Here is a 144,179-nt window from a genome sequence, read left to right on the forward strand (position 1 = left end):
TAGGACCCTCGGAAGTACAGAAGGTCAGAGGGACCTTGGTATCCTTGTCCATAGATCACAGGTAGATAAGGTGGTTAGGAAGGCATATGGGATACTTGCTTTTATTAGCCGTGGCAAAGAATATAAGAGCAGGGAGGTTATGATGGAGCTGTATAAAATGCTAGTTAAGCCATAGCTGGAGTACTGTGTACAGTTCTGGGCACCAAGCTATAGGAAGGATGTGATTGCACTGGTGCAGAGTGCAGAAGAGATTGACCAGGATGTTGACAGGGCTGGAGCATTTCAGCTATAAAGAGGAACTGGAAAGGCTAGGGTTGGTTTCCTTGGAGCAGAGAAGGCTGAGGGGAAACCTGATAGAGGTATACAAAATTATGAGGAGCATAGATAGGGTAGATAGGAAGAAACATTTTCCCTTAGTGGAGGTGTCAATAACCAGAGGGCATAGATTTAAGGTAAGGGGCAGAAGGTTTAGAAGGGATTTGAGGATATATTTTTTCACCCAGAGGGTGGTTGGAATCTGGAACACACTGCCTGAAGGGGTGGTAGAGGCAGGAACACTCATGATATTTAAGAAGTATCTGGATGAGCACTTGAAATGCCATAGCATACAAGGCTACGGGCCAAGTGCTGGAAAATAGGATTTGAATAGATAGGCTTGATGGCCGATGCGGACACGGTGGGCTGAAGGGCCTGTTTCTGTGCTGTATAACTCAATGACTCTATGACCTTATTAATTGCCTTTTGGAAATCCAAATACACTGCATCTACTGGTTTCCCTTTATTCACCCTCTTTGTTACATCCTCAAATAACTGTAATAAATGTCCAAACAAAATGTCCCTTTCATGAAACAATGTTGACTCTGACTGATTGTATTATGTTTTTCTAAATGTCCCACAACTATTTCCTTAATAATGGATTCTAGCATTTTCCCAATGACAGATGTTAGGCTAACTGGCCTATAGTTTCCTGTTTTCCTTCTCCCTGCTTTCTTGAATAGAGGTGTTACATTTGTGGTTTTCCAATCTGCTGGGACCTTTCCAGATCTGGGGATTTTGGAAGATTACAAACAATGTATCCACTCTCTCTGCATCCATTTCTTTTAAGACCCTCGGATGCAGGCCATCAGATCCATGGGATTTGTCAGCCTTTAGTCCATTAGTTTTGCTAATACTTTTTCTCTAGTGATAGTGATTGTTTTAAGTTCCTCCGTTTTGCTTCTTGATTTCCTACTATTCTTGGGATGCTTTTTCTGTCTTCTACTGTGAATACAGATACAAAATACTTGTTCAAAGTCTCTGACATTTCCTTGCTTCCCATTATTAATTCCCCAGTCTCATTCTCTAAGGGACCAACACTTACTATTGCTACTCTCTTCCTTCTTATCTATTTATAGAAGCATTTGCTGTCTGTTTTTATATTTCTTACTAGTTTACTCTGATACTCTAACGTTTCTTTCTTTATTTTTTTTAAATCATCCTCTGCTGGTTTCTAAAAGTTTCCTAATCTTCTGGCTTACCACTAATCTTTGGGGAGGCAGTGGTGCAGTGGTATTGTCACTTGACTAGTAATCCAGAGGCCTGAGCTAATACTCTGGGGACATAGGTTTGAATCTCACCATGAAATTTGAATCCAATTCATAAAACATCTGGAATTAAAAAGCAGGTCTATTGGTGACCTGAAGCCATCGTTGATTGTTGTAAAAACCTATCTGGTTCACTAATGTCCTTTAGGGAAGGACATCTGCTGTCCTTACCTGGTCTGGCCTACATGTGACTCCAGACCCACAGCAATGTGGTTGACTCTTAAATGCCCTCTGAAATGGCCTAGCAAGCCACTCAGTTAAGGGCAATAAATGCTGTCCTAGCCAGTGATGCCCACATCCCATGAATGAATGAATAAAGAAAAGCATTGTACATCTTTTCTTTCAAATTATGCCATCCTTAACTTCCTTAGTTAACCACAGATGGTGCATCCTTCTCATAAGAGTCTTTTCTTTTCAATGGAATATATCTTTGCTGAGAGTTATGAAATATCTCCTTAAATGTTTACCGCTGCTTCTCTGCTGTCTTATCTTTAAACTTATTTTCCCAGACCACTTTAATCAACTCTATCTTCATAACCTTGTAATTGCCTTTATGTATGTTTAACACACTAGTTTCAGACCCAAATTTCTCACCCTCAAAGTGAATTTGAAATTCTATCATGTTATGATCACTCTTGGCTGGAGGATCCTTTGCTCGAAGGTCATTTATTAATCCTGCCTCATTACACATTTGCAGCTATAAAATAACCTGCTCCTGGGTTTTATTTTGTTTATATTTAGAAATACAGCACTGAAACACGCCCTTTGGCCCACCAAGCCTGTGCTGACCAACAACCACCTATTTATACTAATCCTATATTCCCTACGACATCCCCCTACACTACACTAGGGGCAATTCACAATGACCAATTTATTTATCAACCTACAAGTCTTTGGCTGTGGGAGGAAACTAGAGCACCGGACGGAAACCCACACGGTCACAGAGAGAACTTGCAAACTCCGCACAGGCAGTACCCAGAACTGAACCAGGGCTTCTGGAGTTGTGAGGCTGTGGTGCTAACCACTGCGCCACTGTGCCACCCCAGAATGTATTGTTCTAAGAAACTATCCCTAATACACTCTCTGAACTCTTCCTCCAGGCTACCTTTGCCAATTTGATTCATCCAATCTATATGAAGATTAAAATCACCCATGCAGTACCTTTCCTACAAGCCCGCATCATTTTGTGATTTATACTCTGTCCTACAGTGTAGCTACTGTTAGGGGAGCTATAAACTACTCTCACCAGTAACTTCTTTATTTGCTATTTCTTATCTCCACCCAAACTGATTCTACATCTTGATCTTCCGAGTCAAGATCATTTCTCACTATTGTACTGATCTCATCCTTTATTAACAGAGCTAGCACACCTCCTTTTCCTTTCTTCCTATCCTTCCAAAATGTCAAATGCCCTTGAATAATGAGTTCTCAGCCTTGGTCACCTTGCAACCATGTCTCTATAATGGCTATCATATCATACCCATTTATTTCTATTTGTGCTATCAATTCATCCATCTTGTTATGAATTCTTCGTGCATTCAGATAATGAGCCTTTAATTCTGTCTTTTTGTCATTTTTCCCTACTCTGATCTTATTTGCTGGTGCACTCTTATATTTGTACGCACTGTCCTTTCCTGTCACACTCTGATTATCATTACCCATATCACTACCCTGCATTATATCTTTGCCCTTTCTTGTTAACTTTCTAAATTTCCCCTTAGCTGAACCCTCCTCCCACTATTTAGTTTAAAGCCCCCTCCGCAGCCCTAATTATACGATTCGCCAGGAAACTGTTCCCAGCGCAGTGCAGGTGAAGGTGGTCCCAATGGTACAGCTCCCTCTTTCCCCAATACTGGTGCCAGTGTCCCATGAATCAAAACCATTTCTCCCAAACCAATCTTTGAGCCATACATTCAACTCTGATCTTCTTTACCCAATGCCAATTTGATTGTGGCTCTTGTAGTAATCCAGAGATTATTATCTTTCTGGTCCCATGACATAAACTCATTGAACCACTGGGGCACGGGTAGGGGGTGGGGTGGGGTGGGGTTCAAATTCCTATTTTTATTCAAATGTTTTATTCAAATGACACAAAGATAGGTAATATTGTTACCTTTCAAGATGCAATTAAATATGTACTTGAAGAGGATTAATTTGCAGAGTAATGGGGAAAATGTTGGGGTATGGGCTCAATTGGATAGCTCTTCCAAAAGGCCAGCACAGGCATAATGGGCCAAATGGCCTTTCTCTATGCTGAAAGTTTCGATGATAACTGTGAAGAGGACTATCGATGATTTCAGAGGGTCAATGGGTAAAGTGATCAATCAACTATTGACCTTTCATTCAGGTCCTGGGTTTGAAACCATTATCAGACTGTTTTAATGAAACTCTCCTAAAATGGAACGGGTTTCGTGTTGGCTTAATTCAGTTTCTAGTGGATGCAGCCCATAACACACAACTGTTTCAGAATTATTAGGTCTCAAATGTAAAACTATTTTTCTGCACAATCTTCATTAAAAGGTCTGCAGTTATACACTCTAAATTCATTATAAGGCTCTCAGCTATAACACAACTTCCATTATGAGGTAGCAAAATGTCAATTCCCAACTTTTTGCATTAAATTTTACCCTACAGTACACCCAGCTACATGCTGACAATGGATAACACTCACTTGTCATATATCTTATGTCAAATTCTGTAACGAGATCTGGATGAGTTTGAGATGCACCACAACAGAGGAGCCAATATTTGAAAACAGGGCAAGTTGTCTTGGTGATGGAGGAGCTGCTACATATTTGCCTAACATGTCAGATGGGTACAGCAGTTGTATGAGTAATATCCATTCTCAGTACAAACAGTGTACATCTCCTGGTTATAGCTGTCAGGAAACACACATTCGTCTAAGCTTTTGCTTTGGACAGTTTTCATCAGAACATACAGATTGCTTGGCGCTTAATACCCCCACTTATTGGCTGCAGCAGAGACAGCAGGCAGGTAGGCAATACATTTTCAGCAACTGTCCATTCAAAGTGATCTGGGGAATGACTCAACCTCAAAGTTTCTTTCCCCCTGGGAAAGTTCCTGGCCTGATCTTTTCTTATGTTGAGGATATTCACGCTGAAAGCGATAGAGTTTTGGACTCTCAGGGAATCAAGTTATATGGGGAATGGGCAGAAGAGTGGAGTTGAGGTTAAGAATCAGCCATGGTCTTTTTAAATGGCAGAGCAGGCCGAATGGATTACTCCTGCTCTTATTTCCTATGTTCTGAGATTTGAGTTCCAGCTGGGGCCAGCCAGGATTGGGTGGGATGGGAGGGTGGGGTTGAGGGAGGAGAGAGGAATGCAGTTGTAGCTTCTTATTGTCCATGACAGCATTTAAAGTCTAATATATTGCACCAAGTTTCAGCTGTTGAACAAAGGCTTCAGAGATCTGATTGAATTTAGAAGCTGTGCATGAAGGACAGAGGAGAATTATGTCTCAGACCTGGGCAAACTGCACTGGAACTTAAGCTGACAGCGAGCATCAGATCTTCATTCCCAGTGCCAGCTGATCAGCATTATCTGTGTCCAAATAAACAATGTGGTCAACCTTGCTTTGAATTCCTAATTCAATATTATAGAGAGCATGCATAGAATAATGAACCTTAGTCAAACAAAGAGCTCTGGCCTTTCCATGCAATTAAGCGTTTATTTAAGGCATTGTATTGAATGCAAACTTACAAATTGACCTGGTTCTGCGAGTGGGCAATTTTCTGAGAGGTTAAAAATAAATCAACTTCCCCCACCTCCCCCACCCCATGATGGTCTTCCTGACTTCACTAGTGCATAATGCACTACATTAATATTTAAAGAACAATTTAAAAGAAACTCGTTAATTAGTCTGTATTTAATTCTTTTCCAGGCTTGCCAGTGTTTGCCTTGTGCCTATTTGCCATGCAACCTTTATAGAAGAAATGATTTAATAATACTTGTAATGGGAGAGAAACTCAACAGAATGTCATAACTATAGCAAGTGGCCAAATTATAATGAAATGTCTTCGCCATTGGAGCCTCTGAGAGAAATGATCTTGTTTTCATTAATGACCCAGTCAAAGGGAATACGAGACGCAACGGTGATTATTATGGGAGTTAATTAAACAATCTTTATTTCAAGGACAGTGAGTTGTATCTAACGGCATGTGGTAGATGGTTAGATGCATAACGTACTTTTGTGTAATAGGTAGCATAGTTGGAGGCAGCTGTAGCACTGTCCCATGAAACTGACCTTGATGGTTGCTGAGAGTACAAAGATGCTCTTGAGAATTTATATATGGTTCTGAGGGGTACACCAGAGCCTTTCCTAAATAGAAGTAGGGCTTAATGCAGCTGAATTACCCTAATCCATCTGGTGTTGGTTAACTCAGCATTTGACTTTCTGAAAAGAGAGTTCTAGATAACACGGCCTAGAAGGGAGTTCCACATTAAGGAAAAACATGTCAATAGCAATCAGGGCAAATGGTGGAATTGGCACAGAATGTTGAGGTGCATCTGCAGAATCTCTTATGTTCCTGGCATAAATATGAAAGGTTGGTTGAAATGCCAGTGACTGTTGGTGGCACAGTACTGTGGTTATTTTTTTATTCTTTCATCGGATGTGGGCATCAATGGCAAGGCCTGCATTTGTTGTCCATCCCTAATTGCCCTTGAACTGAGTGGCTTGCTAGGCCATTTCAGAGGGCAGTTGAGAATCAACAATATTTCTGAGGGTCTGGAGTCAGATGTAGGCCAGATCAGGTAAGGACAGCAGATTTCCTTCCCTGAAGGACATTAGTGAATCCGATGGGTCTTTACAACAATCGATAACAGTTTCATGGCACCACTACTGAGACTAGCTTTCAATTCCAGATTTTTTATTTATTAATCAAACAAATTTAAATTCCACAAGCTGCCATGGTGGGATTTGAACCGGTGGCCCCAGGGTATTATCCTGGGCCTCTGGATTACTAGGCCAGTGACAATGCCACTATGCCACCATCTCCCCCACAGTATGATCTTCCAGGATTGAGATTCCTGCCAGTTCAGAGGCTGGCTCAGGGAAAGTGATCTTCTGCTCATAGAGCAATGATGTCCTTGGACCACAATGGCATCAGGAGCAAGAAATGGGTTTGCTCTGTAGCTCAAACAGTGTAACAGTACTTCCATGACTAGATCTCTCTTTGGCCTCCTTGTCTCGAGAGACAATGAGTAAGCGCCTGGAGGTGGTCAGTGGTTTGTGAAGCAGCACCTGGAGTGGCTATAAAGGCCAATTCTAGAGTGACAGACTCTTCCACAGGCGCTGCAGATAAAATTGGTTGTCGGGGCTGTTACACAGTTGGCTCTCTCCTTGCACTTCTGTCTTTTTTCCTGCCAACAGCTAAGTCTCTTCGACTCACCACTCTTTAGCCCCGCCTTTATGGCTGTCTGCCAGCTCTGGCGATCACTGGAAATTGACTCCCACGACTTGTGGTCAATGTCACACGACTTCATGTTGCGTTTGCAGATGTCTTTAAAGCGGAGACATGGACGGCAGGTGGGTCTGATACCAGTGACGAGCTCGCTGTACAATGTGTGCTTGGGGATCCTGCCATCTTCCATGCGGCTCACATGGCCAAGCCATCTCAAGCGCCGCTGACTCAGTAGGGTGTATATGCTGGGGATGTTGGCCGCCTCGAGGACTTCTGCGTTGGAGATACGGTCCTGCCACCTGATGCCAAGGATTCTCCGGAGGCAGCAAAGATGGAATGAATTGAGACGTCGCACTTGACTGACATACGTTGTCCAGGCCTCGCTGTCGTAGAGTAAGGTACTGAGGACACAGGCTTGATACACTCGGACATTTGTGTTCCGTGCCAGTGCGCCATTTTCCCACACTCTGTTGGCCAGTCTGGACATAGCAGCGGACGCCTTTCCCATGTGCAGGAAGAAGTTTAATGACCACATGTGAGTGGTCAAGGTCGGTGAATGCATCATATCTCCACAAATGAAGCACCAGCTTCACACTCTGCTCCATTAACCACACCCTCTTCACTCACCTAACAACATTCTCTATCAAGCACAACTCATACCTCACATTCATAGCTTCATCTCACCCTCACATATTTAACATTGCTGCAAGCCTCGCACCCACAGTTCACAGCGTGCATTCATTGCCAACTATTCAACTCTGACAGACTCATCACCGCACTCACTGACATATTTTCCTCTCTCTTGCATGACATAATCATAGACAGCAGCACATGTCAGGAGACCAGCAGGGCTGCATGTCCTCAACCCCATGGAGGAGACATGTTGGTCATCATTGGAGTGGCCGCAGCTGAGGACATGGCCAGCGGTGGGGCTGAAGCGATGGAAGAAGATGGTATGTTCCCACCTAATTCAAATTGTCACATCCCACTTCCTCTTTATCCCACAGTGTATTCTAATTCCCAAGCTGCAGATAATATATGCTTTCCCCCCATTCCTTCCCTGCAGCTCAACCCTTGTGCCCGTCTCCTTTCAGATATCCAGGAATTGCCACATGATCATGCACAGCTTTGGGAGTGTGAAGTCCAAGAGGAGTAGGGACTGATTATCATGAAACGCCATCATTCAATCTCACGTTGGAAGCCACCAGCTCAAATACTGCTTTTACTTTAGCACAGAGGCAGGATATGCACATGGTGAGTCACCGAGCATGCGTGGGCTGCAGCCAGGGCAGAGGGAAAGGCTTGTGCAGGTGCCAGCTTCTTGGAGGGCAAGGTCTCAGACAAGTTCTGTTGCAGAGAACTCAGGTGAGGACTTCGATAGGGTGGCGAACAGAAAACGGCTGATCGGCATCCACACAGGAACATTTGGTGCATTGGCAGGTCTTCCAGAAAGCCTACCATCACTGTCGAAGAGCATGGAGGAATCTGGCATGCGTGGTTGGGTTGCGCACTGGAGTCACGAGCCAGGTGGTAAGCCCTTGTCACTCAGCCACCACCCTCTAGTTTGATGTGGTGGCTCTAATAGTGAGGCAACAGTGGACTGACACAGATGAAAGGCATCACGATTGCCGCCAGGATAACAGGGATTAATTTGCATGCTGTGCTGGGTGTGGGCCCACACCAACTGTACATTCAGGAAGTGGAATCCTTTACAGTTGCAGTACATCTCTGTATTTAAATGCAGAACCTGCAAAGACATGTGGTTGCAAATCATCCTGCACCATAGGGAAGCCCATTATCCTGCCAAAACCATGTGCATGCTCCGCCTGTTTCTCTCTGCTCAGAGAGAACACAATGTACTCCACTCTCCTGGCAGCAGTGGATGGTGAACTGGGAGATGTTGCCTGCTCCTGCCTGGAAGGGTCTTGATGCAAAGAAATTCATGGCTACAGTCACCTTCAAAGTCACCGGCAACACCTACCTGCTCTGACGCTTTAGGTCTGACTGCAACACATGGCAGTGTTCTGCAAGTAACTTCTTTTTAAAAGATACATGTCACAAACACTGTTCTGAGCTTAGGTTGAGGCAAGGGAAATGCATCTGGGAGACCTTAGGTAGATAAGCCTCCTGCTGAGATGCTTTCTCCCCCTCCTCCTCTTCCCTTTGTGAGCAACTTGACCTTTTCTGTGCTGCCTTTGCTCAATCTCCCTCTCATGCTGCAGCTCAACAGAGATGGATCCAATAAGAACATAAGAAATAGGAGCAGAAGTAGACCTTGCAGCCCCTCGAGCCTGCTCCACCATGCAATATGATCATGGCTGATCTTCTGCCTCAAATCCACTTTCCCATTCACTCCCCATACCCCTTGACTCCCTGAGAAACCAGAAATCTGTCTATCCCAACCTTAAATGTATTCAACGATGGAGCACCCACTACCTACTGGGGTAGAGAATTTCAAAGATTCACAACTCTCTGAGTGAAGAAATTTCTCCTCATCTCAGTCTTAAATCATTGATTCCTTATCATGGGACTGTGCACCCGGGTTCTCGATGCCCCAGGCAGGGGAAACGATTTCTCAGTGTCCACCCTGTCAAGCCCCTTCAGAAACTTGTAAGTTTCAATAAGACCACCTCTCATTCTTCTAAACTCCTCTCAGTAAAGGAGAATCCTCTCAACCCACGGACCAATCTACTGAACCTCCACTGTACTGCTTCTAAAGCAGGTATATACTTTCTTAGACATGGAGACCAAAACTGGACACAGCATTCTAGGTGTGGTCTCATCAAAGCCCTGTATAACTGTAGCAAGACTTTCTTAGTCTTATACTCCAATCCCTTGCAATAAAGGCCAACATGCCATTTGCCTTCCTAACTGCTTGCAATACCTGCATGCTTACTGAATTCCTTGTATGACTATATTTAAGTCTCTGTGAACATCAGCATTTAGAAGTTTCATGCCTTTTAAAAAATAGTCCATTCGTGCTTTTCTATTCTTACGACCAAAGTGAATAACCTTACACTTCTCCACATTATACTCCATCTGCTACCTTGTTGTCCACTCACTTAACCTGTCTATATCTCTTTGCAGCCTCTTTGTACCTTCCTTATAGCTGACATTCCCACCTAGCTTTGTATCATCAGAAAACTTAGATACATTTCTCTCTGTCTCTTCATCTAAGTCATTCATGTAGATTGTGAATAGCTGAGGCCCCAGCACTGATCCTTGCAACACTCCACTAGTTACAGCCTACCAACTTGAAAATAATACATTTATCTTTACTCTGTGCTCCTGTCCATGAACCAATCCTCCATCCATGCAAATATATTACCCCCAACTCCAAGAACCCTTATCTTGCTTTTGCGTGGCACCTTATTGGATGCCTTTTGGAAATCCAAGTTGACAACATCTACTGGGTCTCCTTTATACCCTACTAGTTATATCCTCAAAATCTCTAATATCTTAGTCAAACACGATTTCTGTTGCCTCTGTCTGTCTAACAATGAAGCAGCCTATGAAGACCCACACCTGGTCCTGGATAATAGCCGGATTTGAATTAACAATTAAAGTAGCAGGTCATATTCATGCTTGCTACTCATCTGTAGCCTTATAATGGTGGCATAATCTAAGAATTGGAATGTGATTGCTGAATTTCTACAGGAAGTAGGGAGATTAAATCTTCAATATCATTTCTAACCTAACACTGTCAACCTTGAAGACTGATATGGGCACCTACAGTGAGAATGCCTAGTATATAAAAAGTTAAACTACTTTATGAATCCTTTTTGCGTGGAAGACTGTATTTCCTTTTAGTCATATATTCCTCAAAATGGTTTCTATTTTAGGAAGCTGTGCTTGACCTTTGCCCTTCCACCCTGATGTCTGGGTGCCTAACTGATGCTGAGGGAAGAGGATTCACTCAACACCATTTATCTCATATTGCATGCCTTGACAAGCTGTTGACAATTGTAAGTGAATGATTCTTTTCCGTCTTAGTTCAATTCTCTGTGGAGCTCGCTGGTGCAAAATTGGTGCAATTGAACAATTATTCATCAGTCACCCTCCACAAAGTTCCATTATTGAGAGTCCGGAAAACAGAAGTGTCGCATTAATGGAACAGAGCAATACCTTCCTGAAGCTGCAGGCAATGGTGCATCATTGGGCTAAGAGGAGCATAACATGTGAATTGTGAAAGAGAACTGCACCAAGGCTGCTTAGCACTGACACTGATTGTAAAGATAAAAACGTCTGTTCGATTGTGCTGTTGTCCCTCACCTTGATGACCACAAAAAAGTATATATTAGGACACAAACATAATGATCCTGCAGTACTTGAAACGCTTCTGTAAAGAATTCATTAGCCAGTAGAGAACTCAATTCTCTTTGGTTCAGACCGCTTCCAGTAATAGAATAGACCTGACATTCTTCATATTGATTATAGTAGAAAAAGGCTTTGAGGCCTGTCGAGGAAATAATTTCAGAGGCACTTTCAATTCTACGCCAACTCAGCAATGTAATGGAATACCTGACATGGGTGAAGGCAGCCATTAATCAGGGTGGCCTTTGGACAACCTTTTGAAGATGAATCCAATTGGTTGTGCATCAAGTGGCTCCAATTTTCAAGGGATCTTGTTTTTTTGAGCTTTATGATAAAGGTCAAAGTTTACTTTGTATTTCAGATTGAGGCAATACCAAATATTATAATAATGATTTCTGCCAGTTTGTCACATCACGAGGGGAGGAGTTGCAATTTATCCCTTACCTATTGTTTTAATGCTTTTATTCTTGTTAGTCTTTGTATATAGATTATTACACATCCTTGTCCTTGAAGAAAAAGTATAGTACCAAGACTACCAATCTGGGTTAAAATTGATAATGAGAGGGGAGTGCAGTGTAGCTATTTCAGAAATTCTAAGTTACTTTGAGTAATAATGGATGGAACAGATGGAACATTAATATGAGACAGAGTATGGACCAGAGAAGGCTAATATATAGCAATGTGAATTCTTCAGCCAATAAAATGGAATTTCTGTGTGTGTATTTATAAGTAAAGTATCTTTATTTGGGTTCCAACATATACAATTTTCTCTTTATAATATTTTCTTTTGAAGATCCTGACCTATAGCTATTGGAATATGCACTGAGTATTTGGTAATGCACAATTAACAAATATCAACACTTTCACAGCTGGCTAAAAGTAATAGAGATTGTAAAGTTTGAACACAACAACAACTTATATTTATACAGCACTTTTAATGTAATAAAACATCCCAAGGTCCTTCACAGGAGCATTATAAAACAAAATATGACACTGAGCCACATAAGGAGATATTAGGTCAGATGACCAAAAGCTTGGTCAAAGAGATAGGTTTTAACGAGCGTCTTAAAGGAGGAAAGAGAGGTAGAGGGGCGGTGAAGTGTGGGGAGGGTATTCCAGAAATTAGGGCCTAGAGAGCTGAAGGCACAACCACCGATGGTGGAATGACTGAAATCGGGGATGCTCAGGAGACCAGAATTAGAGGAGCGCAGATATCTCGGAGGGTTGTGGGGCTGGAGGAGGTTACAGGGATAGGAAGGGGCGAGGTTACGGAGGTCCATTTTAGATATTTACATAACTTGATGACGCTTACTTCTGTGAGAAAGAAAACCAGCAAATACTAACCAGGACACCAGGAAGAACTCCCCTGCTCCCCTTCAAAATTGCACAAGGTGATCTTTTATATTTGACTGAAAGGCAGACAGAGCCTCAGTTTAACACTGCTTCCAAATGATAGTACTGCTTAACAGTGCAGCACGCCCTCAGTATTACAATGAAGTGTCAGCCTGGCTAATGTGCTCAAAACCCTGGAGTGGAATCCACAACCTCCTGATTCAGAGGTGACGTTGCTACCACTGAGCCAAGGTTGATGCATAGTATTGAACATACAAAAAACCTATAGATGGGTGCAATTTTTCAGTAGCTTGATTTGGAGACTGTTAAACATGGTAACATTTTCCACATATGTCAGACACCTGACTAACCTAAGAAAATCCTTATCAGCTCAATTTATGGATAAAATAGCCCGAAACAAAAACACATTTTTCTTGTTCAGGGATGAACTATTGCTGATTCTGGATATCTGACATAAAAACAGAAAATACTGGAAATACTCAACAAGCCAGGCAGCATCTTTGGAGAGAGAAACAGAGTTAATGAATGAAATTTTATTGGCCCTTTGGAGACAGGGTGGGAGTCAGAAGGGCTGGAACAGTGTGAGTAACACCTCCGATTATGATGATTTAAGAGATCACATGTAATTAGCTGGCTCTGAGAAGATTTCATACGCGACTCCAGCCTCGCCCCCCCCACCTCGCAGTCTGCACGGCAACGCCACCTACTTCTGGTCCTGCTTCGATGTCGACACTTCGGGTCCTCTGATAAAATCCCAGCCAACGTTTCAGCTCTATGACCAGATTAAAGGTCATGGAACTGAAACATTGGGCTGAATTTTACACCCCCCAAAGAATGGGAAGGTGGCCAGAGGGTGGGTGGGGGGCGGGAGGGTGTAAAATGGAGCGGATGGCTTGGGAGGCCCTTCCTGACCCGCTCCCGCCTCAACCGTCACTTCACACAGGGCGGCGGCAGCGAAAAATGGCCTGCCCACCCCAGGCCAATCAAGGCCCTTAAGTGGCCACTTAAGAGCCTCCGCCCACTACCAAGGGGATTTTACCCTTGGCAGGCAGGCCTCCCAGGCCCGAGGAAAGCCGCCTAACAAAAGCAGGCAGCTCTCTTATGGCCTGGTTGGGGGGGCCTCCGGATCAGGCACCCTGTGCCTGATGGAGGGCCTCCCCTGCTGCCCCAATCACCCCCATCCCCCCAGTTAACCACACTTGCCTCACCGGTGCCCGACCGATCACCCCCGGCGAGGCAACAAAAACTTACCTTAGTTCCGGGGCTCCCCGACATCATCGTCTGTCGGCTGGGCTGCAATCCCAGCAGTGGCCACCACTCCCGGTGGCACTGCTGGGACTATGAGCTGCTGGCCCGCTGATTGGCCGACAGCTTTTTAAGGTGGGACTTCCTGCCTCAAGCAGGTGGAAGTCCCGCCTCAAAACAATTAAAGTCCGGGGACCCGCAAAATATGGGTTGGATCCCCGGGCCAGGCGGAAGCGGGTTTGTCACCGACTTTCAGTCAGTGGACGACTTCCGTCCGCCAAGGGTTAAATCCCAGCCATTAACTCTATTCCTCTCTTCACCGATGCTGCCAGGTTTTTCTTGTGGATGGGAGTTTCTAACCCTTAATTTTCATGAGCTCCTCAGCACATTCAAAGGAAAGGCACAGGATGAACAGGATCAAACACTGAATATTATTTTGAAGGTAGCCACTGCAGCAGTACAACAATGAACCCTATACAGCCCTCTCAGAGATTCAGACCTCATGCAGTTTAAGGCCGATCCCTTTTTCATTGTATTCCCTACAACAACTGAGATCCTGTAACCTCAACGTCCAACTTAATCAAGCCCTTTTTTTAATTATTAAATTCAGACAGAGTGCTGCAGATGGCTGAGCAAAAGAAAAGCAACCTAATTCTTAGAAAGGGCTACCAACCCCTCACTGCTATCTTGCAGAAAATGAATCTCTCCAATGTGGTGGAATGCTGCCCTCCCCACAATATATGGCTGATGCACCTATAAGACATAACCCATAAATTCAGCCTTTGCCTGCGAAAGAGGAGTTGGGACATTTCTTTGCTTCAGCTACCCAGGGTTAAACAAGAATTTTGCAAAGTAAAATCAAATATTTGTTTTGCATACAAACATACCAACAAGGAGCAGAAGTAGGCCATTCGGCCCCTCTAGCCAGCTCCACCATTCAATAAGATCATGGCTGATCTGTTTGCGTCTTGGATTCCGCACTCCCATCTACCCCCAATAACCTTTGATTCCCTCGCCTAACAAGAATCTATCTACCTCTGCCTTAAAAATACTCAATGACCCCACCTCCACCACCTTCTGAGGCAGAGAAAGTCGCACAACCCTCTGCATACGCCAGACAAACCAATCCACCTTATAAGGAGTTACATCCTGTTACTAGAGAGACGTAGACGGAAACTAAGCTCAGCATTTGAGAAATAAGACGACTGAGCCAGAGGCTGCATCAATATTTCTACTTCAGGCTGTGCTATGTAGCTAAATTATCAATCAAACTCTACCAGGATAGCCCATTAAATGCTTTTATTACCCCAAATGCAGCCGATTCAGTTTGCAGTCATCCTGGAGCTAGCTTTTAACTAGCTTCTCAGCCTTATTGCTCACCACGGGACACCAGACATTTAGTAGCCTACTCCAGGGGTCAGGACTGAAATACCTCTCAGCTATTTTGAAATACTTCTAATTTTTTATAACTTCAACTTTTTTATTCCATAATATTTTGCTTTATTTCTTCCCTCATACCATTGTCCCATTTCCAATATGTCTAGACCATCATCCTCATCAGGCACTCTTAGCCTAATGCTCTCCCATCTTATTATGATGACTCACGATCATATTTTCTTTTATTTTTCAAAGAACTACCCTATTTTTCGCTTGACAAAGTTAATTCAGTAGCTGTGGTGCCTAGCGGCTTTTAGAAAGCCTTTGACAAGGTACTACGCAGGAGACTACTAGAATAGGTTAAGGGGTACGGAACAGAAAAAGGGTAGTAAATTAAATTTAAATTGGTTAGTGGGGAGGAAACAATAGGATTCGGAGTTAAGAGGCAGTTTTCCAAATTGATAGGAAGTGTGTAGTGGTTTCCCACAGAGTTGTGTTCTGGACCGCTTCTAGTTACTGTGTGCATCCATGAGTTGGATGTAGGACCAGAGGGAATGGTACCCAACTCTGCAGTCAATAGGGAAATAGGAGGTGCAATAATTAATTTGGAGGACCAAAGGAACCTTCAAGATAACATTGATATGATAGAGGAATGGACGAACAGTTACCGATGCAATTCAATATCAGTAAATGTGAGATGCTACGTCTTGGTATAAACAGTAAAAGTAACAATTATACTCTGAATGAGGGAAAGCTAGGTGTTGTGGAACAGCAGCAAGATTTGGGAAACAGAGTTAATGGATGAAATTTTAATGGCCCTTTGAAGACAGGGTGGGAGCCGGAATGGCTGGAACAGTGTAACACCTCCCATTATGATGATATAAGAGATCACGTGTAATTAGCCGGCTCTGAGAAGGAATTGGGGGATCAGGTTCACAAGATATTAAATGAAGCATCTCAACTTAAAAACACAAAGGGAATATTAAGTTTATGGTATGTAGCATAGCATATAAAAATCTTTTTTAAAATTCGTTCATGGGATGGGGGCGTCGCTGGCTAGGCCAGCATTTATTGCCCACCTCTAATTGCTCTGGAGAAGGTGGTGGAGAGCTGCCTTCTTGAACTGCTGCAGAACATGGTGTGTAGGTACACCCACAGTGCTGTTAGGAAGTGAGTCCTAGGATTATGAGCCAGCGACAGTGAAGGAATAGTGATACTGTTCCAAGTCAGGTTGGTGTGTGGCTTGGAGGGTAATATGCAGGTGGTGGTGTTCCCATGCATCTGCTGCCCTTGTCCTTCTAGGTGGTAGAGGTCATGGTTTTGGAAGGTGCTGTCGAAGGAGCCTTGGTGAGTTGCTGCAGTGCATCTTGTAGATTGTACACACTGCTGCCACAGTGCATTGTTGGTGGAGGGAGTGAATGTTGAAGGTGGTGGATGGGGCCAATCAAGCGAGCTCCTTTGCCCTGGATGGCGTCAAGCTTCTTGAGTGTTGTTGGAGCTGCACCCATCAGGCAAGTGGAGAGTGTTCCATCACACTCCTTGTAGATGGTGGACAAGCATTGGGGAGTCAGGATGTGAGTTACTCACTGCAGAATTCCTAGCCTCTGACCCACTCTGGTATTTATGTGGCTACTCCAGGTCAGTTTCTAGTCAATAGTAACCCCCAAGATGTTGATAGTGGGGGATTCACCATTGCTAATGCCATTGAGTGTCAAGGGGAGATGGTTAGATTTTCTCTTGTTTGAGATCGTCATTGCCTGACACTTGTGCAGTGCGAATGTTACTTGCCACTTATCACCTCAAGCCTGGATGCTGTCCAGGTCTTGCTGCATATGGACATGGGCTGTTTCAGTATCTGAGAAGTCACAAATGGTGCTGAACATTGTGCAATCATCAGCAAACATCCCCATTTCTGACCTTATGATGAAGGGAAGGTAATTGATGAAGCAGCTGAAGATGGTTGGGCCTAGGACACTACCCTGAAGAACTCCTGCAGTGATGTCCTGGGACTGAGATGATTGACCTCCAACAACTACAACCACTTTCCTTTGTGCTCAGTATGACTCCAACCAGTGGAGTGTTTTCCCCCTGGTTCCCATTGAATCCAGTTTTCTAGGGCTCCTTGATGCCATCGGTCAAATGGTGCCTTGATGTCAAAGACAGTCACTCTCACCTCACTCTACATAAAACCTGAAAAAGAACACAATCCAGAGCTTAAGGTACAGATTCATTAGTACTCTGCTGCTTTAAGAAAATACAAATATAAAGGAAGGCTTCAAAATAATGAGGCATCTTTTGTTAAACCAGAATTGATGGAGATGTTTAAAATTATCCATGAACTGGACAGAGTAGATACAAACAGTATATTAATACAAAAGCAAAATACTGCGGATGCTGGAAATCTGAAATAACAGCAAAAGATGCTAGAAATACTCAGCAGGTCAGACAGCATCTATGCAGGGAGAAACAGAGTCAACATTTCAGGTCAATAGTAATAAAAAATGTAAGCAATTTAGAACATAGAGCAGGAAAAACTTTTTTACACCGAGGATTGTGAAGATGTTGAATGCACTACTAGTGTCAATAACTGAAGCAGAGACAATGGTTGGAATTTCCTCAGAGCTGCTCATGTTCTGCCACAGTAACATCACCAGAATGCGGTGAAAACCCCGTTTGCACCTGACTATCTTTGATGAAATTCCGATGACTTTGAAATGCTCTTTTCAATGTCCCACTCAAACTGCTTCCCATGGTCTGCTTATAAGCCAACCTTGAAAACTGGCAAATCCTGATCAACAGCTTTCAAAAATAGTCGGCATCTCAGCACACCCTTGACATGTGAAAGCAAGTAGTTACACAGATTGTAGCAACATTCCTCCATTTGTATTTGAGAAAATAACATAAAAACATGAAAACCTGAAGGGAAACTCCAAAGTAAGACACAAAACTGATGATGCCTTCTTCAAAAGATGTTGAATTTTCACATTAAAAATGTTGCATATTGGTGAAAAGGAAAGTGGTAGTGATAGGGGACGGTATATTCAGGGGGAATAGATACTGCTCTCTGCAGACATGAACAGGAATTCTAAAGGTTGTGTTGCCTACCCAGAACCAGGGTTAAGGATATCTCCTCTTGGCTGGAGAAGAACTTGGAGTACAAGAAGGAGGATCCAGTTGTTGTGATCCACATAGGAACCAATGGTATAGGTAGACTTAGGGATGAGATTCTGCTTGGAGCGTTTGAGGACCTAAGGTAGAAATAAAAATGCAGAACCTAACAAGTAATAATCTCTGGATTGTTTCCTGAGCCACACACAAATTGGCTTAGGGACAAGCAGATTAGAAGGTTAAATGCATGGCTGAAAGATTGGTGTGAGAGACATGGGGTTTGACATGGGACACTGGTACTGGGGAAAGAGAGAATTGTTCCATTGGGATGGGCTCCACTTAAACTGGGCTTGAATCAGCGTCCTGGTGAATCAAGTAGCTACAATGGTAGATAGCGCTTTAAACGAATGAAGTGGGGGGGCGAGGTGGGTGGTTCAGAGGATTCGGGCAAGGGTACATTCAAAAACAATAAGAGAAAGGCTAAGTCTGTAGAGCAGGTAATGATTTCAGTTAAAATAAGCAGTGTGGGTCAGGAAGGAACGGAGAGCTTTACGAAGGTAATAGAGCATCAAAGATTAAGGTTACATCAGGGAAAAGTAGACAAAAACTTTAGGCTAGTGGCACTACATCTGAATGTGCAAAGCATTCGCAACTAAATAGATGAACTAATAGCACAGCTAAAAGTAAATGGGTTGATCTAATAGCCATTAAGGAGATGTGGTTGCAAAGTGACCAAGGTTGGGGACTAACTGTTCCAGGACACTTGACGTTTAGAAGAGATAAGCAAAATAGAAAAGGTAGCCCTGATAATAAAGGATGGGATAAAGATAGTAGAGAGAAAGGATCTTAGTTTAGAAAATCAAGATGTAGAATCAATTTGGGTAGAGCTAAGAAATAACAAAGGACAGAAAACATTGGTGGGAGTAGTTTATAGATCTCCTAACAGTAGTTGCAGTGTTGGGCAAAATATATATCAGGAAATTAGAGATGCATATAATAAGTGCAATACAGTAATCGTGAGAAGTTTAATCTTCATATAGACTTGGTAAACTATATTTGCAGTAATGGTGTAGAGGGTGAGTTCATGGACTGTATTCAAAACTGTTTTCTAGATCAGTATGTTGAGGAACCAATAGAGAGCAGGCTGTTTTATATCTCGTATTTTGTAATTAAAACACATTAATTAATAATCTTTTGCAAAGGTACCTCTAGGGAAGAGTGATCATAAAATAATAGACTCTTGGAGTGCATTTGACAATGATTTGATTGAGACCAAAACTAGGATCTTAAATCTGAACAAAGCAAACTACATAGGTATGTAGGTACATACTAACTTAAAAAATAGAATGGCAGATAAGCGATGGCAAATATTTAAAGAATTAATTCATAATTTTCAATAATTGTATATTCCCTAACAAAAGAAAAACGTCATCGTAAAAATGGTCCAACTGTGGCTAACAAGAGAAGTTAAAGTATTAGATTAAAAGGAGAGGCTTATGATGTTGCCAAAAATAAAAATTAGCCTGAGGATTGGGAGGATTTTAGAATTCAGCAAATAATGGCCAAGAAATTGATGAAGAAGGAGAAAAGAGAACATAAGAATAAATTAGTAAGAGATACAAAAACAGATTGTAAAAGCTTTGATAGGTATGTAAAAAGGAAGAGATTAGCAAAATTAAATGTGAGTCTGTTAGAGACTGAGAAAGAAGAAATTATAATATAGAATATGGAAATGATAGAGACATTAAATAAATACTTTGTGTCTATCTTCATAGTAGAAGACAGTAGAAGAAACATACTGGTAATAATAGGGTCCAGGGAGAATGAGGAGCTTAAAGAAATTAGTATTAATAAAAAAATAGAATTGGAGAAATTAATGGGACTAAAAGCCCACAAATCATATGGACTTGATGGCCTATATCTTAGGGTTTTAAAAGAGATGGCTATAGAGATAGTGGACGCATTGGGTTTGATCTTTCAGAATTCCCTGGATTCTGGTACAGTCCCCATGGATTGGAAGGTAGCAAATGCAACCCTGTTGTTTAAGAAAGGAAGTTAGCCTGATATCAGTAGTAGGGAAAATGCTAGGATCTATTATTAGGCACATACAAACAGAGCACTTAGAAAATCATACTATGAATAGGCAGAGTCAATGTAGGTTTATGAAAGGGAAATTGTGTCAGACAAATCTGTTGAATAGATAAGGAGGAACCAGTGGATGTAGTGTATTTGGATTTTCAAAAAACATTCGATCAGGTGCCACACAAGATGATATTATATAAAAATAGGGCTCATGGGATTGGGGGTAATGTATTAGTATGGGTTGAGGATTGGTTAATGGATAGAAAACAGCATTGGAATAAAAGGGTCATTTTCAGGTGGTGGGCTGTAACTAGTGGAATGCCACAAGGATCTGTGCTTAGGCCTCAGCTATTGAGGCAGAGACCCTCAACTCATTCAAAAGGAGTCTGGATACGCCGTAATCTGCAGAGCTATGGACCAAATGCTGGAAGGTGGGATTAGAATAGATGGATCGTTTTTCGGCTGGCACAGACACGATGTATGATTTACAATCTATATTAATGGTTTAGATGAGGAGACCGAGTGTAATGTATCTAAGTTTGTTGACGATACGAAGTTATGTGGAAAAATGAGCTGTGAGGAAGTCGCAGAGGCTGCAAAGGGACATCGATAGGTTAAGTGAGTGGACAAGAACATAGAAAGTGTCAATTTATCTACTTACGTAGGAAAAATAGAAAAACAGAATTTTTTTAAATGGTGAGAGATTGGGAAACGCTAGTATTCAGAGGGAATTGGGTGTCCTTGTACATGAGTCACAGAAAGTTAACAGTAAGGTACAGCAAGCAATTGGGAAAACAATTGGCTTTTATTACAAAGGGATTGAAGTATAAGAGAAAGAAGTCTTACTACAGTTATATTTTACTGTAGTAAAATCACACCTGGAGTACTGTGTACAGTTTTGGTCTCCTTACTTAACGAAGGATATATTTGCCTTAGAGGGAGAGCAATGAAAGTTCACTCAACTGATACCCGGGATGAGGGGATGTCCTATGAGGAGAGATTGAGTAAACTAGGTCTGTATTCCGTAGAGTTTAGAAGAATGAGAGGTGATCTCATTGAAGCATATAGACTTCTTAAGGGGCTTGACACGGTAAATGCTGGGAGGATGTTTCCTCTGACTGGGGAGTCTAGAACTAGGGCTCACAGACTCGGAATAAGGAATCAGCCATTTAGGACTGAGATGAGCAGAAATGTCTTCACTTAAGAGGTTGTGAATCTTTAGAATTCTCGACTTCAGAGAGCTGTGGGTGCATTGTCATTGAGTATTTTTAAGAGAAAGATTAATAGATTCTTGCATACTAAGAGAATTAAAGGATATTGAGAGAGTGTGGGAAAGGGTAACTGAGATATAAGATCTGTCATGATCATGAATGGCACAGGAGGCTCAAAGGGTCAAATAGCCCACTCCTGCTCTTATTTCTTATGTTTTACTTATAAACACAGTTACACTTTACAAATGATTGATTTACAATCCAAAAAAAGAAAGCCCAATGTTAGTTCAGTCTCAAGTGCTTCATGAGTTGGGAGGGGGTGGGGAGGGTGGGGCGGTGGTCAAGCTCACATGGCCAGGCCATTTTAATCCCTGGGTCTCATTGCAATAACTTAGGACTGACTCCAGCCTGAAACCCAGCTGGAATGATAAGCAGGTGGGTGAGAGAGGGAAATTATGTGGCAACAGGCCACCAATGAGGACCCAAGGAAATGGTCTCCAGCAGGCAGCAATGTGCATTGGTCAAGGTTGGCAGCTGATTGCACTTGAGGGAGAGATGGAGTCCTGGGCAGGGGGTGGGGGCCAAGGTTTCCTAGTGGGGCCTAGAGGAGCAATGAAAAAATAATTACTTACCATCTGGACCTGTTCCTGCATAGTGTCAGGTAATTCCTGGTGATGTTGGCATCGAACGCCAAATGAACATTGGGACTTGAATGATTTCAACTTTTGCATTTTAATTTGGTAATTACTTGTCTGAGGCAAAGGTCTTGCATGCTGTAAAAGGGGTATGTGGCATGCAGTGGACGAGGGTCTAGTGAGTAGGACACTGCTCTGATTTGTTGGAGGGGAAGGATCCCAAATGCCCAGTTCCCGTTTGGCCCAGGTCAGTAACATTTTGACCAATTTGACCATCAATCAGACAACAATTATCTCAATAATCCCTCGCCCACATCACCAAGGCAATTTACACCCCTCTGAATTTAGTTCATAGAGAAACAATCCCCCATCTAACTCCTTACCCTTTCACAGAGATATTCACCTCTCTTCTAACTCGCTCACTTAAACTTTTTACTCTTCTTCATCTTCAACTCAGTTAAGCTGGCAATGTTCTTGATTGGCAGAGCAGACTTGAAGGGCCAAATGGCCTATTCCAGCTCCTATTTCTTATGTTCTTATGTTCCACTCCCTCAGTACAAACTGGTACTCTCCCACATCCTGCCCCTACACCTCACCCTATACACTAGTTCATGCTGGTGTGCTCTCTCTCTCTCTGCTAACCCTCTCAATTAGTACTGGTTCATTCCTTCCCCATCCATCATTAAGCACCATTCCCAACTTCTGTCCCCTTCCCTTGTTGTTTCATAATTATCAATTCCTTCTTTCCTCATTACCATGTACTTTCCCCTTTCTCTAAGGGCCACTCTGCATATCTGCACACCCGAAGTGCTTCCTAGTCCACCTGCCCTGAGTGCGTCCTGGCTGGTTCATGAGTTTAAGTCATAGGTCATAGGTCAGGTAAATGTAGATTTTATAGTGTAGGTATTTGGAAGTATAGCAGGGCCTATCAGGGATGCATCTGGCTGGATTCTTGAACTCTCCTGGGAATGTCTCCAGATAACCCCGAAAAATGCTACTGGGATATAAGTGAGCAAAAAAAAAGAAGTGACCACATCCCTTCTTCACTCAACACCCCCCGCCCCTCCCCCTCACCCTCCCTCTCCCCCCCCCCCCCCTCACCCCACCCCCAACCACCAAGTTGGGATTTCCTCCCTCTTTGTCAATAGGGCAGAAATCCAGTCGATTCAATATCTGGGCACTCCACTAAAATTCCACACTTTCCAGAGATGGAATTTTTAAATTTATCACTAACATTTTCTTTCCTGTGAGAATGCTTATTTTCAAAATAATCAGCCATTTGATATTCTAGCTGGCAGTGTTGGACTAGCCTTGATGAAAACACCTTTGAATAAAAGCACAAAGCATACTGCAAATGCTGAAAATCTCAGACAGCTAATGCTGGAAACACTTAGCAGCAAAAAGGCAGCAGCTGTGGCAGTTCCAACCCTTTGTCAAAGCTGGAATATATTACAAACGAGCAACATTTAAAAAGGAATACAACAAAGGAAAGGGGAAGGGAATACACACACAGAAACAGAATGACCTTTGAAGTGTAATGTTCTTTCTGTATGCCAGCTATTTTTAAATTGGTTATGGAAGTGACAGGACATAAACCTGTAGATTAAGGAATCATAGCAGGATGATACTTGAGAGCAGAACATTCTGTGTTAGTGGTGGAGGAGCCAGTATTTTTTACCTAGCATCCCACAGCTACAGTAATGTAGGGGTATAATTTTATACTGAATTATGTCTGTCAGGCCACTGCTATTAAGAGTTCCAGCCATGGGCATAAGAACAGTTAGCAGGTTTGGTATATGTATCACTTACCCATTACATTCTCTCACACTGTGGACAATACAAATGTACGCAATTTAGGAAATCTCTACTGGCCAATTAGTGCATCACATGCTGGGACCTTCCTATTCAGTTTAGTGCGAGAACAAGCTCCATGCTGCTCTCATTGGTATATCAGCTGTCAGGAACCAATCATTTTGTACCTTATAATGAGATGAGATCTCAGAGTGAAGTCCTGTAACATAAACTTTAACACGGAAAAGTTGGCCGTTAGTTCTGTGACAAGAGATAGGATTATAACTGAGAAGCCTTCTGATGAAGGCAGATGTGCCCAAGAATCTCCCCAGACAAATAGTGCAATGTCCCAAGTAAGCAGCTTGCTGCCACTTTGCAGTGCGGAATTCAATAATGGCCAAGTGCTTTGGGATGTCCTGAAAGCTTGAGAAAGCACTATTAAGATGGAAATTCTTTCTTTAAATTCAGGAATCCATATCCAAATTTATACAATATGGAAATATTTAACAGGATTCACTGAACGCTAGAGATCTGTACATTGTTTTTCAGCACAGAGTTGATGAAGAGAATATGCTTCCATCAGAGTTAATTTGTGCTAAATCAATCAGCTGTTTTAGAAAGGAAATGTGTGATCAACTGGCTAGAAATCTGATTGAAGGTTATAAGGATACATTTCGGCATTGAGGATTAAATTGTTTATGGAGCACTGCAAGATATTGAGACATAAGAACATGAGCCAACTCTGTCATTCAATTACATCCTGGTTGATCTGTACCGCAATCTCATTTACTTGAGTTAGCTCCAAATCTTCTTGATCTGCCTACCTAACCAAATCTATCAATCTCAGTCTCAGAGACTCCCATTTTCTCAGTGGCCACAGCCTCTTAGGGGAGAGAATTCCGTTTGTTTGCAAAAGTTCTCTCTGATATCCGTCCTAAATGGGCTAGCTCTAATTCTAAAATTATGTCCCCTCATTCTTGATTTCCCTGCCAGTGGAAATAGCTTCTCTGTATCTACCCTATCCTTGCAGCATTTTAAACACCACGATCAGATAACTCCTCAATCTTCTAAACTCAGGGAAAGAATAGCCACATTCAAGCAAGCTGTCCTCATAATTTAACCCTCTTACCCCTGGTATCATTCTGGCGAATCTGAAATGCACCTCCTTAAAAACCAATATATCTATATTAAGTGCACAGCAATATTAGCTGAAGGGTATTACCTGTGTCTCACATGGTAATCTCCTGTTCCCCCACTACGTAATTCTTGAGTTCTTGGAAGTTTTACCAGTATGTAATCACCTCCCATGGTATGCCAGTGATGGAGTGGACAGATGCTTAGTCTAGTGGATGAGGTTCTGATCAAATGGACTACTTTGTCATGGATGGTGCTGAGCTTCTTGAGTGCTGTTGCAGTTGCACCCATTCAGGCAAGTGGAGAGTATTCCATCAACTGCAAGATGTTAATGGTGGGGACTTGGCGATGGTAATACCACTGAATTTCAAGAGGAGTAGCACTTCAAGCAGCACTTGCTGCCATGAATGTTACTTGCTACTTATGAACCCAAGGCTGAATATTGTCCAGGTCTTATTGAATGAGAGCACAGACTGCTTCAGTATCTGAGGAATTAGAAATGAAGCTGAATGCTGTGCAATCAGCAGCATTCCTAGCCTTATGATGGATGGAAAATTGGAAGATGGATTGATGAATCATAGAGTTATAGAGGCGGTGGCATAGTGGTAGAGTCACTAGACTAGTAACCCAGAGCTCCAGGCTAATGCTCTGGGGACATGGGTTCGAAACCCACCATGGCAGATGGTGGAATTTGAATTCAATTAAGAAATCTGGAATTAAAAGCTAGTCCAATGGTGACCATGTCAATTGTTGTAAAAACCCATCTGGTTCACTAAAGTCCTTTAGGCAAAGATATCGGCTGTCTTTACCTGGTCTGGCCTACATGTGACTCCAGAGCCACAGCAATGTGGTTGCCCTGAGTGTCCTCAACATTGACTCCGGACCCCATGAAGTCTCATGGCACATGTAAAATAGGGGCAAGGAAAACTCCTACTGATTACCACCGAACACCCCCATCCCCCGCCTTGGCCAAGAATCAGTGCTTCTCCATGTTGAACATCAATTGGAAGAAGCACGGAGGGTGGCAAGGACAGAAAATGTACTCTGGGTGGGGGACTTCAATGTCCATCACCCAAGAGTGACTCGGAAGCACCACTACTGACTGAGCTGGCTGAGTACTAAAGGACATAGCTGCTAGACTGGGTCTGCAGCACGTGGTGAGGGAACCAACACGAGGGAAAAAACAATTCGACCTCGTCCTTACCAATCTACCTGTCACAGATGCATCTGTCCATGAGCGTATTGGTAGGAGTGACAACCGTACAGTCCTTGTGGAGATGACGTCCTGTCTTCACATTGAGGATACCCACCATCGTGATGTGTGGCACTACCACCGTGCCAAGAGGGATAGATTTTGAACAGATCTAGCAGCTCAAAACCGGGCATCCATGAGGTGCTGTGGGCTATCAGCAGCAGCAGAATTGTATTCAACCACAATCAGTAACCTCATGGCCCGACATATCCCCCACTCTACCATTACCATCAAGCCGGGGGACCAACCCTGATTCAATGAAGAGTGTAGGAGGGCATGCCAGGAGCAGCACCAGGCATGCCTGGAAATGACATGTCAGCCTGGTGAAGCACCGACACAGAACTACTTGCATGCCAAACAGCGGAGGTAGCATGTAACGGACAGGGCTAAGCGATCCCAGAACCAACGGATCAGATCTAAGCTCTGCAGTCCTGCCACATCTAGTCCTGAATAGTGGTGGACAATTAAACAACTGACAGGAGGAGGAGGCTCCACAAATATCCCCATCCTCAACGATGGGGGAGCCCAGCACATCAGTGCAAAAGATAAGGCTGAAGCATCTGCATCAATCTTCAGCCAGAAGTACCGAGTGTATGATCCATCTCAGCCTCCGCCTGAGGTCCCCAACATCACAGATGCTGGTCTTCAGCCAATCTGATTCACTCCACGTGATATCAAGAAACGGCTGAAGGCACTGGATACTGCAAAGGCTACAGGCCCTGACAACATTCCGGAAATAGAAGTTAAGACGTGCTCCAGAACTAGCTGCGCTCCTAGCCAAGCTGTTCCATTACAGCTACAACACTGGCATCTACCCGGCAATGTGGAAAATTGCCCAGATATGTCCTGTACACAAAAAGCAGGACAAATCCAACCTGGCCAATTACTGCCCTATCATCTACTCTCGATCATCAGCAAAGTGATGGAAGGGGTCATCGACAGTGCTATCAAGCAGCACTTGCTCAGCAATAACATGATCACTGATGTTTGGGTTCCGCCAGGGTCACTCAGCTCCTGACCTCATTATGGCCTTGGTCTAAACATGGACAAAAGAGCTGAACTCCAGAGGTGAGGTGAGAGTGACTGCCCTTGACATCAAAGCAGCATTTGACCGAGTATGGCATCAAGAATCCCCAACAAAACTGAAGTCAATGTGAATCGGGGGAAAATCTCTCCACTGGGTGGAGTCATACTTAGCACAAATGAAGATGGTAGTGTTTGTTGAAAACCAATCATCTCAGCTTCAGGATATCGCTGCAGGAGTTCCTCAGGGTAGTGTCCTAGGCCCAACCATCTTCTGCTGCTTCATTGATGACCTTCCCTTCATCATAAGGTCAGAAGTGAGGATGTTCGCTGATGATTGCACAATGTTTAGCACCATTCACAACTCCTCAGATACTGAAGCAGCCCGTGTCCATATGCAGCAAGCCCTGGACACTATCCAGGCTTGGGCTGGTAGGTGGCAAGTTACATTTGCACCACAGATGTGCCAGGCAATGATCATCTCAAACATAGAGAATCTAACCATCTCCCCTTGCCGTTCAGTGGCATTACCATTACTGAATCCCCCATTATCAACATCCTGGAGGTTACTATTGACTAGAAACTGAACTGGACCAGCCACATAAATGCTGTGGCTACAAGAGCAGGTCAGACACTGGGACCTCTGCAGGTGAGTAACTCACCTTCTGACTCCCCAATGACTGTCCACCATATACAAGTCACAAGTCAGGAGTGTGATGGAATACTCTCCACTTGCCTGGATGGGTGCAGCTCCAACAACACTCAAGAAGCTTGACACCATCCAGGGAAAAGCAGGCTGCTTGATTGGCACCTCATCCACAAACATTCACTCCCTCCACCACCGATGCACAGTGGCTGCAGTGTGTACCATCTACAAGATGCACTGCAGCAACTCACCAAGACTCCTTAGACAGCACCTTCCAAACCTGCGATCTTTACCAACTGGAACGTTAAAGGCAGCAGATGCATGGGAACACCACCACCTGCAAGTGCCCCTCCAGGCCACACACCATTCTGACTTGGAAATTTATCGCCATTTCTTCACTGTCACTGGTTCAAAACATGTGACTCCCTTCCTAAAAGCACTTGCCAAGGAAAGAGGTGACCTTCACACCTTGTAAGAATGTAATATAATAAGCATGTTTCACATTTGTAGTAACCTTACCCACGCTACCTTGAACAAAATCTACAACATACCAGAACTGTGTATAAAGTACCGTAAGAGCTTTCATACTCTCTTCCTTGCCCGACACGTATTCCTTCACTCACAGCCTAAAATAAAGGCAGGCAGTGAAGACCGGAAAACCTCAAATAATGGAAAGCAGCATACCTTCCTACAACTCTTATTGCCTCCATTAAGGACTGCTTATTGATATCTGAGTTGCATTCCCCATTATCCAATTAAAAGCTTTTGTACCATTTACTTCCTTCTTAAATGACAAAGTAATCAATACACAATGCCAGAAACAGCTACAGGTCATGGTATCTACAGATTCCAGCCTCTTATCACAAACAAGGATGACGATATACAGAAAAAGCAGTGGGTGATGGAGAAATAGGAGGGAAGGTGCAAAGTGCAGTTTGGTTCTAACCGCATTTTCTAATGTCTCTTCAGCTCCTGCAGCATACATACACCAGTTCTCAAAATATGTTAACATTATACTTTGCACTGAAAATACCATAATCATGTTGCTGCTCATTACTTATGCTTACCTACCATGTTTTTGTGCCTTTCTAAGTGGGTAAGCAGGTAAGTGTCGGCTTTAGCTCAGTGATAGCACTCTTTTCAGAATCAGAAGGCCATGGTTTCAATCCCCACTCCAGACACAAGCACATAATCTAGGCTGATACTTCAGTGCAGTACAGAGTGAGTGCTGCACTATCAGAGGTGTCCTTATCTGAGATGAGGCATTAAACCAAGGCTTTCTAAGGTGAACATAAAACATCTCATCTGATGAATAGAAGAGAAGTTCTCCTCTATACTCTGGCTAACATTTATCCCTCTATCAAAATATTTCTTAAAAAAATATTAGTGGGACCTTGCTTTGCACAAATTGGCTGCTATGTATTTTTACATTACTACAGTGACTGCACTTCAAAAATCCCTAATTAGCTGTAAGGAGCTTTGAGATATCGTAAGGGCTTGGCGGGTGCTATACAAATGAAAGTTTTTTTGCCCTAGGTGTGCCACACAAGAGGAAGAGCATGTAGAGGAACCTGATTCCTCTGCTTCAGGTACAGGAAGCCTCATTTTACACATGCTGCTAGTCACTCTCTGCCTGGCAAGCAGCAGCCAAGAGAAACCCATCTCAGGGGAAGTAGTTAGTGAAACAAAGAGCAGTGCACAGGGTGATGTACGGATCATGAGTGGTCTGGAGGAACTGGGGATGGAAGCTGAGGCACCAAATGTTGATCAGAGTCAGGGGACGTACGTGCTCAGCTGAGGAGATTTGGGAGCCAGATCTGAGGGGCTCTACTTTTAAAAAGGATGTCGAAAGAACCAAAATCTTGTGCAGACAGTAGAGATGGCACCCCAGGATGTGCTGCAAATATGGTTGAGGTGGAGGTAATCATCATCTTTCACACTGTGGTGAAGGGATGTTCAGCACTGCAGTACACTCTTGCAACTCCCAACAATGCCCCCAACAATGGACATAGTGGCAGTCACATCTTCTACCATAGAGACTTTGGTAGGAGGAATAGAGAAGGTTAGTTCTTCGGGCCTTCAAGTGAGTGGGCTGGAATGCAGATCTGTATCTCTCAGGACTTTGGTGATCCGACTGGTGCCATTTGGTGGGTTTCCTACTGCTCAGTGACCACTTTGAGACAAGCCCAGCATTTATGACCTGACAGCTGTTCGGTCCATTGGGTTACCAACTCTGATTGGACGTATTCCTGGCGCTTTCATCACATGACTCTCTTTCTCCAAACACTCCTCCCTCGCAGTGCTGCCACTAGTTGTCCAGCTCACCCAACCTCACAGCACCCCAACTTCCCGCGTCAACTGGAGAGCAAACAGGCCCTTAATTATCAAATCAGATGATTCTTGAACTTCAACTTTTTTATCCCATCTCCAATATTTTTATAAATAATAAATGTTCAAAGAAAATGAAACCCCCCCCCCCCCACTATTTTTAATGCCATGATGATTTTTCTCCCGGCATTGCACGTAGCAGTTTCCTGGAGATTAATCTTCAATTCCTGAAGACTCTGGACAATACTGGAGAGTCCGATCGCTCCAACATTGTGCGATGTATGCGCCCTCCCATCGGCCACCTCAGATGCCTGCACACGGGACAGAAATTAGCCACCGTCAAGCAGCAGCAGACAATATGCAGAATGCAGCAGGTACAACTGGACTCTGAGCTGCCAAGAGATGAGAGCTACCTCATCTGGAAAGTAAAAGCAAAATATTAACGTTTCGGGGTCACTGACCCGAAACGTTAACTCTGCTTCTGAGTTCCGAAGAAGGGTCACTGACCCGAAACGTTAACTCTGCTTCTCTTTCCACAGATGCTGCCAGACCTGCTGAGTGAATCCAGCATTTCTTGTTTTTGTTTCATCTGGAAAGTAACTCTGTATATTCCTCTGTCTCCAAATGAACAAAGATTTATCAAACACTTTTTTCATGAAGACAATTCCCTTTTAAGAACTGTGATTACAGGACTTCGGAGGACTCTGTAATTTTCACCTTTTACTTTTAAACTTGTTTACTGGCTGTTCATTGTATTGTTCCTCTGAGAGAAGAAAAGAGCTGAATTCAATCTACATGAGCCACTCATTCACCAGTTGGGAGAGAATATTAGCTTCTTATTTACTCTCATTCCTTTGTCTCTTATCTTCCTGTTTGTGTTGAGCACAAAGCTTCCAGGCTGTAATTGATTAATCAGGCCTGTACAGATGCAGGCAGTGATAATCACTGAAGAGAATGAAAGAGGATAGAGTGATCAATTGGAGCTGTGCTGAAGGAATGAGGCACTGTACATCTTAATATTGCAGACAACTGGAATCTTCCCTAACTGCAGCCCAGCACATTGCATTCCACTTTATTTTTAAAGAAACATTTCTTCTTGGAGAAGTTGAAGCATGGAGCTTGCTTTTATAGCCCTTGTCAGTTTTCTCCCATGGATGGTGTCTCAAGGGTAATTTTGAAGGTGTGGGAGGGGACTACACACAACAGTCTATAGTTCCTCCCAGTGCCAAATTATCACCGTATTTTTGGCACCCACTATGGGAATGCTAAGATCGGTGTTAATGCAGTGCCTGAGGGATTCGGCCTCCTGTGGGAAAATTCCTTAGAACTTGGAAATTATCAGTTGAAACCCAGTTAGTGAGATCTGTAACAGCCCATGGAGGATCACAGATATGAATTCATGCACCTGCACATCATGGTGCCCTGTATGTAGTTCAGGTTAACGAGTGGCAGATTTTGCCACTTTATACAATTGGTGCCATCTTCTATAAATATAATGGTTGTGAGCTTGGAGCAGTGGTTTCCTAGAAAGAAACCATTATTTCACAATGCACTCTATGGACTCCAAACCAAGCAATAAATGGAGTTCATTTCTCCATATGTCACCAATATGATTTATGTACTTTAGTTACAATACACATTGTGCACCTTCTATGTGAGATTACTCAGTTCCCAGACACAGTTATGGAGAAATAGGGGAAGAAATGCTTTGTGACAACTCCTCACCACACAGGCCACAGTGCTGGCAGCCAAGAGTGTAGCTGCAGCCTGTAAGATTACTGGACATAGTAGCCCGACAAAGGAACTGGATAAATCCTTAACTCCTTCACTTTAATTCCTCGCGAAGGAACCATCTGGGATTTACTGCCCAGCTTATGTCGAAGAGTAAATGATGCCAATACTTGACTCACCAAACCGTCAGGTTGAGTTCAAGTTTACCTTAACCAGTTTCAATTTAGGATACCCACAGGCTACTGAGTGAATGAATTACCCTTTCTTGCCAAATCATAAGAGAAGTCAAACAATGCATGCACTAACAACTGTTCATTAAATTCAAAATCATGATGAGTGAGACTTACACTTAAACATTGAATATGCAAATAATTAATAGATGTAGTGGTCGTGGTACATGTCGGTACCAACGACATAGGTAAAAAAAGGGATGAAGTCCTGCAAGATGAACTTAAGGGGTTAGGAGCTAATTTAAAAAGCAGGACCTCAAAGGTTGTAACCTCAGGAGTACATCCTGTAGCACGTGTTGGAAACATAGAAACATAGCAAAATAGGAGCAGGAGTAGCCCATTCAGCCCTTCGAGCCTGCTCCGCCATTCAATATGATCATGGCTGATCATCCAAACTCAGTAACCTGTTCATGCTTTCTCCCCATATCTCTTAATCCCATTAGCTCAAAAAACTATATCTAACTCTTTCCTGAATATATTTAATGATTTGGCCTCAACTGCTTTCCGTGGTAGAGAATTCCACAGGTTCGCCACTCTCTGGGTGAAGAAATCTCTCCTCATCTCAGTCCTAAATGGCTTACTCCTTATCCTTAGACTGTGGCCCCTGGTCCTGGACTCCCCCGCCATCGGGAACATCCTTCCTGCATCTAGTCTTCTGTCCAGTCCTGTTAGAATTTTGTAGGTTTCTATGAGATTCCCTCTTATTCTTCTATACTCTAGCGAATACAAGCCTAATTGTCCCAGTCTCTCTTCATATGTCAGTCCTGCCATCCCAGGAAGCAGTGAACCTTCACTGCACTCCCTCCATAGCAAGAATATCCTTCCTGAGATAAGGAGACCAAAACTGCACACAATACTCCAGATGTGGTCTCACCAAGGCCTTGTATAATTGCAGCAAGACATCCTTGCTCCTCTACTCGAATCCTCTCACTATGAACGGCAACATACCATTTGCCTTCTTAACTGCCTGCTGCACCTGCATGCTTACTTTCAGTGACTGGTGCACAAGGACACCCAGGTCTCGCTGTGCCTCCCCCTTTCCCAATCTATCACCGTTCAGATAATAATCTGCCTTTCTGTTTTTGCCACCAAAGTGCATAACCTCACATTTATCCACATTATACTGCATCTGCCATGTATTTGCCCACTCACTCAACCTGTCCAAATCACACTGGAGCTACTCTGCATCATCCGCACAGCTCACACTCCCACCCAGCTTTATGTCATTTGCAAACATGGATATATTACATTTAATTCCCTCATCTATATCATTAATATATATTGTGAATAGCTGGGGTCCTAGCACTGATACCTGCTGTACCCCACTAGTCACTGCCTGTCACTCAGAAAAAGACCTATTTATTCCTACTCTTTGTTTCCTGTCTGCCAACCAGTTCTCTATCCATGTCAGTACCTTACCCCCAATCCCATGTGCTTTAACTTTGCACGCTAATCTCTTATGTGGGACCTTATCGAAAACCTTCTGAAAGTCCAAATACACCACATCACTGGTTCTCCCTTATCTATTCTGCTAGTTACATCCTCAAAAAATTCCAGTAGATTTGTCAAGCATGATTTGCCTTTTGTAAATCCATGTTGACTTTGTCCGATCCTGTCATTGTTTTCCAAGTGCTCTGCTATTACATCTTTTATAATGGTCTCTAGCATTATCCCCACTACTGATGTCAGGCTAACCGGTCTATAATTCCCTGTTTTCTCTCTACCTCCTTTTTTAAATAGTGGGGTTACATTAGCTACCCTCCAATCCATTGGAACTGTTCCAGAGTCTATAGAATTTTGAAAAATGACCAGCAATGCATCTACTATTTTTAGGGCCACTTCCTTAAGTACTCTGGGATGTAGATTATCAGGCCCTAGGGATTTATCAGCCTTCAATCCCATCAATTTCCCTAACACCATTTCCCTACTCATACTGATTTCATACAGTTCCTCCTTCTCACTAGACCCTATGTTCCCCAACATTTCTGGAAGGTAATTTGTGTCCTCCTTTGTGAAGACAGAACCAAATTATGTATTTAATTGGTCTGCCATTTCTTTGTTCCCCATTATAAATTTCCCGTTTCTGACTGTAAGGGACCCACATTTGTTTTCATTAATCTTTTTCTCTTCACATGTCTATTGAAGCTTTTACAGTCAGTTTTTATGTTCTCTGCAAGCTTACTCTCATACACTATTTTCCCCTTCTTAATCAATCCTTTTGTCCTCCTTTGCTGAATTCTAAACTGCTATGAATCCTCAGGTTTGCTGCTTGTTCCTGCCATTTTATATTTCTCCTCCTTGGATCTAATACTAACCCTAATTTCTTTTGTGAGCCACGGTTGAGCCACCCTTCCTATTTTATTTTTGCGCCAGACAGGAATGAACAATTGTTGTAATTCATCCAAGCGCTCTTTAAATGTTAGCCATTGCCTATTCATTGTCAACCCTTTAAGTACCGTTCCCCAATCTATCATAGCCAACTCGTGCCTCATACCTTCATAGCTTCCTTTATTTAGATTCCGGACCCTTGTCTCAGAATCAACTCTCTCACACTCCACCTTAATGAAGAATTCTATCATGTTATGGTCGCTCTTCCCCAAGGGACCCTGCACAACAAGATTGTTAACTAATCCTTTGTCATTACACAATACCCAGTCTAGGATGGCCTGTTCTCTTGTTGGTTCCTCAACGTATTGGTCAACGTTGTTGGTAAAAGAGGAAATCAATACAATAGTGAGGAAGGATATTAGCTCAGAGAATCTTGATGTGGAATCAGTATGGGTGGAGCTAAGAAACACCAAGGGGCAAAAAACGTTGCTGGCAGTTGTATATCGACCCCCAAACAGCAGTGGTGTTGTAGAGCATGGCATTAAACAGGAAATTAGAGATGCATGCAATAAGGGTGCAACTGTAATTATAGGTGAATTTAATCTACATATAGATTTGGCAAACCAATTTGCAATAATACTGTAGAGGAGGAATTCCTGGAGTGCATACATGATGGGGTTTTTTGGACCAATACATTGAGGAACCAACAAGAGAACAGGCCATCCTAGACTGGGTATTGTGTAATGACAAAGGATTAGTTAACAATCTTGTTGTGCGGGGTCCCTTGGAGAAAAGCAAACATAGCATGATAGAATTCTTCATGAAGATGGAGAGTGAGAGAGTTGATTCCGAGACTAGGGTCTGGAATCTAAATAAAGGAAACTATGAAGGTATGAGGTGCCAGTTGGCTATGATAGATTGGGGAACGTTACTTAAAGGGGTGACAGTGGATAGGCAATGGCTAACATTTAAAGAGCGCATGGATAAATTACAACAATTGTTCATTTCTGTCTGGTGCAAAAATAAAACAGGAAGGGTGGCTCAACCATGGCTTACAAAAGAAATTCGGGTTAATATTAGATCCAAGGAGGAGAAATATAAAATGGCCAGAACAAGCAGCAAACCTGAGGATTCAGAGCAGTTTAGAATTCAGCAAAGGAGGACAAAGGGATTGATTAAGAAGGGGAAAATAGAGTATGAGAGTAAGCTTGCAGAGAACATAGAAACCGACTGTAAAAACTTCAATAGACATGTGAAGAGAAAAAGATTAATGAAGACAAATGTGGGTCCCTTATATTCAGAAACGGGGGAATTTATAATGGGGAACAAAGAAATGGCAGACCAATTAAATACATTCTTTGGTTCTGTCTTCACAAAGGAGGACACAAATTACCTTCCAGAAATGTTGGGGAGCATAGGGTCCAGTGAGAAGGAGGGACTGTATGAAATCAGTATTAGTAGGGAAATGGTGTTAGGGAAATTGATGGGATTGAAGGCCGATAAATCCCCAGGGCCTGATAATCTACATCCCAGAGTACTTAAGGAAGTGGCCCAAGAAATAGTAGATGCATTGCTGGTCATTTTTCAAAATTCTATAGACTCTGGAACAGTTGCAATGGATTGGAGGGTAGCTAATGTAACCCCACTATTTAAAAAAGGAGGTCGAGAGAAAACAGGGAATTATAGACCGGTTAGCTTGACATCAATATAAAAGCAAAATACTGCGGATGCTGGAAATCTGAAATAAAAACAAGAAATGCTGGAACCACTCAGCAGGTCTGGCAGCATCTGTGGAAAGAGAAGCAGAGTTAACGTTTCGAGTCAGTGACCCTTCTTCGGAACTAGCAAATATTAGAAATGTCACAGGTTATAAGCAAGTGAGCCGGGGGTGGGGCAAGAGATAACAAAGGAGAAGGTGTAGATTGGACAAAGCCACATAGCTGACCAAGAGGTCATGGAGCAAAGGCAAACAATATGCTAATGGTGTGTTGCAAGACAAAACATTAGTACAGATAGGGTGTTAACGAACTGAAGATTGAACAGCAGCAAGTACAAACATGAAAAAAACAGTGGGTAAGCAAACTGAACAAACTACAATGAAATGAAATAAACAAAAGAAAAAAAAATTGTAAAAAATGTAAAAAAGAAAAAATAACTAAAAATAAAAGTAAAATGGGGGGGCCCGTCATGCTCTGAAATTATTGAATTCAATGTTCAGTCCGGCAGGCTGTAGAGTGCCTAATCGGAAAATGAGATGCTGTTCCTCGAGCTTGCGTTGATGTTCAGTGGAACACTGCAGCAAGCCCAGGATAGAGATGTGAGCATGAGAGCAGGGGGGAATGTTGAAATGGCAAGCAACCAGAAGCTCAGGGTCCTGCTTGAGGACTGAGCGGAGCACCCAGTCTGCGTTTGGTCTCCCCAATGTAGAGGAGACCACATTGTGAGCAGCGAATACAGTATACTACATAGAAAGAAGTAAATCGCTGCTTCACCTGGCATCAATATTGGGGAAAATGCTGGAGTCCATTATAAAATATGCAATAGCAGGGCACTTGGAAAACAGTGACAGGATCGGACAAAGTCAACATGGATTTACAAAAGGCAAATCATGCTTGACAAATTTACTGGAATTTTTTGAGGATGTAACTAGTAGAATAGATAAGGGAGAACCATTGGATGTGGTGTATTTGGACTTTCAGAAGGTTTTCGATAAGGTCCCAAATAAGAGATTAGCGTGCAAAATTAAAGCACATGGGATTGGGGGTAAGGTACTGATATGGATAGAGAACTGGTTGGCAAACAGGAAACAAAGAGTAGGAATAAATGGGTCTTTTTCCGAGTGACAGGCAGTGACTAGTGGGGTACAGCAGGTATCAGTGCTAGGACCCCAGCTATTCACAATATATATTAATGATATAGATGAGGGAATTAAATGTAATATATCCAAGTTTGCAGATGACACAAAGCTGGGTGGGAGTGTGAGCTGTGCGGAGGATGCAGAGGAGCTCCAGTGTGATTTGGACAGGTTGAGTGAGTGGGCAAATACATGGCAGTTGCATCATAATGTGGATAAATGTGAGGTTATCCACTTTGGTGGCAAAAACAGAAAGGCAGATTATTATCTGAACGGCAACAGATTCGGAAAGGGGGAGGTGCAGCGAGACCTGGGTGTCCTTGTGCACCAGTCACTGAAAGTAAGCATGCAGGTGCAGCAGGCAGTTAAGAAGGCAAATGGTATGCTGGCCTTCATAGCGAGAGGATTCGAGTAGAGGAGCAAGGATGTCTTGCTGCAATTATCCAAGGCCTTGGTGAGACCACATCTGGAGTATTGTGTGCAGTTTTGGTCTCCTTATCTCAGGAAAGATGTTCTTGCTGTGGAGGGAGTGCAGCGAAGGTTCACCAGACTGATTCCTGGGATGGCAGGACTGACGTATGAAGAGAGATTGCGTCGATTAGGCTTGTATTCGCTAGAGTTTAGAAGAATGAGAGGGAATCTCACAGAAACCTACAAAATTCTAACAGGGCTGGACAGACTAGATACAGGAACGATGTTCCCGATGGCGGGGGAGTCCAGGACCAGGGGTCACAGTCTACGGATAAGGGGTAAGCCATTTAGGACTGAGATGAGGAGGGATTTCTTCACCCAGAGAGTGGCGAACCTGTGGAATTCTCTACCATGGAAAGCAGTTGAGGCCAAATCATTAAATATTCAGGAAAGAGTTAGATATAGTTCTTAGGTCTAATGGGATCAAGGGATATGGGGAAAAGGCGGGAACAGGTTACTGAGTTTGGATGATCAGCCATGATCGTATTGAATGGCACAGCAGGCTCGAAGGGCCAAATGGCCTACTCCTGCTCCTATTTTTTCTATGTTTCTATGTTTCAATTTAGGATACCCACAGGCTACTGAGTGAATGAATTACCCTTTCTTGTCAAATCATAAAAGAAGTCAAACAAGTCATGCACTAACAACTGTTCATTAACTTCAAATTCATGATGAGTAAGACTTACACTTGAACATTGAATATGCAAATAATTAATAGATGGTGTTAACTAACCAATAACTGGATCGCTGATTATCAAATTGTTGTTGAGATCAGTGTCTGTTGTATTATTTAGGATTAAATTCCTTTGATAGCTGACAGGTAAATAGCATTAGAAAGCCAGATATTGGACAGATTAGAGTCTATGTCCTTGTAGTTACTAATATTTCCAGAACTAATAAGATCCTGTCCTTATGAGCTGCTTGATTAAGCTTCTCTTGTGGTGATGCCTTTGGGACATCAGGATGATGAGCCTCCTTCTGTTGAGCTGTTATCTGTTCCTCCAGGATAAAACCACCTTATCAATATGTTCTTATCTTCATCTTAGCAGTATTTGGACTAACTGGCCTAAATATTATCTTCCTTGATCTCAGGAAAACTTGCACAATTAAATGATATCTTTGTGCCTATCTATAACTAGCTGGTCATGCAGTCATTGAGTCAGAATGGTACAGAAGGAGGCCATTTGGCCGATCGAGTCCATGCCAGCTCTCTGTAGAGCAATCCAGTCAGCACCATTTCGCCAATGCAGTCCCATGGCCCTGCAAGTCTAATGCCCTCAAGTACCCATCCAATTTCCTTTTTAAATTATTGATCATCACTGCTTTCAGCACCCTCATAGGCAACGAGTTCCAGGTCATTACCACTCACTGTGTAAAAAAGTTCTTCCTCGCAACCCCCCTCCACCTCTTGCCCAAAACCTTAAATCTGTATCCCCTAGTCCTTGTACCATCAGCTAATGGGAACAGCTTTCCTTTGTCTACCTTATCCAAACCTGTCATCATCTTGTACAGCTCAGTTAAATCTCCCCACAGTCTCCTTTGCTCCAAGGAGAACAATCCCAAATTTTTCCAACCTAACCTTGTAACTAAAATCCCTCATCCCCAGAACCATTCTGGTAAATCTCCTCTGCACCCCCTCAAGGACCCTCACATCCTTCCTAAGGTGTGCTGACTAGAACTGTTCGCAATACACTAGTTGTGGCCTAAACAGAGCTTTATAAAGGTTCAGCATATCTTCCCTGCTTTTGTACTCAATATCTCTGTTTGACAGAGGCGCAAGGGGAGAGCCAACTGTGCAACAGCCCCAACAAACAAATTTCTCTGCAGCACCTGTGGAAGAGCCTGTCACTCCAGAATTGGCCTTTATAGCCACTCCAGGCGCTGCTTCACAAACCACTGACCACCTCCAGGCGCGTATCCATTGTCTCTCGAGATAAGGAGGCCCAAAAGAAAGAAAGAAAAAGAATCTCTGTTTATGAAGCCGAAGATCCCATAGCTTTGCCAACTATTCTCTGAATATGTACTGCCACCTTCAGTACATAAACACCCCTTCTCCCTCTGTCTCTGCACACTCTTTAGAACTGTGCCATTAAGTCTATATTGCCTCTCCCCATTCCTTCTGCGAAACTGCATAAACTCACACACCGGCATATCCCCCACTCTACCATTACCATCAAGCCAGGAGACCAACCCTGGTTCAATGAAGAGTGCAGGAGAGTATGCCAGGAGTAGCACCAGGCATACCTCAAAATGAGGTGTCAACCTGGTGAAGCTACAACACAGGACTATCTGCATGCCAAACTGCGTAAACAACATGCGATAGACGGAGCTAAGCGATCCCATAACCAACGGATCAGATCTAAGCTCTGCAGTCCTGTCACATCCAGCCGCGAATGGTGGTGGACAATTAAACAACTAACTGGAGGAGGTGACGCCACAAATATCCCCAACCTCAATGATGTGGGAGCCCAGCACATCAGTGCGAAAGATAAGGCTGAAGCATTTGCAACAATCTTCAGCCAGAAATGCCAAGTTGATGATCCATCTCGGCCTCCTCCTGAAATCCCCAGCATCACAGATGCCAGACTTCAGCCAATTCGATTCACTCCGCGTGATATCAAGAAACGACTGAAGGCACTGGATACTGCAAAGGCTATGGGCCCTGACAGCATTCCAGCAATAGTACTGAAGACCTGTACTCCAGAACTTGCCGCGCCCCTAGCCAAGCTTTTCCAGTACAGCTACAACATTGGCATCTACCCTGCAATGTGGAAAATTGCCCAGGTATGTCCTGTACACAAAAAGCAGGACAAGTCCAACCCGGCCAATTACCGCCCCATCAGCCTACTCTCAATCATCAGTAAAGTGATGGAAGGTGTCATCAACAGTGCCATCAAGCGGCACTTGCTTTGCAATAACCTGCTCAGTGACGCTTAGTTTGGGTTCCGCCAGGGCCACTCAGCTCCTGACCTCATTACAGCCTTGGTTCAAACATGGACAAAAGAGCTGAACTCAAGAGGTGAGGTGAAAGTGACTGCCCTTGACATCAAGGCAGCATTTGACCGAGTATGGTTTCAAGGAGCCCTAGCAAAACTGAGGTCAATGGGAATCAGGGGGAAATCCCTCCGCTGGTTGGAGTCATACCTAGCGCAAAGGAAGATGGTTGTGGTTGTTGGAGACCAATCATCTGAGCTCCAGGACATCACTGCAGGAGTTCCTCAGAGTAGTGTCCTAGGCCCAACCATCTTCAGCTGCTTCATCAATGACTTTCCTTCAATCATAAGGTCAGAAGTGGGAATGTTCTCTGATGATTGCACAATGTTCAGCACCATTCGTGACTCCTCAGATACTGAAGCAGTCCGTGTAGAAATGCAGCAAGACCTGGACAATATACAGGCTTGGGCTGATAAGTGGCAAGTAACATTCGCGCCACACAAGTGCCAGGCAATGACCATCTCCAACAAGAGAGAATCTAACTATCTCCCCATGGCATTCAATGGCATTACCATCGCTGAATTCCCCACTATCAACATCCTGGGGGCTACCATTGACCAGAAACTGAACTGGAGTAGCCATATAAATACCGTGGCGACAAGAGCAGGTCAGAGGCTAGGAATCCTGTGGCAAGTAACTCATCTCCTGACTCCCCAAAGTCTGTCCACCATCTACAAGGCACAAGTCAGGAATGTGATGGAATACTCTCCACTTGCCTGGATGGGTGCAGCTGCAAAACACTCAAGAAGCTCGACACCATCCAGGACAAAGCAGCCCGCTTGATTGGCACCCCATCTACAAACATTCACTCCCTCCACTACCGATGCACAGTGATAGCAGTGTGTACCATCTACAAGATGCACTGCAGCAATGCACCAAGGCTCCTTAGACAGCACCTTCCAAACCTGCGACCTCTACCAACTAGAAGGACAAAGGCAGCAAATGCATGGGAACACCATCACCTGCAAGCTCCCTTCCAAGTCACACACCATCCTGACTTGGCTCTATATCGCTGTTCCTTCACTGTCGCCTGGGTGAAAATCCTGGAACTCCCTTCCTAACAGCATTGTGGCTGCATCTACCCCACATGAACTGCAGCGGTTCAAGAAAGCAGCTCACCACCACCTTCTCAAGGGCAATTAGGGATGGGCAATAAATGCTGGCCTGGCCAGCGACGCCCACATCCCGTGACTGAATGAAAAAAAAGGAAAAAAAAACTTCTCTGTATTACATTCCATCTGCCCATTCTGTTAGCCTAGCTATGTCCTGTTGTAGTCGATTGGTATCTTCCTCATTGTTTGCCACGCCTCCAAGTTTGGTGTCATTGGCAAATTTTGAAATTTTACTTTGTATTCCAATATCCAAGTCATTTATATATATCAAAAAGCAATGTACTAATGTGCCTCCTGGCTTGCTATAGTTCCGTGATCTCTACCATGAGGCACTCACTGCAGGCATCCGTCAGAAGACAGTTCAATAAAGACACAGTACAAGCAAGGGTCCGAAGAAGGGTCACTGACCCGAAATGTTAACTCTGCTTCTCTTTCCACAGATGCTGCCAGACCTGCTGAGCGGTTCTAGCATTTCTTGTTTTTATTTCAGATTTCCAGCATCCGCGGTATTTTGCTTTTATCATGGAAAGGATGAGGTGGCAGTAAAAATCACCAAAGGAATCATAAAGAAATCGAGCAAATCCAGCACAGATGTATACAAGGCAATCCTTGAGTGGAGAACCACACCTACTGAAGGCATGGAAAATAGCCCAGTACAAAGACTAATGTCACACTGCACCCAAACTACTCTTCCAATAGCAAAAAAGCTACTGAAGCCAGAAGTAGTAACAGTCGTGAAAGCCAAATTTCATTTTGACGTAACTGCTAAACCATTGCCAGAATTGAGCATTGGAGAGCCAGTCAGGGTACAAACCTTCAACACTCTCAACAAGAGTCAGCCCAAGTGGCAACTTGGGACCTGTGTAGAGCAGTTGTCACCTTGATTGTACGCGGTGGAAGTGAACAACCATATATACTGTCACAAACGCAGGCACATACCCATGACTGGAGAAGCTGTTTCTTCACTGCAGGTGGCCGATCAGGAAGATGTGAACTCACCAGCTACACAGACCACAGATCAACCATCAGTCCCAGAGCTCCACAGCACCCCAACAACGGAAATGGAACAACAACCGTTACCACGGCAACAAGTGACACGGGAATGACTCTCATGGGAGAAGGAAAATAACCCAGATGAACAGCCAATGACAATGCACACGCTCACCATTAAGAGACTGGCATGATTTAAAGACTATGTGTGCAATGCATGTGCAAAGACTGATGAGAATAACGAACTGCTAATGCTTGAGTACAGTTGTGTGCATAGTGGGTAACTTGGGGCAACACATGGTGTAAATGATAATACATGCTTTTTTTTTGTTTTTTTGTATGAAAAGGGAGATGTTTGGGATAGAAGTGCAATACTGTACTAATGTGCCTCCTGGCTTGCTGTAGTCATGTGACCTCTACCATGAGGCACTCACGGCAGGCATCCATCACAAGGCAGTTCAATAAAGACACAGTACAAGCATGACTGGTGTCCTGTGAGCTCATAACACTTTGCCTCCATTTTACCTTGGCTAGATTCCCTCATCCCATTGAACTTATCCCTCTTCCAATTTAAAAGTTCCACTTTAAATTGTTCCTTCCTCTTCTCCTTTACTAATCTAAACCCTATGATACAATGATCACTCTTAATGAAATGTTCCTCCATAGACACTTGGTCCACTTTGCCCACCTCATTCCTCAGCACCAGATCCAGCAATAAAAACAGAAAGTGCTGGAAATGTTTCCTTCCTAGTTGTACCAAGAAAATTCTCCTGAACGCATTTCAGAAATTCCTCCCCCTCCTTATCTTTTATTCTAACATTTTGCCAATCAATATTTGGATAATTAAATATCACCAATATCACTACTCTATAGTTCTTACACATCCTGTGATTTTCCTGCAAATTTGCTCCTCCATCTCTCTCACTATCTGGAGGCCTATAGAATACCCCTAGTAATGTGATCATACCTTTCTTGTTTCTCAACTCTACAACTCTAACCAAATAGATTCTATCCTTGCCCCCTCAAGGACAACCTCTCTATCCAACACTACAATGTCTTCCCTAATCAGTACTGCCACTTTGTTTCTTCCCTATCCTTTCTGAATACTTTGCATCCTTGAATATTAAGCGCCTGGTCCTCACCATTTTTAAGCCACGCTTCCATTATTGTCACTACAACACATTCCCACAATGCTATTTGTACTTGTAGCTCACCAACCTTATTCACCATACTTGGTGCATTTACATACATGCATTCTAAACCTGTCTTTGTATTCCTTATAGTTCTTCTTATCTGCCCCTATCTAATATGGTACTAGTTCCTCTCTAGCACTATCCGACATTCTCATTCTTTTGTGCACTATATTCTTTTTTTCTGCTTCTACATGCTGGTGCCCATCTCCCTGTCAATCTCCCCAACCACACTAGTGAACCTCACCATGTAACTGTACAACTTGATTTTTATAGTCTCTCTCTCTCTTTCGATTATAGATTATTAAATCAATGATAAAAGCAAAGAAGCTAAGAAAAACCTAACTAAATGAGAAAGCACTAAGTCTCTGAAAGGTGTGTGGGGAACGGAACACTTTTGGCATCGAGTGTCAGTGACAAACACTTTCAATTTCATCACACAACTGAAACATATAGGGGGAAACCTTTTACCTTATCCAAACAATGTATCCTTACTTCAACCTTGAAAAGCATTCTTACTGCACTGATGTGATATTCCCATTTCCCATAGCTTGTGTCTCTGGAATGACACTGCCAATTTGTGCTGTCGTCTTACACCCACTGTAATCAGGATTGAGACCGCGCCAACCTCAACCAGCTGGAGGAAGAGGAGATTCTCAAATCATCAGCCAGAGCTGCATTCAGATTCGAGCCCCAGAGATATAAAAAAAATCCTTTTGTTTTTTATTTCTTCCATTTGTGTTTTGTTTCTGGTATAAATATTGCTGACAGAAGCAGAAATTGATCAGTTATGTCCAATTGCCTCTGTGCAATGGGGAATGTTTTATCTCCAAAGAATTGTACTGGCTTTCCTGGTGAACTCTGTTTCTATGCATTGATTTGTTGAGGAATAATCAATTGAGCTATGTTTAGGGAACAGAGTGTTAGAATTCTGAAAGTGCACTTTCACTGCTGGGAACATAGTTGAAATTCAGCCAATGAAACAGCTGAAAGCCTTTCGTCTCTGAGGCTTCTGGAGCTGACAAACTAAATGAATTTGGCCAGTTTTAAGATCAAAAATATATTGGAAATGTAAAGCGTTTCATTTTCATGATATGATATATTCTAAAGGTATAAATATCCACTGAAATGAGTGTGGAGTTGATGTATTCACCTTTTTAATAAATAAAGAGCATTTCATTATTTCTCAAAGGAGGTTTAAAGGCCAATTCTCGTTCTCCTTGGAAAACAATAGTTGTTTGGGCCATGTTTTATATAATAATGATCTGTCTGGTGTTTTCATCTTATTTTGTTTTATTCCATCTAGAACAGACACTGAACCAACGTCATAATTTGACCTACATTTCCTTATTTAAGACTTGAGTTTTTTCGTTGCTTCTTCAATGCCTGACGTAGATAACATTTCAAATTAAGATAATAATACAGCAATCAAATGATGGCATCTGTGCTGTGAATTGGCTCTGTTTCATCCATTCTTTTTCTGTAGTGCTGCTGACATATGTACTGCAGATTTATAGCATTCACATGTGTCAACTAATGTATTGATAAAATTTTTAAGTAATTTTTTTTGTCAAAATCACCTTGGTGCATAACTTCATAACATCCAAATGTGCAGCCACAAGTCCCAGTGCCCCAGTAGTGCAGCTGATAAATGCAATGTCAGTTCTGACAGTGATCTACACACACCAAGATTCAAAGTTCAATATCTAGTCGTGGGCTGGGGCTGCAAAGGGGAAAGGTTTGGTTGGAAGGTGATCAGCAGCAAGCCTCTGAAGTAGAACCTTCTTTCATACAAGTGTGTTTATTGACCTGAGATACAGGGCAAGACAGAACACAAGTCATACAGGAATAGAGGATAAGGGCGATAATCTATGAGAGGTTTTTGTGGTAGATTATGTACAATGAAAACACCCCCTGATAATGTTATCACTAGACTTGTTTTTTTTCCGATCTAGGCAGTCTGTTTTTTTTATTAATGTACACAAAACATCAAAAGTTCAGTTTTCCAGGTTTTAAAAAATGCTGGCAGTTTTTTTTTGACCAGTATTGTTTGGTTTGCAGTAGAATGTTAAAATTGAATCAATTCAAACTATAACGGCTAGATCAACAACAACTCAAAATGAGATTCAACGCAGCTAGCAAGGACAAGGACAGCAACAGTCAATAATATTAAAATATTTTTAACATGTCTTAGTTTTAGAGTTTTAGTTTTAGAGATACAGCACTGAAACAGGCCCTTCGGCCCACCGAGTCTGTGCCGACCATCAACCACCCATTTACACTAATCCTATATTCCTAACACATCCCCACCTGTCCTTATATTTCCCTACCACCTACCTATACTAGGGACAATTTGTAATGGCCAATTTACCTACCAACCTGCAAGTCTTTTGGCTTGTGGGAGGAAACCGGAGCACCCGGAGAAAACCCACGCAGACACAGGGAGAACTTGCAAACTCCACACAGGCAGTACCCAGAATTGAACCCGGGTCGCTGGAGCTGTGAGGCTGCGGTGCTAACCACTGCGCCACTGTGCCGCCCCACAGAGAAGAATCTAAATAAATTACTTACACAATAATTGAGAACCAAGGAAATGCCTCCAAATATATATAGGAAGGACAAAATTAGTTAAGGCCTGAAAACGGGCACAGGGGTCATGATGTGTGATTAACCCGAGCTCATAGCTTCTGATGCAGGCAGCATACAAGCGAAGATTAGTTGGCAAAACTGTAATGGAACAATGGGTTGCCTTTAAAGTGGAGATGGTTCAGGTACAGTCGAGGTACAATCCCACAAGGGGGAAAGGTAGGCCAACTAATGCTAGAGCTCCCTGGACAACTAAAGAGAAAGAGAGTAAAATGATGCAGAAAAAGGAAGGATATGACGATGTCAAATTTAAAGGGGAAGTGAAAAAGGAAATGAGGGGCAAAGAGAGTATATGAGAAGAGAGTGGCAGCTAACAAAAGTGAACCCAAAAGTCTTCTATAGGTGTATAAATAGAAAAAAATGGCAGTAAGAGCAGGGGTTGGGCTGATTAGGGACCAAAAAGGGGATTTATGCATGGAGGCAGAGGACGCGGTTGTGGTGCTAAAACTTTACATCTGTCTTTACCAAGGAAGAAGATGATGCCAAAGTCATAGTGAAAGAGGAGAAAGTTGAGATACTGAATGGGCTAAACATTGATAAAGTGGGGGGGTGGGGGGTGGTGGGTACTAGAAAGGCTTGGCTGCATTTAAAGTTGATAAGTAACCAGGACCAACTGCAATGCATCTGAGAATGTTGAGGGAAGTAAAGGTGGAGATTGTAGAGGCACTGACCATTATCTTCCAATCCTCCTTAGATAAAGGGGTGATGCCAGCGGACTGGAGAATTGCAAATGTTACACCTTTGTTCAAAAAAAGGGTGTAAGGATAAGCCCAGCAACTACAGGTCAGTCAGTTTAACCTTGGTGGTGGGAACACATTTGAAATTGATAATCTGGGACAAAATTAACAGTCAGTTGGACAAGTGTGGATTAATTAAGGGAAACCAGCATGGATTTTATTAAAGGTAAATCATATTTAACTAAACGAAAATACTCTGATTAATGTTTCTTAGGTCTAAAGTGGACAACCTCACATTTTCCCATATTGAACTTCATCTGCCACAGATTTGCCCACTCACTTAAACTATTAACATCACTTTGACATTTTCTGCTCCCATCTACACCTAACTTGCTGTTTGGATATATCGCTTTTTATTTCTTCATCTAAGTCATTTCTACTTTTTTAAAAATTCTTTCGTGGGATGTGAGCATTATTGGCAAGGCCAGCATTTATTGCCCATCCCTAATTGTTCTTGAGAAGGTACTGGTGAGCCACCTTCTTGAACTGCTCCAGTTTGTGTGGTGTAGTTAAACCCACAGTGTTGTTAGGGAGGGAGTTCCAGGATTCTGACCCAGTGATTATAAAGGAATGGTGTTATGTTTCCGAATCAGGATGGGGCGTGACTTGGAGGGTAACTTGCAAGTGGTGGTGTTCCCATGCACCTGCTGCTCTTGTCCTTCTAGATGGTAAAGGTTGTGGGGTCTGGTTTGGTGAAAAGCTGAGGCACCTGTACAGATCCCCGGGGGACATCACTAGTCACATCCTGCCAAATGGAGTACATACTCATTACCCCTTCTCTCTTGTCAACTTCCTACTCATATCAATACATTGCCTCTAACTCTACATGCTCACATTTCTATTAACAGTTCCTTGTGCAGAACCTTACCAAATGAATTCTGAAAATCTATATAAATAATGTCCATAAACCCCCCAGTATGTGCCACGTTAGTTGCCTCCTCAAATAATTCAACTAGGTTCGTTATACATGACTTACCCATTACAATCTATGCTGGGCTCTCTCTGTTCAAGTTTGTCTAAGCGCTCAGTCACCCTGTCCCTTAGAATAGATTCTAGTAACTTCCCCACAACAGGCATTAGGCATAAAATAACCTTATATTCTCTCCATCATATTTTAATTCAATTACAGTTCAATTTTCACACAGATGAATGATGGTAGAAAGAGCAAGCATGAGTGAGATGCTCAGTGGAAAAATAGTTTGTGCATTACATCTGCATAAAAATTTATAGCTGTATGTTTATAAGTTTTATCAGCGGATCTTCTCTGCACTTTGCTTATGTGTGCAAACGGCTCCGGAAAAACAGGGTAGCAGCCATTCAAGCAGTTGAATGACACAGCAGGCCTTGTAAATTAAAAGATTTCCTTTCCCAGCTTTTAATAGTCAATATACATTCAGAACAAAAAGAGAGATTAAGGAAAGAACAATCATCAAGGAAGGAAGCAATTTTAGGTGTAAAATGCTGGGTCATTGTTGTAACATCAGCACACTCCAGGCGTGTGCTCCAACCAAAGGAAATCACTTTAGAACTTTAGACAGTTTCATTGGATTTTTCAAGCTTGCTCAGTCTTCACTAATCCCATAAACAGATCAAAGCTTTTAAAATAAATAATAGACCCTCTTTATATGAAAGTGCTAAGTGGTGACTATCCAATTGTTGAGGCTTTAACACCTAAATATGAAAATTCTGTGATGTAATGATATATAAGACTTATACAAGGCTGAAGAAAAAATATGTTCCTTGGCCACCAGTTGTTGAAAAGTTTATTATTGATTAAATGATTGTCAATGTGCAGGATAATAGCACTCTCTATATGATGAATCTGGCATCTTTATGCCTTCATACAGTGAGCACTATAATATGTTGGCTCAAAGAGCTGAAATGGAGGGAAAAACATCAATTTCATCTGCACAGTCACCCTTCTCTCCACCTGGGATTGGACGTATGTTAAATGATCACTAGTCATTCTGAAAGGAATGAGTGGATAATCCAAGAGAAAGATCCAAAGCAGTCCAAAAGGGGTAACTGAAATTTAAAAAAAACCTGAATTATGTCAAATTTTGCTTTCGACATGTTGCTGCTCGTGAACAGAAAAATGGCAATTGGTACTTTTATTGTGCAGAAGGCTAATATACCAATTTGTGCCTTTCTGTGTTTCATGTCATCTTGTTGTAAAAAAAAATGATGTCAAGGGTATGCCTAATAAAAATCCTCCAAAGATTAGTTTGTATACACGGTGGGTCAGTGATGGCTTGGCTTTCAATGTTTATGCATTAACTTCTCAGGGTAATAGTCATCAGGGAGGCTGCAAGTCTGCCAATGATATATGTTGAGCTCTTGGGAAACTCTTGCTGGGTGTGCATTGGTTACTTGGCAGTGTAATGATGTACATGGATTGGCTCCTTGGTAGTTTAGTGGTGGATATGTATTGAATTCTTGGCAGTTCAATAGCAGAATGTAGTAAGACAGGGAAGGCACATTAGAACATCCTATCTATCCAATAAAGGCTCCCTTCTCTTCTACAGTAAATGTAAAGTTCAAGCATTCCAAATCCAAAGTCTTATGACACATTTATGTCCTCTGGAAGTGATTCTACAATCGGCAAAGTTGCTGATGCTCTCGAAATCTTCTACTTTACATTTTCACACAGATTTCAGAGCACTGATGGTAACATTGAAATTCTTACACATGATTCATGAACACGCATGGGCATTTGTTCAAAAGTTTTGGGGTTAGACATTCATCTCGGATGGTGCTGCAAAACAGGCGGTATCAGATTGCTTACTCATTATACATGGTGCCTGATATTTAAATCCATTAACTGCGACGGACCTGAATATTATTGGGTATAACAGACATCCAATCCGAAATCACCTGAGAGGATTTTCTACCCCGTCACCTGAACTTTCATTCTTATGCTTGGACCTTGTTATGTGGTTGGGTTTTATGCTAGATATATCGCACAGGTTCTGCATCGCCGACCATTCCTATAAGTGGACCGTCTATCCATTATGTACTGGAGCATGCCTTTTACCATCCCAATATCTAGACAAATTATATCACAATCCCAAGAGTTGAATAAAGAACCTTTGCCCCTGTACACTAACTTACTAGAATTGACATTGTTCAGCCACGGATTCTCCTAGTCTTCAATAGGCAGACAGAATATAGATTCTGTCAGACACTCAAATCAACAGATAGTTTATTTCACCTAGACCAGCTAAATGAACAAAATTCAGTACAACCCACATATTTACCATAATTTTCAAGACTCACTATCCTTCATCATATATAACAGCAATGATGTTTCTCCTGAGCTAATTCTTAACATATAACAGAACTTTGAAAATGGTTGCACACTTCTTACATGATGAAACACTGCCAGAGTTTATGTGCTGGCTCCTGGCTGACTGATGATCTGGGCATTAGCAGTATACACATGAAACCTCCACTCACACAGTTGCCAAAGGATCATAGCCAATGACTGACCCTTTTCATTCTCATATGTCTCAGACACAGCTGCCAAGCAAAACCCCACTCAGTTTGCTTGATTCTTTGATCTACATCACAGAACTGGACTGCTCTGTTTCAAGACTCTGTAAAGATAAAAACAAAAACAATTAACTAACTGCAACACTAATTACATAGATAAGGTGCCATTCAGAGTACTTGTAATGCTTGTAAACACGCCTGGGGTGCCTGTGGGCAGTATGTTCAAAGTGCATAGCTTGGGCCATTTGCACATTTAATATATTAAACTCCCTATTATCTGTCGGGAACTATCTATAGAATTAATAACTTATATCTGCATATCCCACTGATATCCATCTGTTATGTGTTGAAAATGCCTAGTCATTTTCTTAATAGTACTGGGTATTTCACCCTTTGTGTTTTGACTTTGAATAAGGAATTTAATACAGGCAAAAATGTTTGTTAAATTCTTATAAACCACCGATGCAAATACCACATTGAGACCTGAGCCTTTCCCTGGCCAGAGCAATATCACAGCTTGTGGCACCAGCAACACCTGTTAGGCTTGCCAGCAAAGTTGAAGCCGATGGAATAAAAGGGACAGTGGCAGCAAGGATACAAAGTTGGCTGAGTGACAGGAAACAGAGAGCATTGATGAACTGTTGTCTTTTGGACTGGAGGAAGGTATACAGTGACGTATCGCAGAAGTTGGTACTAGGATCACAGCTTTTCTTCATATATATTATGGACCTAGACTTGAGTGCAATTTCAAAAACTGCAGGTGACACAAAACGTGGAAGTATTGTGGCCTGTGAGGAGGATAGCGATGAACCTCAAGAGAGCATAGACATGCTGGTGGAATGGGCGGACACGTGGCAGATGAAATTTAATGCAGAGAGGTGAGAAGAGATACATTTTGGTAGGGTGAATGAGGAAAGGCAATATTAACAAAGGGTGCAATTCTAAAGTGCGTGCAAGAACAAAAAGACCTGAGGGTATATGTAAAAGTGGTTTAAAAGCCATATAGGATCTTGGAATTTATAAATAGAAGCATAGAGTACAAAAACAACAAAAGCAAGGAAGTTATGATTAACCTGAATAAAACACTTGCTCAGCCTCAACTGGAGTATTTTGTCAAATTCTGAGCACCATACTTTAGGAAAAATAGCTTTATGAGAATGGTTCCAGAGATGAGGAACTTCAGTTACGTGAATAGATTAGAGAAGCGAGTGTTCTCCTTAGAAAAAAGTAAGTTGAGAGGAGATTTGACAGAAGTGTTCAAAATCAAGAGGGGTCTGGATAGGGTAGACAGGGATAAACTGTTCCCATTGACGGAAAGATCAATAACCTGAGGACACAGATTTAAGGTGATTGGCAAAAGAACTAATGGTGCTACATGAGGAAAAACTGTTTTATGCAGTAAGTGGTTAGGATCTGCAATGCACTATCTGAGGGGGTGGTGGAGGCATATTCAATTGAAGCCTTCGAAAGAGATTTGGATATTTATCTGAAGAGAAACAAATTGCAGGGCTATGGGGAAAAGTTAGGGAGTGCGACTAACAGGTTGGTCTTGCAGAGAGCTGGCACAGATGTGGCAGGCTCAATGGCCTCTTTCTGTGCTGTAACTATTCTAAGATTCTACGTTCACCACCAATGGTACTGCACCTCCTGTGGTATGGATTTGGGTAAATTTACTTAGTGAGATGGGTCACTATGCCTCTGTCTTTGTAGTGCAGAAATGGAGCTGCCTCCAGTGGCAGCTGTATAATATAAATGGAACTCTAATTTTGCTAAGTGTTCCACCCAATTATGAAGAAACTCCTTCCGCATTGTGATCCTAACCTTGTACTATTCCGAAATCTCACTGATTTTCCATTCCTCTATTATTAAGGCAATAATTTTACAATCAATGTTGTCCCTTGGAATTACTTTATCCATTTTTATAAGAGCGATGGAATAGAAAGCGAGTGAATTGTGCAAGAGTTGGTCAATACACTTGAAATCTGGCGTTCATCAACACATTTTATATTACAGCATGATTTTATACTGTCATCATCAACCCAAATGCACACATCAATTTACAGTTTAAGCTACCTATTTTTAAATCATATAAAGATCGAAATGTTACATATCACAATTGGTTTGAAAAAGTTATTGCACATAAAATGAATATGTACGGCAGCTGCCATCTCTGTATGGTAACCAGTGACTTTGCATTTTCTGTAATTTATACAATATCCTCACACTCGAATCTAGTGTTCGTCCATGTTCTATGGATACCTCTGCACCACTAACACACACCATAGTGCAAAAATATGGCCCAGCAATAGATGTCTTCAAATCAATTATTAATCCCCAGAGGTAAGCGAATAATGTTTGTCTAATTGGACTGAAATAAGCTCTGGCAGCCTCAGCCAAGTCTGTAATACCTGACATGAGCCAGTAATCACATTTACAAGAAAATCTGAATTCAGACAGAATATTAACTAAAGCTGCAGTTCCACATCATGGCACCCACAAAAAGAGAATAATTGATGGCCCCGAGTGTATTACAGATTGTAACATAACTGAGGAGCTGATGTGGTTTATATATAATGAATACGTGCAAATGAGTTACAGGCTGGAATTTAATCGAGAGGTTCAGATGGTTTATACAGAGAATATAGGATTCCTGAGAGTAAGCTATGGATTGGAATCTATTTAAATGGTTTATATATAAAATGATGAAGTAACTGAGAGTAAGTCATATATACCAAGATAGAGAACTAGTAAAAGCTGCTCAACAGCTTGAAAACTGCTAATATAGCTCAAAAACAAGCCCTGATTTATCACGTTAGAGTACTGTGAGCTTTTGTTCTGATGGACCAGAAACAATGGGCCAAATGGTCTCCACCTGTGCCATACATTTTTTATGTTTCTATGTTTCTGGGCATCACACCTTAGGAAGGATATATTGGCCTTGGAGGGAGTGCAGTGTAGATTTACCAGAATGATACCTGGACTCCAAGGATTAAATTATGATGAGAGGGTAGACAAACTCGGATTGTATTCCCTGGAATTTAGAAGGTTAAGGGATGATTTGATTGAAGTTTTCAAGAGATTAAGGGGAATAGATAGGGTAGGTAGAGAGAAACTATTTCCACTTCAGTAGTTCCTAGCAGGCAGAACTCAGGCTGTCAGGATTCAGATGCCCCACCCTCACACATTTACCAATGATGCTTGCCTCATACCCACCTCTTGCTGCTTCCACATACCTCTAGCTGTGGCAGGCAAATAACTAAAAAATAGTTCAACAAACCCACTGTCCTTCTCACTGACTCTCTATTTCAGGACATGCTATCAAGTGGCACCTACTGATCAATTAGCTGCTCACCGATGCTCAGTTTGGGTTCCGCCAAGACCACTTAGCTTAAAACTTCATTACAGCCTTGGCCCAAACATGGACAAAAGATAATCCAGGACAAAATTAACAGTCTCTTGGACAACAGTGAATTAATTAATTTTAGCCAGCCCAGATTTGTTAAAGGCAAACAATGTTTAACTAACTTAGTTGAGTTTTTTGATGAGGTAACAGAGAGTGTTGATGAGGGAAATGTGGTTGATATAGTTTATATGGACTTCCAAAAGGTGTTTGATAAAGTGCTACATAATAAACTTGCCAGCAAAGTTGAAGCCCATGGAATAAAATGGACAGTGGATAAAGAGTTGGCTGAGTGGCAGGAAACAGAGAGTAGTAATGAATAGTTGCTTTTTGGACTGGAGGAAGGTATACAGTGTGGTTCTCCAGAGGTCAGTATCAGAACCACTGCTTTTCCTGCTATACATTAATGGGTGTACAGGGCACAATTTCAACGTTTGCAGATGGCAGTGTTAGAAGGTGTCCTCCATAGTGCTATCAAGCACTAACTCATCAATAACACGCTCACTGACGCTCAGTTAGAGTTCCACCAGGACCACTCAGCTCCAGACCATACTGCAGGCTTCATCCAAACATGGACAAAGGAGCTGAACTCCAGAGGTGAGGTGAGAGTGACTGCTCTTAACATCACGGTAGCATTTGACCGAGTGTGTCATCAAGGAACCCTAGCAAAACTGGAGTAAATGGGAATCAGGGGGAAAACTCTCCACTGGCTGGAATCGTATCTAGCATAAAAGATGATGGTTCTGGTTGTTGGAGATCAATCATCTCAGCTCCAGGACATCACAGCAGGATTTCCTCAGGGTAGTATCCTAGGCCAACCATCTTCAGCTGCTTCATCAATGACCTTCCCTCCATCATAAGGTCAGAAGTGGGGATGTTTTGCTGATGATTGCACTGCGTTTCGTACCATTCGCAACTCCCCAGATACTGAAGCAATCCATGCCATATAGAGGAAGACCGAGACAACATCCAGGCTTGGGCTGATAAGTGGCAAATTCCAATTGTGTCACACAAGTGCCTGGCAATGATTATGTCCAACAAGAGAGAATCTAACCATCTCCCCATGACATTCAATGGCATTACCATCGCTGAATCCCCCACCATTAACAGCCTTGGAGTCACCATTGACCAGAAACTTAACTGGACCAGCCACATAAATACTGTAGCTACAAGAGCAGGTCAGACTTTGGGAATTCTGCAGAGTAACTCACCTCCTGACTCCCCAAAGCCTGTCCATCATCTACAAGGCACAAGTCAGGAGTGTAATGGAATACTCTTCACTTGCCCAGATGGGTGCAGTCCAACAATACTCAAGAATCTTGACATCATCCAGGACAAAGCAGCCCATTTGATTGGCACCCCATCCACTACCTTAAACATTCACTCTCTCCGCCACCAGTGCACACTGGCAGTTGTATGTACCATCTACAAGAAGCTTTCCAGCAACCGCCAAACCTTCTTCAACAGCACCTTCCAAATCAGTGACCTCTACCCTGCTATAAGAACAAAAGCAGCAGATACATAGGAATACCACCACCACCTGCAAGTTCCTTCACCTTTCCAAGTCACACTTGGAAATATATCACCGTTCCTTCACCGTTCTGGATTTCCCTCCCTAACAGCACTGTGGGTGTACTTACACCAACACACAGACCACATCGGTTCAAGAAGGCCGTTCACCATCACCTTCTCAAGGGCAATTAAGGATGGATAATAAATGCTGGCCTTGCCAGCGAAGCCCACATCCTGTGAATGAATTAAAAAAAAAATCCAAATTCTTTTAAATGCAATTAGGTGACAGACTATTGCATTATCCAACAATATTAAGCATGAAATAGTAGTTCTCTCATTTAAGCTGAGCTGTGGATTTTTCATTTCTGCACTTTGAGCAATCCCACCTCAGCTCCAACGAAGCGTAAATCAATAAAACAAAACTAATTGCCCACACGTGAGCACAAAGTCCCAGACTACTTCAGCATTGTAACAGTTATAACTCCACAAGGTTTACTCTAGGGATAGAATCATGGAGATCTGGGAGTGAATTAGAGTGGAATCTAATTTAGGGGTTTAGATAAAGTCACAGTCAATTCTAGTATTGGTAATTTGTTCAGCACCAGAACTCAGAGAATAGATTAACCAGACAGCAATGATATTTTATAGGAGGAATAAATAGTGTTTTTCCACAGCTAATAACTGGGGAATGGAAATGCCCAGTGACAAAATATGGGTCTAATGTGAAAAAGAACATCATTTCCATTAAATTGCATGGCTGAACTGCAGTTTCTTAGAGAAAATAACATAGACAATTGTCACAGGACTAAGTTTTCACAACATAAGGCTGAATTTTCGGGCCCTGCCGAGGTCGGGAACAGAAGCAGAAGGGGCCCGAAGATACCCGCACTGGCAGACGTGCTGGTTTTGAGGCGCCATTTCCAATGCCAGCAATGTTCACCAGGACGGGTGGGAAGGGAAGGATAGCGATTCCATCCGCCTCCTGATTAAGGCTAATTAAAGTTGTTATAGAGCTCATTATGAGCTTGTTAAAAGGGGAGGTTGAAATTTTCCCCTGCTGTCTGATGCTAACCAGCTGAAGGGAGGTAGGTACAGAGTGGGAAGACAGTCATGGCTGCCCCAGAGAATTACCCCAGCCCCATAAGAGGCAGAGGGGGACCTGGCCTTTGGAAAAGAAGTACCCTTGGTGCAGCACAGTTGTTGGGGGTATTGATTAGGGTCATCACCACCACCCCCCAGGCATCACCGTGACAGAAAAGCTGGGGCAAGACTGAATTACAATAGGGCAGCCACCTGCCCAGAAGGGCAGCTGCAGCTGGTAATGGGGGCGCAGCTGTCATATTTTGGGCCCAGTGGCAATGAGGGACAACACCATCTGTAGGAAGGGCAGAACCGCAAGCAGCAGGAGGGCCCGGAAGAGGAAAGAGGGGCAGAAAGGCAACAGAGGCCATACCCTCAACACAGGATCTACTGATGACAATAGAGCTACCTGGAAATGACTGAGACCCAGCGCCCCAGGAGACTGCAACTCTCCAGGCAGGTGGTCACTGACATCTGTTCCCTCATTGCTGAAGACCTCACACCTCACAGCTCACAGCACTGGTTGCTATGCTCTGCCAGTAGACATCAATGTCACTGTGGCCTTGAACCTCTTCGCTTCTGGCTCCTTCCAAGGATCAGATGTGGACCTTAGTAACATCTCGTAAATAGCATCACACAATCACACCACTGCATCTCGCAGGTCATTGAGATGGACAGTACGTTTATTACATGACAGATGCGGCCTCACAGGCACAGAGGCACTGGGTTTCAGCGCCATTGCTGGATTCCCCCAGGTTCAGGGCATCATCAATTGCACCCATGTAGCCATCAAGGTACCCAGCAACTGACCAATGAGATCCATAAACAGGAAGGGCTTCCACTCCCTCAACATCCAACTGGTCTGCAACCACAACAAAAGCTTCATCCATGTGTGTGTTTCCTTTCCTGGCAGTTGCCATGACTCTTCATCCTCTGCCAGTCCTGCTGCCTGAGATTTTCCCTCCAACCCCCAAAATCCATGGATGGATCCTAGGGAACAAAGGAAATCCCTTGAAGAGATGTCTACTGAACCCTTTGCAGGAGCTCCAGATAGATGCACAGAGGCAATACAGCCAATGCCACCAGCTCTGGACAACCATTGAGCAGGCTGTCCAGCTTCTGAAGATGTGATTCTGGTGCCTGGATCAGTCGGCTGGTGCCCTCAAATGCCCTCTGTAAGGGTCTTGGTCATTGTGGTGGGCTGCTGCACATAACATAACATAGCCCTCCACAGAGGATTGGACCTTGAAGATGGTGAGGCCCTGGAAGGAGACAACCCATTGGGGGAAGAGCAGGAGGTGAGAGAGGAGGAGGAAGTTGAGGTGGAGGGTGATGACGTTGAAGAGTGAGGTGACCCGGATGCACAAAGAGATGCCTGGACACTGCTCGGGGCGCAAAGGACTCGTCTGGATGCCATGAATGTCAGGATCTCCTGATTCAGAATAGGCTCAACTGAGCCTCTCTGACCCAGGGTAAGGGGCATGGCATGGAAGGGAGTCTGAGGTACCTGTGCTAACACATGCATGGAAGACGCAGCCTAGATCATCTAATCACTTATCACCAATGAAGGAAGCATATCTGCCCAGAGACTTGGCCCTCAGCGTGGAGGATCCTATTATCTCGTTCACCACCTCATATCACTTGTCCTTTCACAGCAGTAATAAAAGGCATCCCAGATATGTGGCTTAAACTTATGTCATATGTACAGTGCAAAGAGAGGAAAACAGTAGACAGAGAAAGTAAGGACACAATCCAATGACCCACTTAGTGCTCAACACAACACGGGAGTCTCTGCACTCAGCCACTGCCAAGCTGTTCTTCCTTGTTGCCTCGGAGGTGGAGTCAGCCTGCTCACTCATCCCGATTTGCAGCCGAGATGTATGTGGCGGTCATCATTGTGGAGGTTCCTGTGGGGGATCTCCAGAGGCTGCTGCACCACCATCATTGGAGGAGCAGCTTCCATGACTTGGCCCTGCAGCACAGGGGCTCCCAGTGTCAGAGGGGCCAAGCAGGCCCAGGATAATGAAGGCGCCCTGTGAGGGGTGGCACCTTCATCCTCCTCCATGATATCCTTAGCCCTTGCCGGATGCCTGGCAGAGGACACCAGCTGGAGTGAAGCTGGCATCCCCTCCAAAGATCTCTGCGCCACCAGTGCTACTGAGCGGTCTACGCTACACAGCATCTCATGCATCCTGTTGTCGTCAGTGCACAGTTCCTGCATGCACTCTGTCTATGGAGAAGCTCATGCACTCATGGCCCTGAGCTGGATGGATTCCTCCATTGTCTGCCCATGACCCCACACTGCCTCAGGGAACATTGACATGTGGAAACACATCTCCTGCTGCTCATCTAGGTAGAGCCTCCTTTTCAATGACTCCTGAGGCCCTGCATCTGTGCTCAGCTGAGCAGGACTGTGTCTGTCCTCCCTCCTCTGCGAGGAACTGACCACAACTCCCTCTGCCTCTGGCACCTGCTCCTGCTCCTACCCGCTAGTGCCATGATCATCACCCTGTGCCAACCTATCTACATGCGCATGGGAATGCACTGTGGTGAGACTATCTGTGCTGATGGACGGTCCACTCATAAGGTGTGATGGTTCTTCTTCACCTCCTTCTTGCTGCTCTGGGCCTGTGGAGGGAGGGAGAGAGGGTGCTGTGGGTTGGACATTTGTATCTGTGGCAGACACAGGAAGAGATGATGAGAGTTAGCCTAGGACAATAGAAGCTGCTGCAGTGCTGAGGCTACTGAGTGTTATTCAATGAGCGACACGCTATTGGATGGGATGAGGTGTACTGCACCCCCTTAAATGACCACTTTGCCCTCTGTAATCACCATCTCTACCAAGAGCTCCCATTTCTTAAGGCCCAATTGCCTCCCCTTCCATTATCCTGGCTATCTCCATCGCTGTCTGCTCCATTGGAGTGTTGCAGTAGAAAAACAACATTCCTCCTCCCATCTGGGCCCTGCCACGGACATTGTGTGCCTGTTTCTCCTGCGAGGACAAAAGAGAGTGAGATAAGGCACTGCTGTCCTTTGCCAATGTCGTCTATCCCTATGCTTTAGGATCTGCATGTCTCAGTGGTGACAGGTCCTCAGCAGTGCTATGGCCTTGAGCCATTCTGAGGGGTCAGTAAGTAGCCGGGGCACACACCCCTCGCATGTTCAGGAGGAGCCTGTGTCCTGAGGCTCCTCAGGTGGTGTGTCTGCTGGAGGGTGCAAGCTCTGAGACCTTTTCAGAATGTTGGGGATTGCACTCACCTTGCCAGAGTTTAGGAGGTCATTGAACCTTTTACTGCATTGAATTCACATTGTTCTAGTCTTGTTTCTGCCAATGATTGTGGCAGCTATCTGAACGTAGGCATCTTTGGTTTCAGCTGCCATCCTCCGGGAAGAGCACCTTCCTCCTCTCCATCACAGCCTCCAACATTAGATCCAGTTTGGCATCAATGAAGCGAGGGACAATCCTATCCCGGGTGCCAGGCTTCCAGCTCTCCTGTGACAACCCGCTTCCCTCTGGTGCAGTGGAAGGCTTTGGCACAAACTATAGATTTCTCGCTCAGGACAACCAGCAGCCTCAACGATGACTGGTGTGGGGAGTCTAAATCAGTCCCACACTTCATCTGACCCACCTCCATTCCTACCCCCACTGGCTCAGATTGGACAGGAAATCCGTCTCCATATTCATTATGGGCTCACCCTAGTGAAATTCGGGATTTTAATCACTTTCCCACTGGAGAAGTCCTGGCTCCTGTTTCCCATCTCTGTGGGGAAAATTCAGCCCATAGTATAAGCAGTAGGGTGAAAAGTGCTACACTGATCATTCCACCAAATAGCTCTTGCCCAGGTATTGAAGAATTACCTCCAGCGTTGGTGCTAATATGTAAATACCCTTACCTGCCAGCAGATGTTATCACCACTACACAGCTGGACTCAAAAACTAATTTTCCAAATCTCCAGTCTTGACTTAGGTTAACATACGAGACCTTTAATCTTATTGCACCCTCTTCCAACCTGACCTCATAATTTTTGAGTTCCGAAGAAGGGTCACTGACCTGAAACGTTAACTCTGCTTCTCTTTCCACAGATGCTGCCAGACCTGCTGAGTGGTTCCAGCATTTCTTGTTTTTATTTCATAATTTTTCAACCACTTCCAACCTAATATCCATATTCTTCCAGGCAGCATCTGCTGAATATTTCCAGCATTTCTTGTTTTTATTTCAGATTTCTAGTATCTGCAGTATTTTGCTTTTATTATCCATATTCTTCCACTCCCTGCTCAATGCATTTTTTAAAAATGCTATTAAGTGACAGACTATTGCATTATCCAACAATATTAAGAATGGAATAGTCACTTGTTCCATTTTTTAAGCTTGTGGCTTCTTCATTGTTAAGTTTGAACCATTCCCACTTCAGCTCCAATGATATGTGGATCAACTGGACAAAAGTAACTGCCTACATGAGGGCAGGAAGTCACAGACTATTTCAGCATTGCAGCAGTCATAACTCAGTACAGTCTGCTTTGAGACAAAACTGCCAATATATTTTTTAAATCAGCCATTTGACAAATTAATCATTTTGAAAGCTCAGCTGGCTCCTATTTCCCATGTCTAATGTGTTCAAATATGAATCTTATCGAGCGGTTGTTATGTGCAACCTAAATGCCAGAGTTCAGTTTCCAGGTCTCACTCTTGCAAAATTGTACATTAAACTTGCAAATGAAGAATGCTGAGACTGGGACCCTTCACACTCTCAATTTTAACCACCTGGTAATTGTTACTCGAAAAAACTTTACATATCACAGATTGATTCTTGCAGTAACAGTTTGCATACTGTGAAGAAATGGCTCTTTAGTGGGATATGGGCCTTGCAGTTGAATTTAGCAACAAGGACAGCATTAAATAATTAAACGTTTATTTTCACTGCTTGCAAAGATAGACGAGCGTGGAAAATTTTAGAATTAATGATAAGATTCTTTGAACTCGTTGTCTCTCTCTCTCTCTACTTGCCTTTCAAGTGACATCTTCAGGTTGCCTTTTTACTTCGACAGTAATTAACATCTGGTGCCTTACAGTTTTTATTGTGTATTGTTTTCTCCTTTCATTTAGGCCTCTGCACTTCATTCATTATTCCTAGCGGAGTGTCAAACCCTTTTTTTTGGAGAAGAAAGATTTCCTTTTCCCCTTCTTATGCTGATATTTTCTCCCCCTCTCTCACTTTCCTGAGTGAAATATTCTCAATGGATCCTACACTTAGCTCAGTGGGTAACACTTAGGCCCCTGTGTCGGGACATGAATGCACAATCTCTGCTGACACTCCAGTGAAGTAAGATGGGAGTGCTACACTGTTTAAGATGCTGTTTCCCCCCCAGAAAGATGTCTTTTTCAGATGAATGTAGCAAATCACTTGGTATTAATTGAAGAGCTGGGAGTTCTCTCAGTAGCCTCATGAACATTACTCCTTCAAGTAACACTGCCAAATACAAGATTAACTGTTCATTCAATTCATTTGCTGTTTATGGAACTTGGCTGTGCATGCATTGCCTGGCATGTTTGCTTCAAGTAACGACACCTCAAAAGTAATTTGGTGGCTGTGAAGATCTATGAGAAGTTCTGAGGATGTGAAAGAGAGTATATAAATGCAAAGTTTTTCTTTATTTCTCTCCAGCCTATTTGAATTTCAACATTCCAATCACCAGCCTAGAATAAATGACTCATTTATGAGCTGCTATCCATTCACTGCCAATCCATCTACTGAGATGTGGCCGAGAATGGACTGGGAATGAATAACCCAGTTGGGAAATCAATAACTTCCACTGTTTTTAAAGAATGGCAATGTAGCTGGGATAGGGAACTCAATGGGGTAGCAGCACAAGCCTACCTCCACTACCTCATGCTGCTCTGTCATGAGCGTTCTCAATAGTTTGCTACAGTTAATTAGAAATTCATGATTATGATGCTCCCAGCTCACTGCCAATACTGTTCTAGAACTGGACACCAGGTGGTGTGAGAGAGCAACCTCTGTTCCCTGATTTTCCCTCCTCCTACCAAGAAACATTGAAAATTTACAGCACAAGAGGAAGCCATTCACCCATCATGTCTGTGCTGGCTGAGAAAAAAAGCTACCCAGCCTAATCCTACTTTCCAGCTCTTGCTCTGTTGCCCAGTAGGTCCAGGGGACTAAGTTAGATTGCCTCCGAAAGTAGATGTGGAGATTGCAACGTGCAAGTACCTTAAACCCATTCAATGTAGTGCAGACAGCATGGCATCTACATGCAGCCTTCTCATTAACATAATTTCTGCTTGCAGACTGCACGCATCAGCAGGGGGCCCAAAATCAATACTTGCTAGCACCACTTAAAACTAGCCTGCCACTCTTAAAGGGGAGACTCATTATGGTTGTGGCAGGTACTGTGGGTCCTCTGTGTGCTGAATGTGACCTGTGAAAGACAAAGAATAGCTGAACATGAGAGAGGGCAGGTACCCAGGTTTCCGGCGCTGCACCGGAGGTCTTGGCAGGGCAGGTGGAAAGGAGGAAAGATGTGTGGTGTCGACAGGGGACACAGAGGCCCTGCAGATACATAATGAAAAAGCAGTGGGAGCAGATAGCCATGGAGATCAATGGCAAAAGTTTAACCCCAGCAATTTGGGATCTAGTGCCGCAAGGTGTTTTATGATCTTTCCAGAGTGGTCAAGGCCAGTGAATGCATCTTCCGATGCCATATCAAGCCTCAGACACTGTTCAATTCACCACACACCTATCAGTCACCTATCAATTGTTAAATGTATATCAATTGTGTTTAATTATATACTGGTGGAGGGCATTAATTGAAGTCTTACTTGAGCACATATAAAGAGATACTTCCTGAAAGTGTATAGGGGCTGAGTTAGGATGTATATGCTTGTAATGGTTCACTCTGTAAATAAATATAAGACTGAGTAAAGATTGGCTCCAGTATCATCCTTCACCAACTGGCTTTCTGGAATATAACACCAACAATCTTTGTCAATCAGGGCTCATACCTAACATTCATAGTTTCACCTCACCCTCACACTACTGCAAGCCTCACACTCACACCTCACAGTTTATACACACTGCCAGCTATTCAACCATGGCAGCCACATCACCCAAACAGCTTGCACAACAGTCACACTTCTCTCTCCCTTGCAGGAGAATGTGATGCACAACTGTAGGCAGTAGGAGCTAAGCAGAGGGGAAGAGGTGTGTTTGCATGTCCTAACCCCCTCGGAGGAGACAATGTCAGCCATTATTGGAAGACTCATTGCTGAGGCCGTGGGCAGCAGTGAGAATGAAACTATTGATGATGATGGTATCCTTATACCTAATCTTCCTTCTCACATCCCACAATCTCCTTCTCATTCCACAATCTCCTCTGACTTAAAAGATACAGATGGTGTAAGCATGCACCTCTTACTTTCACCCCTTCCTCACCAAAACCCCAGTCTTGAGCCCTTCTCCTTTCAGATACCCAAGAACTGCAAGCTGCCCAGGCAGTGGAGGAAGGCCAAGAAGAGAGTGACGATGAAGACATACAATCACTTTATTTCACACTCGCAACCACCAGCTCAGATACTGACACCGTGTATCTTACAGGATAGATTAGAGGTGAAATCAGCAAGTGGTGAGATACTGGGCATGAGTACAGTGCAGCCAGGGCAGGGGGAAAGGATAGCGTAGATGCCAGCTCTCCGGAGGGTGAGGTCACATATAAGTTCTGCTGCACTTGACGCAGCTGACGACTTTGATGAACCAGGCTATAGAACACTGATGGGTATATTGTCCGTTGGACAAACCGCCAGAAAGCCTGTGTTCAATGTTAAAGAACTTGGAGGTGTCCAGGACCTGGGTTTTGCTTCGAGCTTGAAGCCCATCCTGTCCAGTATGCAACTGGTGGCCAACACCATCAATACACTTGTGAACCCAACCATGATACAGCATCTAATGGCTGATGTCATTACTTCCTTTGCAGCATAAGCAGCTTCTACATTAAGACTGAGTGTGACACTGGAGGCTCAGAATAGAGTCATGTATGTGTAATTTGCACCTTGCAGGCTCAGACTGCTGCCATCATGGCTGCGGATACCAGCTGTCAAAGGGGTTTGTAGGCTCTCCTAGCAGTCCAGTAGTCTGTCCTCCAGCAGATTACTAGGATTTCTGAGGTGCCACCTGGGAGGATTGGCAGTGGTTCCATGGAGCACAAGCCAGCTGTCCTTTCTCAGAATGACAGCATTTGTTCTCCCACCCCTGCCACTCCATCAGTCCCCTTGCTGTTGCCTGTCAGCCAGCTAGCCCAGACTGCTGCCGCCTTCTAGGCCCAAAGCTGCTTGAGGCCATCCTCCAGGGGCATCTGCAGTTTCCTCCACTGCAGGTTAACAGCTTTCCACCAGACATGCTGGTGTCATTGGGGTGACACTGTGTCGGAGCACTAGGACAGGCAAAACCAGAGACATACAGTAAAGGAATACAGAAGGGTAATTAGTTTGAGTTATTATGGAATATAACATTTCATTTATAAATTTGGTTTGGAATGTTTACCAAGTGTCGGCTTTTATTTATGCATTGTGACCAAGAGGACAATGTGACAGAGTGAAGGTAGGAAGTGTGGGACAGGTGGTAAATGGGGAATTGGGGATTAAGTTACTGGTATCACACTTGAAGTATGTCTTCACAAGTCAGGCAGAACCAGAATATCGAGGTTTCTTCCTCCCTTCATCCTTTTCCTCTTCTATCTCCTCCTCTTCCTCCTCCCCGTGCTCCTGCTCTTCAGCTTCACGGTGGTGGCAAAGGCTGTTCCCTCACAATGGCAAGGTTGTGTAGCATACAGCAGACCACTGTAAATCTTCAGACCTGTTCAACCGAGCACCGTGGGGCTCCTCAGCAGCAGTCCAAGCAGAGGAATCGTTGCTCCAGTGCGCCAATGGTCTGTTCGATCACATTTCGTGTGGCTGCAGGGTTCACATTGTATATATGCTGTGCTCATGAGGGTGGGTTACAAACTGGAGTCACAAGCCATGTCGTCTGCGAGTAGCCTTTGAAACTCAGTAACCACGTTTTGGTTGGCCATGGTGGATGAAATACAGCTGGCTCAATGAACTGCTGCAGAATGAATGCATCATGACTGCTGCTAGGATACCAGGCATTGACCTGCATGATGTGCTGCTAATGGTCGCACACCTGCTGGATGTTGAGCAGAATCCATTTCGGTTCTGGGGCATGACAGAGTTGCGATGCGGCACCCACACAGCAATGTGCGCGCAGCCAATGACACCCTACGACATGGGGAAACCTGTGATCCCAGCAAAGCTGTGATCTCACTCTACCTGCATGTTTCTGGCAAAAGGGAATGACATCTTGCTAAAGGCAATGGCGCGTACTTAAAGTCTGCCGGAAGTATGCAGAGGTACAGTGTACAACTCTCTTTGGATAGAGAGTCTCAGTGACCTCCCTTACACAACAGTGGACGGCAAACTTCCAGATGTTGAAATATCTCCAGAACTGGCTGGGAGGCACCAGACACATAAAGTTCATCACCACAGTTACCCTCACACCCACTGGCAATGCCACCCTTGCCCTGTTCTGAGGTTGGAGTTGTGACAGCAGTGGACTGTAGCATTTGAGAGATTTCATTGAGGATGTCCTTTGTGAAGCACAGACATCTCACCCATTGTTCCTCGTTGATTGTCAGGTATGTGAATTGATCAGTGAACCCCTGGGTGGATCCTGGGTGGATCTGACAATTTGCTGAAAGCCCTTCTCCCCATCCTGCTTCGAGTAGCATACCCTGGACTGCATGGCTTCTGCTCATTCTCCCAGTCCTGCTCTATTCCAAGAGGGTGCAGCTGGTTTGTGTAGCAGCCTTAAAGTCAGCAAAAGTGTTTCTGGAGGATCCTTCCTGCTGCTTAAAGTGTGTTCAGCCGTGTGAGCTCAAAAGAGGGTGTTGGCAGGAGCAGTGAGCTGCAAAAAGACAGTGCTGGCTTCAAATCAGTGTGATGAAATAATCAACCTGCTCAGCATACTTCCAGCAGACTTTAAGTACACACCATTGCCTTTACCAAGACGACCCCCAGTGCGCTTCCTGTTGGAAGTGTGTGCCTGCTTGTTGTGGACACCATTTTGACACTCCAGGGACACTCGAATCACCCACAAAACAGGCGCGATTGAGTCAGTTTCTCACCCCCTCACTCTACTTAATATTCCCCCTCTGGAAATGTAGTATCAGGAATTCCATGTGGAACAGATCACATGCTCCATTGTCACTCTATGGCCAGGATTTTACTGAGCTCCCGATGTCGGACTCCAGGGCAGTGGTTGTGGGGGTGGGGGGGGGGGGCAGGGGGGCCCAGAGGATCGTTCCAGCAGCAGCCCACCATGGAGTCCAATGCCAGGAATGCCAGGCCCAATCTTACCGGCAATGGCGAGTCTCCGCGGCAGCCCCCCACCCCTCCGTCACTGCTGGGCTACAGGACCCGGCTTTGAATATTTAGATTGAGCACATGAATAGATGTAGGTAGGATTCACTCCAATCTTACCCTTGGGTCGTAATCTGCTGAGTGGCAAGCCAGCACTCACATGCCTTCACTTTCCCGTTCAGCGAAAGCAAGTGTCACAGTGGTGGGGAAGGGGGAAAATTATTTTTTTTGTGCTCAGAAAATTATTTTTTTTGTCAGATTTACAGTACTAGTGTAGGGAATGGTGGGAAGGGGTGACCTCTGCACTTTGTTCAGCTTGTGGTGGAAGATCAAGTGTTGAAGGTAAGTGTTCTGGTGGGGTGGTTGGGGTTATTTGGCAAAAATTTAATTTAATTGTGACCACTCAGGACAAAGCCCCCAATCAAAATACATGATTCTGATCATGGTGGGAGCAATGCACTGTCAATTCAGTCCCGTCACTCCACAAGCCGCATCATATTTCTTTAAGCTTCCAAATCAGAAAAAAAAGCAGCCAAATTGAACAATCTAGTATCCCCTGAATGAAGCGAACCAAACCAGGTATCTTTAGACATCACCAAATTAACTATTTATTAAAAAAAGCTAAAATTTTAAACAGTACTAAGATAAACCAATATCTAAAGACCTTATAACTTCATAGTTAAAAATCTAATTCCCGCATTCGCATACATATACTCGGTTTTAAATTAACTGACCGAAAACTAGAAAAAAATAAAGACTTTGTGGATTACGTTCCTGACGAATAGAGTTTTCCAATACAACACTGTTAAAGTTCACATGCAGTTTTCCAAGGCCCAACGAAACAGACGATCCCTCCAAATATAGGGGTTCAACAGTTCAACTAGTGCAGTATTAAACTTTTTTTTTCCCAGCAATGAACACAACAGATCTCAATAATTTGTTGTGAAAGAAAAATGACTTTTTCTTATTTCTTTATGGAATTAATTTGGTTTGAAGCTTTGTAGGATATTGAGAGAGAAACAGCACAGCTTTTTTTTCCTTCAGTTTAAATTGTCTCAGAGAGCTCTCCTCCTACTTCCTTCACTTGCTGGAACAGTCTCTCAACTAACCACTGTTCAGCTAATTTTTTTAAAAGTCAAAATTGCAACATTGAATCTCTGTCTTCTTTCTATCTGTGTGGCTGCTGCTTGGCAACCAGAATGCACTTTGGCTCACTGAGCTTCCGGAACTTGCTGCCTTAACGATGCACTGATCTTTTACAGTCTTAAAGCCGCACTGCAATATTTATGAGGAGAGAAAAGAAAAATAATACCTGGCATTGGATTTTTCGAATGCCATTTTGGCGCTGCATGCTTTACAAGGATCTGGGACCCCGATAAATAGAATGTGCATCTCCTTAACCAATCAGATTGAAGAATCGTTAATGAATAGTGCAGAGTTTGAACCAGGAAGTGTAAGGTAGAATAGTTTATTCAATGTCAAATCATATATAGAAAGCAAAATAAAGACAGGGAAAGAAAGATTGGCTTGAGCGATAAAAGAGAGAGAAGGAAAAGCTTTTAAAAAATCTAAGTTTTCATTTTTTTAAATCTCCAACTGTAATTAAAACTTGCAGGAATGAGATTCCAAACTTGTAAAACTTTCATTTTCAGTGCCAAGGAGGTTTTTTTGCGGTAATTTAAGGCTTACCACATCATTGAAATTTTACTTAGATTGAAATGGACAAGTCTTAGCTTTAGCTGGTGAGTTTAGGATGTATCTATTATGCAATTACATCAACTTCACGCCATTCGATGTGTTTCAATGCAGAGTTTTTTGAGACACCCGGAATAGGAAAGCTTCTGTTGGAGCAAGGTAACAGGGACAGCAACTTCTTGATTTCTGCATTTAACTGCGCCTTGTGGTCACTGGAAGTAGCTGTCCCATTTACTCCTTAATAATGGTGAGCATTGATAGCTTCACTGTTATTTGTAATGCAAAATCCTGGCCATTGTATTCTATTCAGAATCCTCCATGTACGGAAGGCTTTGAATTATATGTTCACTATTGTCTGACACTTCTACCAAAGACCAGGCACACACAAGATGGGTCAAACAGTCTTCATCTGTGCTGTACACTTCTACGGTGTTACATCATCAAAAATATGTTAATTAATGATTGCAGAAGGATAAAAACCCCTTCCATAAGTTTAGGTGGGTATTTGCTCAGCATTGAGCATTATAAATGACCTTATTCAGTTGTTTCAGGAAATCCACATCCGAGGACTGTTATTTGCTTTGCATCATCAAAATTCAGAACCCTGGGTGAATTTCGACCCAATTATCTCCCAAATAAGTAACCTCCTCCCTTTCCATCATGCTGCTACTGAACAATCTATGAAAACACAGTGTCATGTGTAACACACTGCAAATGTTATTTTGGGATTGTTATATCACTGTATGTGGTTATGCTTAGTTTAGTTTAGTTTAGAGATACAGCACTGAAACAGGCCCTTCAGCCCACCGAGTCTGTGCCGACCATCAACCACCCATTTATCCTAATCCTACCCTAATTCCATATTCCTACCACATCCCCACCTGTCCCTATATTTCCCTACCACCTACCTATACTAGGGGCAATTTATAATGGCCAATTTACCTATCAACCTGCAAGTCTTTGGCATGTGGGAGGAAACCGGAGCAACTGGAGAAAACCCACGCAGACACAGGGAGAACTTGCAAACTCCACACAGGCAGTACCCAGAATTGAACCCAGGTTATTGGAGCTGTGAGGCTGCGGTGCTAACCACTGCGCCACTATATATATTTTCACACTGGAACAGAAAATTGGACATAGTGTAAAACAGGCTGCTGATTTTCTATTACTAGACTTCTGGTGCAGATTAATTTCACTCCCGCATAACAAATGGTCTCAGCACTCCTTATGAAATAGAGAGGAGAAAGATCAGTTAGGATTCCTGTTCATGAACACTACCCATTGACTTCTGCTAGACCGTGCATGTAACATTGGTGATGTTAGGCTCAAACGCGATGGCTTCCACAGTTGAAGAGTCTGTGAACACTCACTATAAACTCAGGATGAGCGCTTGAGGTACTGGAGAGCTGAAAACACAGAAAGTTCATAACAAAATCAATCAAGAAAGGAGGTGAATGCAAACCTTAGATTCGATCTTGAGCTCACACTGTAGCTAGAATTTTGTTGGGGTAGTGGGGGCCACAATGATGGGCCCATAAGTGAGGGGCAAGCCCACCTCAGCCATTTGTGAGACCCCTGTCCACATTTCCCACCTGCCCGGTAACTAATTAGTTGCCGTTGGAACTCCCGTCTCTTTAAAAGATGGGAACCTGCCCCCAGGAGCTGCTGGCCAATCAGAGGGTCGGCAGCTCTTCTGTCTCAGCAGCACCAATGGGAGCAGTGGTCACTGCTGGGACTGCATCAGCAGAGAAGACACCATTGATGGACGTTACTGGTCAGTGGAGTCTGGGGTTGCCTGGGCCAGTCAGACAGGCCCTGATGAGTGGGTGGGGGGGAGGTGAAGACCGGTGGGTGTTGCTGCAGAGATGGCAATTGCAGCCAGGGGCACCCGGCATCAGAGTGCCGGATTAGGAGGGCTGCTCCCGCCCCGAGCCCACACAGAGTCCACCAGGGTTCACCAGGCAGTCTCCCCACACTTTAAAAGACAGCGGCAGCAGGAAGAGGCCCTTAATTGGCCACTTAAGTGGCTCAATTGGCATCCGATAAGAAAGGCCATCCTCCACTTTTCCTGTCGCTGATAAAATGCCATGGCCATGGGAAAGCAGCGGGCACGCCATCCTCCCCCAATCTTCCCTTGCCATTTTACTGGGCAGCCCCCCCCCCCCCCCCCACCCCACCACCCCCGCATCCCAGCCTGTCCCTAGACTGCAGTGTTTCAGGAAGGCAGCTCACCACCACCACCTTCTCCAGGGCAATTAGGGATTGGCAACAAATGCTGGCCTTGCCAGCGATGCCCACATCGCAGGAAACAAATAAAAAATGTATGCGCAATCCAAGCAGATGATACCAAAACCCTTAATAAGAGACTCGCCACTCATTTGCTTCGGTGTTAAGCTGTCACACAAATCTTCATTCAATCATCTATTAATAATATAGTTGTGAATCCTTGACAATGTGCGGGCGGATTATGATAAATTTCATGGATCAGTCCTGGTTTGCACAACATGCAGAAGCAGTGAAATGGATAATCTGATACACTGACTGCTCTGGCACCGCAGTAAACAAAACACCGCTTATATTTCCACTGAAATACAGCTGAGGGTCATGAACGAGAAAATCTGTTCGAACTAGAAATGATGCGTGCTTTCAAGCACTCATTCTCTCACATGCGGTATTTCCCTCATGTGACTTCAGAGAACCTCTTCTGGTCACTTTTACATGACAGGGGATTTAGTGAGATTATATCCGTTAAGCTCAGGGATCTGGGTTTGAATCCAGACCAAATGTGATGCAAGTCTTATCTCTCTGTTATCTGAAAGAATCACGAAGAATGTCATTGTGGGGGGAACTGAACCCTTTACATTTTGCCACCCCATGTCAGTCAGCAGCGAGAGTATCTAGATCAGGTATAAACCATTGGTTTATTACAGAATAAACTTTGGCTCTGTGGTAGCATATTCAACACGAGGGTGTTATGTCATCATTCAAAACCCACTCCAGAGATTTGAGCATGTAATTCAGGCTCACACGTCAGTGCAGTAAGAAAGACTTGCATTATCGAGTGCATGTCATAGCATTAGGATGTCATAACCATTTAATTTTTTTGAAAGTTTGGACACTGTTGTTATGTAGGGAAATACAGCAGCCTATTTGCACACAGCAAGATCACACAAATGGCAATGACATGAATGAGTAGATAATCTGTTTTAGTCATGCTTTTTGAGGGATAAATGTTGGCCTGGGCAGATCCCCCCTTCTCTTCAAAATAGGGCCGCAATACCTTTTATATACCCAAGAGGACTGACAGGACTTTGGTTTAATGTCTCATTGAACAAGAGAAACTCTGTCTGTGCTGTATGTCCTCAGTACCACAATGGAGCATCGGCTGGGATTATGTATTCAAGTCTTAGTGGGGTTTGAACCTACAACACTGTTCTTCCAAGAATGCCCACAACCTTTTGATTTAGAGGTGGGAATGCTATCACCGAATAAAGGCTAACTTCAAGTGCAGAGGAAGTACTACATTGTCAAAGACGCAGCCTTTCACATGAGGTCTTGCCTGTCTGCTCAGGTGGATGTAAAAGATTCCACGGAACTATTTGAAGAGCAGGAAAGCTCTGCTGGTGCCCTGGCCAACATTTAATCCCCAAACAACAGCAGCAAAGCACATTGGCCGTGTAAGTGAGCTTTGTAGCGACACTGATGCTGGCACGATGGAAGCTCCAAAGTGAAAAAAATGGTGACCAGGATGCTTCTGGCCAGTTCTGGAATGGCCCACCTGCCCTGGCGTGCAGAGTGGGCAGATTGTGACCTCTAATAGCCTCTAATGCTGATTTGATGTACGATCTATCATTTTGGACCACACAGATCTATTTCACAACCTCTCTTAAACACTTCCAAATGAAAATGAGGGGCCCCCCCATCAAAACCCCACCCACCCCATGCTAGTGTTTTTTAAAGAGCCAACCATTCAATTTACAGGTGAAGTGCTTTTGACTGACTTTCACTGGTGCAGAGTTTAGTTTAGTTTAGAGATACAGCACTGAAACAGGCCCTTCGGCCTACCGAGTCTGTGCCGACCGTCAACCACTCATTTATACTAATCCTACACTAATTCCATATTCCTACCACATCCCCACCTGTCCCTATATTTCCCTACCACCTACCTATACTAGGAGCAATTGCTAATGGCCAATTTACCTATCAACCTGCAAGTCTTTGGCATGTGGGAGGAAACTGGAGCACCCGGAGGAAACCCACGCAGACACAGGGAGAACTTGCAAACTCCACACAGGCAGTACCTAGAATTGAACCCGGGTCATTGGAGCTGTGAGGCTGCGGTGCTAACCACTGCGCCACTGTGCCGCCCAAGTTAGTGGAAGTACTGTATTGATTGTTATTGGGGAAGTTTGGAAAACTTTCTGGATTTGCAAGGGAGTGGTGCTGGATCTTGACAAGGCTGGTCAAAGCATTCGGAAGACCTGTTGGGAGAAAGTCTACTTCAGTAATGGTGCCTATAGTTGCAGTTCCTCTTGGGCTCCAGAATGATGTGGAAATGGGACACAGGTGGTAGAGGAGGAAAGCAGTGTGCAGAGAGAAGAGGAGGAAAAGGAAGAGGTATCTGGGACTTCTTTGCTCCAGATGAGCTGGCTCTGAGCAGATATTCAGAGTTCTTTGAGGCGTCATCCCCATATCATTCGTTGCACGATTCCCCACCTCCATCTGCAGCTACCATTACAAAGTTCTCTTGGTCCAAATCCTGAAATAAAAGTCACCAACAAAAAAACTATTCCATAACAACTTTAATCCAACAACACTTCCAATAATAAAAAAAACTGCCTGCAACAGGACTTGGATAGGCTCGCAGAATGAGGACACAGATGGAAGATGAAATTTAATACTGACAAGTGTGAGGTAATGCATGTTTGCAGAAGGAACAGGGAGAGGCAATTTAAACTTAATGGCGCAGTTCTAAAGAGTGTGCAGGAACAGAGGGACCTGGGCGTGCATATGCATCAATCCTTGAAGGTGGCAGAACATATCGAGAGAGTGTTTAGTAAAGCATATGGGATCTTGGAATTCATAAATAGAGGCATTGAGTATAAAAGCAGGGATGTAATGCTGAATCTTTATAAAACTATGGTTAGGCCCCAACTGAAGTTTTGCGTCCAGTTCTGGTCACCAGACTTCAGGAAGGACGTATGATTCCTTGAGAGGACGCAGAGGAGATTTACCAGAATGGTTCCAGCGTGAGGGATTTTAGTTACAAGGTTAGGTTGGAGAAGCTGGTGTTGTTCTCCTGAGAACAAAAGAGATTGAGGGGAGATTTAATAGAGATGGACAAGAATATGACGGGCTTCGATAAACTTAGACAAGGAAAAACGGTTCCCACTAACTAATGGTACAAGGATTAGGGGACAGATTGTAGGTATTGGGTAAGAGATGCAGGGGGATTATAAGGAAGATCTTTTTTATGCAGAGGGTGGTAATGACATCGAATTGGCTGCCCACAAAAGTGGTGGAAGTGGAGACAATCAATAACTTGAAAAGGAGATTGGATGGCCACTTGAAGGAAATAAACTTGCAGAGCTACAGGGATCGAGCAGGGGAATGGGACTGACTGGATAGCTCCGTAAAGAGCTGGCATGGATGTGATGGGCTGAATCGCCTCCTTTTGTGCCATAAATGACTCTATGACTCTATATAGAGCCTTTCACGAACACTGGACATCTCAAAGTGGTTTATAGCTATTGAAGTATTTTTGAAGTGTAGTCACTGTTTGCAATGCAGGACTAAGAGAACGTAATAATAATGTTGCAATACAAGCACAATTAAGCTATTCACCTGAGTGCATTCCCTTAGTGCCTGCCTTACAGGTGCCTTTACCTGGCCTATTGCTCCTATGTAGTGCCACCCCAATGACTGCAGCATGGTCAGTAGAAGGTTTTCACTGGGGGGGTGGGGGGGGGGGCGAGATTGCAGATGGATTTGCAGGATCCCCGAAGGGTTGGGGGTGCTCCATTGTTGAATACGTTAAGGGCTGGGATAGACAGATTTTTGGTCTTGCAGCAAATCAAGAGATATGGGGAGAGGGCAGGAAAGTGGAATTAAAGCCCAAGATCAGCCATGATCATTTTGAACGATGGAGCAGGCTTGATGTGCCATATGGTCTACTCCTGCTCCTATTTCTTGTGTTCTTGTGTTACGTCCTTGAGCAGCTCTGGGCCTTGTGGGCCCAGGTTCAGACTGCACCATATCGGCATGGGTGGCAGCTGTCTGGGCTGGCTGACAGGCAACAGCAAGGGCACTGGCGGAGCATGAAACATCCTGAGAGAGGACAGCAGGTTCATGCTCCGCAGAGTCACTGCTACTCCCCAAGGGCGGTACCACAGCAATCCTAGTAATCTGCTGAAGAACAGATTGCTCGACTGCTGTGAGAGCCTGCAAGCCACGTTGAACATTGGTATCGTCTGAGCGTGCATGGCACCAAGTATGGATCTCATGACATCAGTCTGATATTCAGTGGCTTCCGCCTGTGCTACAGTGGAAGCTGAGACATCAGCCACCAGGTGCTGCATCATGGCTGGGTCTGCAAATGCTGTCATGGTGTTGGCCACCACTTCCACGCTGGAAAGGGTGGGTTCCATGTTCTGTGCGAATCCCAGTGCTAAGTTGGAGCCAGACTCCATCATGCTCCTTGACAGTGACAAGACGCTATCTGGCAGGCCCACCAATGCACCAAGCATCTCAGTGTTTTTGACCATCAGGAGTTTGTTGCAGACCATCCCATCAAAGTCCTCGTCTGAGACCCTTGCAGCAGAACGCATCTGCGACATCGCTCTCTGATAAGCTGGCACACAATCTATCCCTCCCCCTGGCCTGACTGCAGCCCATGCATTTTAATTGTATATTAGTTGTGTTTAATTGTATGCCAGTGGTGGGCATTAACTGGACATTCAGTTTAGCCCCTATAAATAGACACAGACTAAAACTGTGTTTTTTGGGTTAGAAGGTGCTTGTAATGTGTAACTCCGTAAATAAATATAAATGTGTGTAAAGATTGGGTCCAGTTCTGTCCTGCACCAACTGGCTTTCTGGAATAGAACGCTCATCACCGGTGACTACCACATCCCGATTCTGACACTATACTACCCTCTAAGGGATGCACAATGCCAGTATCTGAGCTGGTGGCAGTGAGTGTCAGATCAAGTGATTGTGCTTCTTCAGAGGTCAGTTGTAGCTGTCACCCTTCCTCTTGAGGTTGCTGTGGCTGGCCAGACAGCAGATCACTGAAAGCAGAAAAGTGGAAGCAGATGGTTGAGGTGAGGGAAGAGGGGTGGGGTGTAAAGCAGGAGGTTCATGGTCACACCATCTGCAGCTTGCACCGCATGCCATATAGCAGGAGGAGGGTGAGGTGGGAGTTGAGAAGGGGCATAAGGCAGGAACACATCATCATCCTGAATGTTCTCAGTGATGATGGATGCAATAGCCTCAATCAAAGCTGGCCCCATGATATGGAGCACCATCTCCTCCAGAGGGCTCAGATGATGCAGGTGTGCCTGCCTCTGCTGCCTTTCTATTGCTACCTGGGGTTATGGACACCCCGCTGAACGTGTAGCCAGTCAGCAGAGTGGGTTGTGCATGCTGAAATGATTTGGATGAGGAGGCAGCGTAAAATTTGCGCAATGCATGCCTCAACAGGACTGGGCATCAGGTGATTGCACCTCGTGATCCCCGCAGCTGAAAATGTGCCCAATGGAATTTTTTCCCCCGTTATTTGGTCATTTCCCCATCCCATAGCAAGTACAGATAATTAGAACTTATTGTCCAATTTCATCATCCCAACGTTTAAGAGGCATCTTGACAAATACATGAATAGCATGGGAATAGAGGGATACGGGTCCCCGGAAGTGCAGAAGGTTTTAGTTTAGACAGGCATCAAGATCGGCGCAGGCTTGGAGGGCCGAATGGCCTGTTCCTGTTCTTTGTTCTTTTTGTTCTTTGTTCATGGTCAGTTTTGTATGGTGGACCAGTTAGCATGCTTTGTCTACTGATTTTATTTGTATTCAGTAAATGGTGCACTGGGAAAGTGCTGAAGATGCCAGTTCACATCAGTAATTCAAAGCTCTGAAATAATGACAGCTACTTAAAAACAATCTACGCCTCAAATGTGTAAAGATGCAATGCAATGACAGCTCTGTCATAGCATTACTTGCAAACATTGCGTACTGAGGTAGAACCTTTTATGGTACAGGAGCCGTGGGTGTTTCTCCTACTGTAGAAACATTTTGTATAATTTAGTTCCCCCATCTCTATCCATTAATGCCAATCAACAATCTCTCCTCCCGTCTCTTCTTCCTACTGCTATTAACCATAAACTAACAACTGAAACAATTTTAAAAGGAAATGGTTTAGACACAGTTTCTACCCACCCTAACTTCCCTTTTCCAACATGCTCTTCTCCATTTTCTCTCCTATGGTTAACAATCTCAACTTAGCTATCTCCCCATCTATTGTAAACCCATCTGATACTTACCTTGCTTCTTTACCAAACTACTGAAATAAAAACAATTTCCTTCCTGCTCCCAGTCAGTTGGCTTTTCATTGATTGAAAGCTGGCTTGAAAGGCCATTTGTTCTGCCAATCAAAAGCTGACAGCGGAACTATTAACCTGGTTGTGTCATGGACATGACCAAAGTAATCTTGGACATCTAACCACATTAAATCTGGCAAATCTGGAAAGATAAACTCAGCCACCATTCCTGGAGCCTGATCAAAGACTGACACAGTGATAAGGACTTAATGAGGTTACGCAATCTTGTCACACAGTATACCTAATATTGTATTTTTTATTATACATTCTTGTGATGTGGGCAGCGATGCCATGGCCTGCAATTATTGTCCATTGCTAGTTACCTGAGAAGGTGGTGGTGAACCTTCTCCTTAAACTGATGCAGTCTGTGTCGTGGCGTTCGCACAGTGCTGTCAGGTAGGAAGCTACAGGATTTTGGCTTATTGATCACAAAGGAATGGCAATATGTCATGATGACGTGTGACTTGCAGGTGGTGGTGTTCCCATGAACCTATTGCCCTCGTCTTTCTAGGTGGCGGAGGTCGTGAGTTTGGGAGGTGCTGCCGAAGGAGTCATGTCACTTTGCTGCAGTGCATCCAACAGATAGTACACACTGCAGCTACAGAATTCCAGTGAGGGAATGGCGACGTTTATACACATGGATGAAGTAGCAATCAAGCAGACGGCTTTGTCCTGGATGGTGTCAAGCATTGAACATTGGTGAGCAGATTATTGGTGAGTAAGTGCTGTTTGATGGCATTATTGATGACCCTTTCCATCATTGATGATAATGATTAAGAGAAGGCTGATAGAGTGCAATTGTCTGTGTTGGATTTAAAAACAAAAAACAAAGAACAAAGAACAAAGATAATTACAGCACAGGAACAGGCCCTTCGGCCCTCCAAGCCTGCGCCGATCCAGATCCTCTCTCTAAACATGTCGCCTATTTTCTAAGGTTCTGTATCTCTTTTCTTCCTGCCCATTCATGTATCTGTCTAGATACATCTTAAAAGACTCCATCGTGCCCGCATCTACCACCTCCGCTGGCAATGCGTTCCAGGTGCCCACCACCCTCTGCGTAAAGAACTTTCCACGCATATCCCCCCTAAACCTTTCCCCTTTCACTTTGAACTCGTGTCCTCTAGTAATTGAAACACCCACTCTGGGAAAAAGCCTCTTGCTATCCACCCTGTCTATACCTCTCATGATTTTGTACACCTCAATCAGGTCCCCCCTCAACCTCCGTCTTTCTAATGAAAATAATCCTAATCTGCTCAACCTCTCTTCATAGCTAGCGCCCTCCATACCAGGCAACATCCTGGTGAACCTCCTCTGCACCCTCTCCAAAGCATCCACATCCTTTTGATAATGTGGCGACCAGAACTGTACGCAGTATTCCAAATGTGGCCGAACCAAAGTCCTATACAACTGTAACATGACCTGCCAACTCTTGTACTCAATGCCCCGTCCGATGAAGGAAAGCATGCCGTATGCCTTCTTGACCACTCTATTTACCTGCGTTGCCACCTTCAGGGAACAGTGGACCTGAACACCCAAATCTCTCTGGACATCAATTTTCCCCAGGACTTTTCCATTTACTGTATAGTTCACTCTTGAATTGGATCTTCCAAAATGCATCACCTCGCATTTGCCCTGATTGAACTCCATCTGCCATTTCTCTGCCCAACTCTCCAATCTATCTATATTCTGCTGTATTCTCTGACAGTCCCCTTCACTATCTGTTACTCCACCAATCTTAGTGTCGTCTGCAAATTTGCTAATCAGTCCACCTATACTTTCCTCCAAATCATTAATGTATATCACAAACAACAGTGGTCCCAGCACGGATCCCTGTGGAACACCACTGGTCACACGTCTCCATTTTGAGAAACTCCCTTCTACTGCTACTCTCTGTCTCCTGTTGCCCAGCCAGTTCTTTATCCATCTAGCTAGTACACCTTGGACCCCAAGCGCCTTCACTTTCTCATTTGTCCTGTGTGTTTCATTGTCAGATAGATGTCAGTATTGTAGCTGTACTGGAACAGCTTAGCTAGGGGAGTAGGCAGTTCTGGAGCACAGGTCTCCAGCACTAAAGCCAGGATGGTAGTAGAACCCATAGCCTTTGCTGTGCCCAGTGCACATAGCCATTTTCTGATGCCATGTGGAGTGAATAGAATTGGCCAAAGTCTGATATATAAGGTGGTGGGGACCTCAGGAGCAGGCGAAGGAGAATCATCCACTTAGCACTTCTGGCTGAGGTTGACTGCAGATGTTTAAAAGAATTACTGCATATGGAAAAACTCAACTTGTGCAGGTTTACTGCACTTTCCTGACACATTCTCCTGATAATTCAGTGCTATGTCTTGCCTCATAATGACCTTAAGTTGCTTGCCTAGGTAAGGAAGCAAAGGAGGCTCTAAAATAACCGAGATATATTTATTGTAATCAGGTAAATTGAAGAATGTGCAACAAGCACATTCACAATGACTTTGTTTCATGCTAACATAAAAACAGCCTTTCCGTACTGTCAGTGCCAAACTGCTGCAGTTTAAGTACAGCACAGTGAAAAGAAGCCTCCTAATCAGGTCAATCTCATTCCAAAACTCAGCCTGCTATTCATGCACAAGCACACTTTATGATAAATCTGCCATCAGGCTGGAGCCAGCATTGTGACTAAGTGTGTCTGCCACTGGATGCACTGTGCTGTGTACTCCCGCGACACTCAGCCACCTGCTCATTACAGAAACAAAACTTTTTCTTGGTTTGAAGAGCTGCTGTCCTCTAGAGAGCTCTGGATCACTCCTGACACAGTAAATCAGCTGGCATTCACTTATTTCCCGCTCATTAGGTAAAAGATGATAGTGCTGGGCTACAGGAAAATATATTTATTTTATTCATTTCTCAGTGTGCTCTGCCTGCTCACCAAGGTGACCAATGACCCCATACACAAGGCAGGGGATGGAGCAGTTGCTTCTTTTGGAACACAAGTGCTGGCCTGACATAGTGTTGCATAATGCAGATTTCTTCCTCTGCTGACACTTCCAGACGCCTGAATTATTAGTTTATACCAGTATATAGGAAGCACATGACTAATCCACATGAGCATCAGGTATTTGTGATTTAGAAACATAGAAACATAGAAAATAGGAGCAGGAGTAGGCCATTTGGCTCTTTGAGCCTGCTCCGCCATCCATTACGATCATGGCTGATCATCCAACTCCTGTTCCCGCTTTCGCCCCATACCCTTTGATCCCTTTAGACCCAAGAGCTATATCGAACTCCTTCTTGAAAACATACAATGTTTTGGCATCAGCTGCTTTCTGTGGTAGTGAATTCCACAGGCTCACCACTCTCTGGGTGAAGAAATTTCTTCTCATCTCAGTCCTGAAAGGTTTACCCCGTATCCTTAGACTATGACCCCTGGTTCTGGACTCCCTCACCATCGGGAACATCCTTCCTGCATCTACCCTGTCAAGTCCTGTTAGAATTTTATAGGTTTCTAAGAGATCCCCCCTCACTCTTCTGAACTCCAGCGAATATACTCTTAACTGACTCAATCTCTCCTCATACGATAGTCCCATCATCCCAGGAATCAGTCTGGTAAACCTTCGCTGCACTCCCTCTATAGCAAGAACATCCTTCCTCAGATAAGGAGACCAAAACTGCAAACAATATTCCAGGTGTGGCCTCACCAAGGCCCTGTATAATTGCAGCAAGACATCCCTGCTCCTGTACTCGAATCCTCTCACGATGAAAGCCAACATACCATTTGCCTTTTTTACCGCCTGTTGCACCTGCATGCTTACCTTCAGCGACTGGTGTACGAGAACACTCAGGTCTCGCTGCATATTCCCCTCTCTCAGTTTATAGCCATTCAGATAATAATCTGCCTTCCTGTTTTTGCTACCAAAGTAGATAACCTCACATTTATCCACATTATACTGCATCTGCCATGCATTAGCCCACTCACTCAACTTGTCCAAATCACCCTGAAGCCTCTCTGCATCCTCCTCACAACTCACCCCCCCACCCAATTTTGTGTCAGCTGCAAAGTTGGAGATATTACATTTAGTTCCCTCATCTAAATCATTAATATATATTGTGAATAGCTGGGGTCCTAGCACCGATCCATGCGGGTACCCCTCTAGTCACTGCCTGCCATTCGGAAAAAGACCTATTTATCCCTACTCTTTGTTTCCTGTCTGCCGACTAATTTTCTATCCATCGCAATACACTACCCCCAATCCCATTCACTTTAATTTCACATGCTAATCTCTTATGTGGGACTTTGTCGAAAGCCTTCTGAAAGTCCAAATAAATCACATCCCCCTCATCAACACTACTAGTTACATCCTCAAAGAATTCTAGTAGATTTGTCAAGCATGATTTCCCTTTCATAAATCCATGCTGACTCTGTCCGATTCTACCACTGTTCTCTAAGTGCTCTGCTATAAAATCTTTGATAACGGACTCTAGAATTTTCCTCACTACCGACATCAGGTTGACTGGTCTATAATTCCCTGCTTTCTCTCTACCTCCCTTTTTAAATAGTGGGGTTACATTAGCTAGCCTCCAATCTGTAGGAACTGTTCCAGAGTCTATAGAGTTTTGGAAGATGACCATCAATGCATCCACTATTTCTAAGGCCACATCTTTAAGTACTCTGGGATGCACACCATCAGGCCCTGGGAATTTATCATCCTTCAATCCCATCAATTTCCCCAACACCATTTCTCTACTAATACTGACTTCCTTCAGTTCCTCTCTCTCACTAAGCTCTGTGTTCCCCAACATTTCTGGTATGATATTTGTGTCTTCCTTTGTGAAGACAGAACCAAAGTATGCATTTAGTTGGTCAGCCATTTCTTTGTTCCCCATAATAATTCCCCTGTTTCTGACTGTAAGGGACCTACATTTACCTTCACCCATCTTTTTCTCTTCACATACCTATAGAAACTTTTACAGTCAGTTTTTATGTTCCCCGCAAGCTTGCTCTCGTACTCTATTTTCCCCTTTTTAACCAATCCCTTGGTCTTCCTTTGCTGAATTCTAAACTGCTCCCAATCCTCAGGTCTGTTGTGTTTTCTGGCAGATTTATATGCCTCTTCCTTGGATCTAATGCTATCTCTAATTTCCCTTGTAAGCCATGGTTTGGCTACCTTCCCCGTTTTACTTTTGCGCCAGATAGGGATAAACAATTGTTACAGTTCATCCATGCACTCTTTAAATGCTTACCATTGCCGATCCACCGTCATCCTTTTAAGTAACGTTTCCCAATCTGTCATGGCCAACTTGCACCTCATACCTTCGTAGTTTCCTTTATCAAGATTTAGGACCCTAGTCTCAGTATCAACTACGGCACTCTCCATCTTCATGAAGAATTCTATCATATTATGGTCGCTCATCCCCAAGGGGTCTCGCACCACTCGATTGTCAATTATTCCTCTCTCATTACACAATACTCAGTCTAGGATGGCCTGTTCTGTAGTTGGTTCCTCAACGTATTGGTCCAGAAAACCATCCCATATTCTTTCTTTCTTTTCTTTTGGGCCTCCTTATCTCGAGAGACAATGGATACGCGCCTGGAGGTGGTCAGTGGCTTGTGAAGCAGCGCCTGGAGTGGCTATAAAGGCCAATTCTGGAGTGACAGGCTCTTCCACAGGTGCTGCAGAGAAATTTGTTTGTTGGGGCTGTTGCACAGTTGGCTCTCCCCTTGCGCCTCTGTCTTTTTTCCTGCCAACTACTAAGTCTCTTCGACTCGCCACAATTTAGCCCTGTCTTTATGGCTGCCCGCCAGCTCTGGCGAATGCTGGCAACTGACTCCCACGACTTGTGATCAATGTCACACGATTTCATGTCACGTTTGCAGACGTCTTTATAACGGAGACATGGACGGCCGGTGGGTCTGATACCAGTGGCGAACTCGCTGTACAATGTGTCTTTGGGGATCCTGCCATCTTCCATGCGGCTCACATGGCCAAGCCATCTCAAGCGCCGCTGACTCAGTAGTGTGTATAAGCTGGGGGTGTTGGCCGCTTCAAGGACTTCTGTGTTGGAGATATAGTCCTGCCACCTGATGCCAAGTATTCTCCGAAGGCAGCGAAGATGGAATGAATTGAGACGTCGCTCTTGGCTGGCATACGTTGTCCAGGCCTCGCTGCCGTAGAGCAAGGTACTGAGGACACATCCCATATACACTGCAAGAATTCCTCCTCTACGGTATTGTGACTAATTTGATTTGCCCAATCTATATGCAGATTAAAGTCACTCATAATTACAGACGTTCCTTTATCGCATGCGTCTCTAATTTCCTGCTTAGTGCCATTCCCAACATCACCACTACAGTTGGGGGTCGATATACAACCCCCACTAACATTTTTTGCCCTTTAGTGTTCCTCAGCTCTACCCATACAGATTCCACATCGTCAGAGCTAATATCTTTCCTCACTATTGCGTTAATTTCCTCTTTAACCAGCAATGCAACTCCACTGCCGTTTGCTTTTTGTCTGTCCTTCCTAAATACTGAATATCCCTGGATGTTCATTTCCCATCCCTGGTCATCTTGCAGCCATGTCTCCGTAATCCCGACTATATCATACCGTTTACATCTATTTGCGCGATTAATTCATCCACTTTATTGCAAATGCTCCGTGCGTTAAGGCACAGAACCTTAAGGCTTGTCTTTTTAACATTACTTGTCCCCTTCCCACTATTTTTCACTGTGGCCCTGTTTGATTATGGCCCTTGATTTCTCTGCCTATCACTTTTCAAATTCACCTTACTGTCTTTTGTTCTTGTCTTTGATCCCCCCTCCTCTGACTCCTTGCAAAGGTTCCCATCCCCCTGTCATTTTAGTTTAAATGTTTCCCAACCACTCTAGCAAATATTCCCCCTAGAACATCAGTCCCGGTCCTGCCCAGGTGTAACCCGTCCAGTTTGTACTCGTCCCACCTCCCCCAGAACCGGTCCCAATGTCCCAGGAATCTAAAACCCACCCCCTCACACCATCTCTTCAGCCACGTATTCATCCGATATATCCTGCGATTTTTATTCTGACTAGCACGTGGCACTGGTAATAATCCTGAGATCACTACCTTTGAGGTCCTGCTTTTCAACTTACTTTCCATCTCTCTATATTCTGCTTTTAGGACCTCATCTTTGTTTTTACCTATGTCGTTTGTATCAAGGTGTACTACGACCACTGGCTGTTCACCCTTCAGAATGTCCTGTAACCGCTCTGAGACATCCTTGACCCTAGCACTAGGGAGGCAACATACCACCCTGGAGTCTCTTTTGCAGCCACAGAAACACCTATCTATTCCCCTTACAAGTGAATCCCCTATAACTATTGCATTCTCACACTTTTTACTCCTCCCCTGTGCAGCTGAGCCAACCGTGGTACAAAGAATTGGGCTGTTGCTGCTTTCCCCTGAGAGGCCATTCCCCCCAACAATATCCAAAGCAGTGTATCTGTTTTGCTGGGGAATAGCCACAGGAGATTCCTGAACTGCCTGTCTAGTCCTCTTGTTCTGCCTGGTGGTCAACATCCAGTGTACAGCCCTTGCATACATACACAGTACAAGTGAAATATCAGCCCTTACTCAGTATAATATCAAATACCTCTAAAAGCACCTGACCTCATATTTGCCAAAGGTTTTAAACATTGTCTGAGATAGCTGCCATTGAATTCTTAGCAGGTAAACACTCAGCTGGTTGGGCATGCATTTGATTTTCACACAGAGAGTTGCTGATCTAGGAAAGAAAGAATGCTTCCACTTACATAGCACTTTCACAACCTGTGGAAATCTGAAACAAAAACAGAAAATGCTGGAAATACTCAGCCAGTCTGGCAGCCTTTGGCAAGAGAAACAGAGTTAATGTTTCAGGTCAATGACCCTCAAGTCACAGACACACACTATCTTGGGTGGACAGGCTGCTGCTATCCACATTTCTGCTGTTGCCACTTTTCCTGGTGCTTGGACTGGCTGCGAACACCTTGCATCACTAGCTCCTGTGATCAGCTGTGGGATTTTCCGCCTTGTTCACATCCAGATTACATTGCTTGAAGTTGTGCTTGAGTGTGTCCTTGCATCTCTTTTACTATTTGCCTGTTCCAGCTCATTGCACAGACATTTTCTTTGGCACTCTTAGATCTTCCACACAGATGACATATCCTGAGCATTGCAGCTGATATGCAATCTCATTGGCAGGATTCTTAACCTATTTATGGATCTTGCATTTGGTGATTTGTACTCAGAAATTGGAGGTGGAATTTGTTTAAGATGTCAAATATGATGTTGATAATAGCCCCGTACACTTTCATCCATGCTATAGGCTTGCTCCTGGCCAGAATTTTAAGGGAGCAGGCTGGAAGTAGAGGAGGCACAAAAATAAGTGCGAGGACGGGGGTGCCATTCCCGTTGCTTTCCCTTCCCTGCTGCAAGTTTATGAACAGTGAGGGAGCTACCAAATAGCCTGCCCACCCCAGGCTATTTAAGGCCCTTAAGTGGCTAATTAATTGTCACTTAAGGGTGTCCTCCGACTGCCACTGGGCACTTCGCCAGCTGAGGAGGTCACCCAGTTAAAAGTGGTGGCCTACTTGTGGGCTGGAGGAGGGCCCCCCGATCTCATACCCTGGACCCCACAGAGGGCACCCCCCCTCCCCCATGGCACAACCCACCCCCGCTGGAACACTTCCCTCAAACTGCCCCTCCGGGCGAGGCCAATTGTCCCTGGCGAGGCCCCACACACTTACCTTAGTTTCGGGGCCTCCTCCATTTTTTTTTCTTCTTTTTTTTCCTTTTTTTTTATCTAACCCCGTTTTTTTTAAGGTGGCCTGGGCCTCCTTCATTGCTGTTTGTCTCGGTGGGTGCAGTCCCAGCAGTAACCACCGCACCCAGTGGCGCTGCTGGGACTGAAGAACAGTTGGCCCTCATGTTCTTAGAGTTGGTGCTTACAGTCAGGGAGGACAGAAGAATACACGATGGACCAAGTGGCCTCTTTCTATGCTGTAAACGTTCTATGATTCTAGGTATGGGAGTAGTTGTTGCACTACTTCTTGGTCTGCAACATGACTAGGACAGGGAGCAGAGGATGAAGAGAGGGGAATCTCAATGAGGAGGGAGTTGAACAAGTGTTTTCCCACCAAAGGTTTTCAGAGAGCATCTCTCCTATCTTCACCTCACTCAGGAGCAATACCTGAGGAGACTCAGCTGTGCCATCTCCTGCAACCCGACCTGAAGTCTCACAGCAGGGGAAGGACAGCCCTGCCAGTGGCCTTGAAGGTCACCCTCAGGTCAACTTTTATACCTCCAGGTCCTTACAGGCACAATTGGGAGACATTGCCAACATTTCCCAGTATGCCATCCATTGGATCATCTGGGAGATGACGGAAGGCATAGATGCCAGATGAGGGAAGTTCATTGCCTTCTTGCTGAGGAAAGACCAGCAAAATGAGTGGGCATGCGGATTCCTGATAGTGCAGAGCACCATTGACTGCACCCATGTGGCTCTGTGGTCCTCCCATGTTAACAGGGGGAATTACAGGAAGCACAAGGGCTTCTATTTGATAAATGTGCACTTGGTTTGCAGCCATGTCAAGACTTTCATCTCAGTGAATGCCCGCTACTGGCAGCAGCTACGTGGCATTTGTCCTGCACCAGTTGGACCTACCCACCATATTCAGGTCTCCTGAAAGAACACGAGGATGGTTGCTGCAGGACCTGGTCCACCCCCTCTACAAGTAGCTGATGACCCCCTTCCACCATCCCACCATAGGAGTAGAGCGAGCCTTCAACAAGAGCTACTTGGAACATCGTTGAGCAGGCATTCGGCTACCTTAATAGCTCCAGCTTCCAGTAATGGCACCGACTTCGATCAGCTCAGGAAAGGAGTCGGGTCCTCCTGCTTTTATTTACATGGAGCTTTAGAGAAAATCGATCTTTTGATGGACTGCAAAGCTTTTTTTTAAAGCAGTATCCCTTGCCCGTCAGCACAATGACTCACCTGATTTACCTGCAGCCTGTCATTTTGAGCTCTGTCTTCTGCAGCTTGTGGTAAGTTCTTTTTTTTCACTGCTTGAGCCTTTTCTTTTTAACTTTCGCTCTAGTGGCTATAGGAAAGGTTGTTTTCAAACTGTTTTACCTGCGGTCTTCAAGCTTAGACTTTGTTTTCTCACCACATCTGCCACCATGTAATGAGTTCTTTTATGTTGTCTGATGCAACATAAATGAGATGCTTAGAGTCCAGTTGGGTTAAGATCTCTAACAGGTTTATTACAGCTAACTTATATGTAGTTCAGAGCTACTATTTACAGAACCTTGCTCTATGTGTCACAGTTGCAGAGTGACTCTGGTTCTGAGTCAAAGAACAAACAAAGAACAAAGAACAAAGAACAGTACAGCACAGGAACAGGCCATTCGGCCCTCCAAGCCTGCGCCGATCTTGATGCCTGCCAAAACTAACACCGGGGCCCATATCCCTCTATTCCCTTCCTATTCATGTATTTGTCAAGATGTCTCTTAAACGTCGCTATCGTATCTGCTTCAACCACCTCCCTTGGCAGCAAGTTCCAGGCACTCACCACCCTCTGTGTAAAAAACTTGCCTCGCACATCCCCTCTAAACTTTGCCCCTCGCATCTTAAACCTATGTCCCCTAGTAACTGACTCTTCCACCCTGGGAAAAAGCTTCTGACTATCCACTCTGTCCATGCCACTCATGACTTTGTAAACCTCTATCATGTCGCCCCTCCACCTCCGTCGTTCCAGTGAAAGCAATCTGAGTTTTTCCAACCTCTCCTCATAGCTAATTACCCTTGAGAAAGTGGTGGTGAACAGTCACATGACTGTGTCCTGGTACTTAGCTCATTAGCATACTAAGATACTAAAGGGCCATCACTCTTAAAGACAATCATACAACAGTAGGATTAAGCTGTAGTTGAAATATCCTGCTGACATCACTGCTCAGGCTAAGGACGTTATAAAGAGAGATTGGATAGGCTGGGTCTATTTTCCCTGGAGCGAAGGAGGCTGAGAGGGGATATGATAGAGGTGTATAAAATTATGACAGGCATAGATAGGGTAGATAGCCAGAGTCTGTTTCCCATGGTAGGGGTGGCTAAAACTAGAGGGCATAGATTTAAGGTGAGAGGGAGGAGGTTTAAAGGGGATCAAAGGGGTAAATTTTTCACACAAATAATAGTGGGTATCTGGAATGAGCTGCCTGAGGAGGTGGTGGAGGCAGGAATAGTAGCAACATTTAAGAGGCATCTGAATGAGCAAGGCATAGAGGGATATGGAATTAATGCAGGCAGGTGGGATTAGTATAGATAGGCATTATGGTCAGCAAGGACGCGGTGGGCCGAAGGGCCTGTTTCTATGCTGTATGGCTCTATGAATAAGATAACTGTACCCCAGAGTGGGATGGCTCCATCAGGAGAGAAGGCTGCAAACCTGAGGAGGAAAACAAAAGGTCATATTGTTGCGTGATTTTCATTATTCGAATCTCATTTTGAAATATACCAAACACATAGCTTGGTATCAATATCAATTGAGTTATTTCTGGGCATGTAGTCCAAAATTCTTACTGGTGGTACACATTTACTTTTTGTGCTCATAAGGAAGCTAAACACCTCCAAACTCTCTACCACCTAGAAGAACAAAGGAAGCAAACGCGTAGGAACACCCTTCAAGTTCCCCTCCAAGTCACACACCCTCCTGACTTGGAACTATATTGTCATTCTTTCACTGTCACTGGGTCAAAATCTTGGAAATCTCTCCCCAACAGCAGTAGTTCAAGAAGGCTGTTCACCACCATTTTCTCAAGGGTAATTAGGGATGGGCAATAAATACTGGCCTTACCAGCTACTCCCACATCCCATGAACAAATTTTTAAAAATGGATGATATGGTGCATTTTTTCTGTCCTGATTAACCCCAGAAAGAAAGTGGCTGTCAGCCTGTTTCTCAGTTATTTTTGTCAAGGCTTTTGGTCGGGAGGTGCTTTCGTATTTGAAATGACCCTTCGTTAAATTGGCATATTTTTGGAGGATTTACAAAGTTAAAAGCAAACTATTGGTTCATGTGTTGGTTTGCCTCACCAGAGACTCGTGCATCGATATCAGCCACATATCAAACAATTAACCTGGCAGTCACTAATAATGGCAGCATTGTTAAAACTTCAACTGAAAGCTTATGCATCAGGTTCGTCTCCAGCTGTCAAAATGATAATTTGCCTCCCTTAACAACACGCCTGAACTCCAACCTAAGAAAAGCAGCACCTGCTGCACCAGCACACATTCTCCTCCCTTTGCACCGGCCACTCTGATGGTTTCTTGAGTGACATTTGCAATTTAGTGTCAATTGGTGCTGAATTCAGCCTCTTCCCACTAGAAACTGGAGTGAAAATGGAAATTAACTCACTTAAAACACAAAATACATAACAACATCTTAAACCATTCTCAAGAATTCCTGGTCATACATTTTGTAGGGGGTTGGAAATCTAAGACTCGCAATAGATGCAGGAAAAATTCACCAGTTCATTGTTTAAAATTAATCAGTTTCACACTACTAATTATTTGAGACCAATAAAATCAAATATTAAACGTTTTGAAACTGTGATTAATGGGAACTATCCTTCACAGTAAAAGAACAAAAAGTTTAATTAACATTGGTGTGTACATGCACTTGTGCCCATGTGCCTACATTCTCTGAGGAATACGTCCTGTATGCTTCTTATAGCATACAGCAATATGAATTTCCAAAGAACACTATTAGTCAGATAACCTGCCTATGGCAGTTAATTCACCAGACTTGCCAAGTGGCTGACAGTCCAATTTATTTTGAATAAATAGCAAATTGCTTTTTAAAGCTTATCTCTTTCTTTAAAAGGCCAGTGGGACCTTTCTTTTGTGGCAATACTACACATAGAAGTCCTTGACAGTTTACTGTGGTAATGTGACTGGAGAGTTAGTGTATAGAATTATTTTGTATCAGCACCAAGCTATAAGGGCAAAATAATAACCTGCAAGTTATAACTCTTGCTATGACAACCAAAAAAATTTAATATATCAATTCTTCAATCCTTCATTTAGTTGAACATCCTGAAATTGCTAATTTAGTGAACACAGCAACTGGACTGGATAGCAACTTTTCTTTGGTGCGATGTTGCCTAACATTCAAACATGGGGTCAGATATGCATGAGCACAATTCAGACAGGAAGTGCACAGGACACCATTGTGGTAAAGGAGTTTGCAGGCATTGGCTGTGTGCAGATGATGAGTTCAGTGCGCAATGCTAATTTGATGCCAGATCTGCCATTTTCAAACTCCACACTCCAGCCTATACCCCATCTTAACTTTGCCCAGCTGAATATGATATTAAAATGATGGCTATTTAAAAGCATGTCAAAGCAAGTTTCTTCCAGACATGGGTGGTCTGGTCCCTCATATTGACAGGTTGGGTAGCATAATACCATAAATCACGATATCCACTCAGCTGAGTAGAGTCATAGAGTTATACAGCACAGAAACAGGCCCTTCAGCCCATCATGTCTGTGCTGGCCATCAAGCACCTAACTATTCTAATCCTATTTTCCAGCACTTGGCCCATAGCCTTGCATGCTATGGCATTTCAAGTGCTCATCTAAATAATTCTTAAATGTTGAGAGGGTTCCTGCCTCTACCACCTCTCCAGGCTGTGCATTCCAGATTCCAACCACTCTCTGATTGAACATTTTTTCCTCAAATCCCCTCTAAACCTCCTGCCCCTTACCTTAAATCTATGCCCCCTGGTTATTGACCCCTCAGCTAAGGGAAAAAGTTTCTTCCTATCTAACCTATCAATGCCCCTCATAATTTTGTAAACCTCAATCAGGTCCATCCTCAGCCTTCTCTGCTCTAAGGAAAACAACCCTAACCTTTTCAGTCTTTCTTCATAGCTGAAATGCTCCAACCCAGGCAACATCCTGGTGAATCTCCTCTGCACCCTCTCCAGTGCAATCACATCCTTCCCATAGTGTGGTGCTCAGAACTGTACACAGTACTCCAGCTGTGGCCTGACTAGCGTTTTATACAGCTCCATCATAACCTCCCTGCTCTTATATTCTATGCCTCGGCTAATAAAGGCAAGTGTCCCATATATAATAAAAACAAAATACGGGAGATGCTGGAAATTTTATTTTTTTAATTTTATTTAGAGATATAGCACTGAAACAGGCCTTTGGCCCACCGAGTCTGTGCCAACCAACAACCACCCATTTATACTAACCCTGTAGTAATCCCATATTCCCTACCACCTACCTACACTAGGGGCAATTTACAATGGCCAATTTACCTATCAACCTCCAAGTCTTTGGCTGTGGGAGGAAACCGGAGCACCCGACGAAAACCCACGCGGTCACAGGGAGAACTTACAAACTCCGCACAGGCAGTACCCAGAATCGAACCCGGGTCCCTGGAGCTGTGAGGCTGTGGTGCTAACCACTGCGCCACTGTGCCGCCCATAAATCTGAAATAAAAATAAGAAATGCTGGAAATACTTAGCAGGTCTGGCAGCATCTGTGGAGAGAGAAGCAGAGTTAACGTTTCAGGTCAGTGACCCTTCTTCAAAACTCCCATATGCCTTCCTAACCAGCTTATCTACCTGTGCTGCTGCCTTCAGTGATCTATGGACAAGAAGCCAAGGTCCCTCTGACCCTCTGTACTTCCTAGGGTCCTACCATCCATTGTATATTCACTTGCCTTGTTAGTCCTCCCAAAATGCAGCACCTCCCACTTCTCAGGATTAAATTCCATTTGCCACTGCTCCGCCCATCTTAATAGCTCCTCTATATCATCCTGTAATCTAAGGCTTTCCTCCTCACTATTTACAACACCACCAATTTTCGTGTCATCTGCGAACTTACTGATCATACCTCCTATATTCATGTCTAAATCATTAATGTACACTGCAAACAGCAAGGGTTCCAGCACCGATCCCTGTGGTACACCACTGGTCACTGGCTTCCGCTCGCAAAATCAACCCTCAACATCACACTCTGCCTCCTGCCACTAAGCCAATTTTGGATCCAATTTGCCAAATTGCCCTGGATCCCATGGACTCTTACCTTCTCAACCAATCTCCCATGTGGGAACCTTATCAAAAGCCTTACTGAAGTCTATGTAGACTACATCAACTGTTTTACCCTGATCTACACATCTAGTCACTGCCATTACAGAGACATGGCTGCAGGATGAAATAGATTGGGACCTGAATATCGAAGGGTACATGGCATTTAGGAAGGACAGGAAGCTCGGAAAATTGTGGAGGAGTAGCTCTGTTAATTGATGATGGTATTAGCGTAATAGAGAGGGATGACCTAAGTTCAGGAAACCAGGATGTAGAAGCAGTTTGGGTAGAGATGAGAAAACATAAAGGCAAGAAGTCACTTGTGGGAGTGATGTGCAGGCCAACTAACATGAACCACACTGTAGGGCGAGTTATAAAGGAAGAAATAATGGCAGCTTGTCAGAAAGGTACGGCGATAATTATGGGCGATTTTAACCTACATATCGACTGTAAAAATCAGGTGGGCAACTTTAGCCTAAATGAGGAGTACATAGAATGTTTTCCGGATAATTTTGTGAAACAGTATGTTCTGAAGCCAACCAGAGAGCAAGCTATACTAGGCCTGGTATTGTGCAACGAGATAGGATTAATGAATGACCTCATGGTTAAGGCGCCCCTAGGTAGCAGCGATCATAATATGATGAATTTTACATTCAGTTTGAGAGTAGGAAGAATGGGTCCAAGACTAATATTTTAAACTTAAATAAGGGCAATTATGAGGACATGAAAGCAGAGCTAGCTAAAGTGAACTGGTAAATTAGGTTATGGGATCGGTCAATAGAGATGCAGTGGCAGACATTTAAGGGGACATTTCAGAATACACAGAATAGATACATCTCAACCAGAAAGAAAAATTCCAAGGGTGGGTCCCGTCATCCGTGGTTAACTAAAACAGTTAAAGGTACTATCAAATTTAAAGAAAAATCATATAATTGCACAAAGATGGGTGGCAGGTCAGAAGATTGGACAATATAAAAAGCAGCAAAGAATGACTAAAAGATAGATAAGGAAGGCAAAATTAGGCATGAGAGAAAGCTAGCTAGAAATATAAAGACAGATAGTAAGCGTTTCTATAGATATTTAAAAAAAAAGAGTTGGTCCTGTAGCAAGTGAGTCTGGGAAATTAATAATGGATAATAAGGAGATGGCAGATGAATTGAACAGGTATTTTGCATTGGTCTTCACTATAGAGGATGCAAGTAACATCCCAAAATTAGGTGTAAGTCAGGAAATGGAAGGGAGGGAGGAACCCAAGAAAATTACAATCACCAGGGAAGTGGTACTGAGCAAATTGTTGGAGCTGCGTGCTGATGGACTTCATCCTAGGGTTGTAAAGAAGTGGCTAGTGATATAGCAGATGCGTTAGTTTGAATTTTCCAAAATTCCCTAGATTCAGGGAAGGTTCCATTAGACTGGAAAATAGCGAATGTAACTCCTTTATTCAAAAAGGGAGACAGAAAGCAGGAAACTACAGGCCAGTAAGCTTAACATCTGTTAATGTTAGAAGTTATTATTAAAGACATTATAGCAGAGCATTTAGAAAAAGTCAAGGTAATCATGCAGGGTCAATACGGTTTTGTGAAAAGTGCCACATCAAAGGTTATTGCAGAAAATAAAAGCTCATGGTGTGGGGTATAACATATTGGCATGGATAGAAGATTGGCTAGCTAACAGGGAACAGAGAGTAGGCATAAATGGGTCACTTTCTGGTTGGCAAGATGTAACAAGTGGTGTGCCACAGGGATCTGTGCTAGGGCCTCAACTTTTTACAATTTATATAAATGACTTAGATGAAGGGACTGAAGGTATGGTTGTTAAATTTGCTGATGACACAAAGATAGGTCGGAAAGTAAGTTGTGAAGAGGACATAAGGAGGTTATAAATGAATATAGATAGATTAAGTGAGTGGGCAAAGACCTGGCAAATGGAGTATAATGTGGGAAAATGTGAAATTGTCCATTTTGGCAGGAAGAATAAATAAGAAGCATATTGTCTAAATGGTGAGAGATTGCAGAGCTCTGAGATGCAGAGGGATCTGGGTGTCCTAGTGCATGAATCACAAAAGATTAGTATGCAGGTACAGCAAGTAATTAGGAAAGCTAACAGAATGTTATCGTTTATCGTGAGGGGAATTGAATACAAAAGTAGGGAGGTTATGCTTCAACTATACAGGGCATTGGTGAGAGCATCATCTGCAGTACTGTGTACAGTATTGGTCTCCTTATTTAAGGAAGGATGTAAATGTGTCGGAGGCAGTTCAGAGAAGGTTTACTAGACAAATACCTGGAATGGGTGGGTTGTCTTATGAGGAACGGTTGGACAGGCTAGGCTTGTATCCGTTGGAATTTAGAAGGGTAAGAGGCAACTTGATTGAAACATATAAGATCCTGACGAGTATTGACAGGGTGGATGTGGAAAGGATGTTTCCCCTTGTGGGACAATCTAGAACTAGGGGTCACTGTTTAAAAATAAGGGGTCACCCATTTAAGACAGAGATGAGGAGAATTTCTTTTCTCTCAGAGGGTCGTGAGTCTTTGGAATTCTCTTCCTCAAAAGGTGGTGGAAGCAGAGTCTTTGAATATTTTTAAGGCAGAGGTAGATAGATTCTTGATAAGCAAGGGGGTGGAAGGTTATTGGGGATAGGTGGAAATGTGGAGTTATCAGTTCAGCCATGAACTTATCGAATGGCGGAGCAGGCTCGAGGAGCCGAGTGGCCTACTCCTGCTCCTAATTCGTATGTTCCTATGACCGAATGTGGCATCAAGGAGCTGTAGTAAAGGTGAAGTCAATGGGAATCAAGGGAAAACTCTTCACTAGCAGAAGTCATACTTAGCAGAAAGGAAGATGGTATTGAAGGTCAATCATTTCAATCCCAGAACATCACTAAAGGAGGTTCTCAGGATAGTGTCCTAGGCCCAACAATCTTTAGCTTCTTCATCAATTACCTTCCCTCTATCTCAAGGTCAAAAGTGGGGATGTTTGCTGATTCTTGCATGGTGTTCAGTACTATTCGCCACTCCTCAAATAAGGAATCAGTCAGTGCATGCACTCAGCACGACCTGCACAACATCCAGCCTTGGGCTGATAAGTGGCAAGTAACAATTGCACTTCACAATGACCATCTCCAACAAGAGAATCTAACCACCTTCCCTTGACATTCAATTGCATTACCTCGTCAAATCCCCCACCATCAACAACAGGGTCATTGCTGACCAGAAACTTAACTGGACCAGCCACATAAATACTGTGGCTACATGAACAGATCAGAGGCTGGGTATTGTGTGATATGTGACTCGCCTCCTGATCACTTTACACCATTGTCAACTCAGAAGTGTAATGGAATACTCTCCACTTGTCCACTTGATCATCACCCCATCCACCACCTTAAACATTTACTCCCTCCACCGTAGACGCACAGCGGCAGACATGTGTACCATATGCGGCAACTCACCAAGGCTCCTTCGACAACACTTTCCAAACCCACAACCTCTACCATCTAGAAAAACAAGGGCAGCAGACACATGGGAACACCACCACCTGCAAAGTCCCCTCCAAGTCACACACCATCCTGAATTGCAAATATATTGCTGTTTCTTCATTGTTGCTGGGTCAAAATCCTGGAACTCCCTTCTTGAGAGCACTGCGGGTGTATCTTCACCCCATACACTGCGGTGGTTCCAGAAGGTGCCTCACCCAAACCAATTAGGATGGGCAATAAATGCTGGCCTTGCCAATCCTTTAAATCAGATCCTTTGTTATTCCGTTGCTTAATTATGTTTGACTCTGCTATCCTCTGCTTCCAGTATGGAGAAGCACTCAGAAAGTGCATCCCAGGAAATGAGGGGTATGCAGTCCATTGTTCTCTGTGCGTTATGGGTGAGTAATCATTAGTTACTTGCCTATGATTTACTAAATCATGGTCCCCACAACTGCCATTTTTTGCTGGAAGCACTGATTGCAGAATTGCCCTGGTATATTTCAGAATACACTATAGGCCTTTGCTACATTATACACTATGCTTTCACGCACAGGCTTTAAGAGCCATTTGCTACTGCAGATAGAACTGCTGAATCAGTTCTAATGATGTAAACTTTGAATTCCCGGTCAAAGAAGATTGTCGTCAGAAATTTCTACCAACTCTTAAATAGAGCTGGCTTATCTCTGTTTATTTAGCATCATAAGGGATCATTTCCTCTGCATTACCCTCTCTATGAAAGAACATTTGATACTCTGAGCAGTTTTACAAGTTTATCTTGGCTGAATTATAGGAACTATTTTAAAGAATCGCTCTTTCCCAAGATAATTCACTTTTAGCTTTTTTTGTACTTCTTTTTCTCTGAATATCAAGCACTTTGGCTGAAGACTCATGAAAAATCTAAAGGGAGATAAAGCTCTTCCCTGCTCTGCATGGAAGCCTGTAAGCTCTTGAGGTATGAAGATTGCAGCGTATGCAGGTTGTTATTGAGTTCCCTTGTCTACTGGCTTCCCAGTGGGATTTGCAGAATTTAAGAAGAATTTATCTGGGACAAGCTTAATCAAATGGCTTAAAGTTCAGCTATCTTGCTGATGAACTCTCAGATCTGAAACACTGGGCAGAATTTTCCTTGTTTTATTTGATCAGGAGATGTGGGTGTCACTGGCCAGGCCAGCATTTATTGCCCGTTCCTAATTGCCCTTGGGAAGGTGGTGATGAGCTGTCTTCTTGAACTGCTGCAGTACATGGGTTGTAGGTAGACCCACAGTGCTGTCAGGAAGGGTGTTCCAAGATCTTGACCCAGCAACAGTGAAGGAACGGCGATATAGTTCCAAGTCAGGATGGTGTGTGACTTGGAGGGGAGCTTGCAGGTGGTGGTGTTCCCATGTGCCTGCTGCCCTTTTCTTTCCAGGTGGTAAAGGTTGCAGGTTTGAAAGGTGCTGTCGAAGTGAGTTTTTGCACTGCATTTTGTAGATGGTAAACACTGCTGCCACTGTGCGTCGGTGGTGGAGGAAGTGAATGTTGAAGGTGGTGGATGGGATGCCAATCAAGCGGGCTGCTTTGTCCTAGGTTGTGTGGAGCTTCTTGAGTGTTGTTGGAGCTGCATCCATCCAGGCAAGTGGAGAGTATTCCATCACACTCCTGACTTGTGCCTTGTAGATGGTGCTCAGGCTTTAGGGAGACAGGAGGTGAGTTACTCGTGAATTCTCAGCCTCTGACCTGCTCTGGTAGCCACACCATTTATGTAGCTCGTCCAGTTCAGTTTTTGGTCAATGGTGACCCCCCCCCCGCCCCCCCCAGGATTTTGATGGTGGGGGATTCAGCAATGGTAATGGCATTGAGCGTCAAGGGGAGATGGTTTGATTCTCTCTTGTTTGAGATGGTCATTGCTTGGCACTTGTGTGGTGCGAATGTTTCCTGCTGGCTGTGGGATCCTGATCTTGCAACTAAATGGGGGACCCAGCAGCGAGACCGGTGTTACAATCTCCCAGGAGGTGACCTCTTAACTGGCCACCTCCATGCTCCTTGGCCTGTTAAGGATGCCACAGCAGTACCCGATGCTGCAGGCCGAAGCAGAGGGCCAGCAGCTCTGGAGCCTCGGCAGCCCCACCGGGAGAACTGGGCGCTGTTCAGGCTCAACATGGAGGCATCATCGCTGGCCTGCACATCAATCTTTGAATAACCAGGATCTAGATGGGTAGGTGAATCGGGATGGGCAGGAAGCCATCCGTTGGATTGGTCTTGGCCGTGACTGCAGCCCTTCATTAATGCAGCCCCCTCTTTACAGCATGGAGCCACTGGCTCCGATGACCTCACCAGCCTGCAGGAGGGAGGCTGCCTCCATTGACCTGGCAGCTTCTGCACGAGGTGTGGCGAGCTGCTCCATTGCTGGCAATGGAGGCTGCAAAGACCACCCAATTGGGGCCACAACAATATTAGTTGGCTATAATAAAAACAAGAAATGCTGGAAATACTCAGCAGGTCTGTCAGCAACTGTGGAGAGAGAAGCAGAGTTAACGTTTCAGGTCAGTGACCCTTCTTCAGAACTGTTCTGAAACGTTAACTTTGCTTCTCTCTCCACAGATGCTGCCAGACCTGCTGAGTATTTCCAGCATTTCTTGTTTTTATTTCAGATTTCCATCATCCGCAGTATTTTGCTTTTATAATATTAATTGGCTGTCCACCTCCTTGGCGTGGGCAGCCGATCAGCTTCCCAGCCCACCCTGGGAAAGTTCCCTGATGCAGGAATGCATCAGAGAGCCATCCCAAGGTGGCTTCCCGCTATGTTCCCAGCCTCCCTACCCCTGCCTCCAATTCCACCACCAGAGGGCCGGGAAAATTCAGCCCACCGAATCCGTCAGCCATTCCCGAAATGTATTTGCAGAGTGATGTTTGTGATCCATGATGATATGAAAAAGAGTCCTAGGGCCATGTGTTTGTACACACAGGTTTCCCCTACAGTGAGCTCCCAATCTCAACCTGGCCATCTAAAAGCTCGTTTGTTAGTCACTGAATTTGTTCTTGCCTCACAAGTTGGTTCATTGGCATACATGTGTGCCATTTTCTCACACAAAAATCATACATGAGGGCCATTCTCTCACACAAAAATCATACATGTGGGCCATTCTCTCCCACAAAAATCATACATGTGGGCCATTCTCTCACACAAAAATCATACATGTGGGCCATTCTCTCACACAAACATCATACATGAGGGCCATTCTCTCACACAAAAATCATACACATGTGCATTCTCTCACACAAAAATCATACATGTGGGCCATTCTCTCACACAAAAATCATACATGTGGGCCATTCTCTCACACAAAAATCATACACGTGTGCCATTCTCTCACACAAACATCATACATGAGGGCCATTCTCTCACACAAAAATCATACATGTGGGCCATTCTCTCACACAAAAATCATACATGTGGGCCATTCTCTCACACAAACATCATACATGAGGGCCATTCTCTCACACAAAAATCATACACATGTGCCAGTCTCTCACACAAACATCATACATGAGGGCCATTCTCTCACACAAAAATCATACACATGTGCCATTCTCTCACACAAAAATCATACGTGTGCCATTCTCTCACACAAAAATCATACATATGTGCCATTCTCTCACACAAAAATCATACATGTGCCATTCTCACACACAAAAATCATACATGAGGGCCATTCTCTCACACAAACATCATACATGAGGGCCATTCTCTCACACAAAAATCATACACATGTGCCAGTCTCTCACACAAACATCATACATGAGGGCCATTCTCTCACACAAAAATCATACACATGTGCCATTCTCTCACACAAAAATCATACGTGTGCCATTCTCTCACACAAAAATCATACATATGTGCCATTCTCTCACACAAAAATCATACATGTGCCATTCTCACACACAAAAATCATACATGAGGGCCATTCTCTCACACAAAAATCATACATGTGCCATTCTCACACACAAAAATCATACATGTGCCATTCTCACCCACAAAAATCATACATGAGGGCCATTCTCTCACACAAAAATCATACATGAGGGCCATTCTCTCATACAAAAATCATACATGTGCCATTCTCACACACAAAAATCATACATGTGTGCCATTCTCTCACACAAAAATCTCTTCAAAAAGTTACATTGCCAGTTACTGTTATCTGCTGGGGTTGCATTGCAAATCTGGATTTTGAAGCATTTTGTTCAGCTATTCTCCACAAAGATTTTTCAATTCACTGCTGAATCAATGAAGTTGTGACGTGTAATTGGTTTGCTAGTGAATGGAGAGGTATTGATTGGCTGTCTTTTTTTGCTGGAATGATCCATTTTATTCTGCCTGGGTGGGATTTCCATTTTGACGTCGCAGTCACTCCTGGGTCCCACCCGCACCACATCAGCAATGCACCTGCATTGCACCTTCAATATGGAAAGCAGGTAACTCTCTTAGAGTCGTGTTCGTGCCTAATTAGCGGCAGCGGAGGTGGGGAAGGAGGCAGGACTCAGGCAGAAGCAGGCCCAATTTAAAGGATGGGTAACCACTATTGCTGAGGTTTCTGGTCATCTTAAGAAGGAGCAAAGCAGAGAGAAATAAGAAGGGGGCCCCCCCTTCCCCCCCCCACCCCCATTCCAGGGCAGCCCACTGCTCCCTGTTTTACTGACACCTCACTGGAGGTGTGGAGGTGCTGCCGGAGTCAGTGACTGAGAGAAGAAACATCTTGTTCCCTGCCAGTGCAACAGCAAGCCTGCAAGGCTCACCAAGAGGGCCTGGCTGGTGGTAGTGCACGAGGTCAGCAGCAGAGGAGTGGTGAGGAGGAACTGGGTGCAGTGTCGGAAGTGTTTCACTGACCTTCTCAGGTCTGGAAAGGTGAGTCTAAAGACAGAGCCAGATGGCACGCCTCCTGGTCACCAGTCACCAGCGTGGAAAAGTCAGGGGCATCCTGAGAGCACATAGAGTTCTCCTGACCTTGGGATGTGTGTTCAGGTGTGCTCAGCAGCCTTGATGACCCATAAGCATAGGTCAGACTCCTGGTGCTGCTGGACAGGAGGCTGGAGCGCAGACTGCAGCAGCGTATGTGATTAAAAAGCAGTGAGTGGTGAGTGAGAGCGGCACTGTGCTAACAGCATCTTTCTTCACCTTGCAGGCCAAGTAGGAGTTGAACGCCCAGGAGAACGAGCGGGCACGCCTGGACAATAGGGTGTCACAGTTCACTTCGCTGGCACACTTTGAGGAGCTGGCCCTTGATGTGGCGGGAATGTCGAGTCACAGGGATGCTTGGGACGGAGAAATAGGGGTCCACCATAGGCAGGGTGAAAACATCTCAACGTCTCCAGTTCAGAGTCTGCATGGCAATGCTCCCGTGCAACGAGCTGTCAAAGCATGAACTGTCATCGCATTACTTTTAGGAGCTTGAGCATCTGTTGACTATCCCAATCTCTCATCATCTTCTGTTATGTCTCCCACAGTGCCAGCTGCAGAGGGCCAGGAGCCCACACAACGCCAACAAGATCCCGAGGAGTCAGAGGAAGAAGACACCTCAGAGCCTGCACTGTCACATCTTTCTTGCTCACCCTCCATCAGCACAGATACTTGCACCTTGGTGGCTCCTCCCATGTTATTAGAGAGGGTGGCACAGGGTGAAGTGCACTTCACATCAGAGCAGGAGGATACAGGGGAGGCAGAGTCAGCCGTGGCAATTCCCCTCCGAGGATGGAGGACAGGCACAGTCCTGCTCAGCAGGATGGAGATGCAGAGCCTTGGGAGTCATGAAACAGGCAGCTTTACCTGGAGAACCAGCGTAAGATGTGTGCTCACATGTGGGAGTTACCTGAGGCGCTGTGGAGTCATGGGATGAGAATGGAGGTGTCCATTCATCTCTTGTGCTTCACAATGGCTCACTGCTTTGAGTGCATGAGCTCCTCCATTGAGAGAGTGGCCAACCTCATGGAGAGCCATGCGCGGCATCACTCTGAGTGGATGCAGGAACAGTGCATTGGCATGCAGTCTGCAGAATTGACTGGTCAGTGGCGCAAATGGTGCAATGGGGCATGGAGTAGATGCCAGCTGCACCCCAATTGGTGGTTCCCTCCAGCGATTAAGGACGCCATGAAAGGGCAGATGTGGTGACAGATGGCAATGAGGCTGCTATGTCTCACAGGCCTCCATCATCATCAGCATCCACTCCCATGGCCCATCCGAAGGATGAAGCATCTATACAGTCATGCTCTGGGACAGCGTCTGCCCCTGCAGTGATGCCAGTGCAACAGCTTTTGGAGGTGCCACATTCTCACCACTACCAACCCCTCACACCTCCATGACAAGGCCAAGCGCCACGGGCATCTCATATCCAGACGGGCACTAGTGAGCAGTCTGCCTCCACCTTATACTCAGCGACAGGGGGAAGCACCTTGTAGGAGTGGCCTGGAGTGCAGGCTATTGTGTCAGTAATGTCACTAAGTGGTTCACTTGGCTGTGCCTCTTGTGAATAATATCACACTGTACTTTGATAAAGCACTGGCTATGTTGCTGCACTAAGGCAGTCTTGTGTGTCTTCATTTCAACATGGAGAAAGCTGCTGTGAGCCCTCAGATGACCCTCAACGAGGCCACATGAGTCAGCAACCATCTGCCTGAACAGGTGCACTGACATTCCAACATGTCCAGGTAGCTTCTCTGTTGGCGCTTGACCCTCTGCTGTGGGTCTCGCCTTTGTTGCCTTCCTGCCCCTCGTTCCTGACACCAGCACCTCTGTTGCCCATGGGTTAGCCTTTACTCCTGGAGATGCTGCTCCTGGTTGCTAGTCAATTCTATCTCGGTGTAGCTTAATCCCATTTCCTGTTATGCCCTTCCTTTCTTTCAATTGGAATGTGCAGTTTTCCTGAGCCCGCCTTTCATGAATCCTTGAGGCACATAATCAGAGGGACCCATCCAACCACTAACCCCACCCCCTCAACATGAAGCTTGCCCTTGTCAAGAGTGAGGAAATATGATAGATCATTGTCCAGAGACTGAGTGAGACCGGCACAGTTTAAAAGAGCAGCGGTGGGAAGGAGCGAGACTGAGTGAGACCAGCACAGTTGAAAAGAGTAGCGGTGGGAAGGAGCGTGACTGAGTGAGACCCGTACAGTTTAAAAGAGTAGCGGTGGGAAGGAGCGAGACTGAGTGAGACCGGCACAGTTTAAAAGAGCAGCGGTGGGAAGGAGCGAGACTGAGTGAGACCAGCACAGTTTAAAAGAGCAGCGGTGGGAAGGAGCAAGACTGAGTGAGACCAGCACAGTTTAAAAGAGCAGCGGTGGGAAGGAGCGAGACTGAGTGAGACCAGCACAGTTTAAAAGAGTAGCGGTGGGAAGGAGCGTGACTGAGTGAGACCCGTACAGTTTAAAAGAGTAGCGGTGGGAAGGAGCGAGACTGAGTGAGACCGGCACAGTTTAAAAGAGCAGCGGTGGGAAGGAGCGAGACTGAGTGAGACCAGCACAGTTTAAAAGAGCAGCGGTGGGAAGGAGCGAGACTGAGTGAGACCGGCACAGTTTAAAAGAGCAGCGGTGGGAAGGAGCGAGACTGAGTGAGACCAGCACAGTTTAAAAGAGTAGCGGTGGGAAGGAGCGAGACTGAGTGAGACCAGCACAGTTTAAAAGAGCAGCGGTGGGAAGGAGCGAGACTGAGTGAGACCAGCACAGTTTAAAAGAGCAGCGGTGGGAAGGAGCGAGACTGAGTGAGACCAGCACAGTTTAAAAGAGTAGCGGTGGGAAGGAGCGAGACTGAGTGAGACCAGCACAGTTTAAAAGAGTAGCGGCAGTGGGAAGGAGCGAGTCCGAGGCGGACCCGAGGGGACAAGCACTGGCGAGCAGGAGTTCCAGTGGTTTAAAAGAGGCATACACTCACACACTGTTACAGGGACAGTGAGAGAGTTCCACGACTGACATCAGAGTTCAGAAAGTGACGCATTGCAAGGGGACGCAGCTTTTTGGTAAGTAGGAACAGGTGGGTATTTCTACGCTTTTTTACTACTTTCAGTAGCTGAAGTAAAAGTAAAGGCAGGGACTTTAGATTGTAGTAGGTAATGTTTGGAGTGGAATAAGGTCCCTAGCGTAATTAGTACTATAAATTAAAGGGAGTAACTAAGGAGCTTAATCTAAGGGTAAGTCATTGTAGGAGAGCTCAGCCCTGTGGCTTGCTCCTCCTGAGCTATGTGGGAAATCAGGAACAGAGAAAGTGTCCCTGATGACCATTGTGCAGGAAGACTGTCCAGCTGCAACTACTGGCTGGCTGCATTGTCCTTGCAGGGGCATTTGTTCGTGCTGTTGGGCATGATTTAAACTAGAATGGCAGGGGCATGGTATCCTGAGCGAGGAGACTGAGGAGGAGGAAACAAGGGTAGAAACGAAAGACAGGAAACAAAAAGGCAAAAGTGGAAGGCATAGAAATCAAGGGCAAGAAACAAATAGGGCCATAGTGCGAAATAATGCTAGGATGACTAAGAATGTTAAAGAGACAAGCCTAAAGGCATTGTGTCTCAATGCGTGGAGTATTCACAATAAGGTAGGTGAATTAACCGCGCAAATACATGTAAATGGATACGATATAGTTGCGATTACGAAGACATGGCTGCAGGGCGACCAAGGATGGGAACTGAACATCGAGGGGTATTCAATATTTAGGAAGGACAGGCAAAAAAGGAAAGGAGCTGGAGTAGCACTGTTAGTAAAAGAGGAAATCAATACAATAGTGAGGAAGGATATTGGCTCAGAGAATCCTGGTGTAGAATCTGTATGGGTGGAGCTAAGAAACACCAAGGGGCAGAAAACATTGGTGGGGGTTGTATATAGATCCCCAAACAGCAGTGGTGATGTAGAGGATGGCATTAAACAGGAAATTAGAGACACATGCAATAAGGGTACAACTGTAATTATGGGTGAATTTAATCTACATATAGATTGGGCAAACAAAATTAGCAATAATACTGTAGAGGAGAAATTCCTGGAGTGTGTACGTGATGGGGATTTTTGGACCAATACATTGAGGAACCAACCAATGAGCAGCCATCTCATTAATCCATATCTAAGTGAGAATGACATGAAGGTGAACTTTGAAGATGATCAGTTCGTAAGAGGTGTGGAAAATCTTCCTGTACCCTCCAAGTTAGAGCTGAATGCACTCCTGAACATGAACACTGGGTATTGTGTAATGAGAAAGGATTAGTTAACAATCTTGTTGTACGGGGTCCCTTGGGAAAGAGCGATCATAACATGATAGAATTCTTCATTAAGATGGAGAGTGAGAGAGTTGATTCTGAGGCCAGGGTCCTGAATCTAAATAAAGGAAACTCTGAAGGTATGAGGCGCGGGTTGGCGATGATAGATTGGGGAATGTTACTTAAAGGGATGACAGTGGATAGGCAATGGCTAGCATTTAAAGAGCGCTTGGATGAATTGCAGCAATTGTTCATTCCTGTCTGGCGCAAAAATAAAACAGGAAGGGTGGCTCAACCATGGCTTACAAAAGAAATTAGAGCTGTTATTAGATCCAAGGAGGAGAAATATAAAATGGCCGGAACAAGCAGCAAACCTGAGGATTGGGAACAGTTTAGAATTCAGCAAAGGAGGACAAAGGGATTGATTAAGAAGGGGAAAATAGTGTATGAGAGTAAGCTTGCAGAGAACGTAAAAACTGACTGTAAAAGCTTCTATAGATAGGTGAAGAGAAAAAGATTAGTGAAGACAAATGTGGGTCCCTTACAGTCAGAAACAGGGGAATTTATAATGGAGAATAAAGAAATGGCAGACCAATTAAATACATACTTTGGTTCTGTCTTCACAAAGGAGGACTCAAATTACCTCCCAGAAATGTTGGGGAACATAGGGTCTAGTGAGAAGGAGGAACTGCATGAAATCAGTATGAGTAGGGAAATGGTGTTTGGGAAATTGATGGGATTGAAGGCTGATTAATCACCAGGGCCTGATAATCTACATCCCAGAGTATTTAAGGAAGTGGCCCCAGAAATAATAGATGCATTGCTGGTCATTTTTCAAAATTCTATAGACTCTGGAACAGTTCCAACGGATTGGAGGGTAGTTAATGTAACCCCATTATTTAAAAAAGGAGGTAGAGAGAAAACAGGGAATTATTGACCGATTAGCCTGACATCAATAGTGGGGAAAATGCTAGAGTCCATTATAAAAAATGTAATAGCAGAGCACTTGGAAAACAGTGACAGTATCGGACAAAATCAACATGGATTTACGAAAGGGAAATCATGCTTGACAAATCTACTGGAATTTTTGAGGATGTAACTAGTAGGATAGATAAGGGACAGCCAGTGGATGTGGTGTATTTGGACTTTCAGAAGGCTTTCGATAAGGTCTCACATGCAAAATGAAAGCACATAGGATTGGGGGTAAGGTACTGACATGGATAGAGAACTGGTTGGCAGACAGGAAACAAAGAGTAGGAATAAACGGGTCTTTTTCCGAGTGGCAGGTAGTGACTAGTGGGGTACAGCAGGTATCAGTGCTGGGACCCCTAGCTGTTCACAATATATATTAATGATATAGATGAGGAATTAAATGCAATATATCCAAGTTTGCAGACGACACAAAGCTGGGTGGGAATGTGAGCTGTGAGGAGCATGCAGTGAAGCTCCAGTGTGATGTGGACAGGTTGAGTGAGTGGGAAAATACATGGAAGATGCAGTATAATGTGGACAAACGTGAGGTTATCCACTTTGGTGGCAAAAACAGAAAGGCAGATTATTATCTGAATGGCGATAGATTGGGAAAAGGTGAGGTGCAGCGAGACCTGGGTGTCCTCGTGCACCAGTCGCTGAAAGTAAACATGCAGGTGCAGCAGGCAGTTAAGAAGGCGAATGGTATGTTGGCCTTCATAGCGAGAGGATTCGAGAAGAGGAGGAAGGATGTCTTGCTGCAGTTATACAGGGCGTTGGTGCGACCACATCTGGAGTATTGTGTGCAGTTTTGGTCTCCTTATCTCAGGAAGGATGTTCTTGCTATGGAGGGAGTGCAGCGAAGGTTCACCAGACTGATTACTGGGATGGCAGGACTGATGTATGAAGAGAGATTGGGTCGATTAGGCTTGTATTCACTAGAGTTTAGAAGAATGAGAGGGGATCTCATAGAAACCTACAAAATTCCAACAGGACTGGACAGACTAGATGCAAGAAGGATGTTCCCAATGACGGGGCAGTCCAGGACCAGGGGTCACAGTCTAAGGATAAGGGGTATGCCATTTAGGACTGAAATGACGAGAGATTTCTTCACCCAGAAAGTGGTGAACCTGTGGAATTCTCTACCACGAAAAGCAGTTGAGGCCAAATCATTAAATATATTTTAGAAAGAGTTAGATATAGTTCTTAGGGCTAATGGGATGAAGGGATATGGGGAGTAAGCGGGAACAGGTTACTGAGTTTGGACGATCAGCTATGATCATATTGAATGGTGGAGCAGGCTTGAAGGGCCGAATGACCTACTCCTGCTCCTATTTTTCTATGTTTCTATAATGTGGGATTGGCTGCCTCTGATTGAGGGCCTTCTCTGAGACTTCCCTCTTTAATGGAGCCTCTTGCTGCTGTCCTGCTGTTCTGAGTTCTTTCTTTGCATCTCCTCCTTCCTGTCATGGTTCGGACCCTGTGTGGATCCCATGCCTCCAAACAAAAATTCAAAGCTGGCCCTTAATGAGCTGACAACAAGCTAGTTAAGTGGCTTAACTGGCCATGTAGCCATGTCAAACAGGTTAGCTCTTCCAGCTCTCTGCGGAGCATTTTAAACTTGGAGCATGCTGGTTCCTCATCGGAAAATCGGCACACCGACCCGAGGGGTGGACTTAAACGACTGCACTCCCGCGATCCTGCCCTCTCAATCAAATAAATATCCTGCCCCATGTTCCTGGGATTTTGTCATTGAGTTGTAAATTATGGTTATAAAAGAGGTCTCCTATGTTTTTTTGATCAGACGAAAATATGATTCCAGATATGTTGTACTCTTTAATTAACCATTTATGCTCCATATTGGGACAGTACATTCAGTCACTGGATAATATATTAAAATATGTACAAGCTGCAGAACTCGAAGAAACATGTCAAACAGTTCACCGTGGAATCCAATTAGTTCTCAATTCGGTTAGACAAGTGGTGGAGTGAGAGATTGTCCAGTCATATGTGTTGATGGCCTGTACTTGTAGCAGCTCCACTTCCATTTATTGGTATCGACAGAAATTGCTTCAGGCCTGTTTTCATGCCTGAATTGAGCGCTGCACACAAAGCAAGTGCTTCAACTGGGAGGCCCAGTCCTAAATTGATTCTGGGGATTCATTAATATTTTCTGGTCAGCTGCTGGGCAGTTGGCCCATTTTAAAAAGGTGACTATCGGACCATTTACCTCGCCACCAACACCCCAAAGGCAAGTCCAGCCTGGGGGAGGGAGGTTGATGGGGATGACGGTAACAGGAAAGGGGAGTCAGGATACAATTCCTTCTCCTCCTAGCTTCACAGAACAATGTTGGACTTCTTTTAAAATTAAAAAATAGACCTTTTTTGGCAGCGGCAGACCCAGTTCCTGCTTCAATATCTTCAATTTACCAGATAGGGCTACAAAAGGCATTAGGCCCCTCATTTATATGTGTAAAGGGCTTAACATCTGTTTTACGTGGTTGCTAAAGAAACCTAAATTAATTCGTTGGTTAGATATCTTTCAGGTGTCCTTTGGACACAGGATACTGGTCCCCAAAATTGGCCCTTATGCGTCCATAGTACAGGCATAAAGCATTGCAAAAATATCCAATGTCTATCTTTTTATCTTTTTCTCCTGGTGTCTATGGTGTAATGGTAGAGTGGTCTCTTCACTTCCATTGTCTCTAGGAACTTCTGGTTTCTTTTTATATTCATTTTGTCCAGATTTCTTTTCTTGTTCTTTTTAATACCATTCATAATGTAATTTCCCATTGCTGAAATGGTGTTTTTCTCTTGAAGGTGATAAATGTCTCACCTACTTTTCCCTTTGTATTTGATCTTTCTTGACATGCTGCAGATGACACAATATAAATCTTCAGGGGTGTATTAGCTTTAATGCCTTTTCCACTATGATGGAGTAGGCAGTGCCACTGAACACAACATGAGGCTTCTTAAACCAGTCAACTCTTTAGATCCATTTACATTTTTCTAACAAGGCCTTGCTGTAAGCACTACTACAAGGACTTATAAACAGCATGTTACACATGGAAGAAGTTGGGAAAAGAGGCATTTCTTCATCTTCTACATAAGAAGATAACAAATATGAGCATGAGTAGACCTTTCGGCCCTTCGAGTCTGCTGCCTGATTCAGTAAGATAATGATTATTCTTCTACCTCAACTCCATCTTCCACCACTATCCCCATATCCCTTGATTTCCTTAGTATCCAAAAAATCTATCGATCTTTGTATCGAATATACTCAATGACTGAGCATCCACAGCTCTCTGTGATAGAGAATTCCAAAGATTGTCAACCTTTGAGTGAAGAAATTTCTCCTCATCTCAGTTCTAAATGGACGACCCTAATCCTGACTGTGATCCCTAGTTCTAGACTCCCCATCCAGGGGAAACCAGCATCTACCCCATCAAGCCCCTTAAGAATTTTATATATATTTCAATGAGATCACCTCTCATTTTTCTAGGGAACATAGGCATAGTTTACTCAATATCTTCTTATCAGACAATCCCCTCATCTCAGGAATCAGTCTAGGGAATCTTAGTTGCACTCCTGCTAAGGCAAGTATATCCTTCCTTAGGTAAAAAGACCAAAGCAGTACACAGTACTCACCAGGGCTCTATATAATTGCAATAAGACTTCTTTCGTCTTATACTCCAACCCCTCCATAATAAAGGCCAACCTACCATCTGCTTTCCGAATTGCTTGCTCTACTTGCAAATTAACTGTGATTCGAGTACAAGGATACCCAGCTCCCTTTGAATGGCAGCATTTTCCATCTCACCATTTAAAAATTATTTGCTTTTCTATTTTTCCAAAGTGGATAACTTTATATTTCTCCACACTACATTCCATCTGCCGTGTTTTTGTCCACTTACTTTACCTATCTATAATCCCTTTGCAGCCTTTTTGTATTCTCCTCACAGCTTACTTTTCCATCTAACTTTGTAGTGTCAGCAAACTTGGATTCATACCCGTCAGTCTCCTCATCTAAATCACTGATATAGATTGTAAATAGCTGAGGCCCAAGCACAGATGCTTATGGTATCCCACTAGTCACAGCCTACCAATCCGAAAATGGTCCATTCATTCCTACTCTGTATTCTGTCCATTAACCAATCCTCAATCCATACTAATATTTTACCCTCAATCCCATAAACCCTAATTTTGTGCAATAACCTTATCAAATGCTTTTTGAAAATCCAAATATTCTACATCCACTGGTTCTCTCATAACTATCCTGCTAATTACAACCTCAAAAATCTCTTAACAAATATGTCACGCATGAATTCCCTTTCATAAATCTGTGTTAACTCTGTCCAATCATATTATGATTTTCTGAGTGCTATGTTACCACGTTGCTAATAATAGATTCTATAACTTTCCCTACTGCTGATGTCAGGCTAATTGCCTGTAATTTTCCATTTTCTCTTGAACAGCAGGGTTGCATTTGTTACCTTCCAATCTGCAAGGACTATTCCAAAATCTAGAGAAATCTGGAAGATCAAAACCAATATATCCACTATCTCTGTAGCTATTTATTTTAAAACATTAGGACATAGACCATCAGGTCCAGAGGATTTGTCAGATTTTAGTCACATTAAATTCTCCAGTCCTATTTCTTTACTATTACTAATTTATTTAAGTTCCTCATTTTCACTAGACTCTTGGTTCCCTACTATTTCCAGAATGGTTTTAGTGTTTTCTACTGTGTAAACAGATACAAAGCATTTGTCTAATGTTCCTGCAATTTCCTTGTTCCCCATTATTAATTTCTCTTGTCTCTGTCTATAAGGGATCCACATTTTCTTTTGCTAATTTCTTTCTTTTTAAATATCTATAGAAACTTTTACAATCTGTTTTTATGTCTCTCTGCTTCATGAGATGGTCAATAATTCCCCAGTGTTGGCTATTTGCCAATTGGTTCAGACCTTGTAATGTTGACTCTTCCAAGGAACCAAGGCTCCATAATTTCACCGTGAACAGTGCCGACTTATTCATAACCTGAAGAAATGATTTGAAGAAATGTTGAAAAATCCTCTCAATTAGAAAATGTACCCCTCATAATTCAAAACTGCACAAGACAAGTCTTCAATGCTGAAGCAGAATTGTTCCTTTATTGGGTGATGTTGGCAGGACAAAGAGGAGGGAAGGATTTGTTGTTAGTACTGAGGCACGAATCATTTTCCAATTATGAAACTGGACACTTGGCTTGCCACACTTCAAAATCTGTCTTTTTTTTATTAGCACCGAAGCACATCTTTGTCTCTGTCTCTCACACGTATACAGCCAAGCACTCGAATCTGGTGAATGCATGTTAAAGCAATTGCTTTTACTTAGCTGTGCAGCTGTTCTTGGGCCAGCTAGAATGTCACTTAGCAATTAAAAAATAAACAATCTTACATAAACATGCTACAGATAAACATGAATAGAAAAAGAAACTTTAAAAAAACTTTTATCATGGAAATAGTATATATTTTGTGCATACACACACTATCAATTGGGAACAATGTCCCATCTATTTAGGATCTGTATTTTTTATAGCTCGTATTACTATAACATTTATGAGATCAGAAATTTGTATTTTTCCTTATCATCATTATCATTTGTTTTTGCTGAAAGGGATGCTTAAATAAGCATTTTTTGGAAGCCCTCTGGGTTTGAAATGGTACAGTCCCACCAAAACTTCCCCATTCTTATATTAACCCTTTATTTTGCTACAAAAAGAACTCTGCTGACTGTGTCTGGAAATGAACTCAGAAACATTAAACAAACATAAGAACATAAGAAATAGGAACAGGAATAGACCATACAGCCCCTTGAGCCTACTCCACCATTCAATACAATCATGGCTGATCCTCGGCCTCAACTCCACTTTCCCTCTCGCTCCCCATATCCCTTGATTCCCTGAGAGATTAAAAGTCTGTCTATTTCATCCTTAAATGTATTCAACGATGGAGCATCCACAACTGTCTGGGGTAGGGAATTCCAAAGATTCACAACTCTTTGAGTGAAAAAAATTCTCCTCATCTTAAATGATGGGCCCCTTATCCTGAGACTGTGTCCCTGTGTTCTAGATTCCCCAGCCAGCGGAAACAACCTCTCAGTGTCTCCCCTATCCACCCCCTTCAGAATCTAGTATGTTTCAATGAGATCACTTCTCATTCTTCTAAACTCCAGAGAATATAGACCCAATTTACTCAGCCTCTCATCACAGAACAACTCTCTCATCCCAGGAACTAATCTAGTGACCTTTCGCTGTACTGCCTTCAATGCAAGCATATCCTTACTTAAAATATGGAGACCAGTACTGCACACAGTACTCTAGGTGTGGTCTCACCAAAGCCCTATACAATTGTAGCAAGACTTCCTTATTCTTGTACTCCAATCCTCTTGCAATAAAGGCCAACATGCCATTTGCCTTCCTAATTGCTTGCTTTACCTGCATGCTAACTTTCTGTTCCTTGTATAAAGGCAACATTTCAGTCACGTCTGGATATTCAAAATGAATGAGATTGCCAATTTAGTGTTAATTAGTACAAAATTATGGGATCTTATTTGTGGTAGACTCATATCACAGTGGCGCAGTGGTTAGTTCTCCCTGTGACCGCGTGGGTTTTCGCCGGGTGCTCCGGTTTCCTCCCACAGCCAAAGACTTGCAGGTTGATAGGTAAATTGGCCATTATAAATTGCCCCTAGTAAAGGTAGGTGGTAGGGGAATTGAGGGAAGGTGGGGATGTGGTAGGAATATGGGATTAATGTAGGATTAGTATAAATGGGTGGTTGATGGTCGGCACAGGCTCGGTGGGCCGAAGGGCCTGTTTCAGTGCTGTATCTCTAAATAAAAATAAATAAAATATCAACTAGGAACTATGTTAAGACTACTGGATTTCATTTCATTGACTACCCTTGCAGCTGTCAAAGAGTAGAGGTATTTATCCTGTCAGTTTCTGGGCTCGATTACAGTCAAGGTCACAAAGGTGAAAGGCAGATTTGCATTGCCAACACAGTCTTGCAACTATAGATGCTTGTGCTTGAAGATAATTCCCTATCCCATCATTACAAATGGATAGGTATCAATGACTATAATACTTCTGTGTTTAGATCACTAGTTGCTTGTTTCACCCACAGTCTCAAGTGTTTGTCAGATTGGATTCGTCCTACAATTTTCTTTTTCCAGTTTTGACACTAATGGCAAGTTATCATGAAAGTTTTATCCTGTAATTAGATTAGTTTTTGGATGCAAGTTAATGTTGTAGCACAGAAACAAAATCTTTCCTAATGTTGCTACTTCAATTTTCCCTCCCCTTTCCTGGAGCCTCAGATAAATGTTGAGTTATGATTCCATGGGCTCCTACCATGGATACCCTACCAATCTTCACAAGTGATATTTGAAAATGGAAAGCTTCATGGTTGAATTGAATACTGTCCTTGCCTACTGTTTTAGGATGTACATTTTCCAGAAGGAGTCACTGAACAGTGATTTGAGGGGCAGGAACACTGGCTGTTTCTGTTGACCTGCCTCCAACAATCAAAGATTGCTGAAGTGAATTGCAGTACCTATCCTGTCATCCTGGATAAGATCAGCTAACTCAGCATAAGCTGGAATCAAATCGGGAATCTTCCTGGTATGCGCAGGTACCAATGGGAAGAATACCAGACACTTTCATCACTAACATTATGCTATGAATTTAACAGCTGAACCAGATGGGTTTTTATGACAATCAATGATAGAATTAAAATCTAGTCTAATGGTGACCATGAAACCATTGTCGATTGTTGTAAAAGCCCATCTGGTTCATTAATGTCCTTTACGGAAGGAAATCTGCTGTCCTTACCTGGTCTGGCCTAAATGTGACTCCAGACCCACAGCAATGTGGTGAACTCTTAAATGTCCTCTGAAATGTCCTCGCAAGTCACTCAGATGATTCAAAAGCACTATGAAGTCTAATAAAAGGATTGAAACTAGATGGACCACATGGCATTGACCTAGGCACTGGAAACAACAACAGCAAATGCAGGCTTGTCGACTCTGCAAATTCCTCCTTACTAACGTCTGGGGACTTATGCCAAAATTGGGTGAGCTGTCCCACAGACTAGTCAAACAACAGCCTGGCATAGTCATACTCATAGAACCATACCTTACAGACAATGTTCCAAACACCACCATCACCATCCCTGGGTATGTCCTGTCCCAGCAGCAGGACAGACCCACCAGAAGTGGTGGCACAGTGGTATACAGTCGAAAGGAAGATACCCTGGGAGTCCTCAACATTGACTCCGGACCCCATGAAGTCTCATGGCATCAGGCCAAACATGAGCAACCAAACCTCCTGCTGATTACCACCTACCACCCCCCTCGGCTGATGAATCAGTGCTTCTCCATGTTGGACACCAATTGGAAGAAGTACTAAAGGTAGCAAGGGCACAGAATGTACTCTAGGTCGGGGACTGCAATGTCCACACTAAGAGTGGCTCGGTAGCACGACTACTGATTGAGCTGGCTGAGTCCTAAAGGACATGGCTGTTAACTGGGTTTGTGGCAGGTGATGATGGAACCAAAAAGAGGGAAAAACCGACTTGACCTCGTCCTTACCAATCTACCTGTTACAGATGCAACTGTCCATGACAGTATTGGTCGGAGTGACCATCGCACAGTCCTGTGGAGACAAATTCCTGTCTTCACTTTGAGGATACCCACCATCATGTTGTGTGGCACTATCACCATGGTAAATGGGATAAATTTCAAACAGATCTAGCAACCCAAAACTGGGTATCCATGAGATTCTGTGGGCCATCAGCAGCAGCAGAATTATATTCAACCACAATCTATAACCTCATGGCCTGTCATATCCCCCACTCTACCATTACCATCAAGCTGGGAGACCAACCCTGGTTCAATGAAAACTGCAGGAGGGCCTGCCAGGAGCAGCACCAGGCATACTTAAAAATGAGGTGTCAGCCTGGTGAAGCTACAACACAAGAGGACTACTTGCATGCCAAATAGGGGATGCAGCATGCAATAGACAGGGCTAAGCAATCCCAAAATAAACAGATCAGATCTAAGTTCTGTAGTCCTGCCACATTCAGTTGTGGATGGTGGTGGACAGGAGGAGGAAGCTCCACGAATATCTCCATCCTCAACGATGGGGGAGTCCAGCACATCAGTGCAAAAGACATGGCTGAAGCATTTGCATCCATCTTCAGCCAGAAGTAGCGAGTGGATGATCCATCTCATCCTCCTCCTGAGATCCCCAGCATCACAGATACCAGTCTTCAGCCAAACTGATTCACCCCATGAGATATCAAGAAACAGCTGAAGGCACTGGATACTGCAAAGGCTATGGGCCCTGACAACATTCCGGCAATAGTACTGAAGACTTGTGCTCCAGAACCTGCTGTGCACATATCCAAGCTGTTCCAGTACAGCTACAACACTGGCATCTACCTGACAATGTGGAAAATCGGCCAAGTGCACAAAAAGCAGGACAAATCCAAGCCAGCCAATTACAGCACAATCACTCTATCTCAATCATCAGCAAAGTGATGGAAGGGGTCGTCGATAGTGTGATCAAGTGGCACTTGCTCAGCAATAACCTGCTCAGTGACGCTAAGTTTGGGTTCCACCAGGGCCACTCAGCTCCTGACCTCATTACAGCCTTGGTCCAAGCAGGGGCAAAAGAGCTGAACTCCAGAGGTGAGGTGAGAGTGACTGCCCTTGCTCAGCAATAACCTGCTCAGTGACGCTAAGTTTGGGTTCCACCAGGGCCACTCAGCTCCTGACCTCATTACAGCCTTGGTCCAAGCAGGGGCAAAAGAGCTGAACTCCAGAGGTGAGGTGAGAGTGACTGCCCTTGACATCAAGGCACCATTTGGCTGAGTATGGCATCAAGGAGCCCTAGCAAAACTGGAGTCAATGGGAATCAGGGGGAAAACTCTCCGCTGGTTGGAGTAATACTAGCACAAAGCAAGATGGTTCTGGTTGTTGGAGCTCAATCATCACAGTCCCAGGACATCACTGCAGGAGTTCCTCAGGGTAGTGTCCTAGGCCCAACCATCTTCATCTGCTTCATCAATGATCTTCCCTCCATCATAAGGTCAGAAGTGGGGATCTTCACTAATGATTGCACAATGCCCAGCACCATTCGCGACTTCTCAGATACTGAAGCAGCTTATGTTCATATGGAGCAAGACCTGGACAACAACCAGGCTTGGGCTGATAAGTGTCAAGTAACATTCGTGCCACACAAGTGCCAGGCAATGACTATCTCAAACAAGAGAGAATCTAACCATTTCCCTTGACATTCAATGGCATTACCATCGCTGAATCCCCTACTATCAACATCCTGGGGGTTACCATTGACCAGAAATTAAACTGGACAAGCCATATAAATGCTGTGGCTACAAGAGCAGATCAGAGGCTGGGAATTCTGCGGCGAGTAACTCACCGCCTGTCTCCCCAATGCCTGTCCACCATTTACACTGGATACTGCAAAGGCTATGGGCCCTGACGATATTCCAGCAATAGTATTGAAGACTTGTGCTCCAGAACTAGCCGAGCCCCTAGCTAAGCTGATCCAGTACATCTACAACACTGGCATATATCCGGCAATGTGGAAAATTGCCCAAGTATGTCCTATGCTCCAGAACTAGCCGCACTCCTAGCCAGGAAAGTGATGGAATACTCTTCACTTTCCTGGATGGGTGCAGCTCCAAGAACAGTCAAGAAGCTCAGCACACCATCTAGGACAAAGCAGGCGCTTGATTGGAACCTCATCCACCACCTTCAACACTCACTCCCTCCATCACTGACGCAGAGTGGCAGCAATATTTATGATATACAAGATGTACTGCAGCAACTCACCAAGGCTCCTTTGACGGCACCTTCCAAACCCATGACCTCTACCACCTAGAAGGACAAAGGCAGCAGATGCATGGCAACACCACCAGCTGCAAGTTCCGTCCAAGCCACAAACCATCCTGACTTGGAACTATATCACCATTCCCTCACTGTTGCTGGGTCAAATTCCTGGAACTCCCTTCCTAACAGCACTCCTGGTCTACCTACAACCCAAGGACTGCAGCGGTTCAAGGAGGCAGCTCACCACCATCTTCTCAGGGGTAATTCAGGATGTGCAATAAATGCTGGCCTAGCCAGCAATGCCCACATCCCCTGAACGAATAAAAGAAAATTACTCGCTCAGTCACATTTCCACTATATCACCATCTGCCTGAACTCATAGAATCATAGAGAGATACAGCACTGAAACAGGACCTTCGGCCCACCGAGTCCGCGCCGAACATCAACCACCCATTTATACTAATCCTAAATTAATCTACATCATAACTACTGTTATTTATCCTCCATTTTTTTAATGGGTATATGACATCTTATTTCCTACATTCCTAAGGAGGTATGCTGCTACTCCTGGGTATATTTCAAACCTTTATGTTTTAGACGTGCTCCAAGGTAGTATTTTAAGGTTGATTTGTCATTTGCAAGCAGCATGTCGTGGGAAGTCATTGATGCATGGTTTCCCATCCTTGCGCTGTGTATCTGCAATTTTCCACCACGTGTTCCATGCAAGTCCTGCTCTCCCTTGGGATTGCAGAATTGGTCCTCTTCAGACATCGTTCAACTCTGTGAGGTAAATTTCAAACTTGATGAAATGCATAATACTGCATTCATATTTGCAAACCCCAGCATAGAGCAAAGGCACAAGTTAAATTTTCCTTACAGAAGTCAGCATGTAGACTTATATTAAATTTGCCTGTGAATTGACAGCTCTTCCTTAGATTGTCTTAAAGCTGATCAGAGAATTGGAAGTGTTATTAATTGGAGAATGCAAGGACTATTGCACTTCACAAGGAGAATGACCTATATAACTCCAAATGGACATTGAATTAGAAACCAATTAAGTTTGACAGGTTGAGGGAAGGTCAGCCGACTGATAATATTTAAAAAGCAATTAGAGAGAAGCTTGCAAAGATACTTCATGTTGAAAGCTTTTCTTTTTAGAGGTTATTGAGATAATGGGTCTATCTTCAGTCTTGCAAACCAGTCATCTACCTCAGCTACTGCTGCACTGAAAAAATATTCACTGATAGTAATTTCACTGACATTCAGCCAAATGGAAGTTCAGGGCGGCACAGTGGCGCAGTGGTTAGCACCACAGCCTCACAGCTACAGGGACCCGGGTTTGATTCTGGGTACTGCCTGTGTGGAGTTTGCAAGCTCTCCCTGTGACCGCGTGGGTTTTCGCCGGGTGCTCTGGTTTCCTCCCACAGCCAAAGACTTGCAGGTTGATAGGTAAATTGGCCATTGTAAATTGCCCCTAGTGTAGGTAGGTGGTAGGGAATATGGGATTACTGTAGGGTTAGCATAAATGGGTGGTTGATGGTCGGCACAGACTCGGTGGGTCGAAGGGCCTGTTTCAGTGCTGTATCTCTAAATTAAAAATAAAACAGCATGTCCCTAAAACTAACTTCTCTAGCGAATACCTAAATTATCTTCAAAACAGACTAAATTTTGAATCAAACTATTCCCTCGACCCAGTACATTGATGGAATATCACTGCTGCTATGAGTGCTGCTGTGAGTGTTTGCTCATTATCTTCAGCTATAGAGTTTGCCTTAGAATTGGTTGGTTGCCTTAGAGCAAAGCAGGTGAAGACAAGATTGAATGGAGGTGGCAAAATCATGAAGGGTTTTGATAGAGTAAAGATGGAAAAACTGTTTCTAATGGCAGAAGGGCCAGTAACCGGAGGACAAAGGTTTAAAGTAATTGGCAAAATAATCAGAGGTGGGATTGGATGTTTTTAATGCATTTGAGTTATTATGATCTGGAATGCTCTGCCTGAAAGGCTGGTGGCAGCAGGTGCAATAATGACTTCCACAAAGGCTATTAGATAAATACTTGCAGGGGAAAAAAATTGCAGGGGACTAATTGGATAGCACTTTTAAAGACCTGGCCCAGGCAGATGGGCTGAATCACTTTGATTCACTTTGTGAATTCACCTCCCACTAGAAGGCTTGTGCATGCACTGAAGCAGCATATAACCAACTTTTATAGAAGTCGAGACAGTCAGGAGCATGCAGACAGCAGCTGCAGTGGCAAGGGAGTAAGGCATGGTATGTCCACTATACATATTGTGGGGATGATAACACAGTGGTAATGTTACTGGACTAATAATCCTGAAGCCTGGCCTAATGCTCTGGCAACATGAGTTCAAATGGCAGCTGAGGGCATTTGAATTCAATTAATTAATAAATCTGGAATAAAATACCAGTCGAATTAATAATAATTATGAAGCTACTAGATTGTTGTAAAAATCCATCTGGTTCACTAATGTCCTTCAGAGGCAGAAATCTGCTGTACTTACCTGGTCTGGCCTGCATGTGACTCCAAACCCATAGCAATGTGGTTGACTCTTAAATGCCCTCTGAAAAGGCTGAGCAAGCCATTCAGTTCAAGGGCATTTAGGGATGGACAATAAATGCTGGCCTTGTCAATGATGCTCACATCCCAAGAATTAATTTTAAAAAAATATAGCATCAACCTTCTGTTTAGATTATTGTATTAGTAGCAGCTCCTTGGATTTGGGGGAGACTTACAGGAGCTGTTTTTATTTCTGTTAGTAACACTGGAGTACCCTCACTGAATCACATAATGGTTATAGCACAGAAGGAGGCCATTCAGCCTGCCGTGCCTGTGCTGGATCACTGCAACAGCAACACTGCTGTAGGAAATGTGGGCTGTTTATATATTTTTGTATTATGTATTTTATGTACTTTTATACATGTTTTGTATAAACTTGTGGTAAAAGAAGAGTTAATTGCCAGCATGTGTTCTAACAGGAAAATGCTGCTTGCATTGTTTAAGTTTAGGCATAACTGAAGATGTAACGCGATGATTGGCGATAGCATCTTGTGAAAGAGATCATAGAGATAATTGGGGAAATGACGATAAGAAAGCACAGGTGGCAAATGTATAGCTTGAGTCAGCTGAAACCACATTGTTATGCAGACTGATAATGGGAATAAATAAAGGGGAAGAAAAGAACGGATATCGGGACTAGAGAGCTGTGATTAAATTGTAACAATCTACTGATTGTGGCATGGATATCAAGACGAGCAAACTGTGATTAAATTGTAATGACCTACTGATTGCTCGAACGTGGACAATCCACAATCAGGGACTGGACTTTTACTGATTGTGGGAAAGAAAATGCTGAGATAGGAGTTGAGAGAAGGATAAAAGGAACAGAACTGAAGAGGATCATTGCACAGATTTGAAGACAACATAGGGAGACACAAGAGGAGTCCAGCCATCTGTGCCACTAGCGCATGTGGGAAGCAAGAACCATCTGAACTAGGACACCAATTGCCTTGGTTTGTTCAGTATAACTTCTGTCTGCTTAATAAATTGTCCTGATATTATTACATCAAGTGTCTCGTCTGAATTTATGGTCTGGTAAAAGAACTAATTATAAGTAATGTTCTAAATCTTACACTGCTAGTCCCAATCCCCCACCCTTTCCTCCTAGCCAAGCAATTGTTTTCCTCTTCAGATGCTTATCCAATTTCCTTTTGTTATGTTTACGCCGGGTTGCTGGATATGTTATGTATATCTGATTTATCTCAGAGCAATGCTGATGTCACATTTGTATTAAAACACCAAATGGTTTATTTACAGCACTTTAAACTATCTCAGCACATACAGGATCTCAGTACAATGTCTTCTTCAGGGCAGTCTTGTGTCTTCTAGTTTCAGTTTCAACTAGGCTTAAAAAATCAAACACAGTGAATACTGATCAGTAAGCAGACTAATGCAATCAAACGCAGATCAATCAAACACTACATTTTCCCCCTTTTGACTAAAGATATTATTTTTAATTAAAGTATTCTAAACAACAAACATATATACATCAAGTTATTTCTTAGTTTTCAACTTGTCTGTTTTGTCTAAGTATAGAAATAGTCTTTGAGCGAGGAAGGTTTCTTAGGTCTGCAATTAGATTTACGAATTTGAGGTTGTGGATCTGTGTGATCAGCTTGACGAGACGGATGATCAATATTACTCATAGGAAAAGGTTATCCTCATAACCACTACCCTCAAAATATCCTGGTCTGTTCCCTATCAAAAGTGCTGTCATCCAACAGATAAGCATCAGTACCGAACAAACATTTAATTTGCTTTGGACCTGATACCGATGAAGCAAGTTTGTGGACGCAATTTGTCATTTGATTCAAACCCAATCTCCAACATTAAAATTGTGGTTCCCTTGTGCCTGTATGCTTGTCAAAGTGTGCTTTTGTTTTACCTAGTCACTTTGCGATTTCATCTGCTTTCGTTCTGAGATTCTCGTTAACTGTAGTGATGGCTTAAGAATGGTCAGTGGCATGCGAAAGTTACAACTTATCGTAAGTTTGGCTGGTGTCCTTCTGGTCAGAGAGTGTGGGGTGGATCAATATGTGTGGAATAGGATGTGAATGGATTGTTCAAATGTTTTCCCTTCCGACATACTAGCTTTCAGATTTTCCTTTACCACTCTACTGAATTGTTCAACGCCACCATTCGATTGTGGGTCGTAGCGTATCGTCAGATGGTGATGAATTCCGTAACTTGCTGGAAACTCCATGAACTGATGGAAACAAACTGCAATCCATTGTCTGCAGTGATGGTCTCCAGCAAACCCTATTTTGTAAGTAATTTGTCCAGAATGTCAATAACTGAAGTGGTTGCAATGGAATTTGTTCTTGCAACTTCCGGCCTTTTTAAAAATTATTCGTTTATGGGATGTGGGCGTCTTTGGCTCGGCCAGCATTTATTGCCCATCCCTAATTGCCCTTGGGAAGGTGGTAGTGAGCTGCCTTCTTGAACTGCTGCAGTCCATGTGGGGTAGGTAGACCTACAGTGCTGTTAGGAAGGGAGTTCCAGGATTTTGACCCAGCAACAGTGAAGTAACGGCGATATAGTTCCAAGTCAGGATGGTGTGTGACTTGGAGGGGAACTTGCAGGTGGTGGTGTTCCCATGCATCTGTTGCCCTTGTCCTTCTAGGTGGTAGAGGTCGCGGGTTTGGAAGGGGCTGTGTAAGGAGTCTTGGTGCGTTGCCGCAGTGCATCTTGTAGATGGTACACACTGCTGCCACTGTGCATCGGTGGTGAAGGGAGTGAATGTTTGTACATGGGGTGCAATCAAGCGGGTTGCTTTGGCCTGGATGGTGTCGAGTTTCTTGAGTGTTGTTGGAGCTGCACCCATCCAGGCAAGTGGAGAGTATTCCACCACACTCCTGACTTGTGCCTTGTAGATGGTGGACAGGCTTTGGGGAGTCAGGAGGTGAGTTACTCACCGCAGGATTCCTAGCCCCTGACCTGCTCTTGTAGCCACGGTATTTATATGGCTACTCCAGTTCAGTTTCTGGTCAATGGTAACCCAAGAATGTTGATAGTGGGGAATTCAGCAATGGTAATGCCATTGAATATCAAGAGGAGATGGTTAGATTCTCTCTTGTTGAAGATGGTCATTGCTGACACTTGTGTGGCGCGAATGTTACTTGCCATTTATCAGCCCAAGCCTGGATATTGTCCAGATCTTGCTGTATTTCTACACAGATTGCTTCAGTATCTGAGGAGTTGCGAATGAAGCTGAACATTGTGCAATCATCCGCAGACATCCCCACTTCTGACTTTATGAGTGAAGGAAGGTCATTGATGAAGCAGCTGAAGATGGTTGGGCCTAGGACAATACCCTGAGGAACTCCTGCAGTGATGTCCTGGAACTGTGATGATGGACCTCCAACAACCACAACCATCTTCCATTTGCTATGCAGATCATGAACAACAAGCAAAAAACGTTGATTCCGAGGAGCTGCTTTCAATTCTCCAAAAATATCAACTTGGAGTTGTTGCCATGGTTTTGTTGGCCATGGGATCAGATGTAGAGGTGCAGGACATGGTAAAACAGATTTGTCACTGAGTGTAGAAGCTACACAATTCCTTCTATACAGAGATCTATTCCTGGCCACCAGACTGCTTCACGGGATCATTGTTTCATCTTAACAACACCCAGATGTCCTTCATGGGCAAGATGCAATACACATTGCTCAGTTTGAGGTATTGACTTACTTGCTGCAATACGCTGTCTGCTGCCGACTCTGCCTCCAACTCCTCACGTGTAACAAGATTCACAGTCACACACGAAATCACTGCAATTACGTAGTCTTCAACGTCACAAGTTGCTTTGCTATCACTAACGCTGTCTGCGACTGTATTATGGCTAAGCATATCAGCTACTTGATTTTGTGAACCTGCAAGATACTCGACCTCGAAGTTATACTGATGCAAACGATCTGACCATCTGTAGATGCGTAGAGGTCGATGACCTGATCCTGATGTAGCTAATAATGTAGTCAGCACTTGGTGATCAGTGTGGAGAGTAAACTTTCTAGCATAAAGATGCACATGCCAATGCTCACATGCATAGGTACAGGCTAGTGCTTACAGTAGAATATTTACGTTCAGTTTCTGACAACGGACATGACACATAAGCTATTGGTCATTTGCTTCCATCAATGGACAGTGAGAATCCAGTGACAATTGCAGTTCCCAATACATCTGTTGTTTCCGCATGTTGGCTGAAACGTGTGAGGACTGGCAGAGATGCTCTCTTCGTTTTTTAATGTTTCAAATGTTGTTTGTTGTGCGACAGTCCATGCCCAGTGAGCCTCTTTACGCTGTAGCTTCCGAAGAGGCGCCACAATCTCTGTAATTAGGAACGAATTTATGATAGGAGTTGGTAGTACCTGAAACGATGCCAATTCTTTCACGTTAGACAGTGTTGGAAGTGCATGAAGGGCTTTGACATTGTCGTGTGTAGGCGTTACTCCAGCTGCTGTCACTCTGTACCCTGGAAAGTCAATCTGGGAGTCAAATGCCTCCAATATGCATTTGTCCTTGTTTAGTGTCAAATTATATTTTGCAATTCGAGTGAGCACTGCTGATAATTGTTGATCATGTTCAGCTTTGTCCCATCCATGAACAACAACGTCATCAAGTAGGTTGTGCGTTCCCTCAACATCCGACAAGACTGAAGAAACTATCTTCTGGAATGAACTAGGTGCTGAACGTAGTCCAGAGGGCATTCTTTGGTACTGAAACACATCTTCATGAGTAACAAAAGCTGTAAGATATCGGCTTTGTTCTTCTAGAGGTATCTGAAGATAACTTCGTCGCATATCAAACGTTGTGAAGACTGTGGAGTCACGAAGTGATGCTAACAGTCTTGGATTTTGGGAAGTGGATACTTGTCAGGAATGTTATCGTTGTTGACTGCCTTAAGGTCAATGCATTGTCCAAGTTCACCATTTTGCATCGTGCAATGACTAGATTTGATATCCATGGCGATGATTTGATGATTCGATTCTCTCAACGATACTGCCTGCTTTGAGGCGTTTCAGCTCCTGCGACACTTCGACATGGATTGTAAATGGCAATGGTCTCAAATTCTGTGATACTTGTTGAAATGCTGTGTCAATGCGAGGAGCATGACAGTACCCCTTGATCTCCCCAAATCCAGTAAATCAGGAAGGATACTGGCATGTATAATCTGCATTATCAATTCACTTAATGTGTGCTCCAGTGAGGTCAGCAAGTTTGAATCCAAGCCTATCGAAAAGGTTTACCCCCATAAGGCTTCGGCCTTTGGCTACATTGAAAATGAACCTGTCTAGGGTGACCTTTTGGAACGTACTGGAACTGTGATCATCCTCGAAACTGGAATGATAGTGTCGTCATAAACTTGAAGTGTGTCTGTTGCAGGAGTGAAAGAGAATTGTGAAAAATACTAATGGTAGAATTTGTCGCTCAAAATAGATACTTTTGCGTCAACATCGATAAGAAGGGTCACTGAGATACCTGCGATCTCAACTGAGCACTCCTTAAAATGACCTGGCACTTTACTTTTTGTGATGGTAAATACACATTGTACCTCACTCTCAGGAAGAGACTCCCCCACATGTTGAACTGATGAAGTCTTTTACTTTGACATCTTTGCAAAATGGTTCCACTTTAAACATGAGTTACACTTTTCCCTCGAGCTGGACATGGTCTTGTGACTCGATGAGTATTTCCACAATTTGGGCACAGTTTTGAAGGTATCTGATCATGATGGGGCATGTTTTGATGAGGTTGCTGAGATCTCCTTGTCCGTAACCCTTTCACTGAAGCTGGTTGGGCAAGCTGTGTCTGCAACCCTGAGTCTAAGGGTGCATCTGTGTGTAACTTCTTGAATTCAACATGAAGAACAACCATTTACCATGACTCAGTGTTTTCTGTCCTTAAGCCAATTTTTATCCAAGCTGACACTTACCCTCCCATTCCATGAGCCTCAATTTTGTAAATCAACCTTTTATGTGGTACTTTGTCAAAGGCTTTCTTAAAATGCACGTAGACAACCTCCGTTGCACTTCGATCATCAACCTTCTCTGTTATTTCATCAAAAAATTCAATTAGATTAGTCAAGCATGATCTGCCTTTTACAATCCATGTTGGTTAGGCTTAATTAACGCAAACCGCACCAAGTGCCTAGGAAACGTTAACTCTGTTTCTTTCCCACAGATGCTGCCAGACCTGCTGAGTATTTCCAGCACTTACTGTTTTTATTTCAGATTTCTAGCATCCACAGTATTTTGCTTTTTACTCTCCAAGTGCCTGTAGATTTTCCCCCTGATTATTGTTTCTAAAACCTTACCCACTATAGGTGTTAAACTTACTGACCTGTCGTTGCTAGGACTGTCCTTACACCCGTAAATAAGGGTGTCACATTTGCCACTCTCCAATCCTCTGGCAATGCCTCCATATCTAGGGAAGATTGGAAGATTATGGCAAACCCTTCCACTATCTCTGCCCCTACCTCCTTTAACAACCTGGTATGTAAGCCATCTGGACCAGGTGACTTATCCACTCTAAACAGCCAGACTTTCTAGTACATCCTGTCAATCAATTTTATTCATTATCAATTTTTCAGCATCCTCATCATTAGTAAATACTGATATTAAGTACTCATTAAGTATTCTAGCATTGCCCTTCACTTCTAAGCATACATCACCCTCTTTGTCCCTAATAGGACCCACCCACCTCTTACTACTCGCTTACTATTTACATGCCAGTAGAAGATTGTTGGGTTCTCTTTCATGTTAACTGTCATTCTCATATTCTCTCTTTGTCAGTCTTATTTTCCTCTTCACTTCCACATTCAACTTATTGTATTTAGCATGGTTCTGACTTGAATATTCCGCCTGATATGCATCATACACCTTTTTGGTTTCATCACATTCTCTATTGCCTTCATCATCCAAGGAGCCCTGGCTTTGATTCTCCTACCTTTTGCTCTTGTTCGAATGTACCTAGCCTGTACCTCAAACATCTCCTCCTTAAAGATCAGCCATTGCTCCATTGTAGGTTTTCTCATCAGTCTTTGGTTTCATTTTACTCTGGCGAGATCCCCTCTCATCCTCGTGAAGTTAGCCCTCTTACAATTTAGAAATTCTACTTTAAATTGTTCCTTGCTCTTCTTCATTACCAATCTAAACCTTACGAAACGATGATCACTCTTACCCAAGTGTTTCTCCACAGATACTTGGTCCACTTGTCCCACCTCATTCCCCAGCACCAGATCCAGCAATGGAGAACGATAAGGCAGTGAAAGCCAGAGCTTCCTGGATGATGAAAGAGAGTAAGATGAAGCAGAAAAAGGGTGGTGTATGACAGATGTAAGGTTGATAATACAAGTGAGAACCAGACTGAATCTAGATAGCGCAGTAGGGAAGTGTAAAAGGAAATAGGAGGGGGCAGGAGGAATTATGAGAAGAGACTGGCAGCTAACATGAAAGGGAATCTAAATATTTTCTTTTGGCATATAAATAGTAAATGGGTCATAAGAGGAGGGTGGGGCTTATTAGGAGACAAAAAAGGAGATCTATATGTGGAGTCAGAGGTCATGGCTAAGCTACTAAATGAGTACTTTGCATCTGTCTTTACCAAGGAAGAAGATCCTGTCAAAGCCAGAGTGATAGAGGAGGTAATTGCGATACAGGACGGGCTAAATTTGATAAATATAAACACAAGTGCCAGGCAATGACCATCTCCAACAAAAGTGAATCTAACCATCTCCCCTTGGTATTCAACGGCATTACCATCGCTGAAGCCCCCACTATCAACATCCTGGGGGTTACCATTGACCAGAAACTGAACTGGACCAGCCACATAAATACTGTGGCTATAATGGCAGGTCAGAGGTCAAGTATTCTGCAGTGCGATAACTCAGCTCCTGACTCCCCAAAACCTGCCCACAAGGCTCCAACAACACTCAAGAAGCTCGAAACCATCCAAGACAAAGCAGTTCCACTTGATTGGCACCCCATCCACAGCCTTCAACATTCACTTCCTCCACCACTGGTGCACAGTGTGTACCATCTCAAAGATGCACTGCCACAACTCACCAAGGCTCCTTTGGCAGCACCTTTCACACCTGCGACCTCTACCTCTTGGAAGAACAAGGGCAGCAGATGCATGGTAATGCCACCACCTGCAAGTTCCCCAACAATTACAATTTTCTATTTGGGTGAGAATGGAGTCGGGCAGATATGTGATTTTGCACCGCCTGGCAGTGTGCCGGTTTGCCAGCACCATTTCCCCCCCCTGGGCCATTTTGCTGGAGGCCGCATCAAGGGCAGAAGTGCTACCTGCCCGCAAACAGTGGGTAGCCAATTAAGGTAAGATTAAGGCCAATTATCAGAGGCAGACTGGAATTTTCCTGTTGGCCTGCCAGCCCCCGCGGCATTGGTAACAAGCCAGCTGCCCAGAGGCAGACTTCAGTGGCAGACTTCAGCCAGACTTTCAGGCCTCCTTGCCTGGCCACAGCTGCTGCCACAGGATCCTGCTCCACAATGGCTGCTGTGGCTATTTTTTATTTCAAAAGTTTTAAAAGTGCGGAGAGGGTGCCTTACCTGAAGCAGCAGTTCCTTCTGTGCTGGATGGCTTCATTTGACCCTCCAGCTTTGACAGCCCACCTGCCTTCCTGACTTGTATGGCAAGCATGCCCTCCGGCCACTAGTTGACCAATTCAGGGAAAACTCACTGCTGGATGACTGCTGCCAACACAGTACGGGTTCAGGACCTCTATTTGACCCCAACGTTGGGATCCTGACTCAAAATGCAAAATTCTGCCCTATATCTTCATTCCTTCACTGTTGCTGGGTCAAAACCCAGGAACTCCCTTCCTAACAGCACTGTGGGTGTACTTACACCCCGTAGATTGCAGTGGCTCAAGAAGGCAGCCCACCACCTTCTCAAGGGCAATTATGGATGGGCAATAAATGCTGGCCTAGCCAGTGACACTCACATCCCAAGAGCAAATTTTTAAAAAAAGACTAAGTGCTAGAAAGGCTGGCTGCACTTAGAGCTGATAAGTCACCAGGACTGGATGGGATGTATCCACAGATGCTGATGGAAGTAAGGGTGGAAATTGTGGAGGCACGGCCATAATCTTCCAATCGTCCTTTGATACAGTGGAGTGGAGAATTGCAAATGTTAACACCCTTGTTCAAAAAAAGGGTGCAAGGATACACCCAGCAACTACAGGCCAGTCAGTTTAAACTTGGTGGTGGGAAAGCTCTGAAAAATGATAATCTGGGACAAAATTAATAGTCACTTGGACAAATGTGGATTAATTAAGGAAAGCCAGCATAGATTTGTTAAAGTCAAATCATGTTTAACAAATGATTGCATTTTTTGATGAGGTAACAGAGAGGGTCGATGGGGGTAATGCTGTTGATGTGGTGTATATGGACTACCAGAAAGCATTTGATAAAATGCCACATAACAGGCTTGTCAGCAAAATTGAAGCCCATGGAATAAAAAGGAGAATGGCAGCATGGATACAAAGTTGGCTGAGAGACAGGAAACAGAGTTTTGAGTTGAATAGTTGATTTTGGACTGGAGGGAGGTTTATCATGGTGTTCCCCAGGGGTCATTGCTAGGACCACTACTTTTCTTGATCTATATTAATGACCTAAACTTGGACAGGGCACAATTTCAAAATTTGCAAATGACGCAAATTCGGAAATATAGTGAACTGTGAGGAGGATTTTGATAGACTTCAAGAGGACATAGTTCATGGAATGCTGAACTAATGGCAGATGAAATTTAACACAGAGAAGTGTGATGTGATACATTTTAGTAGGAAGAACAAGGAACGGCAATATAAAATAAAGGGGACAATTCTAAAGTGGGTGCAGGAATAGAGAGAACTGGGAGAATATGTGCACAAATCATTGAAAGTGGCAGGGCAGGTTGAGAAAGTGGTTAAAAAGGCATCGGGTTCTGAAGCTTTATAAATAGAGACATAGAGTACAAATGCAAGGAAGTTATGATGAGCCTTTATAAAACGCTGGTCTGGCTTCAACTGGTGTATTATGTCCAATTCTGAGCCCTGCACTTTAGGAAGGATGTGTAGGCTGTAGAGTGGGTACAAAAAAGATTTACAAGAATGTTTTCAGTTATGAGTGACTTCAGTTATGTTGTTTGATTGGAGAAGCTGAGGTTGTTCTCCTCGGAGAAGAGAAAGTTGAGAGGAGATTTCATAGAAGTGTTCAAGATCATGAGGGGTCTGGACAGAGCAGATAGGGAGAAACTGTTTCCAATGGTGGAAAGGTTGAGAACCAGCGTATATCAATTTAAGGTGATTGGCAAAAGAAGCAACGGCAACATGAGGAAAAACTTGTTTACTCAGCGAATGGTTAGGATCTGGAATGCACTGCCTGATAGTGTGGTGGAGACAGATTCAATCGTGGCTTTCAAAAGGAAATTAGATATGCACCTGAAGGGAAAAAATTGCAGTGTTACAGGGAAAAGGGCAGGGGAGTAGAACTAGCTACATGGCTCTTAGAGAAAGCTGGCACAGACTCAGTCGGCCGAATGGCCTCCTTCTGTGCTGTAACACTCCTATGATTCTATTATTCAAGACAATGCAGCCAAGATGACGAAGAAAGTCAGGGGCAGTGAAAATAGGTAAGGGCAGAACAAATAAAGATGAGGACATGGAGATGGGCATTGAGAAAAACAGTATTAGAAAAATTAGTTTATTTTAATCAAGACAAGAAACCTAGACTGAGAAGCTAAAAAAGATTCTAAGAGATGGACTTCACTGTCACTGTTTCCTGTTGAACTTTTTTTTATTAAAACACCAACTGAACTGTAATTCAGCAAACCAGATCAAAATATACAACAGAGAAACTTCATTATTTCTATTGCCCCTGAGGTTTTATTAGGACTGTGCATGACAATATCAAAGAATCCAATAAAGGATATGTTTAAATTAATCTCAGACCTCTGCTTTGTGCAACATGATAGTTTACTAAAATAAACCAAATTTCAAACTGCTTCTACTGGTGCCAACAAACCTAATAAAGTGGTATGGTGCAAGATGTAAGCACCTATTAGCATTAATACATTGTGATTGGGAGGTTTTAGATAGTAATAAGTATTCATAAACTCAGATTCTCTGGATCACCATGTATACACATATTGGTCAGCAGGAATCATACCCTCATAAAACTGAACTCCCTGGGGTCTGGGCCGATTGAGGCCGATAAATACAAATAAATACATGTCACTCGTTTGTGAATGTATAAGTTCTTACTCTGGAAGTTTAAGTGTCACAGGAAGTGCAGCATATTGCAACTCCAGCATAATACACCACAGAAAAGAAGGATGAGGTTTCACTTGTCACAATTCCCCATACAACAAACTTCCCAACTCCAATTTGTCACTATGGGAGTCTGTCAGGTGCTTCCTTCCACAGTGGTTGGAGAGAGTTATCAGCAATGTTCCCTCTAAGCTGTGTCACTGCGCACAAATCAGGATTGTGCCACATAAGGAACAAACAGGCTGCGCACAAGCAATGTTCCCTTTAAGATGTGTGTAGGCATAGCCGCACAGCAGTCTTAAAGGAACCATGCTGTGCAACAAGCAGGCCGTGCACTGCAAAGAGAAGTTAAAGGGACCATTCAGCCTTGCAGTGCTGGTGTTTCAGGCCTACTAAGCTGCCAATATGATGGGCAGGAAATGCACCATCCACTATATCGGGAAAGGGAAAAAAATAGACACTAGGGTCAATGCCTGAAACAGGTGTTAAGCCCTTTGCATAAGCAAATTAGGGGTCTTCTGACCCTAACACCCTCACGATTGTCACCGTTCCTGGCCTCTGACTGCCCTTGACCTCAGTCCCTTCCAACCCCCAATGTGACTCACATTCTCCTCTTCTGACCACTGGCTTCACTTCTAGGCCCTGGACAATGTCATTCGCCCAACATTGACACAAACATGGTCTCTTGTTTGTCCTCTCAGATAATAAGGAGAGTACAAGAAGGAAAATTAGGGAGGGAACCAAATGAACAGTCTGCAATCTAGCTGTTTGGGTGGATGGTACTGCTCAAATTGGAGAAAAATTTGTTCCAGATATGTACCCTCAAACCATTTGCTCTCAAATCAACTTCCCTTTTTTACTTCTGAAACAGATGCAGGTCTTACTCTGTATTAACATATAATATGAATTAATTCTAATCCATACAAGAGGGGCACCTAAATTAATTTTCTGTCACTGATACTGTTACGACCAAGGTGGGAGTAATGCACTGTTAATTCAGTCCCACTACTCTACAGACATATCAAATAAAGTTTCCCACAAAATGAAGAATAGCCAAATTAAACACTCTATTTGTCCCCCAAAATAAAGCATATCAAACCAGGTTTCTTTAAACAACAACAACATGAACTTCTGTTATGACCCCGTGAGAAAGGGTCTAGGGTTCCCGTTCAGCCTTCACCTGGTCTTACCGTAACAGGGTTTAATTTTTAGCTCCACCTTGGTGAATCCTTGTTCACTGCTATCCAATTATAAGGCAAAGAAACCAGCACAAACAGGTTTTCTTAGGTTTAAAGAAGAAAAGTTTGAAATTTATTAAACTTGAACTTAATCTCTAATTCGGTTAACACCTACGGATACATGATGCACCCACGCTAGCATGCATACTCAATACACACATGCAGATAGAGACAGAACAGAGCAGAGGAAAAATAAAGTGGAAACGTTGGAGGCAATCTCTGAAGAGTATTTTTGTTACAGATCTTCAAGCTCACTGTAGAGTCCTTGATTGTAGGTAGATCTTGCTTTTCATTGGGGCCCAACATTCTTCTTAAACGTTGTTTGCTGTAGGCGACTTTTCTCTCTTGAAGTTCATGTGTCCTCAGTGGGTCCAGAGGCTTGTGAGAAAAAGATGGGAGCAGACAGGACTGGAGAGGTCTTCTTCAGCCCAGGAGCATACTGCAATCTCTGAGTTCAAACTCTTTGAACAATTCAGAAAAATCAGGTTGCCAAGCAGGCTGGTCACGTGACCAGCTGGTCTGCTGACTACGTCTGTTTATGGATTCAGCCATCCCAGCAGTCATCCTGAAATTTGAGCTCCCTCACCTTCAATGTCTGGTGCTCAAAGTCCACTGTGGGTTAAATTGGATAAGGGAAGTAACTCCTTTGTTTCCACAAGCACTGTATGTTAATATGCAAATGTCTTTACAGCTAAGGGCCTGGTGATTTTTTTTCAAAACAAGTCCGTTCTTCACTTCAACAACAGTTTTCAAATCAATGTTCATATGACAAAATTAATGTGCCTCAGTCTTGTCAGGTACGGGAGTCTGCATGACACTATTTATTAGTTAAGAAATAATACGTCTTAAACAATAATGAGATAAATCTATATATGAGAAGATTTTTTTTTAAACTCTATTTTTCTTAGCCCTCATGCACACATACATACATTCAAAAACCGGTTAACCATGGAAAAAAGATTTTTTTGGTTTACAGTTATTTCTTAGGGATAAAAAGGAAAAATGAAATGATTGAGATTATCACATTCTGGTCGGATGTTTTTGGTATGGTAAGGTGTCCCAGAGTCAAATAGTCAGATGCAACTCAAAGTCTCTCCAGGTGAGGTTGATGAACCGTTTGTGATGGGTAGGCATTCAAGACAATTTGTCTGCAGCAGGCTTCACATAGGTCTTACAGTAAGGGTGCAGCAACAGGTCTGCTTGGGTTTTAAAGCAGCAGTCTAGCAGTAGAAGCTCTGTTCAGGTTCCAGGATCTCCCAAAACACAGGAGGCAACAGGAACCACTCTAGATGCAGGAATTCTTCAGAGACAGGAGGCATTAGGAATGTGCCACCTTTAAAATGCAGGAAAATCCTTTTTCTCCAGGCAGGTCAGGTCTAAGTTTCAAAATGTCTTTGTCCAACTCTCTGGTTTTTAAAAGTCCTTCCTGAGAATGGTCACATGTCCAGACACAGTGTCTCCTCTGTCACTCAAAGAAGGTCAAAACCCTTGGCTGTTTCCTTGAAACTACTTGCTTCTCCTATTCTTGCATACAAAGTCAACATCCAAAAAATTCCAGCTATTTGCAGGTATCCAAGTTTACTGAAAATCCTTTTTTCAGGTTTTTAAAACACACAAAAGTCTAAGATTTTAGTACAAAAATAAAATCCTTTGTAACAATATCCACCAAATTTTACAGAGAAAGTAACTCTGTAGGTAATGTTATGACCTCAGAAAGATCGTTAACGTGCAAAGAGGAGATATGAACCCCCAGACCAATTTAATGAATTACATGACAACATTTCATGTTTTAAGTCTTTTATGATAAAACTAAACCAAAAGAAATCCACAATTAACTGAATAGTGCTTTATAAGTAGCTGATAACCCAAATTACAAAGGTATTTACTCATTCAACACTTGAAAAACTCACACCACACTTATACGTTATGATGTTGAAATCCTGTGCAGTTAAAAGTCCCAAACTCCTGCGATTTGCAATGGGTTGGATCCCCCTGACTTTCAAAAATCAATATTATCTTCTCTCCTTTCTCCACGCACTTCCAACTTGGACATCCATAGATAATGTGATTCCCAGTGATCATGTGGGCCCTTTACTCCTGTGCAAGCTTCAACTCTCAAAACAGGTTCAAGTTTCCATTGTCTCTCGCTGTATATCTTCAAAGAGCAGGCTTTGCCTCCATCAGCTGCCACCACTGGGTGCCTTCTCTTAAAGCTTATCTTCAGGCTGCACCCCGATGGGTCCGTTCTTGCAGACTATTTGAGGCCACAATGTGATGGTTCCTTCCTAATAGCCTGTTTTCTCCAGAAAGTCTGTTAAATTTATCGGACTTAGAATTCAATAGTTTATTGTTCTGCTCCAAAGTGCAGAAACCAGTAGTCTGAGTTCCACAAAGCTACTCGGCCATTCTATTGTCCCCAGGTTTTAACAACTGCCTGGCTCATTTGCATGTTCTCAATGGCTGACTCATAGGCTGGAATTTTGCACTTACCGGTGGCTTCGGGGCCAATGCGCCCCAAGCGGATCAGGTCCCCGATCCCGCTCCGCATCACCTGGCCGCCGGCATCACGCGCTGATCACCTAATCAGCGGGCCCACGGCGTAACTCCGAGAAGAAATGGTGGCCGCAGGTGGGAACTTCAGCATCATTGGGGGCGGGGCCACATACGCGGAAGGCTGATTGTTAGCCCTATATAAAGGAGTATGGAAGTTAAACAGAGCAGTGAGTTCTTCATTGGATGTCAAGGAAGATACAAGTGTCATAAGTTCTGGAGATTTCAAAGGCTGCATACGTTGAAACACAGAAAGACTGGGAGACAACAATATTGCTGTTAAAGGTGATGGAGGGCAGAAGCAAATGCCTTGGCTCCTTTTTCTCTGATGATCCACTGCAGGTCCTCCTCCAGGCCGTTGAGGAGAGGAGAGACATTCTATTCAGTTCAGATGGGAGAAGGAGACCCTCCGAAGTGACCAAGAGGGCCTGGCTGGAGGTTGCAGAGGAGGTCAGCAACCGAGGCGTAGTGAGGCGTACATGGATACAGTGCTGCAAGCACCTCAATGACCTGCTTCGCTCTGCCCGGGTAAGGGGTATTCCTCATTCATCTAATCGGTTATGTGCCAAGGGAGCTTTTTGTGTACTCATGATACAATGTAGAAGCCCTGTATGATCATTGCCTGTCTGCTGCTTTGAAATGGGACACATGATGGGCAAGTCTGAGATGAACTCTGATGCTGTGGTGTTAAAGTTGCGCCCAGCACTGTCACAGCAGTGAAATGCAACACCAACCCTTTGGGTGACAGCGTCATAGGCCATTGACTATGTATAAAATAAGTATTTTTGTTTATTTAGGAAAAGAGGGCACACAATGCCCGGGAGAGGTCACGTACTGGTGGTGGTGGCGCCACCCAGGCATTCCTCACCAGGATGGAGGAGGATGCCTTAATTATAGCAGGGGAGGAAGGAGGATGCGCCGTGGCAGATGGCGAGGCCGGGGGACCTGGCCATGAGAGTGAGTGATCCAGAATGTGGTGTAACACTTCATTATGGTGGGGGTGGGGGGGGGGGGGGTGTGGTGAGGCTGCGCTACTGTGCCAATGATTTGGTGAATGTCAAATGCACTGAATGTTGCCCTCAGTTGCAACATCTCCCAGATGTAACCATGCTGGAGGCACAAACTTGTGCTTAAGTCTGGATTTGTGATGAAACTGATCACAATGCTTTTCCCAACAGGTGAAACCCAGCATGTGCCAGGAAGTGTTTCCGTTGTCTGACCATCCACCTCTGAGGTGCAGGAGGGTGCCTCAGAGGGTGCACCGTCACATCATCGCGACGCACCAAGTACCACAGCAGCTCCTGACACTTTGGTTGGGATGACTATGTCTGGGGAATCAATGTCACATACTGGTGTGAGCACAGCACAGTTGCCGGGCCAGACACCAGAGGCAGAATCGGCCGATGCATCACACACTCGGAGGAGAGTGGGATGCCAGGCCAGTGCAGAGCCACAAGCTGATGACGTGCCTCTGAGATCATCCTTTCATCGGGCGATGTTGCAGGTGCAGATTGTGGACCATGGAAATCTGGCGGAGTTGCCTGAGATGTTGCGCGCTATGACTCATACTCTGGAGACATCCATCCGGAGTATGAGTTCAGCAAACTCACAGGCATTTGAACATCTGGCTTCTTCTGTTGAAAGACTGGCGGCTGCAGTGGGGGGACCAGTTCTTCATGCAATTCGGGACCTCCAAATGAGTGTGGCCTCCCCGGACCACAGCATCAGAGAGCATAATCTGATGCGACTGCGCCAGGTTGAGGACACTCATCGCTCTGATGCCACCATTGAGGAACATCCGAGCCTCACGAGGGCACAGGAGCAGCAGATCGCATATGGGAGCTCCTCTCACAGTGCCGCTGATGCATCCTGCAGCTCCTTGCTCCCTCTGCCAGGGACATATGAACCGCTAAATCCCAGGGTTATAGAGGGTGCTCATGGTATCTGTCATGAGAACCCTGAGATGCCAGGGCCCTCACGGCCGCGAGCATGCAGATGATGTCCACCAAAGTCATCAAAAGCAGGGTGGCAACAAGATCAGCCACCTGCCTCTGGTAAGTCTGGTGGCGAGGGATCATGCACACGAATGAGCACGCGTAAACAGATTAAGAAAACACTTTAATTTCACTACTGGTGCACTGGGTGACTTGAAATACATTTATTTGATTTGTTAAATAATAGTGTTTGATTAAATTGGAGATTTTCCTGTTGGACCTGTCATTCCTGAAGTCAGATATTACATAGTTGGTCAACTCAAGTTGTCTCAAATGTGAGGCCAGACACTTGGGTCGCGTCCCTCATGATGTGATGGATTGATTCGTCGCATTGTCTCACCCCCTTAAAGGTTAGAGATTTTGCACTGTCAGGGAGAAACTGGACAAGCCGCTAACTCTGGACGAGCTGACAAAGGCTGTCGAGTCTTTCGAGACGAGTAAAACTCCCGGGAGCGACGGCTTACCGGTCGAGTTGTACTCGGCCCTGTGGGACTGGGTCGGCCCGGACCTGCTGGAAGTATACGAGAGTATGCTCCTGGCCGGCAGGATGTCAGAATCCATGAGAAAAGGCATCACCACCCTCATTTACAAGCAGAAGGGGGAAGAGGGCAGAAATCAGAAATTGGCGGCCCATCTCACTGCTTAATGTTGATTACAAGATTCTGTCCAAAGTCATAGCCAGTCGAGTCAAGTCTGCTCTGGAGTTGGTGATTCACCCCGATCAGACCTGTACTGTACCCGGCAGGAAGATCTCTGATAGTCTCGCGCTACTCAGGGATACGATCGCCTACGTACGGGACAGGAGGGTGGACACCTGCCTCATCAGCCTGGACCAGGAGAAGGCTTTTGACAGGATATTGCACACCTACATGATGGACGTGCTTTCCAAAATGGAGTTTGGGGAGGGAATCTGCAATTGGATCCAACTGCTCTACACAAACATCAGTAGCACAGTCTCAATCAACGGGTGGGAATCTGAAAGTTTCCCGATAAAATCTGGAGTCAGACAGGGCTGCCCTCTGTCCCCGGTCTTGTTTGTTTGCTGTATTGAACCCTTTGCTGAGTCTATTAGGAAGGATGCGAGCATAAGAGGGTTGACAATCCCAGGCAGCGGAGGCACTCAAGTCAAAACCTCCCTGTACATGGATGACGTCGCCGTTTTCTGCTCGGATCCGCTGTCCGTGCGCAGACTGATGAACATCTGCGACCAGTTCGAACTGGCCTCAGGAGCCAAAGTTAACCACGGCAAGAGCGAGGCCATGTTCTTTGGCAACTGGGCTGACCGATCCTTTGTCCCCTTCACCGTCAGGTCAGATTACCTGAAGGTGCTGGGGATATGGTTCGGAAGGGCCGGGGCGTGCACCAAAACATGGGAAGAGCGAGTAGCCAAGGTACGACAAAAGTTGGGCATGTGGGGGCAGCGATCTCTCTCCATTGTGGGTAAGAATCTGGTCATCAGGTGCGAGGCGCTCACGTTGTTGCTCTACGTGGCACAGGTCTGGCCCATACCCCACTCCTGCGCCGTGGCAGTCACCCGAGCCATTTTCTGCTTCGTCTGGGGATCTAAAATGGACCGGGTCCGGAGGGACACGATGTTCAAATCTCTGGACAAGGGCGGGAAAAATGTACCCAACGTGGCCCTCATCCTGATGACCACCTTCGTGTGCGGCTGCATCAAGCTGTGTGTAGATCCCCAGTACGCAAACTCCAAGTGTCACTACGTGCTGAGGTTCTATCTGTCCCCGGTTTTGCGAAGGATGGGCCTGGTCACATTGCCGCGGAACGCTCCATGCAGTTGGGCGGTGCCGTACCACCTATCCTTCGTGGAGCAGTTTCTGCGGGAAAACACCTTTGACCACCGGTCCATCAGGCAGTGGTCTGCACGGAATGTCCTCAAGGCCCTACGGGAAAAGGAAACGGTGGATCCTGTCGGATGGTTCCCCGAGCAGACCGTCAAAGTCATTTGGCGGAATGCCTCATCACCAGAACTTTCAAACAAGCACCAAGACGTAGCTTGGCTGGTGGTGAGAAGGGCCCTCCCCGTCAGATCCTTCATGCACACCCGAAGTCTCGCCCCCTCCGCACAGTGCCCCCGCGTTGGCTGTGGTGGGGAAGAGACGGTCGCCCACCTCCTCCTGGAATGTGCCTTTGCAAAGCAGGTGTGGAAAGAGATGCAGTGGTTTTTGTCAAGGTTCATCCCAAGCAGCTCTGTAACACAGGAGTCTGTGCTCTACGGGCTGTTCCCAGGGACGCACACCGAGACAAACATCAACTGCTGCTGGAGGACTATCAATTCGGTGAAAGACGCCCTTTGGTCTGCCCGAAACTTGCTGGTCTTCCAGCGCAAAGAGTTGTCCACCACCGAATGTTGCAGACTGGCACATTCCAAGGTCCAGGACTACGTGTTGAGGGACGCACTAAAGCTTGGGGCAGCCGCAGCAAAGACTCAATGGGGAAAGACCACAGTGTAAGGTTCCCCCACCAAGCTGGACTGAGGGGCTGGATCCATGGGAAACCCCTCGAACTGTATTGTTAATATTCTCAATTGCTGTAAATGTAAAACTGTAATTGACATGACAATTGTGAAAAGGAAGGGTTGGGAAGGAACTCATGACAGTATTAAAGGAAACTGATCTCCCTTGCAATGTTTGTATTTTTTGGTGCTGTTTGGAAACTGTCTGGCAATGTAATTTTTACAGATGTTTATGAATAAAGTATATTTTGGAAATAAAAAAAAATAAAAAAAATTTTGCACTGTCAGATCCTCACAATGATTAATGTCATAAATCAGATTGAAAGTTGTGAAGATTTATATCATTTCAATTGAAACGCGTTCCTATTAGAGAATCCCTTGTTACTCTAGCACTTAGAGCCAAGTTACATTCAGCTTCCTGTCCATGATCATCATTAGACTGATGCCCATCTTCCTCATCAGAAAAGTCGTCATCATCTGATGACACATCGCGCTGACATTGATCATCCTCTAGGGCATCTCCATGTTCAATCGACAGGTTATACAAGGCACAGCAGACGACAATGATTCTGGAAACCCTCAATGGTGCGTACTGCAGTGATCCACCAGAGCGGTCAAGACACCTAAATCTCATCTTTAGGAGGCCTATAGTTTGCTTGATTGTCACTCTGGTGGCCGCATGGCTCCCATTGTATCGTTCCTCCACCTCACCCCTTGGGTTCCTCACTGGTGTCATGAGCCATGTCTTCAGAGGATAACCCCTGTCGCCAAGTATCCATCCCTCCATTCTGTATGGAGGACTGAAAATTGCAGGCACCTGTGAGTTGTGGAGAATGAAAGCATCATGACAACTACCAGGGTAATGTGCACACACCTGCATGATTCGCTTCCGATGATCACAGGCGAGTTGAACGTTCATTGAATGGAATCCCTTGTGGTTCATGAATGTCCCTGACTGTCCAGCTGGTGCTCTAAGGGCCACATGAGTACAGTCTATCACACCCTGTACCATTGGGAAGCCAGATATAGTGCTGAAGCCTCTGGCACTCTCAGCCTGACTGGTGTTGTCTGTCTTGAACGTGATGAAATGGTCAGCACGTTGAAACAATGCATCAGTCACAAACTTTATGCAATGGTGCGCTGCTGATTGTGAGACACTGCACAAGTCTGCAGCTGAGGCTTGGAAGGTGCCAGATGCATAGAAGTTAAGAGCTATTGTAACCTTTAGAGCGACTGGCATTGGATGGCCACCGAGACAGTTTGATGCAACATCCAATGACAGCATCTCACAAAGAGATGTCACAGTCTCCCGTGACAGCTGCAGTCTTCTTCTGCACTGGCGTTCTGACAGCTGCAGGTAGTTCAGATGCATTCGGTATGCCCTTACTACTTGGTAGGCACGTCTCCTGACATTTGGTCGCTCCCGGGCGACTCTGCAAACTACTCTCCCTCCAACAGCACGAAGATGCACTGGTGCTGACCATTTGTACTTCTGTCACTCATTGAATCATTGTCCTCCTCATCTGATGATCCACCTCCAGAGTGAACAATTCCCATTGTTGAACAGCAGAACAAATGCTTTGACCAGGTAATAGCTTCCAGCTTTTGTGACTGGCTCACTTCAGGTACTTCTTTCAGGCAATAACTAATATTACATGGGTCCCTATCAGCAGTGCATACCGTTCAGATTAAACCTTCTGCACAACCTACAAGTTACAACCCTTGTTAGGACACACAAATAACATCTGCATTAATAAAGTTCAATAAATACATTTTTACCTGCAACTCCCTCATGATTCAATGCCTGCCGCCCTTTTGAACCTGCCGGGTTCCCGACACGCCCCACGACCCGAATAACAGCCGTAAAATCAGATACGTAGCGTAAAATCTCTGTGAACTGGATTCTGAATTACCTTAAGTATTTCTCAATTGATGTTAGTCAGGCGGTGAACGCAAACTCGATCGCGCCCAACTTCCCACGCTGGTTAAATAGCGTCAGCGCGTAATGATGCTGGGGACCCGGCTCGACGTCATCGCGCACCATTTTTCCCTCCGCACGACCCCGACGGGACCCGATCTTACCTGTAAAATTCCGGCCATAGTTTTACAATAAAAAGACCAGGAAGACGAAATCCATTGTTCTCAGGTGTTAGTGCTATAGTCTCTGCTCTTCAGAAGACAGTGTCATGCTAGGCCTCCACCTGCCAAGAATGAGGCACATGAATTTTGTCATAAACATTGATTTTAGACTTTTACTGGAGTGAAGAAAGGATTTGTTAAACAGGTCAACCGTGGCAGAAAAGACGTTTGCATATTGACAGACAGTGTTTGGAAGGACAAAGCAGTCATTCCCTGATACACTCAACCCACAATGGACTTTTGATAACCAGACGTTGAAGGTGGGGGAGCACGCATTCCAGGTTGACTGCTAAGATGGCCGAATACACAAACGGACATGATCAAACCAACTAGTCACATGACTAACCTGCTGGGCAACCTGAGTTTTTTGAATTTGTATAAACAGTTTGGGCAGAAAGCAGAATGCTCCTAGACTAAGAAGATCTCTCCTGTCTGGCTCGCCACAGACTCTCTTGTCTGCCTGCTCCCATCTCTTTCTCACAAGCCTCTGAATCCACTGAAGACACATGAATCCCAAGAGAGAAAAGTCCCCTACAGCGAACAAGGTTTAAGAAGAATACTAGGCCCCAACGAAAAGCAAGATCTACCTACAATCAAGGACTCTACAGTGAGCTCGAAGAACCGTAATAAAAACTCTCTTCAGATATTGCCTCAAACATTTCCACTTTATTTTTCTTCTGCTCTTTTCTGTCTTTATTTGCATGTGTATATCGCGTATGCATGCTAGTGTGGGCGCATCATGTATCCGTAGGCATTAACTGAATTAAAGTTTAAGTTTAATAAATTTCAAACTTTTCTTTTTTAAACCTGAGAAAGTCTGTTTATGCTGGTTTCTTTACCTTATAATTGGAAAGCGGTGAACAAGGATTCACCAAGGAGGAGCTAAAAACATGATGTGTTTAAAATTAAACCCTGTTACTGTAAGACCAGGTGAAGGCTGAAAGGGAACCCTAGACCTCTTTCATTTGGCTGTAACAACAGTTTTTGACCTGTTCTTGCTGTTGTCCTGGTAACTTTCTGTAGAGTGGAGGTGAGGTCAGCTGACCTTCTGGACTCCATCTTGAACTTTTAAAAATCACAATCCTTAAGACATAATCATGTTACAAAGTGCAGCGTTCATAACAGTAAATGAAGCTGATATGTGATCGAGACAAATTAGGGGCAAGGCAGAAAAATCCGAAGATAGATAGAAATAATAGGAGCAGCAGAATTACACAGAAAGAAATGACAAAGAATTGGAGATTGGGAGGGGAATGGGTTAAATATTCTCTCAAGCTGTCACATTGCTTTATTTTTTCATCTCTTTGCTGAATCTTGAAGGCAACTTGTGCCTTGATTCTCATAACCACCTCAGCAGGTCAATAAGTAGCACCTTTCAGACTTGTTCTGATTGCCTCCAACCCACACTCTGCCAGAGCTGTGTTACTTACACAGAAGAGTACCCAGCAGTGACACATCGTCTCACTAAAGTGCAGCACAGAAAATAGGAAAGACTCAAATCTAGTTCAGATGCCAGTTATTTCGTCCTATTTAGTACTGCAGCACATGTAACTCCAATTTAGATTTGAGTTATGCTCCATTCACAGGTAGACGGCACGGTGACTGGAGGAGATTTGTTTGCTTTTTGCGGCAAATTACATTCTCCACAGTGGAGAAAGTAGATCAATTTTCATTTGTCAATTTAATTTGCTGCTAAGTGAAGAGAGTGTCTAGAATGATAACCCAAGTCGGCACGCTTGAATCTGGGGTGTATTATAAAGAGGAATGTGTAGCAGCTGCTCTTTCATATAGTGTAAATTATTTGCATCGCATCAGAACCCCAGCCACCAGGGAGCCATCAGCAACCTTGCATAGAGATGCCTGTAGCAAGGATTAGAAATGTATCTTTTCTGGAGAAATTTTAAGGGTAGAACAAAAAAGTGCTTTGTAAATGCAAGTTGAACACTGAAGACATTCCAAGGTGCTTTACATTGTGGGCAGTGGGGGTAAATAAATAAAACAGATAAAAAGGATAAAGGACCAGACACTGAGCTAGATTGGGAGAGTTGGAAGAGACAACCATGTGCTTCGTCAAAAAGATGGCCATGAGGAAGACTTTAAAGGAGGAGAGAGAAGTGCAGTGCTGGAGAGGTTCGGAAGGTAGTTCCAAAGAGTAGAAGTGAAGGCTACCATCAGTGCCGCAGAGATCAGAGCTGGAGGACTAACCCCCTGCCTCAGCTCATCTGTTGCAGAAACTCTCATTTACTGCTTTGTTACCTCTAGAATTGACCAGTCCAATTTTCTGTCCTGGTCTTTCTTTCCATCTTCTACACTCCA

The sequence above is a fragment of the Heterodontus francisci genome, chromosome 9 (assembly GCF_036365525.1).
Source record: "Heterodontus francisci isolate sHetFra1 chromosome 9, sHetFra1.hap1, whole genome shotgun sequence".
NCBI lineage: Eukaryota > Metazoa > Chordata > Chondrichthyes > Heterodontiformes > Heterodontidae > Heterodontus > Heterodontus francisci.